Source organism: Amblyomma americanum, chromosome 7 (genome assembly GCF_052857255.1).
Source record: "Amblyomma americanum isolate KBUSLIRL-KWMA chromosome 7, ASM5285725v1, whole genome shotgun sequence".
NCBI classification, from domain to species: Eukaryota; Metazoa; Arthropoda; class Arachnida; order Ixodida; family Ixodidae; genus Amblyomma; species Amblyomma americanum.
The window spans coordinates 91,989,729-92,097,600 of record NC_135503.1 but is presented as its reverse complement, the minus strand read 5'-3'; the positions used below and the strand labels follow the sequence as shown (position 1 = coordinate 92,097,600).

The 107,872-nt window shown below is 47.0% G+C and overlaps 2 protein-coding genes across 4 annotated transcripts; one reads left to right on the top strand and one right to left on the bottom strand.

Moving 5' to 3' along the window:
- Positions 1 to 17,806: 17,806 nt before the first annotated feature.
- Positions 17,807 to 55,600, bottom strand: LOC144099401 (uncharacterized). 3 transcript variants are annotated; one of them, XM_077632665.1, is made up of 10 exons: positions 55,449 to 55,583; positions 53,984 to 54,123; positions 45,083 to 45,230; positions 42,117 to 42,249; positions 37,834 to 37,876; positions 36,601 to 36,706; positions 32,581 to 32,617; positions 23,945 to 24,111; positions 20,632 to 20,752; positions 17,807 to 18,097 (listed from the first exon to the last, which is right to left on the bottom strand). In XM_077632665.1, exons 3-10 carry the CDS (start codon positions 45,157 to 45,159, stop codon positions 18,014 to 18,016), a joined length of 768 nt encoding a protein of 255 aa, XP_077488791.1. In that variant the 5' UTR covers positions 45,160 to 45,230; positions 53,984 to 54,123; positions 55,449 to 55,583; the 3' UTR covers positions 17,807 to 18,013. The 3 variants fall into 3 exon arrangements, with proteins under 3 accessions (XP_077488791.1, XP_077488789.1, XP_077488792.1); XM_077632663.1 differs by lacking the exon at positions 53,984 to 54,123 and having other exon boundaries at positions 55,449 to 55,600; XM_077632666.1 differs by lacking the exons at positions 53,984 to 54,123; positions 55,449 to 55,583 and adding an exon at positions 54,822 to 54,841.
- Positions 55,601 to 55,850: 250 nt separating this feature from the next.
- Positions 55,851 to 85,420, top strand: Rpn7 (regulatory particle non-ATPase 7). Its single transcript, XM_077632662.1, has 8 exons — positions 55,851 to 56,089; positions 57,720 to 57,925; positions 58,719 to 58,864; positions 60,311 to 60,530; positions 63,665 to 63,773; positions 64,525 to 64,693; positions 75,763 to 75,868; positions 85,248 to 85,420. Exons 1-8 carry the CDS (start codon positions 55,948 to 55,950, stop codon positions 85,314 to 85,316), a joined length of 1,167 nt encoding a protein of 388 aa, XP_077488788.1. The 5' UTR covers positions 55,851 to 55,947; the 3' UTR covers positions 85,317 to 85,420.
- The last annotated feature ends 22,452 nt before the right edge of the window (positions 85,421 to 107,872 follow it).

Below are 107,872 nucleotides of genomic sequence, written 5' to 3'. Positions count from 1 at the left end.
GAGTATGCCCTGGTCAACAGGGACAAGACGTACGCTTAAATGTGTTGAACATGATTTCTTCAGCTGCCTTTCATCACCCGCTTCTACGCTCTATCTTGGGGGCCTTTTCGAGAAAGAAAAATCTGAGGCCCTCCGTTTCGCACACTTGTCGGAGCACATGACACCACTCAGGTGGACCCACTACCCTCATAAATCCAGCTCTCATGCAGAGAAGCATCGTGTGGCGAACAGGACTGCTCATCGCGCCAGCCGGAGTACCACAACTCCCAGACTAGTGCGTAGCGCGACTGCTGGTAAAGTCGGCCCGCAGAAGTTGGCACGTATCAACCGACTATGGCATTCTAACGACAAAGAGTTGACTTTTACTGAAAACGGAGCTTTTATACTTCAGCTAGGGAATACGAAGACACGAGGTATAGGTGCCGCCATCAGTGGCCGATTTTCGCAACTAAACTGCGTGCGTCGACATAAGAAAGACGGGCCGTAGTGGAGGGCTCCGAAATAAATTCCACCACCTGGGGATCTTTATCGTCAGTGCACGTTAAAGATCCCCAGGTGGTCGAAATTATTCCGGAGCCCTCCACTACGGTACCTCTTTCACTCCCTCCTTTATCCCTTCCCTTACGTGGCGGTTCAGGTGTCCAACGATATATGAGACATACTGCGCCATTTCCTTTCCCCCAAAACCAATTATTATTATTATTATCGGTTTTTGGGGAAGGAAATGGCGCAGTATCTGTATAGTATATCGTTGGACACCTGAACCGCGCCGTAAGGTAAGGGATAAAGGAGGGAGTGAAAGAAGAGAGGTACCGTAGTGGAGGGTTCCGGAATAATTTGACCACCTGGGGATCTTTAAAGTGCAGTGACAGGTGCACACGGGCGCCTTAGCGTTTCGCCTCCATAAAAACGAAGCCGCCGCGGTCGGGTTCGAACCAGGGAACTCCCGATGAGTAGCCGAGCGCCCTAACCACTGAGCCACCGCAGCCGGTAATCTCTCTTTGCGAAGGAAAATTGTTTTTTTCGGGCAAAGGAAATGGCGCAGTATATCTCACATCTGGGCCGAAACCTGAACGGATAAAAGAGGTAGTGAAAGAAGAAAGGAAGAGGTGCTGTAATGGAAGGCTCCGGAATAATTTCTACCATCCTGGGGAACTCTAACGTGCACTGACATCGCACAGCACCCGGGTGCATTTATTATAAAAACAATTATAATTATAATAATTATTATTATAATTATAGCAATCATAATAAAATATAATATTCGGTTTTTGGGGAAAGGAAACGGCGCAGTATTTCTCATATATCCTTGGACACCTGAACTGCGCTGTAAGGGAAGGGATAAAGAGGGAGTAAAAAAAGAAAGGAAGAAAGAGCCATCCATAATTTCGACCACCTGGGGATCTTAAACGTGCACTGACATCTGAACATGATAGGTTCGCTTGAGTTTACTCTGAGTGTTGAGGGAAGTCTCGCGAAAAAAAACCTGCAGGTACAACTGACATGCCATGCAAAAGTGGAAGGCCATCCTCATATCCACTACAGCCACTCAGCTTATCAACCAGTGCAGGAGGTAACGGCTAAGTCGGGCATGGGCAACTGAAGGCTAAAGAGCAACAGCGATGCAAAATGGACGAATTAAAATAGAAACCAAAAACGAAGTGTGAGCAGCGCAGTGTCCATGTGAGCTTAACAAAAGCGAAGAATTGTTTCAAGGCCTCCCACAGGCATTAATCACAGCCTCCTAATTGTTTCATGTTAAAGAAAGAATCGTGTTAATATCTAAACATGACGCAAGCATTAAAATAAGTTACTGATCCGGAGTTCCTTGGTTCGAAACCAACCGCGGCGGCTGCGTTTCGATGGAGGCGATAATGGGGTGATACGCTAAGGTGCCCTGTGCTGTGCGATGTCAGTGCACGTTAGACATCCCCAGGTGGTCGAAATTATTCCGGAGCCCTCCACTACGGCTCCTCTTTCTTCCTTTCCTCCCTCACTCCCTTCCCTTACAGTCCTGTTCAGGTGTCCAACCATATATGACAGATACTGCGCCATTTCCTTTCCCCCAAAACCAATTATCTTTGACGTGCACTGAAATCGCACAGCATGCGGGCGCCTTAGCGTTTTGCCTCCGTAAAGACGCAGCCGCCGCGGTCGGGTTCGAACCCGGGAGCTGCGGATCAGTAGCCGAGCGCTCTAACCACTGAGCCACCGCGGCGGGTTGGTTGTGAAACTTTATTTCCAGCGGATATAGAGGAGCGACACGAAGTCGCCCCCCGCTTAAACGGCGGCCGCTATCCCTTGGGCAGCAGCGGCGTCTTCAGCCAGCTGGAGGAGCTTGATCTATATCCCCGGGTCGGGGCTGAGCAATAGAGCCTCCCAATGAGCAGAGTCGGTAATGAAGTGACTCGCGGGTAGGGACTGCGGGCAGTTCCAGATCATATGATTTAGATCGGCTTTCACATCACAATTTTTGCATTTGTTTGAGTAGAGTCCCGAATAGAAGATACACAATTGGGAATTTGAATAGGTGTTAGTTTGAAGTTTACGCCAGGCTTTGGCCTGTTGCTTGGAGAGCGTTTTATCTGCTGGGGGGAATCTGAGTCTTGCAAGCCTGTGGTGCTGCAGGATTTCTCTGTAAGAAAACAACCTGTCCTTGCCAGAGTATAGGGCGGGTGGGCTGCACGACCCAGCTCGGCGGAACAGTTCTTGAGCTAGGTTATGAGCCGCCTCATTACCAGCAAGGGAAGCATGAGCAGGCGTCCAGATTAGGCGAATGCGCCGCGTGGGCTGATAATTTAGCAGAATCCGTGCTGCTTGTGGGGAGATTCTTCCAAACGTGTAGTTACGTATAGCCAATTTTGACTCGCTGACAATGGTTTCTGCCGAGGATCCCACAATGGCTAGAGCAATGGCTGTTTCTTCTCCAACATGTGTATGCTGAGTGCGTATAGTGCCCCCAGTTATGAGTGTACCACGTTCTGTGGTGACCACCGCTACCATCTTGTCAGCCGAAGAATCTGCCGCATCTACATATACCACAGAGATATCATTAAGAAAGCGTTTGCCTAATGATTTGGCTCTCTCTGTACGACGTTCAGCGTGGAAATCTGGGTGCATGTTCCGAGGTAGTGGAGGAATGACCAGAAGCTGGCGTATATGTTTGGGAAGGTCAGTTGTGGGTCCGCCTTGTCGTTCGTATGTTATGCCTAGTGTGGACAGAATGTGTCTGCCAGTTGGTGTGGCCGATAGTCGTTCGTACTGCGAGACAGTTACCGCTTCAATAATCTCGCTTAGGGTGTTATGAAGACCGAGACCTAACACTTTCTCAGTCGCTGTGTGCATGGGTAGCCCAACTGCCTGTTTGACGCATTTTCTGATTATGGCCTCCACTTTTTTTTTTTCAGCGGACTTGAGATGTAGGTAAGGGCATACATAAGCTATGCGGCTTATCACAAAGGCTTGTACTAAACGGAGAGTATTGCTTTCCTTCAAGCCCGAGTGGCGGTTACTAATGCGGCGAATGAGTCGCATAATTTGCTGCGAGGTTCCCTGAAGCTTCCGAATTACGTCACCATTGAAGCCGTGTTCTTGTAGAATTAGGCCCAAGATTTTAATTTTGGGCACTCGAGGAATGGGGACTCCGCGAATACTGAGTTCGATGGCCGGTGGGGTTTGCGCAAGGGATCTGATGTTGCGGAATATGAGAAATTCAGATTTGGCTGGAGAGCACCGCAGCCCCCTAGGGTCTACATAGTTCCCCACGATATCTATTGCATGCTGTAGTCTCTCCTCGATTTCGGCATCATTGCCCTCGGCAGTCCACAAGGTGATATCGTCAGCATAGAGGCTGTGGTGGAGTTGCGGAACCTGTGCTAATTGGTGTGGAAGTTTCAACATTGCAACGTTGAAGAGAAATGGTGATAGGACCGATCCCTGCGGGGTGCCCTTGTTGCCGAGGGGGAAGTCATGCGAGTGGAGACCTCCTACTTGAAAATGCGCCTTTCTACCTGAGAGAAAGTCGCGGATATAGTTGAAGGTGCGGGCTCCCACCCCGAGTTCATGCAGGTTCTCCAAGATCGCATCATGTCTGACATTGTCAAAGGCCTTTTCCAGGTCAAGTCCAAGAATTATTCTGGTGTCCCGCGTTTTTGCCTCAATAATCTGATGCTTGAGCTGAAGCATTACATCCTGCGTAGAAAGTTTTGGTCGAAATCCAATCATGGTTGGAGGGTACAGCTCGTTCTTCTCCATAAACCGTTTGAGGCGGGTATGAACTACGTGCTCCATGAGCTTACCTACACAAGACGTGAGCGAAATCGGCCTGAGGTTCTCAAGGCTGAGTGCCTTCCCTGGCTTTGGGATGAGAATGATCTCTGCCGTTTTCCATATTTGTGGGATGGAGCCCTCCGACCAGCATTTCTGCATATACTCAGTTAGTAATTGTAGCGACACTTCATCCAGGTTGCGGAGGATCTTGTTCGATACTGCATCTGGGCCAGTGGCGGATTTGCAGTTTAGCCTGGCAACCTCTGCCCTAACCTCATCCACAGTAATGGGGGAGTCGAGCTGCGTGTTTTCCGGACCAGCATAATCTGGGAAGGCTTGGATAGGAGCATTGCCAATATATCTATCTTTAAGTTCAAGGAAAAGGTCCTCTGGTGGGCCTGCATACTCATGCACAAGCTTCTGCAGGTTCTGCCTCTGGGTGGTTCTGCTACCTGTAGGGTCAAGTAGATGACGGATCAAGTGCCAAGTCCTAGAGACTCCCATATTGCGATCCATTTGGTTGCATATGTCATCCCAGTTTTGTTGAGTAAGTTTAGCTGCATGATCCTCGATCTCCTTGTTTAGCCTAGCTATTCTGCGCAGATTGCGGTTCCACCGCTGTCGTTTGAGTCGGTTCTCGAGTCCTCTCTTTGCCTCCCATAGGTGAAGAAGCCGGCTGTCCGCAATCTCCAGGTGGTCAGCCTGGTCTAACGTATGGGTGACTGCTTTGGCATCTTGACAAAGATCCTGTGCCTAGATATCTATGTCTAGTATTTCGGGAGTATCAGCTTCTCGGGCGGCTCTTTTAGCGCGGAACGTGTCCCAATCGACAAGGGTGGGGGCTCGAGCGCTACGACGTTTGGGGCCAGTTGAGGTCACTATTTCCAATATGTAGTGATCGCTGCCGAAATTTTGTTGAGTGTTTATCCATGTTGGAGTGCCCGAATTTTTAGCAAAAGTCAGATCGGGAGACGTATCCCTGGAAACGCTGTTACCGCAGCGGGTGGGGACTAGTGGATCTGTAAGAAGAGTCAACCCACACTGTTGTGCGGTGAGCCACAGTTTTCTACCTTTAATGTCCTCCTGTGCGTAACCCCAAGCCGAGTGTTGGGCATTAAAGTCTCCCGTGAAAATGACGGGGTGATTGCCTGCGAGCTTCAGGGTCGCCTGAAAAAGCGGGCCGAAGCTTGCTTTCCGTAACTTTGGGCTGCTATAGACATTCAGCACAAACAGACTGTGGTCGGGTTTCCTAGGCGGAATTAATTCGACTAGCACGTGTGTGACATTTGTGACTGGGGTATCGTGCTGTACTACCGTAATATTTCGTTTGACAAGAGTCGTGACTCCAAGCGTTCCACCCCCCGATGAAAAGGATTGATACCCAGCTAGCTTGCTATTAGTTTGTGTCTCTTGTAGTGCGATTAAGTCCGGTCCGTCCCTATTGTTGAGGAATTGTTGGAGTACAGCTCGTTTGCGGCTAAATCCTCGGCAGTTCCACTGCCAGATGGTGTAATTGGGTTGTGGCGCCATGTTGTTGCTAGTCGGATACCGCTTCAGAAGAAGCGGGTTTGCGAATTTTGTGAGGAAGGAGCCTGCTCTCTGCTTCCTGCTGCCTAAGTTAATTAATTCCTGCCGGTGTCTGCATAATTCTTCCATGATGGAAGTCATTGTAATCTGCACTTGAATGAGGGTGCTGTTAGTCTGCGTTTGCGCTTCTTCAATTTTGTGAATGGTGTCGGCTAGTGTTTGGCCTTCGGACAGGGAATCGCCTGCTTTTCGCTTAGGCGGGGGTGCCCGCGTTGATTCAGCATGCATATCCGCTCCGGCGGAGGTTGAGGGGGTAGGGTTATTGGCGCCATCGGTCGTAGGCGGTGACCCAGCCTGCATTTGTTGCTGTTTTAGAGCGGCATTTTCTTTCTTTAGGTCCTCGACCTCACGAAGTAATTTCCCTACCAGCACTTTCAGGTCTGCTAGCTCAGAGGGGTTGGAGTTAGATTTCTGGGAGGCTTTATCTGCCCAGCCTACCTTTTGCGTGCCGACGGCGTCCTGGTTCAAACCGGGGTTCCGTGGCTGGTGTGAAGGAGTCCTGGATTTGGAGGCCGACCGGCCTCTCGGTTCCAGTCGTGGAAAGGAGCTGGATCGATGTCTATAATTTGTTCGTCCCCTGCTTTTGGAGCGGCTGCGTCGCTCTTTAGACTGCGGCGATTCTTGGCTATGCTGGGTCAGATGTTGGCGTTCCTGTTCCCAGCGGCGTTTGCTGACAATGTATGGAGTGCGGTAGATTTCGCGGCATTTGTTGCTGCCCAGTTCATGGCCCTTACCGCACAAGGCACACTCAGGCTCGCAGCTATGTGTCTCAGGAGGATTGGCCACGCCGCATCCGCGGCAGCGAGCGTTTTTCGGGTCCGGGCAAACGTCTCTGCGATGTCCGAGTTGTCCGCACAAAGAACACACTTCGTATTTTTTTTTGTAGAGGCAGCAGCGAATCATGCCACCACCGAAGCTGATCCAACGGGGAACTCGCTCACCGTTGAAGAGAATGAGGACCGTCTGCGACTGCGCACCCATGCGCCGGACTCCACATATTGGAGGATTCCTTGGATGCTGAAGGTTCGCAAGGATGTCAGCGTCCGATAGATGTTTCGGAACGCCTTGGATCACTCGTTTACCACTGCCATCCGGAGTGGCGACATACGAGGTGATGGCGATCTTGTTCTCGCCGTAGATGAGCTCCTTGATGTTTAAGTAGCGTTCCACTCGTACCGCGGAATGTGTGGCCACCAGTATGGTGTGTTGCTTGAAGTTGAGTAGCATGCAGTCTTCAGATGATTCTGCCAAGGTGAGGCCCGCGGCGTCCCGGATAAGTTGAAAGATGCCGAGTTGGCCACAGCTCTCCAAAATACGGAGGCCGCCCGATGGCCGGAATATCACCTTGGTTAGGCCCTTGGGTAGGCGAGGTAGGTTCGACGCCACCGATTGTCGAGCAAGTCGTCGGCCAAGCTTTTTCGCAGAGGAGTCGGCAGAGTGCCGCATGCTGCCCTGTCCCTGGGCGCGATCGGTTCCATTGTGTGCCGCGGGGTTATTCCTTTGGCGTTCGTGACCGGAGCGTTTCGATTCACCGACGGTGAACCAACCATATTGGTGCGAAACTTCTTCGGGGCTAATGTCAGTCCCCTCCACGGTGACTTCCATGTCCAATGTTGGAGGAAGATCCCACTCAGATAATGCGGCACAGCCCCGTCAGAGCGGGGTCGCTAGGCCTGGCGTGGGCCTAGCGGGCCGTGCGTACCGGCAAGAGCCAAAACGCAGAAAAGTCCGCAGAAACAGGCAAAAAGGGACTTGCCGATGCGTCCGACGGCGTTATCCGAGCTTCGAAGACGAAATCCAGGCAAGAGCGGTGTTGACCGTCGCTGAATTCAGCGGTGGGCATGGGTGAAGCGAGGAGCGTTCGCGCGAGCGTCCGATCCACGCCCCCGCGGCGGGTGGCTCGGTGCGTCGACACCGAATTTATTTCGCGGATCACGGAGATTATGCTACACTGCCTCACTTAAAAACGGTGGAAACCAGTCGTTCTCGGTGTGGACGTCACGACAAACGGCGTGCAGGTTCGTAACATTTCTCTGGCTACAGCAATGCATACAATTTCTGTCCCCAAAACAGTTTGGGCTGCAATGGTGGAAGAGTTTTCGCTGAGCAGCGTAGCTTCCCGATTTCCTCAACCCAGCTCATTTGCGTGAACCGGGCAGTATAAAGGTGCTACCTGAGCTTGTCACAACTACAATGCAGGTACGTCGTAAATGGCCACTTCAATATTTGCTCTGTCAAATGAAGAATCTGTCAGGTCATCCCAAGTTAGCAAGCGGCCTTTTCATGTCTGTTTCCGTGACGCTTCAACCCCGCTTTACGAACAGACGGGCCAGAGTCCGTTTTGTTCGAAACGCATAGCGACTCGTGGACCAGGAAACCGCCCGTTTCTTGAAAAGCAAGCCTGTGCAAGTATACCTGCCTCCGAGACTCTGAGTGCGTTCCTGTTCTTCTCAGCGGTTGTCTTTCCTCTGTTTCTAAGTTCGTGCCTTTCAATGGAGCCTAGAAAAGGAAAGCGGCAGTGTAAGGCCAGATGGACGAGCGTTAAGCAGTGTACATGCGGAGCTGGTAGGCTATACAGCACAGCGCACAACACAGGACAAGCTAAGCATACATGAACGGGGACAAGAAATTAAAAAAATTGTTATTGTGGGCCTGTACGTATGCGTGTTCATAGGCCTTGCTGAGTCACTCGGCAGTAGTAGTAGTAGTAGAAAACATTCCAAAAAGGTAGGATAGAGAGGCAGCAGGTGAACTGGAAATCCTGATCAATGAGTTAGACAGGCAGAGCAGAACGCTGGGTCTAAAAATTAACATGCAGAAAACCAAGGTAGTGTTCAACAGTCTAGCAAGGGAACAGCAGTTCATAATTGGCAGCGAGAGCCTGGAAGTTGTAAAGGAATATGTCAGAGCAGGTAGTGACAGCTGATCCAGATTATGATAGGGAAATAACTAGAAGGATAAGAATGGGGTGGAGTGCATATGGCAGGTTCTCTCAGATCATGAGTGGCAGTTTACCAATTTCCCTCAAGAGAAAAGTGTACAACAGCATAATCTTACCGGTACTCACCTACGGGGCCGAAACGTGGAGGCTAACGAAAAGGGTTCCGCTTAAGTTAAGGACAGCACAGCGAGCCATGGAAAGGAAAAAAATAGGTGTAACATTAAGAGACCGGAAGCGGTCAGAGAGGGTGAGGGAACAAACGCGGGTTAATGACATCCTAGTCGAAATCAAGAGGAAGAAATGGGCTTGGACAGTGCATGTAATAACCGCTGGTCCTTAAGGGTAACAGAGTGGATTCCAAGAGAAAGTAAGCGTAGCAGGGGGCGGCAGAAGGTTAGGTGGGCGGATGAGATAAAGAAGTTTGCAGGGAAAAGGTGGATGCAGCTGGCAAAGGACAGGGTTAATTGGAGAGGCCTTTGATCTGCAGTGGGTGCAGTAAGGCTGATGATGATGATGATGTTCAGTGACTGGTGTTTTAAGGAAGTTTTCGGCATTTTACAGCGGCAGCTATTCATCGACTGTTCCTGGGTTTTGCGTCATCGTTGTAGTTGCCGTAGTATGGTGTAGCCGTCGGCGCAAGTGGTGGGTGCATTGCCAGGGGAGCCACTCTGCGGGTATGGCATGAGTGAAGGAACTCATACTGGATGGTTATCGAGATATCGCCTGTGTCGCCCAGTGTTTTTACGACAGCTGTTGACGCCCGTTCCTGGGCTTTGCGTCGAATAATAGTATGTCGTAGTCGTTGGCATAACGCGTGGGTATGTTGCCTGGAGGGTATGACGCGAGTTTAGGAATCCCAAACTGAACGATGGTAACCGAGATCGCGCCTGCCAGTGAGCGCGTAAAAATGCTCAACTGATGGGTGGTTGCCACGGGAGTCACCCATGGGGTAGTTACCCTGGAAGGAGGAGAGCACAAGCGGAGGTTTTTTGCCATGGGAACCACTTGGAGGGTACCTACCTTGGTGTCGCAAAAATCGGCACACATTGGGAAAGCCACAGCGGAAGGAATCTGGCCCGCACACGCCGTAGACGGTGCGAGAACCGTGGAGAAAATTCCACCTGCTAACGGAGAGCGTGTAGAGACGTAACCTCGAAAGTGCTATGAATGCCCTCTCCACTTCGCTTGCGTGCAGTGGCGCCAGGTCGAAGAGAAGTGACTCGAACCGTCTGGAAAACTCTTTCCTCGCCTGACAAACGGCGATGTGTGCCTAGGCGGGAGGGAGAGAGAGATGTACAGTTAATACTGTGTGCTCGCCTGCCTTGGCACAAACTTAAGAACAGACGCAATGCGCCCTATATAGAAAGGATGTTTAGCACTGTCGGCTAGCTCATGCCGTAGTTTTAAGCTTCAGAGAAGCGCTCCAGCACGACTCCCGGGTCTACACCACTCGTCCAGCCACAGACTAGCGAGGCATGTAGCGCACGAGTCTTCGGGATGGCCCCATCGTGATCTTCCGGTCGTCGGACTGTCGCTCAGTGAACAAACCATGATCTGTTTTGTTTGCTTCTCTCATGTATTAGTGCACTTTAGGTGCAAGTTTTCTCTTGTATTGTAGCCTCTCTCTAGTGTTCATTTCCATGTGCTGCATTGTTTTGTAGATCCATTGTTATGAGTGATTAGAAGTTCCACTGTGCAGTCTCTCTGCTGTATAAAGTTTATTTTGTCTCTGAACCTTTGACTTCGCCTTATTCGCTGGCTGGCGAAGGGAGAAAGCTGAGCACCGAACGACCACCCCCTTTTGTCACTTGGCGGCTTGTTCCTCGCTGAGTTAAGGTCATATTCTTGGACACTGTAACAGTGACCCAAACACGCTCTAATTGGGGTGCACGCAACAACTGCACATTTGTGACACCTGGAAGGAACAGAGTTACCATGGGAGGGAGGGTATGGCGAGAGCATATGGCACAAGTGCAGGCCAATTGCTACGGGAACCAGACGAAGGGTAGTTACCCTGAAATGAGTTACCGTGGAGGGGGGAGGGTACGCTAGAGCAAACAGCGCAAGCGGAGGTCGGCTGCCACAGGAACCATAGTGAGGGTAGCTACTCTGAAAGGAGTTGCTCTGAAAGAAGGAGATAGTGAAGCACCAACGCAGGTTGGTCGCCACGATAACCACTTGGATAGTAGTTTCCCTGAAAGGAGTTACCATGGAGATAGGAGGATATACGGCGAGAGCGTACGGTGCAAGCAGAGGTTGGTCGGCACGGGAACCAGACTGAGGGTAGTTAGCCTAGGAGTTGTCGTGAAAGGTGGCGACGCTGTAAAGCGCCAGCAGAGGTTGGTTGCCATGGGAACAACTCGGCAAGTAGTTACCCTGAAAGGAGTTACTGTGGAAGGAGTGTACGATGAGAGCATATGGCGCAAGCAGGGGTTGCTTGCCATGGGAACCAGACTGAGGGTAGTCAGCCTAGAAGGAGTTGCCGTGAATGATGGCGAGAGACTAAAGTGCCAGCGGAGGTTGGTTGCCACAGAAACCACTCGTAAGGAGGTTACCCTGAAGGAAGTTGCCCTGGAAGGGAGGGTATGGCGAGAGCTTACGGTGCGAGCGGAAGTAGGTTGCCACAGGAACCAGAGTGAGCGTAGATAACCTGGAAGGAGTTGCTGTGAAAGAAGGCGATAGTGTAACACCAGCAAAGGTTGGCCGCCACGGGAACCACTTGGATGGTAGTTACCCTGAAAGGAGTTGCTGCGGAGGGAGGAGGGTACGGCGAGAGAGTACGGCGCAAGCGGAGGTTGGTTGCCACAGGAACTAGACTGAGGGTAGTTAGACTAGGAGTTGCCGTGAAAGGTGGCGAGGGTGTTTAGCGCAAGCAGTGGTTGGTTGCCGTGGGAACCACTCGGAGGGTTATCATCATCATCAGCCTTAGTATGCCCACTGCGGGACAAAGGCGTCTCCCACGTATCTCCAATCAACCCTGTCATTTGCCAGCTGCACCCATCGTATGCCCACAAACTTCTTAATTTCATCTGCCTACCTAACTTTCTTGCTATGCTTGCCTTCTCTTGGAATCCACTCCGTTACCCTTAACGACCATCTTCCTTCACAGAACATTCTTTTTTTATTCAGAATTTTTTTCACAATCTGCCAAAAAAAAAAATACTGGGACAGGAACAAAAAGCTACTATCCTAGTAGCTTGACGGGGTTCCTGCCCCTGTCTTGGCATGGGTAGCAGACAACAGGCACTTATTATACAAAACAGAATAAAACTTAAATAACACCAAAATCATACACGCGCTCAAACACATCGCATAAAAATTTACAGGTCAGAGGGACCAGATTAACAACAATAAAACAGCAAATATAAAAAGTACAGAGCACTGAAATGAACATTTTGTGTGAAGTAGTGCTTTCCACTCTGGAAAATAGCAGTTGCATGTTTTGTAATATGAGGTATTTTTTCTTTCAGATGTTATATATGTCAATATTATTGCCCTCCAGTAGATTAAGGTACTTCGGCATGTGGTACTGTAGTCTGTGTAGGCCATGATTTGTGCGTGAAAAGGGAATTGACCAGAATTCTCTTTCTAATGAGATAGGGTGCTTCTAGAGTTTTTCTAAGTTTACAGAGCTTTATGAAAGTGTCACTGTTATTTTTATGGCTTCGTTGCATTTCATAATAGGGTTGAATTGGTGGACATGCTGTAAAAAAAGCACATTAAAAGAGGAAAATAGTTCTTTTGTATGTGTGCCATACGGAGCATTTGAAAACGTGATGAATGGCTTCTTCTGTAGTAGGTGCAATTTTTTTATGTTGCTTTGGCTTGTGTCAGTCCAGATAAGGCTACAATAATAGATATGGGTGAGAAATAAGGAAATGCAAAGCATAAGTTTAATTTTTGCAGGAAGCATGTGCCGGAACTTGGAAAGCAAACCCGCAGCTTTCGCTAGCTTTCCTGCCACATGGTCCACGTGCATGCTCCAACTTAAGTGTTGATTAAAGATTACCTCTAACCTTTAAGCTGCCTTTGCTAGTTTTACCCCCTCTGTTCCGAGCTGCACAATGAAATCCCAAGTAATATTTTTTTGCACAGGTGCAAATAACAGAGCTTTTGTTTAGCAAGCATTGATTTCTAAATCGTTTTCTCTAATCCACTGAAGCAATTTCATTAGTGTTGTATTCACAGAAACCTTGAGATCATTAACGTCATTCAAATGGAAGAAAAGATTCGTATCATCTGCATGGATAATGTAATGTACATGTCTGCTAATATTTACTGTATCATTTATATAGATGCTAAATAGTATTGGTCCCAATACGCTGTCCTGTGGTACCCCTGCAGTAATATTTAGTACAGTGGAACGCTATTCATTAATTACAACACACTACTTGCGATGATTAAGATATGATTTAAGAAGTGTACCAGGAATGCCATGGAAACAGTGATGCTCTAATTTTGTAGACAAGATAGTATGGTCGATTCGATCGAACAATAAAGATACCCAAAGTATATTTTGCTCAAAACCTTTAAGTAATAGTTCTGTCTGCGTTAAGAGGGCTAGATCGACCTTTAGGAAATCCAAATTGCTGCTCCGCAGGAATCACATGCTTGTCACAGAAAGACATTCTCTTGAATAAAACCTTTTAATCCTTTGGAGAAAATGGGTAGCACACAGATTGGCAGATAGTTTCATAAATTGTTTTTGTCACCAGATTTATGTATAACATTTACTCTGGCACACTGCATGCTTTCTGCAAAAGTGCCTGTTTGCAAGCAAGCATTAAAGATAAAACAAAGTTGGGGTACTAAAAGGCCAAGGACATATTTTACTGGCTTGATTTCTAAATCGTTGATATCCCTGACCTCGCTATTCTTTAGCGACATGAAAATAGAATATATTTCTGAAGTTTTTCTGAACATGAACATGAAGTTTTAAAACCTTGTGGGCCTAAAAATGTTCTAGCTCTATTCCTGTCAAGAGCGTGCGAACGTGAGGAGAGAGTTTCAAAGTGTTCATTAAACTTTTCTGCCAGTTCTTCGCTCCCTCCAGTCATTTATCATTTACTGTTAAACGAAATTAAACGAATTTACTGTTAAAGTGCCTGCATTCAAGAGTTTGCAGAGTTTGCGCCATAAGACATCACTTTTTGTACAGGAAAAGATTTACAAAGTAAGCGTATTTAGTTTCATGTAAAAAGCTTGTTACGAAATTCCTGTATTTTTTGAAAGCTGCAAGGTCATCCAGGTTTTTTGTTTTGACGAACTTCTCATACAATTTTCCTTTTATCTTTATCATTCCAAGACACTCATCTGTCATCCACGGCTTAGGCAGTTTTTTACACTTCTTTATCACTAAGTTTAAAACAGGCATAGTAACATGCTTTGAAAAGTGCCAAGAATGTTTCATAGGCTTGTTCAGCACACGTGTATTCAAACACTGGGACCCAACATATTTTGAAATTTCGTTTCGGAATATTTCTAGAGCCTCCAGATTTATTTCTTGCAGAGTATATGTCTCTGAACATAGCTTTCTCCTCTTAAGAAAGTCGCTTGCTTTGTAGAACATGTAGATAGGAAAATGATCCGTTAAAAGCTTGTTACAATTCTCCCCGATATTGCACAGTCCTGAATGTTATTTGTCACAAGTAAGTCTAAAAGGCTTTTGTAGTGATGGCTGATTTGTGTAGGTACAGTTACAACATTGTGACAAAAATATGAATCAAGAAGTAGTATTTGAAATTCACATGCTGGCACTGTTTTCTAATAAGTTAACAATGCAGTCACTCCTAGAATCAAATGCATCTTATTTACAGTTGCAAAATTAAGCAACTTTTCTAAATAGCCAAAAAAATTGTTCATGTTTCCTTGAGGCGGGCTGTAAAGGACTACAAATAGTTTGCTTTCACACTGTAGCGTTAAGGTTTCATAGTTGTCATCAATTTCTGAAAATGCTGGTTGCAAGGAACATGAAAATCTTTCAGATACTAACTGCAACACACCACCGCCATGTTGGTTTCTCCTGTTTAAATAAAAAAAACCCATTTCATCCTCTTGATTTAGACTAGGATGTCATGAGCCCGTGTTTGTTCCCTCACCCACTCTGCCCACTTACCCTGAAAGGAGTTACCGTAGAAGGAGGAGGGTATGGCGAGAGCGTAAAGGCGCAAGCGGAGGTTGGTTGCCACGGGAACCAGACTGAAGGTAGCCAGCCTAGAAGGAGTTGCTGTGAAAGGCGGCGAGAGACTAAACTGCCAGCGGAGGTTGGTTGCCACGGAAACCACTCGGATGGTAGTTACCCTGAAAAGAGTTACCGTGGAAGGAGGAAGGTATGGCGAGAGCGTAAAGGTGCAAGCGGACGTTGGCTGCCACAGGAGCCAGACTGAAGGTAGTTACCCTGGAACGAGTTGCCATGGAAGGAGAGTATGGCGGGTTCGTAAGGCGCAAAAGGTTGTAGGGCTACAGTGGCAGCAGTATGGTAATGCTAGAGCATAGGAATGCATTACCGGAGGTGATTACCACAGCAACAATCCGTAGGGTGATTACCGTATGAGGAGGAGGGTATGGCAAGAATGGAGGAATGTAGTACGATGCATCTACAGCAGCTGCTGGGAAAACGTCAAGCCTGAGCAGAGAGTCGTAGAGGAAAGCAGCGGACTGGGAAGAACACCTAGTCAAAAAGAGAGTATGCGTCGAAAACGAAAAAAATGGGACCTAAATCTACAGACATTAAGCACTCTCATATCCTTTACCTCAATATCGTAAAACTTGCGGCATATTCTTGCAAATGTGGCAATAATGCTTTCGACAGGTGCCAGTATCACGACTCTTCCCGTACGAGCACGCTGCTGCCAGAGCCGTGGTACTCGACTTGCCAGCTTGCTTGAGCGGACGGTGGAGCAAGCGCGTTAAGGCATCAGTAGAATTTTGCGAAAAAAATAGTTACCTTTCAAGAAAATTCAGACAAAAAATGGCTGTGGTTTAGCTATGGTTAAATCTGAAGTGACACGATAGCTACAGCTGGCCGAGTGGAACTCGCTCAATCTAATTGCAATGTAAGTCTTTCGCTGCTCCGTTTCGCTGGGCGTTCCTTCATCTTCATCCCACTTGACACGGCGCATACGCCAAGCTGTTGCAGCTGTTGCGCACCACGCTGCGGCAACAGCAGCTGCTCCACACCATGTGACCAACCCTCATGACCAACCACGTGACCAACCGCCGCACCACGTGATCAACCCACATGACCAACCACGCGACCAATGGCACCGCCACGGTGGCCACAGCGCCGCCCCGCTGAAGGCTCAAAATGCTAGTTCCCTATCATTCAATAGTTTCTATAGTCACTGCTTTGCTGCTCATGCGGTCTCCGGATGTATGTGCACGTCACCCCTCATGCACCCGCTGTCAGCAGCAGCATCAGAGCTGCACATGCTGGGCGCACAGAGGAGGCCGACCGACAGCCCTTACCTCCAACTACGCATACCTTGACGCGCACTGAAAGTCAGTTGCGCACCCGAGACTCTCCTTCGGAACCCGTATGCCTTGGAACAACTTATTGACAGACATCGACTTGTTTCGAACGCTTTGAGCGTAGCTCTTGCACACAGTCACAACTTTGTTTCATTACCGGCTCTATAGGAGGGGGGCAGCCCTGTAACAACCCGCATTGTTGTAGCGCCGGCTAAGTGCCAAAGAAGACGAAGTGCCACCAGAACATTCGAGCAGCCTAGAAAGTTCTGGCACTCCTCCTATGATGTCACACACTTTGCCCAGTTAACCATACCTCATTATGATCTTAGAACACAAAGCTCAAGCGACGGCCGCCATGGTCGAGCTCTGAGAGAATGTATTTCATTCGTTTCAAACAATTTTGAATGCGGACTATTCGATACGTTCAGCGAATCGCTGTTCGAAAATTTGGAATATTCGCACGACCTTAAATAATACACAGTTTCTAGGTGAACTTTCAGTCAAAATGAAAGCGGCCGCTGTTGAACAGTGCACGCGGGCCAGATTCGCTTGTGCCGCTGTCCCTTCACAAACCCAGTGTCCATACGCGCCGGCGTCATATCGTATAGCTATAAATAAATTCTGGGTACATAAGCGCCACGACGCAATAGCGTTAATGGGTCCCTTCAGCTGCCTGGGGTTCCCTTTGCATATCACTTCGCAGACAGAGTCACTACTTTTATATTATTTTTATTCACCACCAAACGCACAAGGCTTCACTTTAACCACGAGCGCAATTTCCTTTCTTCAGAGGTACTACATAATAGCTGTGGTATGACATCTCACGACTATGCAGGCCAATGAGAAATTGTGTAGTGATGTCACCACTGTTGTACTGTGCGATCGTTGTGGGTTTTAATTACCAGCACGATGTCATGAAGCTGTCACATTAAGATGCTCTCGACCAAAAAGGATTTTCTCGACATACTAACACCTCCGGGTTCTTCGCTGATAGGGACCCTTAACACTTTCTTGTTGAAACAAAAACGCTGGCGCCCGTTCGCTTTCTTCGCCGCGCCACGTAGCATGTCGTTTTCTGACCTGCCAGCACACAGCGGCACCATTCAGCAACAGCTAGTGCCAAGGCTTTGTGTAAGGTCTAGTATTACCGAGTGTGCACTCTTGCCATGTGCTGGCAGCCCATTCTAAGGCGGAAAAACAAGTGAGACATGCGAAACGATGCAACCAGTGAGCGCCATTTGGAAACGTCACAATGTTTGGCCTTAAGCTCACATGAATGAAACATTTTGCAATTTCCAAATATTTCAAAAGTTCGAATAGTAAAAGTATAGCGTGAATTGAATTTAACTACAAATACTACTGTCAAGCTATTCTAAATTTCGTAAATTCGCAAACCCTTATCCCTGGAGAGCTCCCAACACGAGTACTGCTATAAAATCTTGCTTTTCATGCAGATCCTTCCTACTAAAAACAACGCAAGACCTTTTATCTTGAGAATGCCAGATTACGATAAGAACTACTTTCAGTCGGAGACCGCAGTGTGGGCTTCTGCAGGCTTTATTTGCGGCACTGAAGCACTGTGCAAAGGTAAAAGAAATTAAAAACACAGGCTCAATTTTCCTTTAGCAAACAATTGCACCTCAGCAGGGCTCCGAGCCAATTACACAAGATGTATGAAAATAATAAAAAATAAAAGCCATGGAAGGCAGGTCATTGACGTGGCAAGATCTCCTACGATTGCTTGGGTCACTTTTTACACAGCTCCTTGATGGTTTTGCAGAGTTTCTGCACTGATGAGTTGCTGTTTGGGTCCGCCACCACCTTCATCACCTGAACAGACACAGGTGCAGTGTATTATGAACAGACAGGCACTCCAAAAGAAAGCAATTTCCAAAACATAAAGAAAGACAATGACAATTCGAAAAGGTGAACGGCATATTAATAAGCGAAAATTAAGAAAAAAAGCGGACAAAAAATTCACAGGTCGGCTACCACTTGTAACACCCGGTTAAGCAATGAGTGCTGCGTGTATAGGCGTGTATAGGCATTCCTTTGAGGACTACGCCTCCGAAGCCATGATCTTGAAAAATGAGGCACTGACAGCTCTCGCTGTAAAATGAATGACTATGCTTGTTTTCTCCTTTAAGAATGAAATGCACTTTAGTCGTCAGCCTCCATGTTTGGGACCGTGAAAATACACCAAAGCAGAGCACCTTGAGCAGCAGTGTGAGGCATGACATGCACACTACCGAGTCCTTGTATTTTGATGCGGCTGTCCTTCTCGAGTCAGAAAATGGAAGCAAAGAGGCCAAGAAAGCACGAAGTGAACTTTGATCACTTTCGCACTGAGGCCTGTGCATAAATGAGTGAGCACCTATAAACTACAGAATCTGCAAAGCACTCGGGAGACACACACAGTAGTGCGCAGAGTACGTCAAGCTGTGGATGCTACTTTGACAATGTCGAGACCATGGTCAGGAAGTTACCGTATTTGCGCGCATGATTTGCGTCCTCACATAATTTGCGCACTCTTAACTTATCACCCGGGTTTACAAAAAAATTTTTTACTTGCATATTTTACGCACCGTGCTGCACTAGACCACCGCAAATCAATAAATCAGTTATCACACCACACGCAAAATGTGCACCCGCATGTGGCCAGCATTTGTATACTTGAGTACTTTAGAGTGGCTTTGCATGCATACAAGATTTCGCACGCGGGCTCTAACCTATGGCTCTACCCAGTAGCATTACGCTATTCCATGCGTTTGTTCGGAAGGATTTTCAAATATTTTGTGCACTGGGCATTCATGGTGGCGTCGGGGCCCACTGTTACAATCGTGGCGGCACCAGCGGCATCGCCACTCGGAACGGCCAGCAGCTGATAGAAGAGCCGACACTGCTGTTTGTTTGCCTGTTGCATGTGACTCGACAACTGGCTACGCTTTCCTTGGTGGCTCTGACAGTTTTCGTTTGGTTGTTCGGTCGCGTCTTCATCACAACTATATGGCAAGTTTCAAACTGTTTGTCAGCGCTTTATCACAGCGTGCAGCGCCCAGCGAAACCAGCGAGAATAACCGCGTGCACACAAGCTTGCCCATAGACAATCGTTGTGACGGAAAACTTGTGCGCATGTGGCTATTCTCGCTGGCTTTGCCGCTCCGCACTGTGATAAGGCGCTGACAAGCAGTTTGGTCAATGCTCGCGCAGTACCGTTAAAGTATTGGCCAGGTGTACATTTTGTGTGGGGCGTGATAACTGATTCATTGATTTGCGGTTGCTTTCCCGGACAAAGTTACAAAAGCAAACTTACGGAATCCAGAACTACCGAGCAATTAGCTGGGCCGCAAGCGATGACGCTGTTTTAGCGTCTTATTGAGCTTCGTGCATGCACTGCTTGCACCTTCATGCCATCCCGCAAAGGGGGGGGGGGGGGGGGCAGATCAGCCCATTTGTTACCTACCGTAAAAACCGGAATATAGGTCGAAATTTTTTTCAAAAAACCATAGTGAAAAGTCGACCCCCGTCTTATATACCGGTCATTGGCGGAAAAAAATATGGAAGTCTTGCAACAATGGGTGGCTGAAGTCAGCAGCCTCCATCACCATCGCCATCAGCAGCAGTGCCGCCATTTTGCGTGTCAGTAGATGCAAAGCGGAAGCTAACGGCAATTTACCGTCGCCTTCAAGAAAAACACGATTGAGTACGAGGAAGCTCACGGGAACCTGGCGGCACAGCGCGAATTTGGAGTATCCGAAAAGAGCATTCAGTACTGGCGGAGGCAGAAGCTGCGTATTACAACTTGCAGCAACCATAAGAAAACATCATTTCGTGGGCAGACCGTAGTGTATCGAGAATAGGAAGGAAATGTTGCTCTGCGAGCAAGATCGCTGCCTGTGATTGCCGAATGCATCCGCGTGAAAGCGGCAGAGATCGCGCGTGCCTCTAGACTCACGAGGGCGCAATTCAAAGGCTCGCCATCCTGGTTGCGGCGATTCATGAAGAGGAGGGCTTTGCTCTACGGCGCCGTACTTGCCTGTGCCAGAAACAAACACGCGGGCCGATTGGTGAGCGATATTGTTAAATTTTCCGGGTTTACATACAAGCAGCATTTAAATGAAATTAAATACTGACAACATTGTGCAACCTCTCGAGTCGCATTTGTTTCAAAGTAAGGATGTCTTTCAGTATTTTTCCCATTGAAAAAGATTTTTCATTTTTAGAATTGGTTAGTTAGGGGGTCGACCTATATTCCGGTCCGACCTATAGTCCGGTTTTTACGGTATATATATGTACAGAGGGATGCACACATCTACAAACATCCTTCCATGGTTGAGCGACAGCCTACTGCGACAGCTACCCACCTCTCCATTGTTGAGGTGCACATGAATGGTCACCTCCACTGTCTTGCTGTTGACAGGACTGCCCAACAATGAGAGCAGCATCTCCCCCTGGCGTGCCTTTCGTGCTGCTATTGGCCTCTTCCTGCACTCGCGCAAACAGAAAATGGTCCCAACCACAAAAGACAAGGTTGAAAAAGAAAAAAAAAACAAGCTGTTGCAGCTAGCTAGCACCATATCATGCAGCGTGTTGCATTTTTAAGTCAGAAGACTGCAGCAAATGAAAATTTCCCAGCGCTCTGGTGCTACCGCCAAGCCACGATTTCAAGCAATTTTTCCAAAAACGCACCTAGGAGCACTTTAGAGCAGTTTGGAGAGACGTTGCTCCATTTATATACATAGCTTGCCCACTCAAGCAACCAATGCTAAAACAGATAGTTATACTGTTAAAAAAAATTGAATCCTGGTTAACGCCTAAATGCCTCACGGAAATTTCTTGTCTGCAGTACCCTGGATTGATCCTTTTCAAACTGCTCTAGTGGATAGGAACCCCCTCTCGTTCCCCCACTACATAGCAGAGGTCTATACTCTATCTTCCTTGCAGCACTTTGGAAGATAGTGACCTCCTTAGCCAATCAGGAGAGCGCGTTAAACATGTTCCTCCGTACTGCGTGTCCGCTGTCTGCATGTCTTCTGCTCGCGGCGTTCATAGATATGGTTAGAAAAGAGCATAAATCAACGCTGTCTACATACCGCAAGTGAATGCATGCTTACGTCTGCTAAACCCAAGCATTTTTTTGGGACGTTATGCCATTTGTCACATTTGCACATTTCATTCACCGCATGAAAACTGAGATACAATGATATGCTCAGCCCAGTGGCACCATCTGGTTTTTAGAAAAGGAACCATTTTTGTCAACAAACCGACGTGTCCCTTTAGGTCTAGAAGCAGCAGAACTGTCCCTCTAAAAAAAAAGTAAATTTGCCACTCATATGTTTCACTATAGGAGAGATGACACGAAGTGAAAGCCCAGTGACGCATTTATGGCCACTGAACGTACTGAAAGAAGCAGTAACAACAACGAATTCAGCACGATGCAAAGGATCCTGCTTTGAGGGGCAACACCGTTTTGGAAACAATATTTTAGCTTATGGAAAATCCACACACGCCGAACTCGAGAAATAGCATACGTAATGCGAGTGTACGGCAAGGCTCGATTTTAAATAGCATTTGGCACGTATACACTACGAATTTTGATTTTTTTTTTTTTACTGTGCTATCCCATATGCCCATTTTATACTGCCACTACATTCTGCAGCATAAGAACATTGCCTCTACACTCATTTCAGATTTAGTAGTGCTGCAAGGAACTGCTGAGATGGAATATAGGATCTGGCATGTGTGGTGTCACAGGCAAAATAAAGCGGGGGTCAAATTATCACAATTTCAATCTCTGAGATAATTTTTTTCAGAGGCAGTCACCAAACTTCTTTCAACAGCTTGCAGATTGTCTGTGGCACATCTCTGAGATAATTTTTTTCAGAGGCAGTCACCAAACTTCTTTATCGCGCCGTCGCCATCCTGACATTGCCCCACACACAACTGTGCTTCATGACTGCTTCATAGCCATGGAGGGAAAAAAAACCAGGACAGAGCATCACGTCACAGGACCATCCTTCACAAGCCAAGTGCTCACGAAGTCGTCCCCTCCCCCAGTTTTTCGCTCTCCAAGTCTGTCCCTAATTTTGCTCGAGGGGATGCTTGTAGCGCGACAAAAAACACAAGGGACAGAGACGAACGGGACAAGCGCCTTGTCCCGTTCGTCTCTGTCCCTTGTGTTTTTTGTCGCGCTACAAGCATCCCCTCGAGCAAAATGAACCAACTCGCCCAGCAAAATGTTTTATTGAACTGTCCCTAACGTTTTAATGTTAGTATGTCTAGTGCAAACATTTGCACACCCCATGGCACAGGCGTCTACACAGAGAAGGTTGGTCTACAGTCAGTTCCTTTGCTCTAATCTGCGCATGCACACATGCAGCAGTGATGGATAGCCCTCCTCAGTTTCTTTTCCTCCATCTTCATGGCTGCAACAAGTCACACGGCTCTTGTAGCGGTAGCAGGCCGCAACCACCCTTGGACCTCTGGACTTAAGAGAACCACCCACCTAAACTGTACACACCAATAAAATTTTTCTCTCTCTCCTTCTCATCGTGGCACTGAGGGTTGTTTGGAAAATGACTTGCATATAAGCTAAATGAGTGCTTAAAAGTAAATGCTCCAGGATTAAGCAAGAAATTCCCCCAGCAGTGTGCAGATGACGATGACCGCAACTGCTTACATACCCATGTATGAAGATCTAGACCTCGTTCCCTGAGCATAAAATAAACAACCTACGCTCCACTTACGTTTATCTTCACACTCATGCCAGCTTCATGTTCCCTTATTTATGCAGCGCGATACGTCTGGAACAAGTGAAGCTGCCTGCCTGAGAAACATTCCGTAGCAGGGTTTGTTGAGGTGCTTCTGGCTCAGAGTATTACTCGAAAGTAACCAATAGTTTTCCCAAAACACTCCTGGGCTTTCAGGACTCCCAGCAGCAAGAAACAACAGTGACCGTACCACTGCATGCAATAGTTATTAGTCTCACGAAACCACAGCTGCCTTGCCTGCACTTATGGGCACTATGCCACAAAAAAGAATGCATAAAGAGAGACACATACATGAACAAAATGGAACAGGCACCTCGCCTTTCAACCATGCGGTCTACCGAACTGCTTGCACTTCAGTGGCATTCGTGCAATAACCAGTCTAGTGTGTGCACAACCTTGTGTGTGTGTTCCTTCCTGAGTGCATCCATTTGCTGGCTGTCAGCATCCAATACGTCACTCTAACTAGCTCAGACACAAGTCCTTCTCATAGCCAGTAGCCCAATACTTGCTTAGACTGGTGGCAGACTGCTTGCTTTTTTTCACTGCAGCCTGGGCAGTCATGTTCCCACCGAGCAATGCTGACAGGTAGAAGGATAATTAATGGTTTATGGGGCTTAACGTTAAGCCCCATAAGCAAGCTGGTTAATTTAATGGGGGTTTAACGTCCCAAAGTGATTCAGGCTATGAGGGACGCTGTAGTGAAGGGCTTCGAAAATTTCGACCACCTGGGGTTCTTTGATGTGCACTGATATCGCACAGTACACGGGCCTCTAGAATTTCGCCTCATCAAAATGTGCCCGCAGCGGTCTGGATCGACCCTGAGCGTTTCGGGTCAGTAGTCAAGCGCCTAACCACTGAGCTATCGTGGTGGCTCTTTGGCAAACAGACTCAGAAGCACTACACTCACCTGATGTCAAACTTTGGTGTCACTACGGGAAACTTGCCAGTCATGCGGCGTGTCGTGGTCGGAGTGAGCATGCTCGCCTTGCGCATCATCTTCCGCGGCTTTGAACTGGCCGGCTCTTCAGACGCTTTCTTCTTGCCCTTTGCCATGGAGCCACGCTGGCTCGGTGCCTGCAGAGCAGACCGTGCAGGTCAGCTGGTGAAGCGCATGCCAGCTGAGCTGGATCGCTCTGGCTGATAAACAGCACATGAACATGAGGGCAAAGAACAGCAAGTAAATAGCATAGGGCTGTACTCACAACTAGGATTTAATAGAAAAGAAACTGTATGAATGGCCCCACATGTCACACAGGGAAAAAAAAAAAAGCAAGAGATAAAGGGTTTAATACATGAAGCTGCCAAGGAAAGTGCAGCCTTTCACAAGTAGCGACAAAGATGGCTTGCCAACACACACACGGTCGAATTTCTCAATGAGATGCGCTCATCAGTGTTCATGGGTCTGCAGAGACAATTGAACAGGACGATAGTGCAACAAATATTTGGATTGAAATTTTTCATAGCCTAGTTTTTACTTGCTGCTGGCCAATCCTCATGCTAAGGCGGCAGCGGCAAATGCCCGTATCACACTGTCACACACAACCAAAGGACTGCGCCAAAGAACAGTTTAGCAGCAACTAGAAAACAATAATGCACAATCAGGCAACATGGTGCTGGCTCTTTTATTGAAATTCACCGATGCCAAAACACCTATGCAGAAGCTAAAGGTAGTACCAAATATCCAAAGAGCTGAAGAAGGGCTCCATCTGCTTGAGCTACCTATGTGCACAAACTGTATTGTACTGCTACATCCCTGATCTCCAGACAGAAGGCACCCATTTGCAGACTGGTTCACTTTCAAGCAGCCTCAACCAACTTAGGTCCAATTTCAGTCAGAAGTGATTCGTCAACCAAACGTGGTGGTGCTTTTTTCGAAATGCATGTTCCAGTTGTTGGCATGCAAATAATAAAGAAAAGACATGAAATGACTCACGGAAGATGAACTCTCCTAATGGAAGGAATTGTAGGCATTGGACAGAGGATCGTTTTTCTTTAACATCACAAAGTCCCACAGGTATTTCTCTTCGTAAAGCAAGGCTCAAGGGTGAAAAATCTTTTCAGAACAGAATACCACCATTAGTATTTGGACAGAATACTAATTACCGCCTCAGTTGCAGCCAAGTATGCTGATACAAAGACATCAAACTCTCATTTGCTTGAAACTGCCGAGGTTACGTTGAGAAGCAACTAAAATCAACCAACTTTGCTTACCTTACTTACTACTGAGAAAAGAAAAGGCACTTACCTCAAAGCAAAATGGCAGCACCCAATAACTATCAAAAGCAATAGCACTCCCTTTGTTATTATTTTTCTTTTAAGGTAAGCTCCACACGAGTTAACTTCCCTGGGCACCAAACAATCAAACACCAGGACAATCCCGCTATAACAAATGCCACCTCAATGAAAATTCTGCCAATGCACAGTATTTTCGATTCCTCGCCAACAAACCATATAATATAAGGCAATACATCTATCCTTCCTTCCACCTCCACAGCGCCGAAGCAGCGAGAAAAAAATTGGAGATGGAAAAGACCATCAATGGGTCATTCAGCATCCGAAATGGCGTGCAGCTGGGCTCGGCTGACTGATGTGAGCTGGCGCGAAGCCCAGAAAAGCAAAACGGAAGTCTGTGGTCCAAATGTCCTTGGAGACTGGGCCATCTGTTCATTGTCACACCTGTTAAGCGGAAGCCCACAGGGTAAATGGGACCCCCCCCCCCCCGCACCTGTTACCAGGAGCGGTCATGCCCGGGGGGGGGGAATCGAGGAATGTACGTCGAGGGGTCTTAGGGTGAGCTGCGGCACTAATCCTTTCTGTCCCAACGCGTGGCAACCGGTGGATCGAATGCCCATGCAGCGAGCTGCGCATTCCACTGGGCTCGGACCGGCGAGCCCTGGGCTCCGCCCACTAGTACATACGATGCAGTTGCTTTGCTATAGGTCCAAATTGGGCGAGAGCTAGATTACTCAAGCTCCGCCCAATTATCGAAGGGGTTAAAACCCGCGGGAAACGACGACTTGGGACGAGCGCGCAGAGTCTCAAGCTCGGCCGTTTTTAACAGCCTCTCTTTAAACTGCCTTGTCATCACTGCCTTGTATTTCGGTCCCGTCTTTAATAAAAAAAGTTTTGCTTTGAGAAGTTGGAATTGCTGCCCCAACCGGCAACGTGTCGCCGGAAGAACACCTGAAGTACTCTTCGTACTGCTAAAAGCCGTTCCCATCAGTAGGAGGGCAGGAAAGTTTAACTACACTTGTCGTTGCATGCACTTAAGAGGTGCGCGAGCAGTTCTGAATTCAGGTTTAAGGGGGGACACGGTGCAAAAAACGGTATTTCGGGCCAAAAAGTCCATTTTTGGATTATCCTCATGTTCGATTCCCGGACTAATAAAGAAGCTCTCGGCAAAATTTTATTCACGGGCGTGCTCTAGAAACGCAGAAATTCTCGTTTATTGAAAGGTCGGCGGTGCCCGCGCGTCGTTCCGGGTCGAGGAAAATGGCCCACAATCGCCATTTTCAAAATGCGCACGCGGAGCGTCTATTAGGCATAGTGAGCAGCGAGTACCCATGGGAGAAGCGTCATTTCTTCCTCTTTCCAGCGAGCGCGTGCGCTTCCATCGAGAGAAGAGCAAAACGTTAGCAAAGTTAAAAAAAGCAAATGCGAAAATCTGAAAACGGGCAAGCCCTGATTGGCTAGCAAACCGAAACCTGAGCTGTGATTGGCACAAACGCAGCACGTGACGCTTTAAATGTCGTTTCGCGCTATGCGAGGCCTCTCTTTGTCAGACCACGCTTGATCGCATCCCACGCTGAATCTAGTCTCTCTGCTCCTCTGGTTTCTTCAAACATACATTTTTGTTGGAAGAATGCCAGCTACGAAGTTCGCGTCGCGGAACAGCTTCGGTAAACGAAGCCGCTTCACGTAAGCGAGAGGCCAAGCCAGCAAAGACCAACCGAGAGTGCTAGAACGACCGATATCACCTATCTCCGTTCCATCGCCGGGGACCGAAGCATCTTACTCAAGTCCCGATGACGAGGATGTGCTGACTGCATTTGAAAGGAAGGCCGCGCTCCTCCAAGAATGCGACGACCGCGACGGCTCAACTGAACGTGCGACGCCCGACGTCAGCGGTGGGCCCCAAGTGCCGACTGGCTACCGTTTTGTCGATGTAGCAGCGGTAAGAACAATGATCGGCGCGCTGTTGTGTCCCATGTTCAGCGAGCAGTCGCTTGATTTAACAGAAAGTGGTGCAGGCGCGAACCTTCAGTTTGTTGTTTTGTGCAGTGGGTGTGGAAACATCGTCCGAGTCCCGCATTCTCCCGTCGTGGGCTCGAGCTGTCAGCCGGAGCTGCCCATGCATCTCGCACTGGCTGCCCGGAACTGCGGAATTAACTACATAAGTTGAAGAACTTGTTCACGAACATGAATAGTCCGCCACCAATGCATCTGAAGACCTACCAGCTGCTAGGAGAAAGATAAACGGCGCCGCGATGGACGCTGCGCGCGCCGCCATGCACGATGCCGGGCAGGCCGTTAGGAAAAAAAAGGCAGCGAGGGGCATGGGGGGCAAAGGAAAACTCAAAGGTCATCTCAAAGAAACTGACGGCATACTATGCATCTGCATTGAAAGAAAATGCTCCCGACATGAAGAAGACGCAGAAAGGGGTTATGGCCACCCTTTTTAATTCTTACTCCATTGATGATAAGCCACTGCATTTTGTCTGCCCACATGGCGAGGACTCCTGGTGCCATTACAAAAGGCACCAGGCCTTGCTTGGCGCGGGCAAGCCGTCAGTGGCTCGCGCGCACCGCCCAGCATTCAGCAGGGACATCGCTAAGGAGCTTGTGCCCCTGTATAACAGGCTGGCCAAAGCAGACCTACTTGCGCGCTGCTCGCGCATCCAGACTCAGAATGCCAACGAGTCGTTCAACTCGTTGGTGTGGAAGCGGTGTCCAAAGACAGAGTTTGCATCTCTCAGAACAATCGAGACAGCTGCAGCACTAGCTGTTCTAAACTTCAATGAAGGACTGATGGGACTGAAAAGTCTTAGACAAGTTGGACATTACCTGTGGCACACACACTACCAAGGTCATCGAGGAGAACACCAAATTGTGCATGGTGCGGGCACGAAAAGGAGCACTTCAGAGCTCTAAGGTGGCCAGAAAAAAGCGCAAACTTGAAGCCACTGCTGCTGAGCAGCATAGAGTTAAAGAAGAGGGACCTAAATATGCTGCTGGAGGGTTTTCCTGAACATCAGAGGTTTGGAAATACAGTGAGGTGATTTTCAGTCTTTGAATCCATTTTTCTCATTTCCTGTTTTTTCAGTAAACTGCCAGCTTAGGAAAACTATCGTTCCAGTATTACTTCATAATATTAATATTGTAGCAGACTTTCTGCAGCAAAATTTTGTGAGGAGCACAACTGTGTGCTCAATTTGCCTATTTTTTCCCCTTTTTTTTATGCCAAAAAACCTTGTTTGAAAGAAGTGGCGGAGATGAAAAATGAATGCCATTTTTATAAGGCAGCATTCTTTTTAAATATAGCAAATAATTCCACAGTTGTGTGCTCTGGCCATTCCTAAAGCTACATAACGGAAAAAATTTGGAAGATTACTTATTTTCCAAACGATAGTTTTCCTAAGCAAGCATAGTCATCCTTGTCATAGAGGTTGCATAACTTGCTTCATACAGTAGACTCTCGTTAATTCAAACTCGAAGGGACCCCAGGATTTTGTTTGAATTATCAGGAAGTTTGAATTATCGGAAGTTCTCGCATATATGACTCTCAGCAAGATTACAGCGCACATTACAATTAATTATCCACTTAAATCATATTTTAAGATTTTCACTCTTTAATTACACAGTAAAAACAGAGCAGAGGTGAAGGATCCAGAACAAGTTTAATGGAAATCTATGGCTGACTAGACCGTTTGAAGAAATCATGAATTGTTGATTGTTTTTTCTTTACATGTGCATTAAGAACAAAGTTCTCTATTCCATTAAGAGCAGCCAGTTGTTCTTGAGAATTTTCTTCTACAGTCAGAAATTTGCGGACCTCGGCAAGGTAGTGGAAGGCCTGTGCTGCTGTCACAGAGGATTGCTCTTCTGATTCCTCTTCACTTTCACTGCTGTACTGTGCTGGCAGCACCTCAGCCACCAAGTCGTCCAGGGTGTCTTCCCTGCACACGCAGAGGTTATCATCGGCAGCCGCAAATTCACCGAGGTCAGCAGCTATGTTGTGTGCTTGGAGTGCAGAAAGCACTAACCTTGCTTCATCGCTCTCCATTTGGAGGCAGTCTTCACCTTCATTTCAAGCGCAGTCAGGCAAGGTATCACTGGTGTGGCCTGGTATGCGGAAGGTATGCTGGAAGCAGTTCCGTATCGTTGCCGATGTTACTGCACTCCATGCGTCGGCTAGCATTCCCACAGACGACAGCAGTGTTACGCTGTACGACATGGAATTATCCATGCATATTAGCATCCTCTTAAGGAGTAGCTTTCTGTAGTTCATTTTCAGACATTTGATTACCCCCTGATCCAGAGGCTGGAGGACAGCTGTTGTGTTTGGAGGGAGGAATTCAAGACGAATTGCCTCCAGCCCCTCCACGTCACCGTGAGCGGGACAATTATCCACTATCATCAGCACTTTTCTTTTATCGCGCTTAAACCGCAAGTCAAGTTTCCGCAGCCAATCCTCAAACAAAGATTGCGTCATCCACGCACGTGTATTTGCTGCATAAGAAACGGAAAGAGTTCGGACGCCTTTAAAGCATCTCGGACGCTTCGATTTGCCAACAACGAAAAGTTCGGGCTTGTGACTACCATCCATATTGGCACAAACCATGACTGTGAGCCGCTCCTTGCTCAGCTTTCCGCCGGTGCAACGTTCCCCCTTGCGACACAATGTTTGCTGAGGAAGGCACTTGAAGAACAGTCCCATTTCGTCAGCATTATAAATGTCAGCCGGGGAGTATTCAAGCAGTAGGCTCTGAAGACGCGTCTGCTGCCAGTCGGTAGTAACCGCCTCATCGACCGCTGCCGCTTCTCCACTTACTGTTTTGAAAGTGAGGCCATGTCGCTCCTTGAATCGCGACACCCATCCATCACTGCACTTGAAGTCTTCAATTCCAAAGCGCAAAGACAGTTGTTCGGCCTTCTCTCGCAGGATTGGTCCACTTACTGGTAGACTGCAGCTCCGAGCGCGCTTCAGCCAAAGAAAAACTGCCTTCTCAAGCTCCGGATGCGCCGCCTCCCGAAGCCTTTTTCTGTCGGGAGCGAAATGGCCTGCGTTGTTTCGCAGCTTGTCTTTCGCTTTCACAATCGTTGTCAGCGTACTTTTTGTGATTCCATACTTCAATGCCACAGAAGTCTTCTTCGCTCCAGCCTCAACTTCTTCTATGACTGCCAATTTTTCTTTCACAGAAAGGGTTCAGTACTTCCCCCGCGGAGACATGATGCTACCAACGCGGGCGACCAACCAGGGAAAGAAAAGCGCGAGTGGTCACGTGATTCGGAATCGGCCGATGCTACTCGCGTCACTTTCGCACTTTTTTTTTTCCTTTTCTCGTGCTCTTTGTTTTTACGTCAGGTTTTACGTCAGTTTTGAGCGTTTTGACAAACGCAGGTGGACAGTCGTCATTTCCACAAGTTTTCAGGGTTATGTGTTTTAATTTCGAACTTCCTGCTTTGAACTGGCTAGCAAGCATGCCAGCAAGCCACGGAAAGTTGAGCAACAATGTGCCCTTCGGGAGGCTTTTGTTTCGAACGTTTGTTTGTTGGGCTCTTGTTCGCTTTCTTTTATTTTTTTAGGCCATAGTGCGCTTATTTTAACATTGTGGTGATATAAGAAGTCAGATTTTTCACCAGTGGTGGCAACGATAGCCGATAATTTTCCGGTATGGACAAGCAAAAAGTACGAATTAACCGAATTGCGGTGTTTGAATTAAGCGGCCTTAAAATACATTGAAAACATGGCGAACCAACCAAAAATTTGATTTTTGTTTGAATTAACCGAAAGTACGAATTATCAGAGTTTGAATTATCGCGAGTCTACTGTACTTATTCCAGAGTAATGAAATTTGGCACAGATGGTCCCAGCAGTAATATAAACCAGCCCTGCAAGTTTCAGTCAAATCAAGCAAGCGGTTCAAAATTTCCCTCATTAGGGTAGTGTCCCCCCTTAAGTTGGACTCTCTGGCCAGTCACTTACCGTGCTAGTCATGCCTGGACATGGCGTCCCTTCGGGAGCCCGTTCGAATTAAACGATGAGAGACCCGCAGTGTCCGATTAGCGAGCGCTAGACGCCGTGGGTGGGACAGCGCCAGCAGTTCGAATCATGTGGATTTTCGAATTAACAGGGTTCAAATTAATGAGCTTTTACTGTAGTCCGATTTTATGACATATAGCTTTCGCTACAAAAAAATTTTTCACTAGTCCCATGAATTTCGTTGTAGCGAGATTCAGCTATGCAAAATAATTAAACCACATCCGCTGGTGACTACTATATTTACTCGATTGTAACGCGTTCTTCCTTAAAGTCTACCCTCGCGTTATAATCGAATACTGCACTTCGATTGGACTAAAGCAGTGCCGCAGTGCAGCCATTTCAAAGCAATCAGCTTGGTTTCGGTTTGCGCAGTTTTGCGATCTTACGCTGGCAACATGGGTACCACGGAAGCCAAATCCTCATCCAACCAAAGTCAAAGCGTTGTTCTCGGTCATATTTTTGTGTTTGTTGCAGCCCCGTGCTGAATGCGTCGTCGCGTCGTGTTCTTGTGGCAACGCTCGTTTTAACAGCAAAGCGATCCTGTTAGCTGAAGAGGTCAGGAATTCTGCAGCAGCTCGAAGACTTGACCTCAACAAGTCAACCATCCGCGGATGGCGGCTGCAGCAGGAGGGGCTTTTTAAATGTGAGCTCAACCACAAAGGATTTCGTGGGCCTCGCCACAGCCATCACGTCGAGCTGGAGAAAAAGTGGGGGACTTAATCATCGAGCAGCGCAACCATCTCATGGGGGTCAGCGTCGAGCTGATCCGTTGAAAAGTAAGAGACGTTGCTCGGGAGATGGGAAGTTCAGAGCATCTCATAAGTGGGCCCAAACGTTCATGAAGAGCAATGGATTCTTTCTGCGGCGAACAACATCGATACGACAGAAGTTACCGGGAGACTTCGATTGGGAAAAGGAGGACTTTGAAAGCGGGGAAGATGAGTAAACATGTTGGCCACGATGTCTATTAAAGGTATTTTGTTTTGCGTCCTTAAGCTTCACGTTACATTTGTGGTTTTATTTTTTCCCGCTGGGCAGCATGCAACGCACCCCTCTCGTTACATTCGCAGTTGCGTTACATTCGAGTAAATATGGTAATATGTATATTGCAAAGACAGGCGCCACCAGCGCTGGATTTACTTCGTCATGCCATGCCTACAATGATGTGCACAGTCGTAATGGCCATTTTTTTTTAGGGATTTATCGAAAAGCTAAGTAAGTAAATGGCGTTGCCAACAAACACCATTGCAAGTAAAGAGCAGTAAAGCCACAATACTCACCCTCTTTGTCTTTGCACTGGCAGCAAGTTTCTTCAGCCTGCGAAAAAAAAAAAAAAAAAGAACAATCAGGATGTGGATGAGTTAGTCTACCCACACCAGAGCTGCACACTTATTTTTATATGCAGAGCATTCCACATCCCATCACTGTACTTTTTAACAAGCAAGTCTCCATATGTGCATGCATTTAACTTTTCTGCTCTGCAAGACGTTCCCAGAACCTAGTCAAGGCCCGAGCCGAACCTTTAAGCCACGAAGACTGTCCCAGTGTGCAGCCTGCAAAGGCAAAAAAAACTAAACTGAACCCAAGGACCAGCAACGCCAGAGCACATCATGGTTTTCAAACATGCTGCATCATGCAGCACACTCACTTGTGCCCTTGGTGCGGCACGTCTAGATAAGTTCAAGGCTTCCAAAAGTGCTTCAGCATATTATCTAACTGCATCTCCGATAAACTTGCGCCACACTTGCCCCAAAGCCAGCGCAGTGCACAGGGGTTGAACGGTAGTGGAGCTGTATGCGCACTGGTACGCATTATTGATGATAAAAGTGCACACTGGTGTCATTTGTTGGAGGTGCTATTAGGCACCAATATTTGAATGAGGTGTAGTTGAACAAACTCCAACCAATTTACAAGTATTACTATCTAGCAATTTTCTTTTTCACTGACTTTTGGCTATCCAAATTTTGAGATATTGAACATCGCTCCCCTGCTTTTGAGCCACCAATCTTGCAATCATTCTTTACTAGCGTCTACCGCAAATTCATTCGCATGACCTTCGTTATCACTCAGCCCTGGGGCCTCAGTGATACTGACTGTGCCTGTATTGCCATCTGGATGGATACTACCACATTCTACATGTTCCACTGTTTCCACGGATTGACCACACACTGCACAAGTGTCATGTTTTTGGCTAAATTTCATTTTGTAGCTTCGTGTTCTAAGACACCTTGCTCTCGCTTCAGATAGCAGGGCGCTTCCTCTTTAGTTATCATAAATCTATACCATTCCAATTTGCCTTTTCCACTTTCTTTGCAGGCCTAGAGCACTTTTTTCTAATAAAATAATCCAGTTCTTACTGTCCGCATTTTTGACCTGCCATTTAAAGCTCTATTTCTCATTTCTGGCTTCCAGCATACTTACTGGTTAGTATAACAGGTCAGATAGATAATTAGCCTCCCCTTTGTATCGGGGTGGTGACAAGTGTCCTAGGGTGCTCAATATCTTCGGATTAATTGCCAATTGTTTTTCCCCATTACTAAACTACCCTCTCTTGACCTTCTCCAGCAATCTTCTAGACGTCTCTTACTTGTTTCTGCTTTTTGAAAATTGAGCATGTTCTGGCTATTTTGAAACACTAGTGCTTCACGGATTCCTGCAGTGGCATCGTGCACTAAGGGTTGAAGGGTCTTACAATGGATAAGAATATGTTCTATCGTTTCCCTGTCTTGCATGCAGCAACAGCAAACTTCATCCATGGTGTCAAATTTTTGCCGGTAACACTTTGTCCTTGAACGCCCAACCCTAGCCTCGAAAAGTGAACCACTGCCTTTGGAAGTGTCAAAAAAGTTTTCCCTTTTAATCGTAGATTTAGCCATACTATAGCGCTATATACTATGCTACTAAAGCGTACTATAGCGCTATAGGAGGAATTAGATGAGAATGGATACAAACAATTAAATAATGCAATGAAATAGCACTGTGCTTTAGAATGCATAATATAGCAGTTTGAATCCCCTTGCTAAAAATTATTTTTCCCGCCTGTTCTTCCTGGTTTAATCAGCAACGCACCAAAAATACCTCCCTTCAGAGTGAGTTACATTTAGGCTAGATTTTGAGATGCTTTTGAGGCAAAATCTGTGTTTGAAACGCTGAAAGAGCTGGAAGGCAAGTTGGGCAGCAAGAATGGAAGGTGGAAGCCTGCTAGCTCCTTTGAACTTGAAATATGTGTTTGCAATGGTCTCACGTGGAGGAAAGCAGTTTTGCCCATGCAACCACGCCTTTCACACGCTCGTATCACTGCTATCCCCTGTGTCAAATCGTCAAAGGCATCAAGAAGCTATGCCTATGCTCCTGCGTGGATTTTTAAAAAAATTGCTTGGTGGTTTAGCATTGCTAAGCACGGAATATTGTGCAAAAGCACAGTGTTTTGCAGATGGACAGCACCACCACATACATCAAAGTGTGGCTGAGAAATTCACCTACCTAGGAAGCCAGTTATGCACCGTTCCTTTCCTCAAAATCAACAGTCTACATGTTGTCTACACCAACACCAGTGAACACAATGAACACAGGCAGCCTATTGCTCCAGTGCTGCCTTTCTGCCAGTGCTGCGTTTCTGCCATGATGTTGTCAACTCCAACCTACCTGCCCCATACCTCAAAGCATGATTGAGGTGTCCGCTGACCTAGGGAGCCAGTTATGTGCCTTTCCTTTCGTGACTGACTCTCTCAGATACGTCACGCAAACAGGCGGATTTTATGGGGTAGGAGGCTAATAGTGCTTCCAAACTAAAAGCTTGTGGGCCTACACAGCTATTTTCAAGGTGCTAATGCAGAGAAAGCTCAGCTATTGGCGTCTCAAATGCATGGAGTTCAGCAAACCACAAATAAAGTGCACTGTCTCATCGAGCCCCATTTTCGTGTCACGAGTGAGTGACCATGTGGCTATGAAACGGAAGAAACTGTGGTATAAATGCGCTTTGCGTTCAGTTCTTTCTATTCTTCATGTTGTACATGCCCGGCCCACTCTGCTTGCTTCTACAGCGTGCTTGCAACAACTTTGCTACTTTTCTGCTTTTCCCTTTCAGTGGCTTTCGTGCTCAGCTGCTGACACGAAGGTCATGGGATCGAACCCAGATACATTTCAATTTAAGTGGAGTGCGGAACAGGATTTCACAACGTTAGTGTGTGTTAACGATTCACAGGTGGTCAAAATTAATCACAAATCCTCCAATATCGTGTTACGTACAGCCCACATGTAGCTTCGGGGCACTAACCTCATGCAACATTACCATGCCACAGTTTTGCCGTGTGTAGATGCAGTACCGCGACGAGCGCAGGTTCCTCCTGCATGGTCATATCGGATTCTACAAAGCGAGCTGTGGTTTGCAGAGCTGCACTGCTACTGCATGTGTACAACACCATGCTAGTTTAGTAATGTTTGTTACACTTCAAGAAATAAGGTGCTACAAAACACATGAGATGAGACAGAACGACGATAGAGGAGCCAACTTCCAACTGTTTGTTCGGAGAACAAGGTACATGCATTTATACACGCAGAACCGCCCACATTGACTTCTTTCGGTGCTTATCAGAAGCCACCATTTATCGAACCGCACTAGCGTGTTGGCACAGAAAATCAAATTCCGCCATAATAGGTTAGATGACGGATCGCTTACGCATATATCAGCCTTTTTCTTGATGTGAAACGCCTCAAGCAAAATCCTCACCTTTTTGTTCTTGCTCCTGCCCAGGATGTGCGTTTTGTGCGTGTTATTTCTTGAAGTGTAACATGCTAGTTTATAAGTGAAATGGCGTCTGCCAATTTCGCCTTCACAACTGTGTGTACTGCCAGTTAACACGGCGCTGGCCAAGGAAGTGCACATTTTAGAACGCTCGCCCGCACTCTCGCCTGGCCCCACAGGTGATTGAGCATTTCTTTTCTTATCACTATTATATTGCCCACCCCTATTACTTAACCTACCCATGTTAAAAGATTTCCATGAGCGTACAGTTTCTGTCAAGAATTCACACATCTGTAATCACATGCATCATATGTGGGAAGCCCACGACAAGCAATATACCTCTCTGCTTTTCAGCAACTCAGCACCACTTCAGTTATTGCTGAAAATTCCAAATGACAAACATCGCTGGTGCACGCTATAGCCGTTGGGCCTCTGCGTGTGCCCGCGCAGAGACTGGCGCAATAGAAATGAGCATGTGAACGTGGTCAGTCGAAGTGCCGCCACGGCACCAAACCCACTGAATGCCGCAGAATTCTGCACAATTGACCAAGCTCACCGTGATTGCATAGAGGCAGATGATGTGCTGTCACCGGAAGTTTCAGTGCCATTCAAGGTTGCGCCGGCGGTGGACAGGGCAGCGGTCTCTGGCGTTGGAATTGTGACTGCGCAAAATGCAATAATTTAGCACTGTTTACTATTAAAAATGGAGCCAAACACATCAGGAAAAGCAACAAAGACAAAACAGTGTAAAAAAAAATTGATTCGTGCATGTCAGCACTGCCGAAAGCCTTCACAGAAGTAGTATTAATTACATTATTTCTAATATTAGTTTTAACCCTTTCAGGCACCATATGTCACTTCGATTCAAAAGAAATATTTTTCTGCCTCAATAGTATATGCAGACCTCAAAAAAGCCAATTGGTTAGTTTAGCAATGGAACACAACAATGGTTAATTTTTACGCACAAATACTAAATTTCGTAAAAACTGCCGAAACAGCTGAAAACATTAAAATGCAAGGATTTGCGAAATGGGCATCCTAGGGATCATGGAATGTTTCTTTTTCGAAGATGGATATGATGCCAGAAATTCAGCAAAACAAATAGACTACTGCAGGCAACGAAATGTATCTAAGAAAATGGCGGAGGATATGCTACCATGCTCACAGTTCTGAAGAATATTATCGCATTTACTAGTTGGTATAAAAAGCGCTATTTTTGAAATGTGAAGGATGCTGAATTCCCCAGTCACAAAGAAATCGGTGCACACACTGAGAAAAAGTTCTGTCAAGTACAAAGCACGTGAAAGGGTTGAAGTCTCGTGGTAGGCTCATTGCTAATGGCATCTTTGATGAAAGGAAAGCCAAAAACAAAACCACAAACAAGAAAAATTATAGGGGGGTCTTTAATAAGCCTTTTCCTGGCCTATGTTTTCCACCAAGCACACATGTAAGGCGTTTTCGAATAAAGTGTGCTCATGTTGCCTGCATGCGTTCGTTACCTTTACCTCTGCTTTTTTTTTCTCCAGTTTTCAACCATGAAGCTTTCCCAACACGCACTACTTTGAGTACTACTGAACATTATATGTGCAGCAGCAAGACAGCCAACAATTTGAACCGTGATGCATCCAAAATTTAAGCTCCAAAAATTAACCAGCGTCCAGTGTAACCAGCTTGCTACAACAATTTCTTAAATTGTGGGGTCTGCAGCAGCTCGTTCAAGAGAGTATGCCAAAGATACTTAAGAGATTCATAAGAAACATAAGAAATACTGTTCCCTGCAAACACTTACAGCCACTGTCAAGGACCTCCATGTATGGTCGGTTCAGAATTTCCTGCATTGCAAAAAAAAAATTAATGTGTTGAATTACAACCTCTTAAAGTGTAGGGAACACAGCCGCAACAGTGCACAGCACGTAGGCAGAAAACAGACATGAAAATGCAGCGACTATAGGCCTTTCCAATATGGGCTCCCCGGGTGTCGCCATGTTGTTTGTTGGGATGTTCTGTGCAAGTGATGCTAGCATGGTAGAGGTGGCAGCAGGACAAGTTTGCAACAGCCTGGAGAGGAGGCATTTCGATATACCCGTCATTGAAGGGAAAGTCCATAGCGGGTGCTAAGTTTCAACTTTCAACTATCAACCTGCGCAACTATCAACCTGCGCAACCTGGCAACTATCAACCTGCGCATTCGCCAGTAGTCAAATCTCAGCACCGTGCCGCTTTCAGACGCTGACTGACACGTCGCTCGTCATTTCTTTTCTCTTTTTTAGCGACAGTCTCGCCATTCCGACGTCAATGCGCGTTCCCATCTTGCTTATCTCGCGATCTCTTCCAGCACGCCGAAACTCAGTGCTCGTCACGGGATTACAGATGTTTGCATGATAGAGCCGCCTCATAAGACTACCGCATCTTCGGTATTTTTTTTTTCGGGGCCACGGGGCATTTTATAAATCGGCCTTCAAATAACCTGGGCATTTCTGTCGGTTGTTTGAAGTCCGAATTAATGAGGTTTTACTAGCCATCATGTTATTTTTGTTTCCAATCTTGTCATGTTATGGATTGCATTTTGCCTGACCACATTACAGGTTGGATACTGTTATGCAAATCAATAAAGTAGTATACATTTTTGAGCACATCATGTTTTTTTTTTATACGGCGCTCAGGCAGTCTGGTTTTGTTTATTTCAGTTGCAAAGGCCATAATTTTGAAAAAAATATGACTAACAATTTTTGCTTGTTTATCTTTTCTGAATTTATTTTTTGTGCTGACCATATATTTGATATTCGATTCGATATTCAAAGCCATTTTTTCTTCATATTCGTATTCGAAAATTTCGATATTCGCACACCCCTAGTTAAAAGTAAAGCAAGCATCCCGCTATGGTGACAAACTTTCCGCTGAATGAAGGCATCGTGGCATGCGTGCAGTCTAGGGCGCCTCATAGCCACAGACAGGTAAAGGCATAATTTGAAAGCCAACAGTCCGTGGGAAATGGATACCAAAGACAATAAAACACGGTGCTCTTTGAGATGGCTTAACCACCAGACTCGAGAGCTGCAAGGGGAAGCGAACTCTTGAACAAGGGGTCCGGCATGGGCCGCCTAGAAAGTAACGGTAGTAAAAGCACAGTAAGGAGTATCATTTATGGCCACATTTATTCTACAAATCCTTCAACACTAGTACAAAGTCGAAAATGTGGCAACGTAGAATGTAATGGCAGAAAAGTCTTCATCTGAACATAATCTGACGATAAGAGCAGGATGAAAGGTATTTATATGAAGTTTCCTAAACTAACACCGTGTTTAGTATGTAGCCAAATTACCAGGCAGCATCTCAAGATCTATGTCATCACCAACAAGTGATGTAGTAAAGAACACTGGTATACAGTGGAACCACCCCTCTGTAGTAAAGTCACTCAGACTAGCAAAAATATTTACTCTATCAGTGGAAAGAAGCAGCATCCACACACCCTACAGCAAACGATTGCCCCCTTTTCTTCCCTTCCCTGCTCTTCACTGCACTCTCACCGCGTTTCCTCTATTCTCAGCAGTCTACGCCACCTTCTTTCCACACTCACAGCCAGCTTGACTTTTTTTCTTCTCATTTTTTTATTATGTGCATGCTGCACATGTTACCTCACGGCACCAAAGGCTTTCCTAAAGTTGGCCACTGATAGCCATCGCCCATGTCATCCATTCCTTGTAACCTGTCTACTGTCGCAATAGAGCATTACACGGAACCACCATCATCTCACTCAATTCCCCGTGTTGTAGAACCCAGGTGAGTTGCTTTGAAGAATGAAGTCAAGGTGCTTGTCAAGAATCCGTATAAACTGCAATGGCTACATGAGTGCAACAACGTGGCTTTGACACTAGCAGAGCTGACCCTGGAAGGATCTGTTACTAGTGTTCGCAACAAAAAAAGATGGCTGCTACATGGATCAGCCAGAAGGTGATGACTCGAGATGGGATTACTAGGGCAAAAATTTTATCGAAATGAGGACAGAAAACACAAATCTGGACACTTTCCGGGACAATGCAAGTGCTTTGAAAATGCTTGTGTATTTGCCTTTAGATCAAACATGGTGGCTCAGTGGTGTTTTTAGACTCAGAATGCATCTTTTAGTTTTGGAAGCTGAACAAAGCAGTCAGGAACATTTCTAGGGTCTCCTTGCTTAAGTTGTGCCATTTTTCCATTAATACATTCTTGAAGTCAGAGAACAATCGCTCCGCTTATAGGCTCGTTTAACGGCCGAGTCATAAGCTCTATTTTGGTTTCTTGGTGAATGCACTCGCCGTATCTAAATTTTTCTGAACCAACTTGCAAAGCTTCTCTTCTAACACACCATCCAGCTTTTCACCAATAGAATCCAGAACTTTAAACAAGGACCTCTAGATTGAGTTCCGCCGCTTTCAATTTTGCGATAGCAATAAATCCGAACTTCTTGACACTGTACAGCTCAATGGGATGAGCGTTGATGGTCACAGTTTGTTGCAGCAACTCTAGAGCAGCAGCTGTTGCCTATTTTTTTTTATGAAACCTGCTACCATGACATAATACTTCGCTGCTCTTAGAATATTGCCTCATCATGTCACCGCTGGTTCATGAGGCGAGGGAAGATTTGTAGCAGAGACGAAAATCGAGCGCTCATCACCTGGCATGCTTCAAAAACCCTCGTTTCATTTTGGACACATGCATATTAACCATTGGGCGAGAGTCTTTGGATCACTAATAATTTATTGTGCACAAAACGCACCAAATACTGTCACCGCTAGCACCCTCCGTAAAGTTTTCTCTTAGACAGTTTTTTAAAGTCGACTACATCGGCTGTATGATCTCTCACATATATAACACCGTAATCCATCCGGCATTTGAGTATGCCACAATAATTTGGGACTCGTTCACCACACCTAACATCAACAAACTGGAACGTACGAAATGAAAAGGAGCAAGATTTATCTTCAATTAATACAGCTGTGCTTCTGTTAGTGAGCTACTTCAACAATGTGGTTTCCCGTCAGTAAATGAAAGAAATCTCATATGTAGATTAAAATTCTTATTTTCAGTTAACAGGGCATTACAATATTAACACACCTGGAATTTTCAGTTTCTCGTCTGGCTACAAAACAAGACGAAACAACGAAACAATAATGCCGCTAACTTCAAGAAATTGTTTTAAGCACTCATATTCCCCACAAACTATAGTTGACTGGAATAACCTCACTAACGATGCAACTACATAGAACTTATTAGCAGCATTTGAAGAGCACCTAAAATAATTTACTCTTATTGTTTGCCTTTTTGTATACGCAGTTATGTATATGTACCCACCCTGCCATGGTCTTGAGCAAGACCACAACATGTACAAATAAAATAAATGTCTCAAGACCCTTATGCGACATGGTGCAGAGCGTGTTTAATGCGAGTGACATATTTCAAGTTATGAAATATCGACCCGAGGCTCTGGAAAGTGGCTTTCATGTATAAAGCTTGGCTAGTTGTTACAAGAATCAGTCTTTCATACAGGACTCCATCGATCCAGAACCCGCGACAAGCAATCAAATTCATGCTGGATCGACCCACTGTTAGTTTCCTCCACAAAGCCGATGCTCAGGATCACAGGCCAATAAAAGGATCTGTTCAGGGGAGACAAATATATTGGCAGAGATCAGTTGTTCGTCCATTCAGAAAAGAATGGCAGAGTAAGGTGCAATCGCGTGATCGCTCTCAATATTTTTCCTGCAAATTCTCTTGAAGTATGGCTTCATCAGAGTTGTCTGTTCAGGGCAGCTCTATTCCGTCCACTTAAGAGATGAAATTCTTAACCACTGGATAACCCAGCTTGTGAAAGGGAAATGTCAGCCCTCGCCAGTATGGGTGCTGTCGCCCACTACCAATATCATGGCAAATGCTAGGTTGGTTCTGAATTAAATTTTGGTCTGGGCTTGTAGGGCGTACACAGTGGAGCGAGGAAGCCCGAACAGATGAGGACAAACCGAGAAACCCATCCTGCCAGCTGTTCCTCTGTCCTCATCTCCACCAAGCAGCGGCAGACGCCACAACACTCCTCACCTCTGGCACCATGCGCATCATGTTGTCAAACCACATGTCTGCCTGACGGTGAATCTGTTTCGCTATGGCCTTTGCCGCGGCAACGGAGCTGTCCATGGTACACTTGAGCTCGTCCACCATCACTTCCAGGTACCTGCGTCCAGGGCAACACCCGCGCATCACAAGTGCGGAGGCAAAACCTTGCCACAGTGAATGATGATACAAAGAAGTAAACATAAAACGTCTTTGGTCACACTTTTGAACCGGAGCAAAAGCACAACATAACTTGTATCAATCAGAGATTTGCTTGCACGCAGTTTGTATGGTTATCAACTTGACCCTCCAAGCATTAGAATCACCCAACATGCAAAAGTCGGCACTATTTGCTCATAGCCTGTAAAACAGCTACGAATGGTGAGAAGATAATTGTTAATGAATAACTGCAAAGAAGTAGAAACAAAAACGTCGTTATAAGATATGCTAAGGCAAAATAGTAAAAGAAACAGGAAGCTATGCAAGGAAGGCCGGTACAACAGCACTATTTCTGTATAAAAAGGTGAGCGTTGCTGAGAAATATTGCAAACCAAGTCTCCGATTTCTTCTCCCATTACATCCCTATGTAATGCAAGAGGCGTTTTGTCATTTTATGCCACAAATTTTAACGAGGCTTGGGTGGATTGAAGAAAACAAACCTGCTTTTTTTGGGGGGGCCTTTCGTGAAAGTATTTATGAACAGATGGTGATGCTATACAGTTCATGAAAAAACTGCACACACTGCCGCAGAATTCAAAACAATATAGTAGGTTGGAACAGCGAAAGGAACTAGCTTAGTATAGTAAAGAACCAAAATAGTGTTAGAAGTTTTATAAAAAAAGACAAATAAAGCAGCCACTTTGAATCACTAGGCACAATGGCACTCGCCACCGCCCGGGTTTAAAGGAGGTCTCAAAAATAAAATACATCCACACGTTTTTTCAAGACATGCTGACCTCATTGCTCTGAGTGGACTTGTGCTTGGTTCGCAGTTCTCAAACTACTGCGCACAACAGCTCCACACAGACCACAAAGAGAGCAAGTACTATTGCAATGGAAAGAAATGCAAGCAATGCGGTGCCTAAATGCTCTGCTGATCGAACTTCTTTTGATCGCTCTTTCACCTGGGCGGTATAAAAATGACGTTCAAAGGTGTCAAACTGCTCAGAATGAAAGTCTAACCCAATACGCTATCGCATCACAGCCCTAAGGCCAAGCTTAAGATTCCTCTCCAATTTTTTTTATCACTGGTTAGCCTTAGTGGGAAGACACATGACTTAACGAGAACGGTCTGTCAATGCCACTGTTGTTATTGTTGTTTCTTTCCTTTGGGCATGGTGAGAGGAAATGGCATGACTATTGTCGCGTGACTTTGCATTCTAGGCTTGCAGAAATCTCCCACCAATTGCGATGTCATGGGTGTCGTGTTTCTAGGACGTTTAGCACTGGAGCGACATCACCTTATCTGGTCACGTGATATGTCTCGCCATGTGACTGGATGGGACAACACTGCTCCAGTGCCAAAATGTTCTAGAAGCAGCTCACGTAAAAATAAGCATGCATGATGTAGGCGTAGAAGCTTTGTTGTGTGGCCCTGGTGGGCCTGATGATTTCAGCCTATGTCATGAGAGAAACTTGTTTGCTTTTGCATTCTCTGGTGGCCTCTAAATGGCAAATAGCGCTTCCTGAACGGCTGGTCATCTGTGCCTACATCAGTAGTTGGCTTTTTGTCAGAAGGGCCTTAGAAATTTTGTATATGAGAGGAAAAAAACCAAAAAAAAGAAGAGAAAATGTTTTTTTCCACGTGCGGCCGTCTTCATCGGAGCTTTGTCAAGCCGGGATATCTCTCTCCATTGCAATCACAGCTCTCAACAAGGTCTGGTCAGTTGTCAGTCCATATAAGCTTGTCCAAAAGAAGGTCATGTTGCGAGACGCTTTCTCATTGCCTACCACTGCAACCCCCAGAACATGAAGAGCTGCAGTGAGGTGTCTGCATAGTTTGGCCCCCTAAATATCCTCAGTTTGAATGTTACGGAAATATTATAACCATGTGAGCATGGAAAGCATTTTTGAACTACAGAATGCTTACAACAGCTTGCATTTCATAGAGCAAGCAATGTGAGAGCAATTTGTAAGGGTAGAATTAAATGCCAAAAAATTAAAAAGGCATGCAGTTATTTTCCATGCAACGCTATGTCGACAGAAAGAAAGTGGCAAGTGCTGCTGAGTTGCATGAATGCGAATTGTACATGGACGATGGAAAGACACGCAAACAGAATGGAGGCTAGGCGCTCCGCTGTTTGAATTTCTTTTGATCGCGCTTTTACCTCGGTGGTAATTGAAGGCGCTAGCTGTCCGGGATGCATTCTAGGACAACTCTAGCATCCTTTTTATAGCACCCAGGTAAAATCGCGATCAAAAGAAATTCGAACAGCGAAGTGCCTAGGCTCTATTCTGCTCGTGTGTCTTTCTATCGTCCATGTACGTGTCGCATTCATGCAACCCAGCAGCCCTCGCCACTTTCGTTCTGTCGACATAGCGTTGCATGGGAAAGCGATGAACCAGTGAACCACGACATGTAGTTTGGTTTTTGAATAATTCTACAGGTTACCCGAGCAGTGTTCTCTGTAAAAAAAAAGTTACACAGCACAATATTAAATAACTGCATGCCTTTAACTTTTTGGCATTTAATTCTACCCTTACAAATGGAAGATGCTGCATTTGCTCTCCCATGGGAATGCTCTGTGAAATGCAAGCTGTTGTAAGCATTCTGTAGATCAAAAATGCTTTCCCAAGGACGGGAAAGCATGCCAACGGCTTTTCAACCGAACGAGCTGTATACATTGTCGCGCAATACTTTTCCCTTCATGCCTAACACAGGAACAAAAAGCAAACAAAAGAAACTCAGAATAGAAAAGCAACACAATGCAATGTTTTGCTCTTTCCATTCGTACCGAATCGATTCGGGGCTGACCGTGGTGCCAGGAAGAAGTGATGAGTCGCGTGAATGTCCTTTCTTGGTGCGAGGCATTTTTGCTTCACACTAGCAGTGCAGGGCAAGTGCGGTAGGGGAGGATGAGTCAGCAGCAGAAGGTGGGATACCTGCGAGCAGAAGCAAATTGCAGCAACACACTTGAGATTGTGATCAAGACGAGTGCATCATTGACGACTTTTGAAAATGGAGATGGCATCCTGAGAAAAAAGAGGCGCTGCTCATTATTCGGATTCAAAACAAACACTTTCGTGTCTAAACAATATATACGGGAGGCCTCAAGAAAGAGGAATCTCTGCTCTTCAATGCAAAACACCAATGTGCAAATTTTCACAGGCAGGAAGAAAATTTTGTAGGTAAATGCTGCAATATGGTTGAAAACTGTAGCACTGAAATGACAGTATAGCCTCTAAAATAACCCAAATAATGAGTCACAAAAAAATGTCACACAAGGTAGACGAAATCAGGCCCAGACTGATCTCAATTTCACTTTTGCTGTGAACCTACATTTGAAGTGAAGAGACCGTCTCGGGAGGTTGCATCTATAGTGTTAATCAAACCTTTGCTTCCCCTCGGTAACCTTAATATTTCCTTTATGTACTGAGCTGCTTGTTCTTTATGGTTTATGGGGGTTTTCTTTTATGTTTCAAAGTGACTTGGGGCAACGAGGAACGCTTTAGCGGAGGGCTCTAGATAATTTCAACCATCTAGGGTTCTTTAATGCGCACCGATATCGCATGGCACCACTGGAACCCCTACAGCTAGGAACTGACAACTTTCATTACACATGATGGGCTCTTCAGGTTCAAGCTTTGGACTTGTTTTTGCGCCTTCCACTTTTCAGAAAATGATGCACTTAATTCTACACGGGAGCAAGGGGATTCTCTTCTTCATCGATGAGATTGTTACGGAGAGGTCCCCACAAACAATTGTGCAGCGCAGAGAGGTACTCTACGACCAGAGGCTTTGCAAACGCTCACGCACACACTACGCGTCGTTGTCTTAAAGAGAACCGATAGTCCCTTCTTTGCCAGCGGGTATCACTGCACCGCAGCGAAGTCACTGTCTTGGTGAGGGTGAGGCAGGCGAGGTGGAGTGGGAATGGTATTGCTTAAACAGGGCAGGCAACGTGCACAATTTCGGAAGGAGGAGTAGCGAAGGGTGTCTGAGATGGAACGGTGCAATCTCGTAGGTCACACCGATCACTAAGCGCAAAACACAGTAAGAGCCCGTGTAACGGGGCAAAAGTTTTGTGCACAAGCCCACACGACAGGATGGGAGCCAGACTCAGCATCATCATCGCAACAATACATATCATCCATAAAACCACCCAGCAAGAGCACTTGGTGAATCTTTGTGCCATTCGTGAGCGCCTGTCTCAAGCAAGACTCGAGCTTAACCATAAATGCATTTTTGATGTCCCTAAGCTCACTTTCATGGGTCATGTTGTCAGTAGTGAGAGACTTTTTTTTCTTCCATTGAGGTGATTGTCAAGGCTCCGGCTCTATCGAACGTTGGCGAGCTTCGCTCACTTCTGGGACTCGTGGGTTTCTGCTCCAAGTTAATCCCACAATTCTCCTATATTGTGGAGCCCATGCATGCCTTTCTTCATAGAAGCAACTCAGCTTTCACTTGGACCGTTGCTGCAGACTTAAGCTTCAAACTACTCAAATCCATGCTGGCATCGTGCGACGTACTGCATTTTTTTGATCCTGCCGTTTCTGTGACTAACTAAGGATGCTTCCGGCTACGGACTAGGAGCGGTGCTTCAGCAAGACAACAGCCATTCCCTGCAAACTGTTGCGTTTGTCTCCCGTACCATGACTCCGCAAGAAAGGAACTACTCCGTTGGTGAATGTGAGGCCTTGGCTTTGAGTTTGGGCGCGTGAACACTGGCACACGTACTTGTGGAGCCGGCCCTTTGTTCTGCACAGGGCCACAGTGCACTCGTCACTTTGTTGTTGACAAAAGGAACAGGACACTGGCCATTGTGAATTTCACACTAGTCACTCCACCTATTATGTTACAACTATACTGTTGAGTATCGCGAAGGCGACAACAACTCTAAGGCAGACACTCTTTCGCACCTTCCTTTACTGCCCGCTTCATGCACTGTATCCAGTGAAACAAACACTAGTGAAGAGTATTTCATCTGCCTGCATTCCCCTGCCAGCGCTATACAAGAGCTGCAAGAGGCAATTATCGACAACGAGATCGCTGTACAGGTCATGCAGTTTACATCTACAGCATAGCCTGACAAGAAATCTCTGCTGCAACATATTATGCCATACTACCTTCAGCACGCAGAGTTTTCCATCCTGCAGGACGTGCTGTACCGGGCATACAAAATGATCGCTCCTGAATGTTTGTGACAACGCCTCATGGACGTCGCAAAAGAGTCTCATCCCGGAATCAGCTGTACGAAGACATTGCGAGAGCTATATTGGTGGTCGAAAATAAACAAGCACGTCGAACAATTTGTGCAGAACTGCGCTAAGTGTCAGTCATGTGACAAATCAGCTCACCTGGTTGCAGCTCCCCTGCAACCTGTCGTCTTTCAAGACAAGCCTTGGGAAAACGTCGCCGTTGACATAGTGGGACAGTTCAAACAAGCCCCTACTGACTGCCGCTCCGCAATCCCACTAATGCACTACCACAGCAAGTGGCCAGAGGTGTACTTCGCGAGCAGCGTAACAACTGCAACAGTCAAGGAATTTCTCCTTGAGCTGTTTTCTCGTGAAGACTACACTGAAGAGATTGTATCAGACCATGGTCCACAATTTGCATCTGCTGACATGACATCTTTGCTTCAAAAACGAGGGATACGTCATTGCTTTTCTTCCATTTATCACCCTCAGGCCAACAGACTTTGTTGAGCGGTTTCAAGTCCTACGCTCAGCTGGCTATAGAAGATATTCACATGATGTTATCCGCAAGGGGCGCTAGCGACCGGTGCGGCATTCGCCATGTTAGTGGACGCGCGCACAGTCCCCGTAGCCAGCCACAGCATTTAACTTTCTGGCGATCTGTGAAATGTGAGTGTACTTTGCGTCTTGTCGCAGATAATTTCTGTCCGACCCTTTACACCGTGTGCCTGAGTGGATACGTTGTGAACTGCATGAGACAGAAAAGAGCGGACACGATGAAAAGGTTCCACTTTGTGAAAACGTCGACTTGTATATGAATGCGGAGGCGCCGGTGAGGTGTGTGACGTACAGAACTGGTGCCACACGTTGAATTCACTGATATCGAGGCACGCCTTGTGCACGGCTTAAGTTTACCGACAGGTCAAGGTATTAAAGCATACAAATCTAGAGAGGGTGCAATTGCTTGACAAGCGGGCGAGGCCAAGAGCCGTGCTGAGGGTGCCGACGGCCACGCCATTTTTGGAGAGGTGAGTAATTAAACGTGTCTGTTCGTTTAGCTAGCTTAACTTGTCACCTCTATCTGCTGAAAGTGACGTGTTACTACAGTATCTCGCAGAACTGCTGCACATCGCGTTGCTGCGAACCGGCATAGATTTCAGATTCTGTGCATTCAAAGCAGCGCTATGCCGTTACAATCAAAACTGCAAAACATTCACCCTAGGTCTGCCGTTCGTGTTGCAAGCGCATGACAGTATTCGTTCGACCATTCTGACGCGTAAATAGGCAAGCTATGACGCTTTGCCTTTCTGCTCAAACACTGTCTGTGAAGCTTCAGCAGTTCGCGGACTACAGCCGCTTGAAATACGAGTTTCTGCGGTGCGAGTTTTGGGATTTGGGTAATTATTTATGTGCTGTTTATCCACGATGCGCCCTGTATAAGTAGCTGACAGCTATCAACTGATATTAAAAGCTGCAAGTTTTGCACATTCTTGCCTGCAGTGCAGCCAGCCAGTTTTGCTGCCGAGTTTCGGCAGACAGCTGTGTTATATCCTGGCAGAGAATAATTCTGCTGCAAACTTCTTGCACAATATGCGTTTCACAAAGAAAAATGAACGCTCACGCATTTAACAACGTGCGAAGATGTTACGGATCACTAACAATTCAGGCCGAGTACCTCACGGCGTACCGCAACACTGCGCAAGCTGGCGCGAAACAACTGCCAATATGGCGTGCTGGTCACGACGACGTTCGCACCGTCTGGTAGCGCGGCCTCAGTGAATACCTCCTATTATAGTGCACTAGATTAGGGGTAGTGGGTCGAGGGAAGGCTGCGATGGCGACAGATGGCGCTGCTGCTCTCTTCACCTGGCATGCCCGCGCACGCTAGCAGCAGCGCAATGGGTAGTTTGTTTGCGTCATATAGCTGTGGATGAAAGTCAAACAGATGCAATTTATTCTTTTTATGAACACGTAAGATCTCGATTGATGTGGTAAGCGTGCGAGCAAGTTTGCTAGTTTTCTGCAGGTGACATGGGCACGCAAGACGAGAGCATATAGAAAACCTCATTGGTCAGAAAGAAAACGCAGATTTTGTTGATAGTGATGAAAACATGTTTACGTGTTAGTGCGCATGCAGGTATAGATTGCATGAAGCTAATCACCACGTACTTTACAGTGCTCACGATCGCAATTCCATGCTAGCTGTCTCCCATGTTGTGCTTATCCTGCGCTATTTTGCCTTCTGAGGATCAAATAGTGCAGGTGCACGAGCACACAAAAAAAGAATACAAATAAGTTGATCGGTTCCCCGTGAATTGTACAGCCAACAGCATTTGAATGAATATATTTTTTTTTTTTACGAGGAATCGAGATGTACGACGCAGATGCCAATTGCGCTACATGCGGTATTTGGCAGCTGTCTTTATTCTGTATGTTGTTTTTCATAGTGATAATTATTTTGTGACATTTGCGATAGGCCATGATAATTGCAAAGCTGTACATGAAAGCTGGTCAGCGCTCAAACGGAAGTTGGAGACGGCGCTTTACGAATTCGTCGTAAGCACAGCATCATAGCCAAGTAGAAAAAAACGCAGGTACAGTCCAGCATACGTAGACCGCTAGTACGTGCGAGCATCTCCTAAATCATGCGCTTCTGCCCCTGCAGCCGAAATTTATAGTACTTCGTCCTATTATAGTGTCGAGATTGAACAAATCTGGAGACATAAAACATGCGATATCATCAACTAAGGGTCTTAATTTCTTGCAGTCTTGGAAGGAAAATGCTTTATTCAAACACTAAATAATAAAGCCGAGCTGACTAATACTGTATTACTCAATCGGTACATGGCGCACCATATGAATATAAGTAGCAACACTGAGGTATAAAAATTTTTAAATGATGCACGGTGTATCCTCACATGATGCCCAAACAGAAACTCCCTGAAAACACAGAGGGAGTAATTTTTGCTCGCGTTTTTCATGTGTTAATTATACGATCCTGACATAATGGTATTCTTTAACTTTTAGCAATGCTTATCTTACAGTTACAATAAAAGTGATATTTCTATAGAAATCAGCAGCATATGCGATATGCATGCAGCGAGAGCAATGGCTCCTGGTTTTATTATGATTCTTTTATCAGAGTGGGAATGGACAACCCCGAAATTCACTCAGTGGTCGCTCCTCTCGAATGTTTCCAAATGCGTTTTGATTACAGGAGGCTAGGGGCCAATCCACTGGTAGCAAAATTGTTCTCGCTTGAAAGGCACACAGGATATAGCTGCTTCTGCATCTGATTGAAGGAAAAGGTGCCTGCTACGCCGTTTCTTGTCTACAGTAGATTTCAGGTTCCCTGATAATTGTCACGGCTGTAGGCTTGATGTGTGGTTGCCGAGGAGGACGAAGTTTATTTGGGCACTGTTGTAGGCAGTAGCCACATGCAGTGGCTAGGCCATCTGCATGGCTTGGCTTGGCTGCGCTGCTGCGCGGTCGCGGAGGCTCGCGGCGGCTGACATGCGTCTCAGGCGTCTCGTGCTCGTGCTGGGATTCACCTGGCTGGAATAAAGCTGTCCGGTTGGCGTCTCAATGGTCCTGCTTTCCTCGACTCAACATGGTGTCCGAAGTAACGAAATTCCCACAGTAAGCCCAGCCAGGGCTGCATCCTCTCACTCAGATACCTATCTATGGTGGCACACGTCACAGCAGCGTCTACGGCCTGGACTACGCAGCCAGTACATGACGTCCTTCATCATTCAACCGCCCGAGGCCTTCTGCTTCATGACTCCTGCCGACTGGCCGAAATGGAGGAAGCGGTTCGAGCGTTTCTACACGGCGTCCGGACTCTGCGACAGGTCAGGGTCACACCAAGTCAACATGCTCCTTTACTTGATGGGCAACCAGGCCGAGGACGTCTTCAAAACTTTCAAACTCTCCGGTGAGAACGCTCAGAACTTAGAAGTCGTCCTAAAGCAGTTCGACAGCTCCTTCATACCGCGGCACAACGTCATTTTTGAACGGGCACGCGTCAACACGAGGGCCCATAACGACGGCAAATCCATGGAAGACTTCGTAACTGCACTTCACACGCTTTCCGACCATTGCGAGTACGGCACCCTCCTAGAGGAACTGGTTCGAGAAAGACTGGTCGTCGGCATTCAAGACCAGAAATTGTCAGCAAGACTGCAACTTAACGCCGATCTTACTCTTCAGAAGGCTCTTGTGAGTATCAAGCAGGTCGAAAGCATTCGTCAGCAGCAAGTGGAGCTTCACCGCGAAACGCTGACCGTCAACAAAGTTGCATCAGGCAGACAGCAAGTCCAGGCACCCCACGAACGCTGCTCATGTCAACGACGGCCGAGAACACTTTGAATCAAGGCGACATTCGTGTCCAGCTGACAGCATTCCGACATTGTGTCGTTGGTGTGGGAAAGAACGACATCCGTGTTCATTGTGCTCAGCGCAGACGCAGGGGCTGCCCCGAAAAGGGCCACTACGCTTCTGTCTGCATGTCACGCCGGGTTGACATCGTTGAAGCATCAGGACCCGACAGCGAAGGTGGATTTCTCGGAGCCGTCTCGTCCTTCGATACGTCGACATGGGAGACAACCATCCTCGTGCAAGGCCAACCTGTCAAAATCAAGATCGACACAGGTGCCGACAAATCCCCCCCAAATCCCCGACAAATCCCCCCCCCCTACGACTTTCAGCATGCTCTGACATCAGCCTCCGTTGTCCGTAGCTCCTCGCCAGCTCTACAGTCCTGATGGGAGACCTCTCGCAGCCAAGGGCGTAGCGCGTCTTCAACTCGCCTACCGTGGACATGAAGCGCTCCAAGACGTCTATGTCTATGTGCTGGAAGATGTCCACACTCCCTTACTTGGCAAACCCCGCCATCAGAGACTTGCAGGTGCTAACCTTCGTCAGCGCCGTCACAAAGAAGGTGAGCCCAAGAGGAATTTTTTACGTTGTTTCAAGGCCTCGGCAAGCTACTAAGAGAACACCGCTTTCGCCTGCGTGAAGGTGCGAAACCATTTGCTTTGAGCATCCCTCGTCGCATACCTATTCCACTCTACACGAAAAAAAGGCTTGAATTGCAGCGAATGGAAAATATTGGCGTCATTTCACATGTTGATGAGCCGACTGAATGGTGTGCACCAATGGTGTAGTCCAAAAACCAAATGGTGATGTTAGAATTAGCGTTGACTTCACCGAGCTCAACTGTCATGTCCTATGAGAGTGGCATCCGATTCCCTCTGTTGAGCATACACTCTGGCTGCTCCATGGAGCCAAGGTGCTTTCGAAGCTCGATGCCAATTCAGGGTTCTGGCAGATACCACTCAGTGAAGGCGGCAAGAAGCTCACTACTTTCATCATGCCATTCGGGAGGTTTTCCTTTAACAGGCTTCCATTTGGCATCGCATCGCTCCCGAGCACTTCCGTAAGCAGATGTCAAAAATTCTGAAAGGTGTCAACAGAGTTGTGTGTCATATGGACGACATCCTTATCTGAGGCTCAGACGAGACACTCAGCACTGTTCTTCAATGACTAACTGAGGCAGCCGTCATGCTAAACGAGAACAAGTGCCTGTTTCACATCGACCAGCTCACGTTCCTGGGTCACAAGCTTGACCAGCAAGGAATCAAACCGGACGACAAAAAGGTTGAGGCCATCTTAAAGATGAACAGCCTGACCAACAGAAGCGAGCTGCAAAGGGTGCTTGGGATGGCAACCTATCTTGCCTGCTTTGTCCCCAACCTCCATGGCGTGCTCCAACCGTTCACTTGCTTGCTGTCAAAAAGGCAGGAATTTCTTTGGGACATCCCTCAGCAGCAAGCATTTGACAAGTGGAAGCGACTACTTTCGTCTCGCCCAGTGCTAAGGGTGTACGAACCTGCAAAGGATACAGTAATCGGTGCAGACGCTTCTTCCTATGGACTGGGGGCGGTGATTTGACAGAAATAGACCAGTGCCAAGTTTTCGGTCATCGCTTATGCCTCCCGGCTTCTATCTGACACAGAGAAACGCTATGCGCAAATAGTGAAAGAGGCTTTTGCCTTAGTTTGGGCTTGCGGAAAGTTCAGCGACTATCTCGTCGGCAAGTCCTTCACACTCGAGACCGACTACAAGCCGCTGGTACCAATCTTTATGTCAAAGAGTCTCGATGACCTTACACCCTGACTACAGAGGCTCAAGATGAGGATGCTGTGGTACCAGTACGAGGTGGTGTACGTCCGTGGGAAAGACCTCCTTGCCGCTGACATGCTTTCCACACTTCAACAGACCGGTGACAGCGAGCTAGAGGGTGACGTCAAAGCTTTCGTCCGCTGTGTGAGGACAAGCCTTCCCAACAAGCAGCACTGCCTTGAGTGGCTTAGAGAGTCCCAAAAATCAGATCGCGTGTGCTTGTATCTCCGAGAACTCTGCAAGAAAAACTGGCCTTCCAGACGGGATTTGCCCCTTGAGGTCAGGCCTTTCTATGAGCATCGTGGCCAACTCACCGTAAAGGACGATCTGCTACTCTACGCAGCCCGGGTGGTTGTCCCACTCACGTGCAGGAACGAAATTTTGCGTCTTCTGCATGAAGGCCACTTCGGCATTACGAAGACGCAAGCTTGTGCCAAGGACACCGTTTGGAAGCCTACAGTGGTCAAAGGCATCGCAACCACGATAAAACATTGTCTAGAATGTGTCAAGACATCCAGCAACCGAAAAATGACCCTTCGAAGCACCGAGCTTCCTTCAAGGCCATGGGAGAGAGTTGCAATGGACCTGTTCTTCTTCAATAGCCATTTGTGGTTAATCGTGACTGATTATTACTCCAGATATCTGGAACTGACTCGTCTAGAGAAGCTATCATCTAGTACAGTGATCAATCACTGCAAATCAATTTTCGCCCGCGTTCAAACACGTCACATCAAGCCCACAATCCCCTCAAAGCAACGGACTCGCTGAGGCTTCGGTTAAAATTATCAAAACTTCAATGAAGAAGACCCAAGACCCGTACCTGACCCTCTTGTCCTACACGTCAACTCCATTGAAAAATGGCTACAGCCCCTCTGAACTATTGATGGGGAGGCGGTTGCGGACAAAGATTCCTCTGACTCCCAGCCCCTTCACTGTCTCTAGCTGTATATATCTCTAATCCTCTTTTCTAAATATATTTCTACCCGTTACATTGTATATACGCCTTCGATATGCAACTGGCACTAGTAGAAATCGATCCGCAAGGTTTGTGCGAAGTCGCTGCTGTATTCGGTCTCTCTTCACCACCGAAAAAGAATGTTCTCATAAGAAGGATAGATTTAAACCATTTTGCTTTTCTCTGCTGAGACTTACATCAGCGGATGACAATTCTTTCGACGAAGTTCGCTTACTCGACACGCTGAAGATGCACTTGAAAGTACAGCCAGTTACAGCGCGCTCTCCATGTAAATAAATAAGCCAGCGACTACCGCGGCGCGCTCCGGAGGTAGAGGGGGCCGCCAAGTGAGGCGCAGTAGCGCCGCCGCCAAAGCAAACTTTCTCCTCAGTTTTCGGAGCCAAGAAGAGTTGTACAACAAAATGGACCATCGCCATATCTGCTAGACGATGGGCGAGTCTGGCACGCTTCGAAATTTTCTGCCGTGCATCCACACGTCGTCTAGCAGCAACTTCCAACCTTCTACTCATCCTGCTCTGTTTGCCGAACCTTTGCCGTTCACCGTCAGCGCACAAGTACCGACCACTTCACATTCGGAGCACGCGGCTGAGTTTAGCTGGTCGGCCACCGTTCAGATTTGATACCGCCAGCGATACAAGAGCCACCTCAGAAAAAAGCACACGAACTAACGGCCCTAAACAGCTCCGTTTCAGGGGCCACTTCACTAACGACAGCCCCAAGGCCTCGTACTATAGCAAAACGGGCTCTTAGCAAATGTTTGTGTACGAAACACCACCCTTTTAAGAAAATAAAGAGGCGCCTACCTCGAACTCGTTTCAAATTGACGGCTGGTCCAGCGGGATGTCACCAACACTAACAAAAATCCGGCGACGACGCAGCGTCCAGTCGCGAGTCGCGCGCTGTCTCTTTTTGAACGCGGACACATATGACAATGGGATGGGCACAGCAATGCAAAAAAAGATCCCTTCTGCAACGATTTGTGCAATGGCGCTAGTTGTGTATCAGTTTTTAAGGCCACTTTAGTTCAAATGTTACTTAATATTAACTGTAATAAGATACTTTTAACACCTGTTTTATTAATATTTACATTAATTTTTAATTTTAAGCAAAAATACTATTGGCGCTAAGACCGTCTTGCCGCTTCTTACCTCTTTCACCCTACCAAACCCTGCTGATACTCGTACGTCTAGGCTGGTCTCGACATGGCGTAACGTTTTCCATCTCTCTAGGCGTGGAGGCGTTTTTAGTGGGTGATTGTCGTGTATGCGAGCGCGTCGTGTGCCGGATCAATTTTGATTCATCATGCCGTTGGAAAATTTGGAAGAGGAGAGCCTGGAGAAGAATCCCAACCTCGAGTTGGCGCAGATGAAGTTTGTGCTGGCCCATCATGATCCCAAGAACGACAAGCTCAAACAAGACCTCATGGCTGCGATCACTGAGCACAGTAAGCGCCTGAACTTGCTCTCGGTTGGTCAACAGTGCAGTTTCCTTCGCCGGCTTACTCGTGAAATGCCGTCGTGATAACAAAACGCGCGAAACACTTTCTCGTGAAAGCGGTATATCGAGCACCTGTTGCCGCTTGCGAATGAACCTCGCGTCGTTTTGGGGAAAAGTCCTGTCAAAGTTCACTGAGACTTGCGCTGGCATAGGATGAGTGTAAAAAGTCCATAACATTCAAGAAATACGATGCAGCTAAGCGTCACGCTGCTCGTGAAACGTGCAAACCATCTTGACAGCGTGGTCATAGTTGCTAGTTAGTATAAGTGTGCCTTACATGCAACCTTCAACAGCGCGACTTATTGCAATGACTCAGCTGGAAAAGCACCATCGATTCTTTGCAGACTCCGATGCTTGCCGTAAAAGTTCTCGAGCGTTACTATTTGCCGATTATCTTTCCGTTTAAATAGCTATTTCCTTTGACAAACGTACTGTACCTGCACCGGTCAACATGCTCACCTCTCAAAACTTCAGTCATTGGGTGCCCGTCGAAATAAACATGCCTCACTGAAGTTGAGATGCGTGGTCACCAAGTGTTGGTTTAACGAGGTTGAACAGTGAAAGTTTGCTGTGAATCTCGCTGTATATTCATGAGGTTAAGTTTATGTGTGGCATGCCAGGTGCTTTCACTGATTATGTTGACGTTTATAAATTAAACACTCATGGGGAATGCATTAATACTACCAAAAGTCATGCAACAGTGAAATCTCTTCAGCGACCATTGGCTTTGGGTTGCAGCTCTTTATTTGAGTCTGTAAATGTAAAATAATGTGTCCATTGAATCAATACCAGATAGCCTGTATATGATTAACTCATTGTCTGCAAACACGTAGTCTCACAGCCCAACAGTTCCTTCACACATGAGATGCTTCTAAAGTTCCTTTTGCAAAATAAGTATTCTGAACTCAGTTGCAGAGTGCACAGGCTTGCCCGGCCTTTGTTTTCTAATAAAATCTGTGAAATAACTCATCATTCAGTCCAAGTGCTTCAGCTTCAGTCATTAGCAGTTTAGAACTTTCTTGTGTGGGAGAAACATTGAGGATGGGTCTGTAAGCGTGCTCATTTCTTATCCTACAAGGTGATGCTGCCCTTATAACTCTTTCAAACACATTTTGAGCTTTTGCTGTTGAGGTGGTATTGATAACACGAACACGTGGCCACCATGGTGAAACATTTTAATTCAAAAGGAGCCTGCAAGGTCTGTGAGATGCAGCCCATGAAGACAAAAGGTCGGATGAAGAGGATAGACAGAAGTGATAGTTAACAAATGTGTAACCTGAGTGCATACATAGCAAGTAACAAGGTACTGGTAGTCTGGACAGTTTTCGCCTTCATATACCTACTAATGCTTTTGCATTAAAGCAAGAATTTCAGAGCCACCGTGGCTACTACAACAGTTTAATGCGTTTTCACATTCATCTATTAGTCACTGGCTGCAAGGATAAAGCTTCACCATGTGATGATGGCAAAAAAGGATTTGGCCTGCTTTGAGGCTGGACAGATCTACTCGTCCAAGCAGGATCCTTTTGCAGAGTCGCCAGCTTGATGTCTTATGGCGCATCTTAACTTGTTTGCAGACATGGCTCCTTTCTACGAGGAGACCTGTGCAGAGCTTGGCTGGACCGTAGACCAGCGTCTCCTGAACAACATGAAGACAGCCAACACTGCTGAGATTGCGCGGCTTGACTCTGCCATCGAGGATGCCGAGAAGAATCTGAGCGAGATGGAAGTCCGTGAGGCCCACCTGGCTAAGGCCGAGTACCTCAGCCGCATAGGGGACAAGGTGCGTTGCTGGCAGAAAGATAAAAGTTTCCAGCACAAAGTTACAGATTTGAATCTCAGCCGCAGGAGCTGCGTTTTAATGGAGGAGAAATACAAAAGCACACCCATACTGTACAATGCCAGTGCACATTGCAGAACCACAGGGGGTTGAAATTAAACTGGAGCCCTTTATTACAGGGCCCCTCATAGCCCACATGCACCTTTGAAACGTTAAACCCCACATAAAATAATGTCAGAAAACTTTCGAGGCTGTAAAAGGAAAGTGCAGAGCTGATTTTTTGGCTAGTAGACATTGGACATAATAGTAGTCACATGTGAGTACGAAAGCACGAGGGCAATGGTAGAGAAAATGTGCACCACGTTATGCATTGTAGTGTCTGTTTTCTCAAAATGGAATTGGCTTGGGCAGGTTGGTAATTCATTGTAACACAGTAATCATAGTGCGGGAAGAACGCAGGACAAAGACGAGACGGGGCAAGCACTAACTATCAATACAGCGGATGTCATTGCCATCAAGCACTTCTGTGCCTATGCAGTACAGGCAGGGTGAATCTCCAAGAAATTGTTGCTTTGTTTACTTCTTCCTGTATGCTCTGCCAAGCTCTCTTTTGATTATGGGGAACTGGCAAGACTAACAAGTTGCTGTGAAGTGCATGACTCCCTCCCAACTGCAAACTCTGCTGTAGGCTCTGAAAAGGCAGAACGAGGTGTTTCAGTGCCTTCGAAATGCAGTACTAGCTTCTACACGAGGTTTCGTTCACACTTGTGGTGCCCGCCCTTGCTTGTGCTGTCAGGAGGCAGCACTGACGCAGTTGCGCAAGACATACGACAAGACAGTGTCGCTGGGCCACCGGCTTGACCTGCTGTTCCACCTCATCCGGTTGGGGCTCTTCTACCTCGACCATGACCTCATCACCCGCAACATCGACAAGGCCAAGAGGCGAGCATTGTGTTTCTCAAAGGCACCCCCCTCCCCCTGTATCACACCCTCCTGGACTGGCTTTTGTACTCCTCTGTTTGTGTTGTTCTTCTCGCTCCTGCACATTCTGCTTAAGCTCCACACTTGCTGATCCTCTGCTGTGCATCCCTCTTCTCTTGCTCCGGCCCAATCTGGCTTTCTTGCTTCGTCTTTGCCTTTCTTACTCCCCATTTCAGGAATTGTGCCATCTTCCAAATGTAGTGCTTTTGCTGTTCTGCTGCCTTCTCGAAATTCTTGTTGCATGCTGCTTGTCCATCCGGGCCTCTTTTTCCTCCTCATTTCAGTTTCTTCTCAGCTTCACGCTTTTGTCGTGATGTTTTAGTTGCTGTTTCTTGTTTCAGGCACTGGTTGCAGGTTCCCCAGCGCCTCCCTCGTCTCCTTGAAGGGCGCAGTATTGACAGCCAGCGTGCTGACAGAGCAGTGGTGTTCTCTGAGGGGTTTTCTGCTGTGACAGAACTTGAGTGGTTCTGGAAAGCATGGCTGGCAACTCTGCATGTAGTCAATGTTTTTACTAGGTCGTATGATCAAGTTCCTGCAGCCCTATCCGAGTGCGCCGTGGTAGATGTTGAGTGGCGCATTGACCTCACTATTTAGGATTGCCAGAGAACCAGAAGTGCAGACTTCACCTGGCCACAGTTCTTGCTGGTAACACCAGCGACTTGTTGAGTGGCCGTGATACATCTGGCAACCGCTGCATTTGCTACCTTTGTCTGCATTGGATCTGTAGTTTTGGAAGTAAGTCACATGGCCATTGGTGACAGACACTCTGCGTCTTTAAGCCTCTGCCAAAAAAAAAATATGGGGAGCGCCCACTGAGGGGACTTTGTGGCTATCGTGTGTGCCTGCTCAGCCCAAGGATGTGGGGTCGAATCCCAGCCTTGACAGCCACAACTCGCCGTGGGCAAAATGCAAGAATGCCAGCTTCTTGGGCAATGTCAGTGCAAGTTAAAGGGACACCGAGGACAGACCGAAGTTGACGTGTATCCATAGATTACTCTTTTTCAATGACAAAGAGACTACTTTCACTGATAACGGAAGCTGTTGTTTTGTTAGGGAAGGTTGAAAAATTGAAAGTGTTGCCACCACGATCTGTTCTCACAAACAAGCAGAAATTTGTGATGACAGTTTTCTATGTGCGAATCCCTGACATTAGGCTACGCCATCATCCATGGTGTTGAAATTTGGAAAAGTGGAAAGAGCCATAGAATTGATATTTACTAAGAACAAACCCTAGGTGGAGCGGTCCTCAGCTCCCCTTTAAAGAACTGCAGGTGGTTGAAATTAATCTGGAGCTGTCCACTGCAACGTCTCTCGTAGCCCGTATGCATTCTTTCGATGTTAAACTCCATACGATTGATGTCATATACGAGGAGTGCTTCTGTCGCCAACTATGCACTTACTGTACAGCCTGATCGAGGAAGGCGGTGACTGGGACCGGAGGAACCGTCTGAAGGTGTATCAGGGCCTCTACAGCCTGGCAGTGCGGGATTTCAAGGCGGCGGCCGCTTCTTTCCTGGACACCGTGTCCACCTTCACCTGCTATGAGCTGATGGACTACCAGCGCTTCGTCACCTACACCGTCCTGGCCAGCATGATCTCCCTGCCTCGGGTGGAGCTCCGGGAGAAGGTACCCTTCATCATCATCATCATCATCATCATCTGCCTAACTACGTCCACTGGAGGACTAAGGCCTCTCCTGTATCTCTCCCATTAGCCCTGTCCTGTGTTCCAGCAGACTTCATAATCTCATCCACCCACCTGAATTTCTGCCACCTTCTGCTATGCTTGCCTTCTTTGGAGCCCAGTCTGTTACGTTAAAGGGGCTGCGAAACACCGCTTGAACGGATGCCGGTTACCCTTCAGATAGATTCTTTATGTCACAAAGATGCTGACTCAAAAAGAATTATGAGAATCGATGCATAAGAACGGGAGTTATTCAATGAAGAAATTTCAAAATAAAAGCAAACAAAATGCTGCCCTCAACTCAATTTTCGCGCAGCTTCCCATTCCCACTTCACTCTCCCAATGACGACACTTAGTGCGACCAATCAAAACAGCCTATCTGCTCACATGGCGGAAGTTTGCACTCCATGGTTGCCTGTTCTCTGTAACTCGTTCATGCCAAGGCTGGCAGTGCCGTTTGCATGGTTACAACAACCATGTGAACGCCCAGCTGACCCAGCGATGCTTCATCGTCACGTCGACGGCGCAGAAGAGAACACTGGTCAATGACGTTCCCTTACCTATGGATCCGAACTCGAGCGCGAGATACTGCGACGGTGTGACAGCCTGCGCAAGATATCAGACACATTTAGCATAGTGCATACCGCTACTGCTTACTGCCAACCATCGCCCGTCGCTCCTAGCGCGCTGGTTGGTCACAGCGAGCAAGGAGCGCGCGCTGTTGAGAACGTGGCGCCATCTGGCACCGCCACCCGGTGATCCTCTACAAGTTGACGATGCGCACTGCCTGTTAAATGTGAAACGAACGCTTTAGAGTGCAATGGCTCGATCGGATTGATTCCGCAAAGTCGCTCTCAGATACATAGAGAGTAGCCATAAGTGTTGAGTGCTAGGTCGTAGGATGTTTACAGAGAGGCGCAAAGTCCTTCGGTGCAAAAAGTAGCCAGAGCCTCTGGTTGTGTATTTTTGTTTTACTTGCTTTACAGTGCTTTTATCTAGGGCAAAAAAGTTGGTTTTGTTAATGTAATATAAAACACAAAAACTTGACAAGACATATCTCTAGTTATTAACACAATTTGCAGTATATTTACTCTTTGTCCAATCATCATGCTCCCACTAAGTGATGTCATATCCGCTGCTAAAAACCGCCAGTGTATGGTGACACTGTCAGCGCCACGAATTTGTTTTTGCGAGCAGTATATGCGGTACTACCGGTGCTAATAGCATCACTATAACTCATTCTATGGAACCAACAGGCAAAACAGTGCACTAAAAATGTGTTTCGGGGCCCCTTTAAAGATTAACGTGGCAAATAAAATAGCCACTTTGGTTAAAATTTTTCATTTCATATTTTTTTTTTTTTCATAATCCTCGGGTCTTCATCTATCCTGTGACGAAAGGTTTTGACAAATATGCAGTTCAAGTTTAGAAAATGGTGTCGTTTTTTTTTTTTTAATGCCTGGTTGTCGAAAATTGTAAATGAATTGCACTTATGATGGTTCCAGCACATTGCTGATTCTATGGGCTTCCAATGACAGAGCGCCACCATCTTAGCATTGCCAAGAAGAGGACAGGCCAGAGCTTGCACTGATTGCAGTGCCGCATTTCTCTGACCAAAAGCAAAAGCATACAAGGTGATAAATGAGGAAATCGAGGGAATAAAATTTAAGGTTGATTTTTTCAGCTTTCACATTTTCGGTGGTTGCTATATCACTCATCTCTGGATTTCCTAATGAACCACAGTAGAGTGATTCCCTTTGTTACACATGAATCCCGAGATGTTGAAGATTGCAGTAAAGCACTCGGTTTTTCTATGTACGCGTGCAATTTTATTTTTGTAAGAAACATTTTTATGTAAATATGCATGCTTGATTTGAGGTTTAACGTGCCAGAGTGACTCGGCTATGAGGGGCGCCGTAGTGTAGGGCTCCAGATAATTTCGACTGCCTGGGGTTCTTAATGGGCTCTGACATCGCACAGTACACGGGCCTCTAGCATCTAAATTAATCTGGAGCCCTCCACTACAGAGTATCTCATAGCCCATGTGTTGCTTTGGGACATTGAACCCCACAATTTACAGTTTTATAAGTGATGACGAAGACATGGTTCATACTGGAGTTCATTGTGTAGCTTTTGAGATTGGCAAGTTCTTGTTTTTTAACGCTACGCCTTACCTGGCGGGAGTGAAAAAGCATGTTGCCAAACGCAGCCTGCCGTTTGATTTACAAACGGTACACTTGGCTCCTAGGCATAAAGGACATTCAGGAACTCTGCAGACACACCAGCGTGGCACTAGCCAGAACACAGATGTGAGGACAGATAAAACAAATGCTTCATGCTTAACATTTGTGCAACAGAACAATTTCTTCTTTTTTTTTCCTGTGCTGTCGCACTATGAGGGTCTTCTCTCTTTATTTCACTGTATCGTTATTGTCATTCAGGAGGGTTATTGTTAGAATGTTTGAAATCCATAGCTTATGCTTCTGTCTGGTTTTGGTCCAAGAACTAATCTGAGCTCATAAGCGGATTCCGATTGGACATCATCTCTTCTGGGAAAGAATTTCAGTTGATTGTGAACAACACTTGGAGCGCTTGGTGGGGATGAAAGAGAATAGTGCGGTTGGCCACCATCCTCGCAGGAGGGGAGATAGGGAGCACATTCACAAACACATTAGCACTGAAGAAGATGAAAAGGCACAGCACGGTGGCATATGGCCTCGCTAAACACTGCGGGCAGTAGATGTGCTGGGACAAGCCTACTTTTATATTTTCGCAGTGCCTGGATGCTCAGAGGGCAGGAAAGGCATCAGCAGTGAGGAAAGATTAGCTTTGACTGTGTTTCGGGGGCACTTGAACCTGTGTTTCTTGTAATATTGTAAATGTGGGCAAATCTTGCAGTGGTGCACATTTGCAATGGACCAACATTTGCCATGACAATAGGGAGAGATAGCTCTTCTCAAGAAAGATGTGAAGCTGTAGACTGTTTGCTGTTAATACTCTACTTTATCTCTAGTGTTGCATCCTGACTTATTCCGTAGGCAAAATTTCTTAGTTCTCTCACCATGCTGTGTCCTGCAGGTCGTGAAGGGGTCCGAGATCTTGGAAGTGCTGCACAGTGTGCCCGACATCAGCGAGTACCTGTTCTCCCTGTACAAGTGCCAGTATGCCAGCTTCTTCAGGAAGCTCGGTGAGTTGCTTTGCTGTTTTCCCTCCGACACTTGCGGTCTTGTGCGGGTTCCCTCAGTCTATTGCCTTTGAACCCCTTTTTGTGCGTTAACCAAAAATTTTTGCCAAGCCGAGACTACAATCCACAGTGCACGACTGCTTCTGCATTTTCTAGTTGATAGCTGGAGCTCTTGTTGTTTTGATCACTGTTCATAGCTGCCACTGTGAATGTGTTGCGAGACAGTATAGAGAAACTGCTTCATTTTCTATGTTGGCCTAGCAAGTTGAACCTTGAAAAAAGAGCGTCCGTCATTCAGGGACCTCTCAGGTCGCCTCATGCCATGGGGTGCTCTCGTATCTCGTGAAATGTGACAGTAGCTCAGCTATATAACACGAGTAATGTGACACGACATCATGCCACGGAGTCAAGACCAGGTTTTGTACACCTCTGGGGGAGAAAGCGAAGGGAGATGCTATTGGATATCTTATGTGAGGCTTGCAAGGATGGAACTCTTATTCATGGCTGCCAACAGTGCAGGCAAACGTTCCTAAACAAGAATTCTGTGGTTGCTTCGGAAAGCCACGAAGCATCATCCTAATTGTATTGATTGCAGAACACACTGCTTCAGCTGTGAAAAGAACTGTAGCGCAGTTATTGCTGACTCAGCTCATGCCACGCATTCACAATGGCAAAGTCGGCAATTCACAACTGCCGACTTCTCAGAACCTCATAGAGGAGTGCTGCGGAGGAAACACTTTTCGCACGTTTTCAGCACATGTGGAGAGACTCCTCCAGCGGGACCGGCTGTGGGCTCCGCACGCGCGCTTCTACGTGCGGGAGATGCGCATCCTGGCGTACAGCCAGCTGCTGGAGTCTTATCGCAGCCTGACGCTGCAGTACATGGCCGACGCCTTCGGAGTCACCGTGTCCTTCATCGACCAGTGAGTGTCCGCTCAGCGCGGTGTACCTCAAGTTTTATACACAAAAAATTAGGCCTACAAAAAGTGCCTTTTCAGTAGTGGGTCATGTCCCGGTCATATTTGCCACCTGTTACTGCGCTGGGCAAAACAGGGGAGCACATAAATTGGAACTAGAAATAGCACTCTGATAATGTATGCCTCTAGAGAAGTTGTGAGTGGATGTGCAAGCGGTGCTCCTACGTTTATTTGACGATTTGTGGTTTTAGTCAAAAATATTTCATTTTTATTAAGGTCAGATGTTTCTGGAGCATTTACTTCTGTTGACTAAAAATGACAATACAGTTAAAACTCGATTTAACGAAGTTGAGGGGAGCCGTGAATTATTTTGTTAAATAGAGAACTTCGTTAATTTGAATGAGGCATTTCTTGGGCACATTATTCAGTACATTCGATTACAGTAAAACCTCGTTAAAACGTACCCGCTTAAACAGTACTTTCGTTTTAAAAGTAGTAAAGTCAAGTCCCCGACTGAGCACCCATTGAACATAATGCATTTTGCATCCGCATAAACCGTACCAGCTTATCGCGGTCGTATCAGTTAGCACGTACCATTTTCACTTTTCGTCGCACTCGCGCGTGACGAATTCACGCCGGTAGCACCGACCCAAAGGACGGTTCGGCTAGCGGCGCAACAATCTTCCCTAAATACCGCCGACGGGACAGCAAGCCACACAGCTAATGACAAATTGGCGCCAAAGTTGGTAATCATACAACTAGCGCAATCTTTGGGGGTCCGTATGGTCATCGTCACGACCCCCCGCGCTACTTTCGAGTGGGTAGCGCCAACACCAAGACCGGCGCCGCTAGCGCGTATGAAAAGAAACAACAAAAATTCTTACTCGACAAGAAAGGCCCGAGGGGACTACAAATTTATTTTCCGCCAAAGAAGTCGGTGATCTTTGCCTGCGTGCGCTTTGTGAGCAACGGCCGCACCGATTTCTCGTAGGTCTGAAGTGCGTCCAGCGCGTCTTCCGTCCCCTCGTGTGCGCCGGCAAAATGTCGCAGCAGATCGAGAGCATCCATCACATGACCTGGTGTCGGCACGGGAGCTTCGTCACCTGCAGGGTCGTCGGCAGCGTCTTCAGCCGTCACTCCCTCCACGCTTCCTACAAGCCGCAACATATCGGCATCAGTCAAAACTTCCGTTGTGACTGCGTTTGCGTCGGCGTTCACGTAGTCTGAGAAACTTATGCCTGTGGGCACTTCATCCACTGAGCGAAGGTGTTCCCAGGCATCTTCATCCTCGTGCACGGCGCTCGCGCAGTCCGGACCAGCTTCGGCAGTTTCAGGGCCTAGTGTACCGAAACCGGCAGTCCTGAAGCAGTCATCTTTCCCTTTCAATATTGTGGAGAGAGTACTCGCTGGAATGCCATGTGATGCAGCCACGTCACATTTCTTCTGTCCACTTGTCACAGCACGAATTATGTCCGCTTTCTCGTCCAGGGTAAGCCTTTTTCTTTTCTTGCAGGGCTCCATCTGCTAGTCAGGAGGGTTAGCGGCGCGCTTGCTCGCACACACCACGTCCGCGTTCACGATAGCAAGGCTAGACTGATGGAGGCCTAACAAGCTGAGCTTGACAAAGACGTGCGTTCAAAGGCACAGGGAAATCCGCACAAGAGCTAACACAGAGCACAACACACAAACACACAAAAAAAAACACGCGAACTGCAACAGCGCCATCTATGAAATGTGGCACGAAACTTTTTTACTGCTGGCGCCATCTCGTGAGCTCGACTCAAAATTAAAACTCGTTTTGCGCCGCACAGTTTGAAAAAAGCGACGGGATGAAGATGCTCCGCGCGGTTACCGCTGACTCGCAATCAATAAATTTTGGGGTGCTGTCTACAAAATAGACCAAAAATTAACACTTTTTCACCTTTATTTCTCCAAAAAAGGTTTGTTAAATCGGGACAGATCACGGAATCGGTTTCGTTATTTCGGGTTAGTCAAAGCATTGAACCCTATGGGCGTCTGAGGGGGAATTAGGATACCTTCGTTAAATCGAGATTTTCGTTAAATCGGGTTTCGTTAAATCGAGTTTTGACTGTAATTCTATTTATAAATGTGTTATAATAAAGCAATAGCCAAACTACTCTTTGGACTCTGCAGTGATTACTGATAAGTCTGGAAGATCAGGCTATCAAAAAAATGAATTCATTTGAAAAAGTTACTGCTTAAGCTCTTCATTTTCAAGCAGTGCAAAGATCATGCTATCATATCACTATGGATTTGGTGAACAGTGCACTGCCACTGTACACAGAAAACACAATGATGTCTGCTTTTTTTGGTTTTGCCATTCCATGGTGCTTTCACTGATGAGTGGTGCTTGGGATGGCAAAAAGCCCACCTACAGTAATGAGCATGCCGTGGCAGAAAGTGTCAAGCACGTGTACTGCGCGGAGGACCCGATATGGAAATACAAAAATGGTGAAAAAGATTGAATGGCAAGACCTTCAACTTGCCAGAGGGAAGCATTGCGCGGGCATTGCTTTGATAATTAGGCCTGGGGATGCTCATAGCCAGAGGACCAGACTCGAAACAGCTAATAGTTAGGCACTATTAAGCTGCTATGCAGCTAAGATGGATGGCAAAACATTGGTTATTACATTACAGCGTATACACCATTTTATCATGGGTGCCGCCATCTTGGAAACGTGGTGCCCTCTAGTGTCTAGGCAGCAAACGACTGCCATGCTGGTATGCGCAATCGCATTTTTGGTGCACACACCAAACAGGACGCAGGTGGCACAAGTCACAGTTTGGAACTTCTGCATTCATTTTTTTTTTTTTGCCTTATAAAATTGTGTACTGATAGAAAAAGTTTTTCAAGCAAAAATGAAGCCGTTCGGTCGAGAAATGGCCAGAAAACAGGCGGATTATGGCTCTGCAGGCACTTCCACCGTCGGGATGACGACTGACATAGGCCAAGAAGATCTGAGGAGTTTGGCGTAACCTAAGTGGCGTAAAATGGCGTAGGCGTAGCACTGGTTGTGGCGACAGTCGTAGGAGTGATGCAGGGCAACTCTCAAGAAACGTTGCTTGAGTTTGAGAGATAGACTGTTTTAACCAGCTAGAAATATTGTTGGAAGCTAGCGGTGCGAGTCAATTCTTGACAACTGTTTTAAGTGTGATGTTAGTTGCTTTTTATTTGTCGAGTAGGTCTAGTGTGTATACACAGAATTTACTATCCTAAAAGCAGTTGTGATGAGTTTATTTCGTGCAGGCCAGCGTTGATGCGTGAGAAGCGAATTTTTCGCCCTTGCCATTATTCTTACAATGGAGCATCTTGAGGTCACGAATAGATCGTCGCGTGCCAAATAACAAAAATCCAGACCTAGGCTATAAGCAAGAAGTACAACTGTGTTCTTACAAATGTACTAGCGATAGACAATATGGGGCAGTCAGTGAGCTCTAGCCTCATGCTTTTGTGGACTGAACACTGTGGCTCAATATTCAAGTGACAAAAAAGCGCTCTGAAACCTTTCATGCAAGATTTCATTAAGAACGCGATGCTTTCACATGCGAAAAACATAACGTGATCAGGGCACCTGTGCATGAAGCTTAACTCCCATTCCTTTTTTTTTTTGTACGCATGTAGTCAGCGCTCACGCAACGCCTCCTGCTAATTTTGATATGATATGTGTGAAGGTTTCTTTCATGCACGCTGATTTTCTTGCGGATTTGATGTGAGCAAATGCTCGTGCACGAACAAAGGACTTTTTTTCACATTGCCACATATGCGCACTTACTATCGGCAGCTGAAATGAACAGGGCGGGTGTTCTCGGAAAAAAAGGAAATGTTCTATTGTTGCCTTGTGACCAAGTCGCCTTGTATTATTAACAGGGGTGGAGCACACAAATTCTCTTATACCTTTGTAAATTCTAGGCAATCTGTTTATGTGACTGCATCAAAATTATTTTCTGTACTGTTCTGGAGGTAATTTTATATGCTTCAGATACCGTAAAAACCGGAATATAGGTCGAACTTTTTTTCAAAAAACCATGGTGAAAAGTCGACCCCCGTCTTATATACCGGTCATTGGCGGAAAAAATACGGAAGTCTTGCAACAATGGGTGGCTGAAGTCAACAGCCTTCATCACCATCGCCATCAGCAGCAGTGCCGCCATTTTGCGTTTCAGTAGATGCAAAGCGGAAGCTAACGGCAATTTACCGTCGCCTTCAAGAAAAACACGATTGAGTACGAGGAAGCTCACGGGAACCTGGCGGCACAGCGCGAATTTGGAGTATCCGAAAAGAGCATTCAGTACTGGCGGAGGCAGAAGCTGCGTATTACAACTTGCAGCAACCAGAAGAAAACATTTCGTGGGCAGACCGTAGTGTATCGAGAATAGGAAGGAAACGTTGCGCTGCGAGCAAGATCGCTGCCTGTGACTGCTGAATGCATCCGCGTGAAAGCGGCACAGATCGCGCGTTACTCTAGACTCACGAGGGCGCAATTCAAAGGCTCGCCATCCTGGTTGCGGCGATTCATGAAGAGGAGGGCTTTGCTCTATGGTGCCGTACTTGCCTGTGCCAGAAACAAACACGCGGGCCGATTGGTGCGCGATATTGTTGAAAAATTTGCCGGGTGTGCATACAAGCAGCATTTAAATGAAATTAAATACTGTCACCATTGTGCAACCTCTCGAGTCGCATTTGTTTCAAAGTAAGGATGTCTTTCGGTACTTTTCCCATTGAAAAAGATTTTTCATTTTTAGAATTGGTTAGTTGGGGGGTCGACCTATATTCCGGTCCGACCTATACTCCGGTTTTTACGGTAGTTGTTGCTGCAGCCAACAATAGTACAGTGATGGCCGGACAACCTTAAGTCTCGATTCATGGCAATATCTGGACGCAGAACGCTTTCCAACTACTTCGTCACGCAAAAGAGTGCGTAGCACATATGTATTTTGCGTACCATGCCTTGGTGCCCCTGCCGCCAGCTCATACCAGAGAGGAGGAGCGGTACTGGGCGCGCCGAGTTCGAGGCTATTTTCCTTCTCGCCGCGAAAACTGTCTATACAGCTCATATGGTCGAAAAGCCGTTGACGTAAGTAGTAGTCTGCACAGCGTGTCAGAAAAAATGGGGGGCTGCGTAAAAAAAAAATTGTATCATGGTAATTTGTGGTTCTAGTGATTGATGATTCTTTGGTGTGTGACAGACGATGATGAGTTAATGAAATCATTTCAATTAATTGATCAGTTAAAGAAATGAAAAATTGGAAAAGGGGGGTTCAAAGGTGTCAGAATGCTCAGAATGAAAAGCCAATGCTTGATGATGCCATTAAGAGAATTGAGAGTGTGTAATTAATTAAGTGAAACAATTGAAAAATGAAAAACGCGTTCAAAGATTTCGAATTGCTCAGAATGGAAAGCCTAATCCACTACGCTATCTCGTCATACCCTTAAGGCAGAGCTTAAGTGTCCTCTCCAATTTTTTTTTTTTTTTGTATCACGGTGACATCATCAAGGTTCCTGAGCAATTTAGTCACAGGTGTGTGACACTTTGATAAGCATTTCCATTTTCCTCCACCTGCAGTCTTTGCATATTCTATGCGTTCTACAGACCTTTTGCGAGCAGCTTTTGCAACAGCTCCACTGGCAGTGCCAGCCCTTGTGGGACGACAGAAAGACAAACGCAGACAAATGCAAGACTCAAAAGGAAGAGTGCTCTTCAGCAGTCCGTGGGCAAGATGGCACTACCAGCCCTTGTGGGATGACTGAACAACAAAAGCAGACAAACGAACGACTCGAAACGAAGAGTGCTCTCCAGCCGTCCGCGGGCAAGGGATGGCGCTACCATCCCTTGTTGGACGACAGAACAACAAAATCAAACGAACAAGACTCGAAACGAAGAGTGCTCTCCAGCCATCCGCGGGCAAGAGATGGCGCTAGGAGCCCTTGTGTGAGGACAGAACAACAAACGCAGACAAACGGAAGATTCAAAATGAAGAGTGCTTTCCAGTCATCCGCGGGCAAGAGATGGCGCTAGGAGCCCTTGTGTGAGGACAGAACAACAAACGCAGACAAACGGAAGATTCAAAATGAAGAGTGCTTTCCAGCCATCCGCGGGCAAGAGATGGTGTAGGAGCCCTTGTGTGAGGACAGAACAACAAACGCAGACAAACGGAAGATTCAAAATGAAGAGTGCTTTCCAGCCATCCGCGGGCAAGAGATGGCGCTAGGAGCCCTTGTGTGAGGACAGAACAACAAACGCAGACAAACGGAAGATTCAAAATGAAGAGTGCTTTCCAGCCATCCGCGGGCAAGAGATGGCATAGGAGCCCTTGTGTGAGGACAGAACAACAAACGCAGACAAGTGGAAGATTCAAAATGAAGAGTGCTTTCCAGCCATCCGCGGGCAAGAGATGGCGCTAGGAGCCCTTGTGTGAGGACAGAACAACAAACGCAGACAAACGGAAGATTCAAAATGAAGAGTGCTTTCCAGTCATCCGCGGGCAAGAGATGGCACTAGGAGCCCTTGTGTGAGGACAGAACAACAAACGCAGACAAACGGAAGATTCAAAATGAAGAGTGCTTTCCAGCCATCCGCGGGCAAGAGATGGCGTAGGAGCCCTTGTGTGAGGACAGAACAACAAACGCAGACAAACGGAAGATTCAAAATGAAGAGTGCTTTCCAGCCATCCGCGGGCAAGAGATGGCGCTAGGAGCCCTTGTGTGAGGACAGAACAACAAACGCAGACAAACGGAAGATTCAAAATGAAGAGTGCTTTCCAGCCATCCGCGGGCAAGAGATGGCGTAGGAGCCCTTGTGTGAGGACAGAACAACAAACGCAGACAAACGGAAGATTCAAAATGAAGAGTGCTTTCCAGCCATCCGCGGGCAAGAGATGGCGCTAGGAGCCCTTGTGTGAGGACAGAACAACAAACGCAGACAAACGGAAGATTCAAAATGAAGAGTGCTTTCCAGCCATCCGCGGGCAAGAGATGGCGCTAGGAGCCCTTGTGTGAGGACAGAACAACAAACGCGGACAAACGGAAGATTCAAAATGAAGAGTGCTTTCCAGCCATCCGCGGGCAAGAGATGGCGCTAGGAGCCCTTGTGTGAGGACAGAACAACAAACGCAGACAAACGGAAGATTCAAAATGAAGAGTGCTTTCCAGCCATCCGCGGGCAAGAGATGGCGCTAGGAGCCCTTGTGTGAGGACAGAACAACAAACGCAGACAAACGGAAGATTCGAAATGAAGAGTGCTTTCCAGCCGTCCGCGGGCAAGAGATGGCGCCACCAGTGTAACTTTTGTGAAAGCGTCCTTTTTTAGTCCAGGATCACCACATACGGTACGGGGGCCTGGTTTATTCTGTATAAAGCAAAACTTACTGCCAAATGGCACCCCCTTGCGAAAGTTGGAGCACGAATATGGCAGCAGTTTAGCAGGAGGTGCTCTGAGTGATGCAGCAGTCTTTATGTGCTTAGCTGCTCTACCTTGTTGCATATTAAGAAGGAAGGGGTTTGGTTCAGGAGGGTTCAAGGGACGGAACTGCTATTCAAGCAGGCTAAATCCTTTGTAAAGAAGATGTCCGGCAGGGATAAAAATTAGGGGTGTGCGAATATTCGAAATTTCCAATATGAATCGAATATGTTTCATATTCGGTTCATATTCGTATTCGAGAAATGATATTCGTGAATTTCCGAATGTGCTAAAATTCTCGATTACTCGGCAGCGATCGTATACCGCGCCAACTTTTGTAAATCTGATTGTTTAAAAGCGCAATATCTGGGCAAATTATCTGAATATAGAGTTTACAGTTCCAGGAAAACAATATAAAGGCCCTGTTCTCTTTCTTCTCCATCATTTATCACGTGGACCGATCGCATTCCGATGCCACTAGGCTTGACCTTGTGTGCGCATTTCCGCAAGTGGGCTTTCCCACGTACCACGCGTGCTGCAAACAACATGGGAGGCGACCCGCTTCTAACAATTGCAACGCGAAAGTGCGTTTATTTTTTATCCTTCAGTAATATGTTATCTAATTAATGCCCACACCCATGGCATTCGTTCTGTCACCTTAACTCTCCGAGCGTGACCACCGCCATCTTGTTTTGGTCAACTACGCTATGCGGGAAAGCCTACTTGCAGAATTTCGCGTGAGGCTCCCAAAGGGGCGAGTCGAGGTGTCACAACAGGGCAAGCTATCCTGTAAAAATCCCGCTTATTGCATGGTGCACTGTAACCCATGCACCTCTTAAGTGGGCCTAACGGCAGGCGTAACAATGCTCGGAGGGCCCCTGTCACTAGGTCAAAAAAATAACCTGGCCGCGTAGTTTTGGTTTCTGAGCTTGGCCACTCGCCCGTTGCAATGGCAACTATCAACCAGCGCATTCGCCAGTAGTCAAATCTCAGCACCGTGCCGCTTTCAGACGCTGACTGACACGTCGCTCCTCATTTCTTTTTCTTTTTTAGCGACAGTCTCGCCATTCCGACGTCAATGCGCGTTCCCATCTTGCTTATCTCGCGATCTCTTCCAGCACGCCGAAACTCAGTGCTCGTCACGGGATTACAGATGTTTGCATGATAGAGCCGCCTCATAAGACTACCGCATCTTCGGTATTTTTTTTTTCGGGGCCACGGGGCATTTTATAAATCGGCCTTCAAATAACCTGGGCATTTCTGTCGGTTCTTTGAAGTCCGAATTAATGAGGTTTTACTAGCCATCATGTTATTTTTGTTTCCAATCTTTTCATGTTATGGATTGCATTTTGCCTGACCACATTACAGGTTGGATACTGTTAGGCAAATCAATAAAGTAGTATACATTTTTGCGCGCATCATGTTTTTTTTTTATACGGCGCTCAGGCAGTCTGGTTTTGTTTATTTCAATTGCAAAGGCCATACACTATTTTGAAAAAAATAGGAGCAACAATTTTTGCTTGTTTATCTTTTCTGAATTTATTTTGTGTGCTGACCAGATATTCGATATTCGAAGCCATTTTTTCTTCATATTCGTATTCGATTCGTATTAAAAAATTTCGATATTCGCACACCCCTAATAAAAATGCATGCTTGTGTGCGCACAGTGCAATCACTGTGTGTTAACCAGAGGGGAATGTTAGTTCTGGCTTTTCATGAGCTCAAACTCTGCTGCATACAACAAATTTTTAATCATGTGCAGTTTGGTTTAACAAGGTTTCACTGTACAAACAAAATGGCAGCTTGGGTTATGGGGGGGAATGGTTCGGTAGTTTCTGATTCTGGCAAAATGCACGCTCCGGAGGTTACTGGAAGTTGGCTGTCGTAGCCATTCATATGGGAAAGCGACCGCTGGCGCAAGTGAGCTGGGTATAAACTGCGCGCAGTTGACATTTTCTTACCGAAACCAATTTACAAACAAATTACGCAGCTTTTTGGCACGGTTTGTTTTGTGTGAGATGTTCTTAGTGCGCTGATGAAAACGTGCAAGTCAGCGTTGATATGTTGAATGAACATGACCTCACCTCGTGGGTTGAATGGACTTGAGGTGTCAACACGCCAGTGCGCTTTGTTTGTTTTGTTGTGAGCAAGTTTCATTGCCTCAGATGTAATGGTTTTTAAAGAAACGGTGTCATCTGGCAAAAGAGCAAATGGAGAGAATTTTTGAGTTTCTGATTTTTAGCCCTGAAGTATTTAAGTGAAGTAAAGTATGGGATCTGTTTTCTTGGAGGCATGGCTAGAAAAATATATATATGCTGCAAATGGGAAGAAGCATTCTTTCTCAGTAAATGTTCCAGACAGCGACGCTAGAAAACTGAAGAAGTTAATGGTAGTAGTCACACATGGCACATTGTTGTTCTTCGTTTTCTTTTCATTGTGAGGATTGTTCTTTCGCCAGAAAGGTAAGCTGAGGTTTTCTTTCCTGGCTGTGAAAGCAGCTTTATATATTTTCATCATCAAGTCTTAAGATGTGTCTTAGAATGTGCTGTGGTTGCATCAGCAAACTTCGTGTTACACGACAGAGACAAAGTATGGAACACATACCGTGTGGACTAGCGCTGACTTCCAACTTTATTTCCTAAAGCCTGACTTTATGAAATAAAGTTGGAACTTTCCGCAAGCACGTGGGGCGTGGGTTCTTCACTTCGTCCTCATCTTTCTACTCACAGTCGAAACCAGGCACTGAAGTGCACCAACTATCCCAGGAGTTCTTACTGACTGAAGTAAAAGCATCTCATATGTGTTATTGAGGAGCATTGAAGATGGAAATATAGCACTGGGGAATGGCACAAAGCAGCACATCCAAAACCTAGAGTAGATTTTGCGTGACAGATCTGTGTTTGTGGGCTGTTATCACCATGTGCTCATAATTGTGAAAATCTATACAAAGCAGGTTCTGGAGTATATGTTCGGTATGCCTTTTTCATTTTGTTTTAATGCAATAGCATTAGACTTCACATCATGAGATTTCGCATCTGTTAGTCACAGAAGTCACTGATTGCTCAAGAAGGTGACGACTCCACAAGGTCATCTGGCCTTGTTATGTCGTCACAACCTACCCACCGTAGCACTCGATTTCGCATCCTGCATTAGTTACAATAGTCGCTAATGGTCACGAGGGCGATGACAGCACGAGGTCACGTGACCACAGCACTAGTGTCTTCCTTTCCTGAGAAACCGGGAAAGAGCGATACAAACAGGTTGGGTGGAAGGTGTCGATGGCATCTGGGCCAGCAACGAACGTGCACGAAGACACAGGCGAGACTTACGAAGAGGAACTAGACGTATATATACTCGGCGCATGGTTATGTGTGTCCCTAATAAAGATACAATGACAGTGACTGCATTGTGTATCTGGTGAAAGAACTGACTCAGACAAAGAAACATGTAGCAGCAGTGTTGCTTCTAATGCTGTCACGTTCCACTCTTGAAGGGACGTAAGCCAGTCCTTTATCTGTCGGAAAATAAAGTTACCTACAACTACTACTTGCCAAGATTTTGTAGTATACCTTATTGGCATACCAGCTATATAGCCTAGCATCGCTCATGATCAGTGATATGGATTCAATTGATGCCTTTGTAACTGCTTGCTCACAGGGAGCTGGCACGGTTCATAGCGGCTGGGCGGCTGCATTGCAAGATTGACAAGGTGGGCGAGGTGGTCGAGACCAACCGGCCTGACAGTAAAAACTACCAATACCAGGTGAGCAGCTTGTATTACCAGGGTCATTAGGTGTGCCTTGATTGTGTCGTCATGGTTAGGCTAGCTGCATCCATTTACTCATTGCAAAATATAGGAAGCACATCATTGCAGCAGGTTCTTTGTGTGTGCATGTGAGTGCGTGTGTACGTGTATGTGTGTGTGATCTGATATTTATTTACAATTTTCATGCCAAAACTGTTACTCTAATATGAATTCCACAAATGGAAGCCTACTTTGGATGCCTTTTTTTATGTGAAGGCGTAAATATCACTGAATGCAAACAGATATAAATGGAGAACTGGATAAAACAGTGCAACAGAAGACGAAACAAGAGAAGGACAAACACCAGTGCTGGCTGAGAACATCAGGAGGCAGATAGGAGTTCTTGATTGAAAACGTGAGGAGACGAGCCTGGCATGTGGTCGCGGCCAAAAGGTTGACACATACCGTAAAAACCCGCGTATAGTACGAGGTTTTTTTCCTATTATTAGCACCTCAAATTTCCGCCTCGTATTATTTGCGGATCCGAACAAAAATTTCAGTTTTGCTCGAAGTTTTGGTTTCGTTATTGCCGCGTGGCTACGGCTTGGCTTTGTTATTGATTTGTGGCTACGGCTTGGCTTTGTTACCCGTGACGGCGTGGCTAGGGCTAGCGTGGCCTTCCTGACAGCTTACGCGCCGACGCATAAACCACGCTTCGCGAAGGGAAGGTTCTTTTTTTCTGCCGTGGAGGAGCACGATGTCAGGGCCACGAAAACAGTACTCGGCTGCTTTCAAGAGAAAGGCTATTTTAGTTGCCGAGAACATCGGCAACAGTGCGGCCGGGAGGCAGTTCGGCGTCACCGAGGGAAGCATCCGCGGATGGCGGCGACAAAAGGAAGCACTTTTCGCCTGCAGCGGAACGCGAAGAAGCTTTCGCGGCCCGAAGAATGGGTCATACCCAGAAATTGAACTGGCCCTGACGGAGTTCGTAAGAGAACAGCGAGCCGCACATCTACCTGTGAGCGTGGAGCTCATGCAGGTACAGTTGAACCTCTATGTAACGAACCTCTATGTAACGAATTCCTGGATTTTACGAAATTTTTCAATTCCCCAGCACATCCCCCATTGAAGCCCATGTATAGGCGACCTCCATGTAACGAACTCGTTGCGGCAGTTGACCTTGATGTAACGAATCCGTGGCTCTGATCATCGAGCTGTATCTTGTAATGTTTTGCCCGAAATTTGACCGGGCAGTGCGCAACTTTAATGAATATTGTTTAAGTAAGTTTTTATATTAAAAGGTAAAGTAGACCGCGAGCAGAACGCTTGCAATCGCAGCAAACAAGCAGACCTCAGTGATGATGATGATGTTGAGCGCCGCTATTGCCGCTCCGTGGCAAGCGTAGCAACTTTTAAGCTTTCATTTTGTAGCTTGACACTAGGTGGCACTACTATGACAAATTTTTCGTGGTGTTGCGGCGCAGTTATGGTAAGCCTTCTTCGTCAGCGTGTTGACGTGTGTGTGTTGGTGTGTGTTTACGGTGTCGGTTCGTTACGATGAGTTCTGCTGTGAGGAAACGCAAAGTTTTGTTGCTTGAAGATAAGCTCTCGATTTTGAATGCGGTTACCGCCGGCGAAAAAAAGAAGGATGTCGCTGCCCGCTTCAATATACCAGCCAGCTCCCTGTCAACCATTCTTGCTGCAGAACAAAGCATCCGCAGTGCGATGGAGTCGGGCACAAGCGCCCAGAAGAAAAGACTGAAGACGTCGACGTATGCTGATGTGGACAACGCCGTGTTTGCATGGTTTTTGGACAGACGAGCACAAAACGTGCCCATAAGTGGCGCGATTTTGCAGCAGAAAGCCATAGATTTTGCTTGTATCCTGGGCCACGACGACTTCAAAGCGAGTAACAGCTGGCTACAAGGATTTAAAAGCCGGCACGGTAGCGCCGCCGCGGTGGCTGAGTGGTTACGGCGCTCGGCTACTGGCCCGAAAGACGCGGGTTCGATCCCGGCCGCGGCGGTCGAATTTCGATGGAGGCGAAATTCTAGAGGCCCGTGTACTGTGCGATGTCAGTGCACGTTAAAGAACCCCAGGTGGTCGAAATTTCCGGAGCCCTTCACTACGGCGTCTCTCATAGCCTGAGTCGCTTTGGGACGTTAAACCCCCATAAACCAAACCAAAAGCCGGCACGGTGTCGTCGGAAAAGTGGTATCTGGCGAGTCTGCCTCCGCAGACAGCGATGCTGCTGCCTCGTGGGTGGCCAAGAAGCTTCCCGGCATTTTCAGCCACTATGAAGCTGCCGACATTTATAATGCTGATGAGACGGCCCTGTTTTTTTAAATGTTACCGAGCCGCACGTTCTCACTGAAAGGAGAAGACTGCCGCGGTGGAAAGCAAATTAAACTCCGCGTGACGGTTTTGCTTTGCGCCAACACTGATGCCAGCGACAAGCGAATCCTGTTTGTTATTTTCCGCAATGCCCGATCCGGATGTTTTAAAGGAACTGGGCGGATGCCAGTAAAATATGTGGCAAACTCCAAAGCTTGGATGTCGCGGGCAATTTTTTACGACTGGCTGAAGGAGCTCAACCAAGATGTCAAGCGACAAGTTCGCAGCATTTGTTTGCTGCTTGACAACTGCTCCGCGCACCATGTGGAAGGCCTACAGCTTTCTAAGGTCGAGCTGCAGCATTTGCCACCTAACTGCACTTCTCTGGTACAGCCCTTAGACAAATGGGTTATTAACAGCTTTAAATGCTGTTACCGGCGTCGATTGATACAGAAGATGCTCCTGGACATCCGCCTTGAATGGCCAACAAAAGTGGATATCTACCAAGCAATCGAAATGCTTGCTGCGTCGTGGCAAGAGGTCAGATCACAAGTGATCACCAATTGCTTCGCCAAGGCTCAGGTAAATAAGGCCATTTAAGCTACAGTCACTGAAGACGAACCTTCAAGCCCACCCGAGGTCGCAGAAGCGTGGGATGAACTACGCATGAACGGTGGGGTGCCCGACGGTGTCGAGCTGTGCAACTTTTTGTTCGTGGACAACGGCGCCGTGGCTACGGAAGAGATGACTGATGCGGCACTTGTCGAAACCGTTAAAGATAGCCTTGAAGGTGACGGTTCGTCAGAGCCTGATACGTTTTGTGCTGTTCCCACCGCGAGGGAACTGATGGACGCAGTGGACGTTCTGCGCCATTTCGTCGGCTCGCAGGACGATGAAGCAGCCATGGATGCCTTAGTTTCCTTGGAGCGCCGAGTAGTGGCTTCGATCGGGCAAAAACAGCAAGCAAAAATTACGCAGTTTTTCTCTATTAAATAAATTCTTTGAATGGCGAGTTCACTTGAATTGATATCTGTCGAATTTTTATTTCGTTTTGGCATAATCCTTACCAGTCTTAACCCAAAACTGCATGTAACGAAAACCTGGATATAACGAAAAATTGCGAACTTTTTTCAATTTCGTTATATCCAGGTTTGACTGTAAAAGCTAGGGAGCTTGCTAGAGAAAAAGGTATTCCAAGCACCGCCTTCAAAGCGAGCAAGCACTGGATATACCGGTACATGTGCCGTGCTGGGTTTTCGTTACGGCGGCGAACGTCGATTTCCCAAAAACTGCCCGAATCGTTTGAAGAGCTGCTGGTGGCTTTTCAGCGCCACATTATTTCTTTACGGAAGTCCAAGAGCTTTCAGCTAGGGCAAATAGGCAACGCTGACCAAACGCCAGTTTATCTGGACATGCCATCACCCCTCACAGTGCACGAGAAGGGTTCCAAACAAGTTTGCGTCCAGTCTACCGGCAACGAGAAGACTCGGGTTACGGTCATGCTATCGTGCACAGCAGACGGCCACAAGCTCCCACCCTATGTCGTGTTCAAACGCAAAACAATGCCAAAAGGTGAGGAGCTGCCAAAGAATGTTATCGTGAGATGCCACGAGAAAGGTTGGATGAACGAGGGTCTTGTCCTTGACTGGGTGAAGTCCGTGTGGTGTAGGCGGCCCTGTGCACTATTGTCCTTCCCGTCGATCCTCGTGCTGGACGCGTTTCGCTGCCATTTGGCCGACTCGGTCAAGAGAGTGTTACGCGATTGCGGCACTGAACTTGTCGTCATCCCAGGCGGAATGACTTCCCAGCTGCAGCCACTTGACGTTTGCGTAAACAAGCCTTTCAAGGACGCGGTCAAGCGGTGCTACGCTGAGTGGATGCGCTCAGGTGAGCCTGCAGTGACGCCGACTAGGCGGCTGAAGCGGGCATCGCCAGCCACGCTGTGCAAGTGGATTGTGGACGCGTGGGCGAGCATTCCTGCGGACCTTGTGCGTCGGTCTTTCAAAAAGTGTGGAATATCAAACGCCCTCGATGGCACAGAAGATGAGTGCCTGTGGGAAGATTTGTCCGACAAAGAAATCTCCGAAGAAAGCGCTGTTGAGGATGAGAGCGATTGAAGTGCGGTGTCCGATTGCAATAAATGCCTTTCTTCGTGCTTACCTGGTTTACCTCACTCGTATTATACGCGGATACATTTTTTTTTTTTCTATTTCGCGTCTAAAATTTCACCTCGTATTATATTCGGGTTCGTATTATACGCGGGTTTTTACGGTATACAGAGGAGCAGAGGCTTGACGAGGATAGGAAAGTGCCCGATGTAAAAGAAATGAATTCCAGAAAAGGGCAAATACGGACTGGTTGGTACATTTTTGAAGAAGTGGATAAAACAGCGCAACGGAAGACGACGCAAGAGAAGGACAAACTCTTCTCTTGTCTCGCCTTCCGTTGCGCTGTTTTATCCACTTCTTCAAAAATGTACCAACCAGCCCGTACTTGCCCTCTTCTAGATATAAGTGGTGATATCGAGAAATGTTTCCATGCACTCTGTGAGCTATGCATACTTGTGAGCTACACAAATGGTCGTATTGAATAAACTTCGTTGTTAGACATAGATGAAAGAAACGAAGGCGCTCGTGTGCACTTTCTTTATCTGTGTCTGCGCTGAACTGTAACGATGAAGCCGCTCCAGCTTTCCCAGTTGAGTACCGTATTTACACGATTGTAAGTCGACCCCCCCAAATCGCATGTCCGAAAGAAAAAAAAAGTTGACGCGAATGTAAGTCGACACCCCAATCGCATGTCCGGAAAAAAACACCAGTGGAGCGCTTCAAAAACGAAAATTTATTGCATAGATGGGCTATTCATCCTCACTTGAGTCATCTTCAGTGGTACTGCTGCCGTCGTCGTCGTCGCCGCCGCCGCTGCGATCCCACAGCACATCGTCCTCCATGAAAAGACCGCACTTCCTAAATGACCGCACCACGACATCGCGTGGAACGGCCGCCCAAGCGGAAATCACCCACCCGCACACAGCCGCCAGGGAGGCTCTCTTCACGTGCCCCGTTGGCGTAAGTTCCCGCCCTTCTGCCGCCAGCCACTCGTTGTACTCACGCCGGAGCAAGTCCTTGAATGGCTTGTTAATGCCAACGTCTAGCGGCTGCAACTGCCCCGTCAGACCGCCGGGAATCACCAGCATATCTGTATCTTCTTTTCGGAGCTCTGCCTTCACTTTCGTGGTAAGGTGGCCGCGAAATGAGTCCAGCATGAGGAGGTTCGGATTGCGATTTTTGAGGAATGCCCCTGGCCTCAAAAGCCACACCCAACGGTACCAATCAATAACTAAGTTGTCCGTCATAAAGCCTTTTTTGTTCACTCGCACATTCACACCTTTCGGGAACATTTCCTTTGGCATAGTTTTCTTTTGAAGACGATATACGGTCGGAGCTTTGTGCCATCTGCCAAGCATGATAGCATAACAGTGAACTGAGGTTTCTCGTTTCCTGTCGTGAGAAGCTTAACCTCGCGAGCTCCCCTCACGCTCACTGTTGTGTTGCTCGTCATGTCAAAGTAGACGGGACTCTGGTCCGCATTGCCGATTTGGCCGAGCAGGTATCGCCGCGAGTCGCGGAGCTTGAGGTAGTGCCTATGGAAGGCGAGAACTTTCTCCTCGTAAGCAGCAGGCAGCTTCTGGCATACACTAGTACGCCGACGAAGAGAGAAGCCAGCCCTCTTCATAAATTTTGAAGCCCAAGCCCTGCTGGCTTTGAAGTCTGTTCGGAGTATTCCAGCTTCCGCAGCAAAGACCCGGCCTTGTTGCGTGATCATTTCGCATGTCACTGGAAGGGACCGATCACGTATTTCGGTGACATACGCTGCAAGCTTGACGAACACGGTTGATACGAATTTCAGGATGATACAAATTCATGAAATTCCCCAGCAAGAGTGCATTGTGTACAATGTGCAGAATTTCGGATGTTCTGAACTGCCTCCCTCACCTCTACGGATGATACGAATATGCGAGCCACGACCGCACCTCTAGCACTAGGCATTGCCTGCACATCACCAAAGTCGCGGTCGCTAATCGCGCGGTACGCACCACGAGCAGTGAGCAGTGGTGCGCGGCCCGCACATCGCCAAAGTAGCGATCGCTAGTCGCGCGGTATGCACCGTAAGTAGCGACCTGTGGCCGCACATCAGTGAATAAATCCCATCAGCCGTACACAGATCTGTGTGAACGTATTTTTTATGCTTCTGCATACGAATATTGTTTCTTTGGATGATACAAAATTTCGGATGATGAGAATTTTTCGCAACACCATGAGATTCGTATCACTAAGATTCTGCTGTTATCCAAAATCACTTAATTATCTTGAGGGCTGACTCAAGAATGAAGTACAAAGCCATTTGTTCACCTTCCATTCCTAAAAAGGCTGATAATCACTTGTTGGCACATGGTGTGAAGGACTTTTCTGTGATCTCTGGACTTCTGTGCGCATTTGCATGGTCCTTAGTGCTTAAAGGGGCTCCGAAACACATTTTCAGTGCATTGTTTTACCTGTTCGTTGCATAGAATGAGTTAAAATGATGCTATTAGCATCAGTCGTACCGCGTATACTGCGTTTTTAATATTTTAATTAGCTCGCAAAAACGAATTCGTGGCGCTGATGGTGTCACCATACAGTGGTGGTTTTTAGCAGCGGATATGACATCACAGAGGGCGAGCTTTACGATTGCACAAAGAGTAAATATACTGCAAATTGGGTTAATAACTAGACCCGTCGCGGTGGCTCAGTGGTTAGGGCGCTCGACTACTGATCCGGAGTTCCCAGGTTCGATCCCGACTGCGGCGGCTGCGTTTTTATGGAGGAAAAACGCTAAGGCGCCTGTGTGCTGTGGGATGTCAGTGCACTGCACGTTAAAGATCCCCAGGTGGTCAAAATTATTCTGGAGCCCTCCACTACAGCACCTCTTTCTCTCTATCTTCTTTCACTCCCTCCTTTATCCCTTCCCTTACAGGTGTCCTAGAATAGATATATGAGACAGATACCCTTTCCACCAATTATTATTATTAATAACTAGAGATACGTGTTGTCAAGTTTTTGTGTTTTATATTACTTTAACAAAACCAGCTTGTTTGCCCTAGATAAAAGCACTGTAAATCAAGTAAAACAAAAACACGCCACCAGAGGCACTGGCTACTTTTTGCATCGAAGGACTTTGCGCCTCTCTGTAAACATCCTACGACCTAGCACTAAACGCTTATGGCTACTCTCTATGTATCTGAGAGCGGCTTTGCGGAATCGATCCGATCGAGCCATTGCACTCTATAAGCATTCGTTTCGGTCCCAAGGAGGGATGTGTTCGTTTCACATTTAGCAGGCAGTGCACATCGTCAGTTTGTGGAGGATCACCGGGCAGCGGCACCAGGTGGCGCCACGTTCCTGTCAACAGCGCGCGGTCCTTGCTCGGCATGACCAACCAGCGCGCTAGGAGGGACGAGCGATGGTTGGCGATAAGCAGTAGCTGTACGCACTATGCTAAATGTGTCTGATATTTTGCGCAGGCTGTCACACTGTCACAGTATCTTGTGCTCAAGTTCGGATCCATAAGTAACGGAACATCACTGATCAGTGTTCCCTTCTGCGCCGTCGATGTGACGGTGAAGCATCGCTGGGTCAGCTGAGCGTTCACATGGTTGTTGTAATCATGCAAACGGGGCTGCCAGCCTTGGCATGAACGAGTTACAGAGAACAGGCAACCATGGAGTGCAAACTTCCGGCACGTGCTAAGATGGGCTGTTTTGATTGGTCGCCCTGCGTGTCGTCATTGGGAGAGTGAAATGGGAATGGGAAGCTGCGCGAAAATCAAGTTGAGGGCATCATTTTGTTTGCTTGTATTTTGAAATTTCCTCATTGAATAACTCCCATTCTTAAGCATCGATTCTTGTAATTCTTTTTGAGTCAGCATCTGTTTGACATAAAGAATCCATCTGAAGTGTAACTGGCATCAGTTCAAGCGGTGTTTCGCAGCCCCTTTAAGAAACTACACAGTGTGTTCAGTCTGGCATTGGCAAGGACGAAAGTACCCAGCATCCCTTTCTTGCCACTGTCATCATTTTTCTAATGCTTTATAATAAACACTAGCACGTGTGCACCGCGGAGAAGCTGACCTCGTGGCAGACTGCTCATGCCTCGTGCCCCCATTCTTGACATCATTGGATGTGAATACCTTTGAATGGAATAGCATTGAGGTTGTCGTCTTGCAAAAACCACTGGGTTTCTTCGCAACCAAATTCCTCAATTGGCTGAGAGGGTTGTGACATCATCAGCACTGCCAAATTTGAAAATCTGAGGACTGGAATGTTTGGGTACACCTCGTTGGATTGTCATATGTTATTGTATTAACCCAACTCACTAATCAACCTTAACCACCCATTAATCCACTGTAATCCATTTTCTGGGGTGGGCCCAGTTCAAAAATTTGGAGAGTCCCTTGGAGTACTTGGGATGGGCCAACTTCCAAGTGCTGTCACATTTTCTTGTTTAAGAATAGGTTTTTTTGCTTGCTGAGCGTACCATATGAACAAGATTTGATGAATTTTTGTGAATGTGCTCGTCGGGGAATTATATTAGTTCAGAAAATATAGCCAGAAGAGTTTGTGAATGGAAAAAAAAAAATATGGAGTCTAAAAGACAGTGTAACTTTGTGGGATAAATTTATTGATCATTGTTTGTAACATTTGAACCTGGAAATTGTATGATGGGGAATGTATGAGTCAGGTTCTGCTTGTTAAATAGGGGAATGCAGTTAGTATTCAAAGACCACTGCACTTTTAATACAAGAAAAACAGTTTAGAGGTCCTGTTGTGAGGCTTCAGTCTTTTTCTTCTCTATAAGGTGTCATTTGTAATTTAAGAAAAAAAATGACCGACTGCTTAACTCACCTGTAGCTATGTTGCAGGCTTCGGCTAGTCGTTAATTTTAACGGCACACAAAGCTAGCATTTTAGAGGAATGCCGCAATAGGGCAACGAATGTTGACGTTCTTTGATTTTATTTTTTCAGGCTTGCATAAAGCAAGGAGACATTCTGTTGAACAGGATACAGAAGTTGAGTCGTGTCATCAACATCTGAGCCAGCGTGTGGAGGCAAGCGGATCTGTTGGCAACTCTGGAAGTTTCTTGTGCCTCATCTCTGATTCTTTTTAATAGTCGAAGTAAAGTGCATTCTCTCTGCTAGTGCTGTTTGCAATTTCTAGAGGTCTTCACCAGCTATGAGATATTTTCTTGCACGAAGGAGGGACTTGCAAGTGAGCAGGTGTAACAGCAGAACACCCATGTCTTCTGGTAGTCCTGTCAGAAGCTTGCTTTGTATTCTGCCTTTGTGAATACCAGCCTGTTTCTGCAGAAATGCTCTAAAGCTCAATCACCTGAGCTGGCAGCAGCATTCAGTCTGGGCTATAATGGCCTCTGTACTGGCCTATTTAGTGTTCCATTTATGGGGCAGGCTTCGTATAGGAAGCTTAGCCCCAGAAAAATACACTCTTGCATCATATATCTAGCATGTCATATGTGCACATAGCAACTGGCCCACGATTTTCTGTCACACTTTGTGCGATGCTCAGAGCTTGAAGTCAGGGATGTCTCACGCCTCCTACCAGTATTGACAAGGGATCTGAGAAACCCCATGCTAAAATGTGGGGACTGTATAAACCCGAAGTAGGTAACCATTTTTTATTCTTGTCAGTGGAGTTCGAAACATTTATTTATCGTTTAGAAAATTCAACTGTGGTTTGTAGTACGTGTTTTCTGAAATGTTTTCTGAGAAATACAAGCCGTCAGCAGTATACAAAGGCTGGAAGAAAAAGGGAAATCCGTATCCTCACACCATGAGTCTGTCCAGAGCTGGCCACTCGCCTCCACGGCTACAAAACAACAAGCACACTGGGAATGAGCACACAGGTTTGTTATGCTCAAGCACAACAAAGCCCATCATTTGTTTTCAGGTCTTCGTCGTAAATGATTTCTCCCGTTTGTGTAAAATGATGAGTAAAACATGCTGCCAGCCGCTTTCTCTGTTTTCATGTTTGTTTCTCTCTCCACCTGCGCTCGAAATAGAGACACCCGCCCCTTCGATGGAGCCAGACTTTAGCACTGGGACGCTGTATCTGCCTGTAAAAAAAGGCATGGCTGCATTATAGTCTTATGGTGTCTCGTTGAAAAATAGCTTCAAAAGGTGGAATTCATAGCAGGAAGGCCAGCTGAAATAAATTATCATATATGTACATGTGCATGCACGTGAGAATTGGGACAAAAATAATGTAGTGGGTCTGAACACAATGAAACCCTATGTTGTGTGTTTCCAAATGTTGAAGTTCTCAGGAGACAGCTTTAATCATGAGACAATTGTTTTCACGTGAATTTATTTGTGTTGAGCTTCTTGACGTTCACATACGTACACTGGGACAGAATGCCAGTACATGTCGAAAGGCAGCACTTGCTTGGACAGACACTCATTCCTGGTGAATACCATTGCATGCGAGTAGACGGCAGCATACAGGCGTGGCCTGCTGTCTTCTTCACAGCTAATTTTCACAATTTGTTCAGCACAGAGTGCCTTCACTTCGCAACCATTAGCCACAGTGCATACAGTTGGGTGTGTTACGGATTAACAGTAGTTTTTTTACCTTTAGATGGCATCCTTTGGAAAGCCCCTGCACCATAACTGGACAAAACATTTAGCATTAGGAGACATTTCTAGGGGAAAGGTTACGGAGCATTTATCTGGAAGAAGACTGCAAATGAACTGGTGCGCATGACAACCCTTCTCATTTGAGCTGTGATGCCAAGTCCAAGCCCTAGAAAAGACTCAAAATCCGAGGCCGGGACCAGCCCGGACTGGGCCAGTTTCCTCGGCGCTCAAGAGAGAAATTTCTCACTGCGTGCAAGTGGACTCCGATACCAGTAAAGACGTGACCAGCAAAGACTCAAATGCAATAGCGCTTGAAAAAATTAGTTTGGTTAACACAGAAAGAAGAGAAGATTGGGCGGGTTTGTCTGCTCGGCTTTTTGAACAGTCGTCTCGTCTGTGAGCAGCTCCGAAGTTTTGAGAGTCAAATGAAAAGAGTTGTATGAATGTGTAATAAGCAACTTTTACTTGCCTCTTTTGTCGGTAATTTTTTACGGCCTGCATTGTCTAAATATTAAAATGTCTTCGAAGCTACAGTAATGTTTTTTTTAATGAGCATGATTTCATGGGTTGGAATCACGGCCACATTTGTGTGGAGACGAAAATCGAAAGCACCTGTTTAATGCTACTGTGTATTAAAAGACCCGACGTGGCCTAAACTAATATGCTTATCCCCAGTGGTGTTTCTCGTATCGTAGAGATGTGTTTTTGGGAGCCGAAGGCAGAAACTCTGACTACCTTGGGGCACATGGGTGTTTATCGAGCAATCGAAAGAATGTTCTCAAGCAGTTTTTATGAGACTCCAAATGTCTAGTCGCAAGTGTTTGCACAAAACTGAGTAGATGCGGGGCACCTTTTGGCAGATCCGAAGGCGTGTGCTTGCTGATGCTGAAACAGCCCTAGCCAGCGGTGTTCTATACCTTAGTAGGCGAACGCACTCGTGCAAATGAACAGTTTGTCAGACGTTACAACGCTCCACTAAGGACACCGTTGTAGTGCAGCCCGCTGCTGGAATTTGCGCTTTAGACCCTGCAAGAGTGGTCTGCTGCTCTTCAGTCATTTAAAAAGAGCATATCACTTGTACCATTCAATGCAGCAGGGCGTGCACATTCGAAGTCACTTGAACAGTGCACTGATGACACTCGGTCTACAAATGATATAATTAAGCTTTTCCTTATTCGGCGTCATCGAGACCTCCATGGGAAGATTTTAATGCCTGGCTGCCGTTTTTTTGCCTAGACATTCCGGGGAGCAGGCCAAAAAAACTACTGTTTGTAATTTTTCTCGCTTGAGGAAAGTGAAACTATAGCAGACACCAAAAAATGAACAAATAGCCGATCAGTATTTTTTTTTCTCGGCCCACACCTTGGCTCTGCTTCATACTCGCTGCTAGAATGCCCCAAGTGCACTTAACCCTGCAATATAAATCAAATCAATCAAAAGCTGCACGGCCCCGTCGATATATGGGCCTTTACTGACTGCTGTGTCGCTCGGAGCAAATCGACAAAAAAAAATTCCTTTGGCTTCTCGTTTGTTCGGGTGCAAATTTCGCACTGAGGTGGCATTGACACCATGAGCGCCCCACGTCAAGGCTTTGAGGCGGACCATGTTTTTAGACACTTCCTCTACGACCTCACCTCTTTCTTCTTTCACTCCCTCCTTTATCCCTTCCCTTACGGCGCGGTTCAGGTGTCCGCCGATATGTGAGATATATACTGCGCCATTTCCTTTCCCCAAAAACCAACCATCCTCTACGACATCCTAGCATGCGATTAGGTTACGGTAGCAGACACGGCACGAAGTTAGCTCTGAGGACGGCATATAGAAGGAGCTTCGCGCTGCCACTACCGTTCGGAGACGAACGAAATATGGTTATCCTGGAAATCTGGGTAGTATATGATGTGCCAACGCGGGATTTGCAAGTTTCACGTACTACGCCGCCGCCACGCGACCAGCTTCGGTACCACTCGATAGATGACACCGGCGAACGACTCCGGCTTGGTGCGGCCTCTCCCATTCTCTACTCTACAGTCGCGCAGTGCTTTTAGCGTATTATTGCGTTTTCTGTTGCCCTTTTTACACAGCCACTGAAACAGTTTAAAATAATATCTATGTGCGCGTGTAAAGCGCACAACATGGTCTGAGTGCATAAACATGTCCAACATTCTTGGACAAAAAATGTGGGTTTTGGAAAATGTTTGGTTTAAGGGGGTTTAATGTCCCAAAGCGACTCAGACTATAAGCGACGCCATAGTGAAGGGCTCTGGAAATTTCGACCACCTGGGGTTCTTTAACATGCACCGACATTGCACAGCACACGGGCCTCTAGAATTTCGCCTCCATCGAAATTCGACCGCCGCAGCTGGGATCGAACCTGCGTATTTTCACGTCGGTAGCCGAGTGCCATAACCACTATATAAGCCACCGCAGCGGCTAATATTGGAAAATGTAAGGTCATATTGAAACTAATTGAATGCAATGGTCCATTCCGATATGTAGCAAAATCTTTCTTTTGTAGTGTTCCCATTGCTCAAATCGAGCAGTCAAGTCTGCCATAAACAACCAATGGGGGGCGCTTTTGACGATGGCAAAACCGTCAATAGCAAAAAAATGCAAGCCTGTCTACGAGAGATCTGCGGATATATTGATTGTTATAGTGAAATCTTACAATATATGAAAAAATTGCGTTCATAATCTCTTTTCCGTTCAAAAAGTCTGTTCTTGATAAATGTTGGGATAAGAAATCGCATTTTCTCTGCACTGCTATGCCGTACGTTCTCCCTAGATTCAAAGCTCAAGAAGGAATGGGTAATCAATAGGGGTGTGCGAATATTTGAAATTTCGAATACGAATCGAATATTTTTGATATGCGTGAATTTCCGAATATTCGAAAATTGCCGAATACTCGCCAGCGACCGTATACTGCGCATACTTTCGTAAATTCGACCGTGGCAAGACCACAATAACTGGGCAAATTAGCCGGTAATCGAGTCAAAAATTCCAGGAAAACAATACAGAGGTCCTATCCGCATCCTTCTGCGCCGTTTATTGCGCGGACCGACCGCAACCCGACGCCGCAAGGCTTCACCTCGTGAGAATTTCTCCAAGTGGGCTTTCCCACATATCACCCGTGCTGCGAACAAGATTGGCCGACGGCCCGCTTCGAGCAATCGCAACGCGAAATCGCGCTTTTCTTTTAATCCTTAGGTAATACGTTACATATTTAATGCCCACATCCGAAGAATGCACCCTGTCGCCTTCATAACTCTCCGAGCGTGACTTCCGCCATCCCGTTTTGTAAAGTACGCTATGCGGGAAAGCCTACTTGCGGAATGCCGCAGGAGCCTCCTGGAGGGGCGCGTCCAGTAGTCACAATAGGGCAAGCGATCCTGTTAAAATCTCGCCTATTGCATGGTGCATTGTAACCTGCGCACCTCTTTAAGGGGCGTAACGGCAGGCGTGGCAACAATCGGAAGGCCTTTGTCGCTAGGGCAAAAAAATAGCCTGGCTGCGTAGTTTCGGTTTTGAGCTGCCCCGCGGCAACTTCTAATGTCGGCCTGCGCATTCATCGATAGTCCAATCCCAGCTCCGCGCGGCTTATTTATTTTTCCTTTTTATAAACCGCCTCGCCGCTCCGACGCCAGTGTGTGTTCTTCGGCCCCTTGCTTGCATTTGTGGTGTTCTTCCAGCACCCCAAAACGGGCGACTCGTCACGGGCTTGCAGGTGTTAGCGCGATGGAGCCGCCTCATAAGGCCTTACTGCGTTTTCAGCATTTTCGGCAGCATTTTTTTCGGGGGGGAGGGGGGGGGGGGGCAATTTTATTAAAAGAGGCCTTCTGATGAACCGGGCATTTCTTCCGGCCCCTTGAACTCAAATGAATGAGGTTTAACAGTCATCATGTTATTTTTTTGCTGTCAGTCTTGTCATTTTATGGATTTTGTTTTCAATGACTTCATTAAAGTTTGGATACTGTTATCCTGTCTAATCAAGTAGTATACATTTCTGTGCACATCATGTTTTTTTATACGGTACTGAGGCAGTCTAGTTTTGTTTATTTTAGTTGCAAAGACCATACACTATTTTGAAAAAAAAAATAAGGGCAACAACGTCTGCTTGCTGATTGTTTTCTGAAATTTTTTTTGTACTGAACAGAAATTCGATTCGATATTCGAAGCCATTTTTTCTTCATATTCGTATTCGATTCGTATTAAAAAATTTCAATGTTCGCACACCCCTAATAATCAAGTTAATTAAAATCTCGGTGTGGGCAAGTCGGTTACTTATGTAAATTTAAATCGGTACAATAAAACGAGTTCAACAAAGAAACGCATAAATGACAGCACTTGCGTCCGACCTATCCATGTTGTTTTTGTTGTCCTCTGTTGGAGTGGCACATACCCACAGTGGGGGATTGGCCAGGGTGCCTTGCACATTCAGACAGTTGTGAAACTTTGACTCATTTAAGGTAGACGAGTTTGAATTCTGTGTTAAAGAAAGTAATTTTGAAAATTATAGCTAATAAAGGAGTCTCCCTGTTGCAATAATGAAATTATGCAGATAATCGCACACCGGTTTTAGAACATATCCCCTGGAGATTGCCCCAAGTGAGAGAAGAACCGGAATAGAAAGAGGAAGCCCCTAATCGGACAAGGAGAATCGGCATGTAAGCTTTTTGCAGAGAAGCAAACCGCTGAACAGGAGAGGAAAAAGTGATTCAATTTCGCCGCATGCTTCACAAAGGTTCGACAGGGAGCACCCCGATCGGCACAAGTAAAGATTTAGTCATTGGTATTCTGCACCGCAAGAGGGTCATGGACACCTCGCATTGCCGTGAACTGCAAAAGCGCACACTCCAAGGGGATGCCAAATGGTGAAAATCCGCTGTAGAAAAGAGAGAAGAACAATTTCGAAATTCTACTGACTATCCGTGCAAAAGAAACGCCTATCGTTTAAGAACTTTCTTATCCACACAGAGAGGTACGAAGGAGGTTTGAGGTCAGCTATTTTATGTGGTAAAATACTGTTTCCAATGCTGCCGTACGGCTTCGCAATATCTAATCTAACTAGAGCTGAGAACTCCTTCTGCTTCATTACAACCTTAATTCGGCTCTCCAGGTCTATGCGTGCGGAACAAATTGAACACCCACGGCGAAAACCAATCTGAGCTTCTCTGAAGGCACGTAGAGTCGATATATGATTCGTAAAGCAACCGTGTACTACCTGTTCCACGAGTTTTACCAAATTTTAAGTGAGAGAAATGGGCCGAATATTGTCAAGATCAAATCCTTTTCCCGCGTCTTTGAGCAATTAAAATATTTTCGCTGTTTTACAAAGACCAGGCTTTTTCCAAAGACCAATTCACAATGTGTAGGATATCCGGGGTAAAGTCGAGCTAATAACTTCAACATACCAACTGTGACTCCGTCAACTACAGGGGCGGCAGACTGCAGACCACTAACTATAGACAAACTCAGAAGAATGACTCTATAGTGAAGTCTGTACACAGATGAGGTTAGATCGAAGAAACCGTACTGCGTGCATGCAAACGCGCGGCGAGTCCCTGAGCTATTTGATTCAGGTTGTATATTGCTTGTTGAGGGGGGGAATAGAACTGTATAGACTGCGTTAAGGGAGTGGAAAGTATACTTAGTGCGTTCCATAAATCTGAACAAAACATTTAATTATCAGGGCTACACAAATAGTGATGTAAATTTGCATTGTATTCCTCCTTAGCTCTAGGTACAGTCCTTTTAAACAGCGCTGCAAAGAATTTGCAATTTATCCAATAGTGTAGGGACTGGTTTAGCACCAGGCTCTTCCATGCGGCCTTCCTGCGAAAATATATAGGCGATTTCGCAGTCTTCATTCCACCGGCACAAAGGAATCTTCTTTTTTTTCACAGCTGAATTAACCCTAAACACAGAACGCTGGGTGGCTTCTAACAGAGAAGTTAAGACTTCGGGGGCCCGATCCGAGCTAACCGAGGAGCCAGGAAAGGAACGCGCCTGACCTAGCAATTTCTTGAACTGTACAGTGTTAACCAATTTTTGGGCGGAACCGGTCACCCAAAGGGGACTGCACACTATAGTTAAATTTATTGGGTAGTGATCACTCGACGTACCACAGTTAACTGGCGACCACGAAGATACCCCAACCCCATTAACAGCGAAAGTCAATCAATCGCTGAACGCGAATGAGCCCGCATAAAAGTATAGCACGGCTTTTGCAGCAGCGCACATAATTTGCTGACATTCAAGACCAAAGTACTTGCCCACTGACATCAGTCTGGAAGCCCCATATAGCAACATGCGGATTGAAGCCTCCCGTTAAAACCGTGTTGGAGTTATTGCGCAATAAAGTTTGGTTTATGGAGCTTTAACGTCCCAAAGTGACCTAGGCTATAAGGGGCGCCGTAGTGAAGGGCTCCGGACATTTCGACCACCTGGCGTTCTTTAACGTGCACTGACATCGCACAGTACACGGACCTCCAGAATTTCGCCTCCATCGAAATTCGACCGCCGCGGCCGGGATCGAACCCGCGTCTTTCGGGTCAGCAGGCGAGCGCCATAACCACTAAGCCACCGCTGCGGCTATTGCGCAATAAAGCATTGACACCAGCAGGGAAGTAAATATTCGCAACTGTTAGAGCGGCACACTGCGGTATAAGAATGTCATCTGCAAGGATCTCACAAATCGGGCCCATAATTTTGTGACACATTTGCGCGGTGAAATAATTCCGATGAAATCAATGTCAACAAGCCCCAAGCCCGCCGTTCGTGTCGATCAGCTCTAAACACACGGAATGACACGATGGCGGTGTTTGACTGCTAACAACAGATGACAACCTGTGCTGAGATGACCTGGGACGGCATCGATGAACGCGATCATACGATCGAGGACACCAGCAGGAGGCTTTTCCACAGTAAGAACTGACTTTTTCATTCCGTCTTCTACAACATTAGCGGACGACACCTACATGTGAGGGGCTTTTTCTATCCAGCAGGGCGTACGCATCTGCTCGTGAGCACTTGTCCCGCTGAATAATTTCCAGGACAGTCTGCTAATCCGCGCGCTTCGGACGTATGGGATCTTCAGGTTGGTGAGTACAGCGGCAACCGTAACAGCTACGTGATTCAGAAGTGCAGGTATTTGGTGGATAATTGTCCCCGCAAATGCGATAGCACGTTGCCGAGTTACATAACTTGGTGCCATGGCAAAACCGCTAGAAGTGACCACACTGCAATGGCCGTGGCTGCAGTGGGTCTATACGATAGATTATTGTTCCAAACCTTAATTAGTCCACATGGACAAGAGGCCCCTGCAAAAGTCGCAATAACCGATTCTGTGGGCACCTGAGAACCACAAGCCTCCCTGTTCCAGCGGTAGGCGGACAGAATGCCAACACCAGCATTTGGAAAATTACCAAGAATCTTTTGGGGTGAAGCTGAAGGATCAACCCCGCGAATGATACCCTTTGTGCACTCAAGTTGTTCAGGAATATATCAGCGCCCGTCCTTGTCGTCTCGTCTTTGTCCACGTCTTTTTAGCGCTGCTTTTCTGGAAAATATGGTTTGACTGGCGATGAGAAGAAAGACTTGCACTGGAGCGAGTCCACCACACAATTTAAATCGGAAGACTTGCACACTATACCCGTTCTGCAAAACAGTCTTCTGAAATTTCCAGACTCGGCTGGTCACAGCCTTCAGCTCCTCCTGAATGATCCTGTAGTTTTTGAATTTAATGGCACCATCTCCAACAGGGGCCAACGCCACAGGGATCACTTTGACACCATTATTACTGAATGACTCCAAATGGAAATTTTGAGCCGGCAAACTGGCGCACCTACTCCTGGGGAGGTCAAAAGCATGGTAAAAAAATTGACAATTCATCAACTCCAATTAAAACAGGACAAAAAACCTGGCCTATTCCCCCACCCGTGGAACGGCCTCACCAGGAACCGATGACAGTCGACACACCGGAACATATAAAGTGGAAGGTGCGGCGTAAGCCCGAATCTAGGGTGACTGAGCGCTGGCCGTAGGTAGCGATCTCGGAGATGTTCATCGCCTGCAAAGGCACTGCAGTTCCAGCGCGTTGCCGATCGATGAGTGATGCAGGCACGACGCTAACCTGGGCACCGATGTCCACCGAGAGGAACGTGGGCATCGATGAGGTATCGAGTAGCAGAACTGTGGTGTTGTGAGGTGCACAAAAGATCCTCGGAGGATTTGTGAACGCGGCGCGCCGACAGTGGTGCGTCGGACAGCGGAGCGCTGCGCGTGCCAGCCAGCCCAGCGTGCGCGCGTGCGAAGGGCGTGTGCGAGGCGACAAAGAGCGTGGCGAGCACAAGGAGCGGAGAGCTGAGCCAGGACGACTATAAAAAGAAACTAGAATAAGGGGTGTGCGCATCTCCCAATCTGGGATGGGTTCGTTTTCTACGTTCTACCAACTCGGGTGTCCCTATTCTAGTCGGTGGTGACTTCAACGGCGCACACACTGCGTGGGGTTACCCATCGGATTCCTCAAGGGGTTCACACATCCAAGGGAGCTTTTCGGATCATTCCTTTCAACTTTTAAACCACCCGAATACTTCTACCCGCCCACGAGGTGGCCCGTATTCACCTGATTTGACTTGGTGGTTAGGCCCCGGTAACCCTCGTTGGGCTGTTGATTCTGATACTTGGGGTAGCGATCACAGCCCTATTTTTATCTCCCTCACGCCTACGCGTCTACGGAAAATACGCCGCACTGTACGAATAACATCATGGGACTCTGTACGCGCAGACAATCATTTATCTACATTCAACCCCTCTTCAGCATTGTCTACTCTATCTGCTGTTCTCGCTACTCACACTATTACCACTACTGTAAATGAAGACGACCCAAACCCGGACATACATCTCTTGAATCTGTGGGCTCTTCGTCGCCAGGCGGATCTTTACGCTACTCGTAACCCCGATGACCCTTCGGCTCTTCCTACTCTTCACCGCGCTACCGCACGGGCGCGGCGCTATGCAAAGCGGCTAGGCAGGCAACGCTGGGCTGCATGGTGTGCCCGCCTGTCCTCTACGCAGGGCAATCGACATCTTTGGAGAGTGTTTCACGCCATGGAGCGCCCTTCTCAGGTTGCAGATTACACAGAGAGCATACGCCTCGCGCTAAATGTGGATGAGGACACATTTGCACAACAAGCGGCCCGTCAATTTTTTCCAAACCATGACTGCACCGCTACGTCTCCACCTGACTTATCTGTAACAGAGCCCCCCGATGGGGTTACTTCTGACCTCACCATGGCAGAGCTGCTGGCCTCGATTGACCGTTTAAAAACTACTACTACTCCCGGGCACGACGGCACACCTAACTCCTTATTCCGTAACTTGGAAGGGAGGGCTTTGGAAACCCTACTTGATACTTTTAACGAAGTGTGGCTTTCTGGCGTCATGCCGGGAGACTGGAAGCATTCTATTGTGGTTCCAATACCCAAGTCAGGTCAGCCTCCAGTATCTCTCTCGGCCCTTCGTCCAACTTCCCTTACCCCTACCATCTGCAAGCTTTATGAAAACATTCTAGCCGCATGCTTATCATGGTGGCCGGAATCCCATGATTGCTACCCAGATTCCCAAATTGGTTTCCGCCCACAAATTGGAACGGAGGACGGCCTTGCTACTTTGGCTGCTGACGTGCTTGACCACTCTCCACAGAGTCACCTTGTACGAACCGTAATCGCTACAGACATAACAAAGGCATATGATAACATCCTTCACTCTGCCATTCTTGCCTCCCTTCAAACTCTTGGTCTCCCTCACCGGTTCCTCCTCTCCATTCACGCCTTTTTAGCAAATCGAACCTTCAGCGTGCGTGTCCACGGAAAGCCCTTTGGTAATTTCACTTCCAATAGAGGAGTGCCGCAGGGCTCCGTTCTCGCCCCCACATTATTTAATGTGGCTTTAATTCCTCTTGTTCGAGCCCTAGAGACCATCTCTTTTATCCGCGTGCTTGCATATGCCGATGATATCACCTTGTGGTGCTGTCATCCAGATGCGTCTATTCATCAGTCGGTCCTTCAACACGCGCTGGATGTATTGACATCTCGCCTCCCACCTCTGGGTCTAACACTCTCTCCTACTAAATCATGTTTCATTCGAATTGGAAATAAAGCCGCCTTACGGAAAGCTCCCCCTTTAAATTTTACGGTACATAATTCTCTGATTCCTCAGGTAGAAACTGTTCGTATTCTTGGTCTTCTCCTCCATACATCTGGGACTGGCACCCCATGGCTGACAGCCACCCGTAAATCGGCTCACGCTACTCTAGGTCTGATTCGTCGCATAGCTATGCGTTCTGGCGGCGGACGTGCTCATACGGCCTGCCAGCTTGTGCGCTCTATCCTTCAGCCACGGATAGTATATCAGGCTCAATTTCAACGTCTCACCCGCAGTCAGTGGGACTCCCTTGAAGCTATCAATCGTGAGGCTATGCGCGTCATAACATATTTGCCTCGTTTAACACCCATACCTGTGCTACAGGAGTTCGCCCAACTTAATACACTCAGTGAAATCATCGACCAACGGGTGGCAAATAGAGCTCGAAAACAGTCTCTCAAACTTCATCGTTTAAAGACACTTCCACCGTGGTCCTATTGCCAGCTCACTGACAATCGCCCCACTGTTTCCCCGTCGGTATCAGCAGCGTATCTGCCTGAAGGGTGCATATTATACACGGATGCATCTCATTCTGCAGAGAGGGGAGTTACTGCTGTGTATAGTCCATCTCATCCGCATTTCAACTCTCGTGCGATGTATACTGCGCATACGTGCACTCCCCTGGCATTGGAACTTCAAGCCATTGGAGGCTTCAAGCCATTCAATACAGTTCACATTTACACTGACTCCCGCGCCGCCCTTCAACAGCTGAAGGCTGTTCGACGAACGTTCCAGATTTCACAATCTATTCATGTGCTCTGCGCAAAGTATCCATGTCCTGTGCGCATACACTGGATTCGCGGCCATGCCCAGGATCCACGTAACATTCAAGCGGATGCTATGACTCATCTTCATACATTAGACGATCCGCCACCTTCCCCTCTTCCCCCAGATCCGTTCCTGTCCCACGTTTCCGATTCCGAAGTTCTGCGCCAGCGAACACGCGCTCTAATTCCTCCGTGTTCGCACCCTCTCCCCCGTAGTCTTACTCGGCAGGAGGAGGTATCCGTGCGCCGGATTCGGGCAGGGGCGGCTCTGACACCATCTGTCCGTCATCGGTGGCGTGCCAAAGATCTGCCACTACCTGACAGGTGCCCTCACTGTGGCGCTGCACCGGACATATGTGATGTGCGGCACTTGTTGTGGACGTGCCCAGCGACGGCTGCTATCAGAAAACGGCTCCTCAGGGAGGTGGGCCTGCGGTGGAACCGCGAAAGTGACTTCGTGAAGTGGACAATGGACAACCGTTTCATTCACAACCTCTGCGACTACCTCAGCGCAACGGTTCTTCACTCCTTCTTTTAACTTTCAATCCCGTGCATTCCTTCCCCCATTTCCTTTTTCAACTTATGCCTCATGGCACACTTCGCGAATAAAAAAAAAGAGCGGAGAGCTGACGTGTCAGATAACCGAGGTGTAAAGGAAGACAACGCAGCGGAGGTCGGGTTATTCAAGCGTGGAGGTGGCAGCCGTCGGACGTTGGGTCCGTGCTGCCGTGGACCTCCCTTGGATCACCGACGCAAGCCTACTGCGTTCCTTGCAAGCGTGGAGGTGGCAACCGATGGACTGAGGGTTCGTGCTGCCGAAAGGTACTCTTGGCTAGTCTGCTTGAAGCCTCCGGCGTTTCGTGACGCCGTCTACGAGTCCTGGCTACGGCTTTCCTGCCGCTGCCAAGTTCTTCGGTCAGTTGGCTGGAGACCACCGGCGTCTTCCTGCAGTTTTCTCCGCTCCTAATACCACCTGGGTCTTTCGCCGCTTCCGTCGACGCAACGCCAGCGACACGTCGCAGTTCATCAACCAGCGTTCCGTCCTGTCTACAAGGCATCCCCACTCCACCTGGTAGGCTCAGTACCGGATGAACCCTCTCCTTTACTCTGTTGTGTTGTACGCGTGTTGAGTGTGTGTTTTTCTTGTTTTCGTTCCCGTTTCTTATTGGCCCTTTTCTTTTAAATTATAGATACGGCTTGGTTTGTTTTGTTTGATCTATTTGTTATCTTGTTCGAATCTGCACGCAATAGCGTTCCCCTTCGTAAAATCGGGGACACGCTTCCGACCCGCGAATATTGGCGTCCGTGCGACAGGACGAAGCCGTGGGTTTTTTTTTTTTCTCCTTTCGCGGGTCCGCAAAAAGAAACAATTGCAACGCTAGAGGAGTTAATTGAGTTAGGGAAAGAGTCGAGGTTTAAAGACGCCGAGCTGCGCACGTGGGTGGCTGCCGAGTAAGAGAAGGAACGCGCAGCACGTGCTGCCGAACGCGAGCAAGCCAAGGCGCAGACTGAGGCTGAGGAGCGTAAAGCGCAAGCTGAACGCGGGCATGCAAATTCGCTAGCAGAAGCTGAAGAGCGTAGATTGCAGCTACAATTAAGGGTCGCAGAAGCTGGGGGGGGGGGGGGGGATAATTTAGAACCCGCACCGGGGCCCTCAGTAGTGGTTAGCTCACACAAGTTGATCCCGCCTTTCGACGATCGCAGGGATGACTTAGATGCATACCTCAAACGTTTTGAGCATGTCGCAGAAGGACGCAGCTGGCCCAAGGAAAAATGGGCCACAGCACTCAGTATGCCTTTGACTGGGGAAGCTCTCCGTATGTTCAGTCGACTGTCTCCAGCAGATTCAATGGATTATGATAAGGCAAAACTAGCCCTGCTCCAACATTTTCCGTTTACATCAGAAGGTTATCGCGAAAGGTTTCGTGAAAGTAAGCCGCTTGTTAAAGAAACAGGCAAGCAATACGCAGCACGTTTTCTCAGTCTTTTCGATTGATGAGTCGAGATGTCGGGAAGGGCCACAACGTACAATGATCTACGTGACTTGGTGGTGGCCGAACAGTTTATGAGGAACTGTCATAGTCGTCTGGCGATTTTTCTTTGAGAAAGAGAGTGCAAGACGCTGGAAAAAATGGCTGAGGCAGCAGGCAAACTTCTAGAGGCCTAGCGGCAAAGAAACTTGTCTTCGTTCAAAGAATCGTTCGAGGTGGACATTCCGAGAGAGAAGGATGTACCAGCGAGTAGACAGTCAGGAAGGTGCCTCATTTGTAACCGACCGAGACATAAGGCTGCCGACTGTCGCTCTAAGCCAAAACAGCTTTATTGCATTTATTGTCGGAAAACAGGGCATGATGTAAGTTTCTGCTCAAGAAATCATGAAAACCACAAGCAATCGTCCTGTTGTGTTCAGCCATAGTGTGTTGCGCCTGAAACGGTGTCCACAACAGCAGATAGGCTTGAACCAGCTGAGGATAAGCTAGTGGTCGGACTTATTCCGGAAAAAGGCTGCAGGCGCCCAACACATGCTTGTACTAGAGGTATAGCTCCGAGGCCTACTCGTACGTATATTACGGGACACGGGGAGCAATACAGTGGTGGTGCGGAGAGCCCTAGTTCCTGATTAAGCTCTCACCGGCTCGAGATCTACGGTGTTCCTTGTTGATGGTAGTAGTCTGGAAGTTCCCGAGGCAGAAGTTTATATCACTTCCCCTTATTTCACTGGCACGGCCTTGGTAAAGTGGATGGAGACACAATTGTACGATGTCATAATTGGAAATATACCAGAGGCCCGTGAATCGTCAAGTCCAGATATTAATTGGAAGAAATCGGAGGGCGTTGCTAAATTATGTCCTGGCATAGTCAGTGACAATGTTGCGAGTGAAAATGGAGAGGGCGAGGGCCCAAAAGTGGTGTTGGCTGGAAAGGAAGTTCCCGGACGAAGGAGGGAAAGTACTGTTTTAAGCGTTGGTCTCATGGGGTTCAACAAGGAAATGCTAGAAGCAGAGCAAAGAGACGATGAGTCATTGAAGGCGGGTTGGGTGAAAGTAGGAAAGGTGTTCCATGGCAAGCACGGCACTTCGCACTCATATTTTGTTGAAAAGGGTTTACTGTACCGCCTCTATCATCTCGCTTCCGGCAGAAAGGTTCGACAGGTAGTACTTCCAAAGTCGTATAGATCACAGGTGTTAAGCCTTGCCCACGATAGCCCGTTGGCGGGGCGTCAGGGCATTACGAAGACTACAGATCGAGATCTGGAAGAACTCTGGCCGGGAGGGCAGGAGGAGATTAAGAGGTATTTCAGGTCGTGCGACACTTGCCAAAGGACGTGTCCGAAAGGCAAAGTAGGGAGGGCTCCGTTGGGACGCATGCCTCTTATCGACACTTCATTTGATCGGGTCGCTGTAGACTGTCGGTCCGCGCGCTGTCGCCCACATCAGTGAAAGGGAATAGATGTATTTTCACTCTCATAGATTTTGCCACGCGGTATCCCGACGCCGTGGCTCTGCCAAAGATAGATTCAGCAACAATGGCAGAAGGTTTGGCGGAAATGTTCTCATGAATAGGTTTTCCGAGAGACATCCTTTGTGACCAGGGTTCTTGTTTCACTTCCGAAATGATGAGAGAGCTCAATGATCTCTTGGCGGTGAAACATCTCAGCACGACTCCTTACCATCCAATGTGCAATGGGATAGTGAATAAATTTAACGGCACACTCAAGCAGATGCTGCGGAAGCTCATTCAGGAGCAGCCCAAAACATGGGATCGTTATATCGCTCTGCTTCTGTTCGCATACAGAGAGGTGCCGCAAGCGAGTCTGGGGTTTTCTCCATTTGAGTTGATAATTGGACGTCATGTGCGAGGGCCACTCGCAGTCCTCAGAGAGCTCTGAACCAGGGAAGAGCTGGGAGAAGACACGAAGACGACCTATGGTTACGTTCTCGATCTAAGAGAACGTCTCGAGCAAACTGTGAGAGTGGCACATCAAAATTTGTTGCGTGTCCAACAGTCTCACAAGAAATACTATGATAGGAACAGCAAGAAGCGGCATTTAAAGGTTGGAGATCGTGCCCTCATTATTTTGCCGAGCAGCCATAACAAACTGCTAATGCAGTGGAAAGGTCCATTTGTGGTCTGTGGAAAAAAGAACGACGTGGATTATTGGATCGACTTGGGTTACACTAAGAAGCTATTCCACATCAATATGCTGAAAAAATACGAAGAGCGTGCGTCCCGAGAGACTGTGCAGGCGCCATCGTTCGTTGTAATCGAAGAAGGTGACTCAGAAGAACTGCCTACTCTAAGCACGGTGCACGGTAAAGGAATTGAAGCCGTGCAGATCTCCACCAAGCTCGATGACGACAAACAGCAGGAGATCCGGAGTTTGCTTGACACGTATGCAGACATCTTTACCGAGATTCCCGGGAAGACTAATTTAGTGGAGTGTCAACTCAGGCTGTCGACTTCTGAAGTCGCGAATACCCCTCAATACCCGTTCCCCTTTGCCATGAATGGCGTGGTCGAAAAGGAGATAGACGAGATGATGAAATTAGGAGTCATTGAACGTTCAAAATCTCCATAAAATTCTCCTCTGGTTCTGATTAAAAAGAAAGACAACACCTATCAGATTTGCATCGACTTTTGACGCATCAATGATGTTCTTGTGTCTGATGCAGAGCCCATTCCAAGAACAGATGTAATATTTACCGAGGTTGGAACCAAGGTGTACTTTTCAAAATGTGACCTTGCTAAAGGCAACTGGCAAGTACCTTTGGAGGAAGCTTTGAGACCAAAAACAGGGTTCTCTACCCAATCCGGTCACTATCAGTTCGTCTATTTGCCCTTCGGCATTAAGACAGCATCGGCTGTCTTTACGCGCCTGATGCGCATTCTATTACAAGACATAGACGATGTCGTTCATTGCATAGACGATGTTTTTGTAGCGACCTCTACCTGGAAAGAACATCGTTGGACTTAAAACCGGCTATTTAGCAGGGTGCGCGAGGCCGGCCTCACGATCAAGCCGCAGAAGAGTGAAATCGGAGCCACTAACATCCCTTTTTCCTTGGACACCAGCTTGGATAAGGGACCATGCGACCGTTGGAAACGGTGGTGGAAAAGCTTGTAAACGTACCGCTTCCAAAGACAAAGAAGCCAGTGCGTTCCTTCTTAGGGCTTGCCGGATACTACCGCGATTTCATCCCTGCCTATGCCGACAAAGTCTAACCGCTCGTGGAGATGGCACGCAAAAATTAACGAAACCTTGTCTCTTGGACACCACCGCGGCAAGCCGCTTTTGACGAGCTCAAGAACTCATTAACCTCCTGGCCCTTATTAAGAGCCATAATACTCAGTAAGCAGTTCGTGCTTCGCACAGAGGCTTCCGAGGTCAGCCTATAGGCGCCGTCGTTCTCCTTCAGGAGCATGGTGGAAGCCTCCACCCGGTGTCATATGCGAGTCGGCAGTTTTTACCTCGCGAATCTCGCTACTGAGCGATTGAACGTGAGTGTTTGGCGATAGTCTGGGCTGTCGAGAAATTCCACATCTTCTTGTACGGGACGTCCTTCATCATTCAGACTGACCACCAACACTTGCAATATTTAACAAAGGCAAAGCACATGAACAGCAGGGTACTGCGTTGGAGCTTAACATTACAAGAATATACCTTTCGTGTAGAGGACATCAAGGGATCCGAAAACGTAGGCGCCGATTACATGAGTCATTTGTAAATTGCCGGAGGGTGATGCCCAATGTACAGTGTTACTATCCGGTGTTTGCAATGGTTGCCTGTGCAAATGTAATGTGGTAGTGTTTGTGGGTTGTTTTTCTTCTTTCGTTTTCCGGTTATGTGTTGTTCAGTATGTACATGTTCACCTTTTTGGTACAGACGTGTTGAAAGTTTGTGTCTGAGGTTTTGTATGGTTTTTATTTTCTCTTTTTCTAAATGTATAATCCTCTAATGTTTCCTCTGTGCGCCTTTCCATGTGCTTCCATGTGTCACTGCGTAAATTGCCTTCGGTGACTTCGGCAGCGTTTAACTTGTCTGTTTACCACATGAACATAAGCGTTGTGTGCACCAACGGCAGTTTTTTCTTAGTGAAAAACTTTTCGAAGGGGGGGCATATGTGAGATGCACAAAAGATCATCGGACGATTTGTGAACGCGGTGCGTCGACAGTGGTGCGTCGGACAGCGGATTGCTGCGCGTGCCAGCCCAGCGTTGCGCGGGTTCACGTGCGAAGGGTGTGCACGGACGTTGGGTCCGTGCTGTCGTGACCTCCCTTGGATCACCGACGCAAGCCTACTGCGTTCCTTGCAAGCGTGGAGGTGGCAGCGGTTGAACTGAGGGTCCGTGCTGCAGAAAGGCACTCTTGGATAGCCTGCTTGAAGCCTCCGGCGTTTCGTGACGCCGTCGAGGAGTCCTAGCTGGCTACGGTTTTCCTGCCGCTGCCTAGTTCTTCGGGCTGTTGGCTGGAGACCACCGGCGTCTTCCTGCAGTTTTCTCCGCTCCTAATACCACCTGGCTCTCTTTCGCCGCTTCCGTCGACACAACGCTGCAGCGTCACGCCGCAGTTCATCAACCAGCGTTCCGTCCTGTCTACAAGGCATCCCCGCTTCACCTGGGACGCTGAGTACCGGGTGAACTTTCTCCTTTATTGTAGTGTTGTGCGCGTGTTGAGTGTGTGTTTTTCTTGTTTTCGTTTCCGTTCCTTATTGCCCCTTTTCCTTTAAAATATAAATACGGCTCGTTTTGTTTTATTTGATCTCTTTGTTATCTTGTTCGAACCTGTACGCGATAGCATTCCCCTTCGGAAAGTCGGGGACGCGCTTCCGATCCGCGACAGGTGTCGGCCTAGGCGGCCTTAGAAGTGATTCAAGACAGGATGACATGATGAATGACGTTATATGCAGGCGAGGTACGTTTATATAGAGCAAGCACCACGTGATATCATCCAATAATGAATACACATACACATGGACAAGCACAAAGTCAAACCAATAAAAGGAAAACCAAAACTCACGACACAACATACCCCCTTACCCCCTCCCTTCGGGAAGGTGTAGACATAGAGAGAAAAATTTAGAAAACACACGAATAAGCTTGTTCTCACTTGAATAAGCTTCAGAACACAAACATGATTAAGCTTATTCTTACATGAATAAGATTCAGAGCATTGTTTTTTTATATATATGATCAATACCTTCTCTCTTCCCGCGTAGGAAGGAATGGAGTATTTCAGGTAAAATATTGTCTTGTCCATAATAAATTCATAAGTGAAATATAATAATGATAAGCTAATAAGTGTTAATACGTGAAAATGGACAAGTGAAATGAATGCTGCCTGAGCAGCGTCGTTATTAGTAGTCAAGCATAAAAACGACGTCCCAAGAGTTCACATTTATGACACCTTCGTGAAAATGTTTCTCACTAGCTACAGGCCAGTACAAAAAGACGAAACGTTACTACTTAGAGCTCGGAGTTGGCTTGATACCCATGAACTTTGGATAAATTACCGGTTCCCTGAGCCTCCCCGGGGAGTCTGTTCGTGGGCGTCCCCGGAACAGTGGATCTCCATCCAAACTGAATAATTCTTCATAATGGAGTGCTCCGAAGTTCTGCTTTCCTATAGAAAACCCATCGCTTCACATGACCACTGGACCTCGGCGAACTTCACCCGGTCGGACCAGGAACATAACAGATAGCTCTATTTAGATAATTTGTCCTGTATCCTTTTGAAGAGGTTGCATTTACCAAGTAAGAGTTCGGGGATTTGAAAACGCTTTAATCCAAATATGTGGCTCTGCCCATGAAATAAGCTTTGTAATGAAGAATTGAAGCAGCACTATGTACATACTGTCTGAAAAGTGTAGGAAACGAAGCAGCAATTAGTACATGCTGATTAAGTTAGCATTCGAAAAAGTTTTCTTTTAAATAATTGTAAAATATAATTATTTTAAACAATTACTTTTGACTCACATTTATTAGTTATGGCTCGCTCATATAACCTTGTACCTGGCGCATTATGGCCTCCGTTCTGACCAATATTTTAGAATGTCTTAATTGTAGCAAAATAACCAGTGACTTTCTCTCTTGTAGCTCTGAACAGTCTGAAATTAAAGCAGGAAGTATCTTCAGTGTAAAATGTAGACTTCGTGATTTCACAGTTACTCAGAGGCGGCGAGTAAAGCCTAAATGCAACGAGTTGTTCATTTAGGCTGAAATTCTTCTCGTGAATCTTGCAGGAATTTTTTTTTTTTACTCCTTGAGATGAACTTGTGCTTGGGTTAATCTCACGGCTTTTATACACGCCCAAACGCTATTATGGCAGTGGCACATTTGATTCAACGTCGGCGCTTTTGAGAATGCCACACGAAGTGATGTGTGCGGGTTCATGTCATGAAGTTTGTACGAAATTAAATTTGATATAAATAAATGACATGTTGAGCGATTAATAAATGTCTCCTGGCAATTTGAACAATTCGATCTTAATAAATTAGGTGCCCTGCATTGCACTGGAGGCTTGCTGAGCTTTGCCAGCGAAGGCAGCTGGCGCTGCAGTAGGGTGCTCTTCTCCTGCTAAGCATTATATCTATATAAACTTAATAACGCGATAGCATTAAGGTTGTCGTCAGCAGAAAAACTTGGGCTCCTCTGTCACAAAATTCTCTGATTGGTCGAGGTAGGTCACGTGACCTTGTGACGTCATCACAACTTGGCGACAGGACTGTGTGCAAATTGGCCACCGTTGCCAAATTCAATTCAGTTTTCAAGTAACTTTAATACACGCATCTTGACACATACTGTGCATGACATTTCATTGCTTGTCGATATTGACATCGGCGTGGAATCTTAGCGTCCTTAATCGATAAAGTCATCTCACAGCTAACCATAGTCAGCATCAGCCGAGTTTCTACAAATGCAACAAACAGCTATTTGTCTCCTCCGCTGACCTTCAAGGTCACTTCAAGCTGACCTTCAAGCCACCGGTTTATATGCACGCCGTGCCGTGCACGTGAGTGCGTGTCTACTTAAGACGGCAAAGAAGAAGACTGACAAGACGGAAAAAAGAAAGACAAGGAAATGACTGACTTTATTTTCCCGTCCCATGCGAAGCATATGCCCGCACATACCCTAAATGGTCTTCTTTCTGAACACCTACAGAATTTTCCGCATCATACTGTTCTCTCCACTGATGCCTCCGGCAGCTGTGAGAAGGCGGCGATTGGCATATATTCGCAGGATCTAGATTGGAGCTACTCCGTTCGTATCCCTGATTATACTCCTATATTCTTCGCAGAGTTTTTGGCCATTGGTTTGGCTCTTCTCAAAATTCCCAGACATGTCGCACGGGTTCTTATTCTCACAGACTGCCTTTCAGTTATTGTCTCTCTCCAAAATTCGGAAAAATCTTTCTTGACTCGTTCACTTAGGTTTTTTGTTCCGAGCACAGTACGCGAGATCCGTTTGGTCTGGGTACCTGGGCATTCAGGCGTCTATTTTAACGAGGTGGCTGATTTATTGGCAAGGTCAGCTCTCAGCGCACCTGTAATATATCCCGTCCCTCACCTCATTCTGTTAGCAGCTTCACGTTTCCAGCGGTTCCAACATATTTCAGCCACTTTGAGTGATCCGTTGCTGAATACCGTGGACTTTCAACACCTAAAGTACCCATGGAATATCCGGTGGTGTAAGTCAAGGCTTTGTGAAGTGTCCATGACGCTCCTGCGATGTAGAATCCCTCACTTAAACTTGTACTTATGCAGGTGCGGGTTCGCTGCGACAAACCTTTGTGTATCATGTGGGCAAGTTGAATCAATCGATCATTTTCTCCTCTCTTGCCGGCGGTTCGCGGTTCAGAGAAAGCAATATCTGGAGGTTCCTCTTTCGAGACTAGGACTGCCTCTGTCTCTTACAGTTCTTCTATCGTTCGGTGCGAGTGCCAAGGGATTCCCGTTAAGCAGTGTATGCGGCTACCTTCACGATTACATAAGTGCAACTAATCGATTATCTTGTTAGCTATACACAAAATTCTTT

Bases quoted from the DNA above. Each gene is read 5' to 3' on its own strand.
- LOC144099401 (XM_077632663.1), bottom strand. From the start codon at position 45,159: ATGCCTCGCACCAAGAAAGGACATTCACGCGACTCATCACTTCTTCCT. The intron at 37,877-42,116 runs GTGAGGAGTGTT...TTTGCAATGCAG, and splicing joins TGATGCGCATGGTGCCAGAG to GAAATTCTGAACCGACCATA. The intron at 24,112-32,580 runs GTGAGTATTGTG...TCTGCTCTGCAG, and splicing joins CCAGTGCAAAGACAAAGAGG to GCACCGAGCCAGCGTGGCTC.
- Rpn7 (XM_077632662.1), top strand. From the start codon at position 55,948: ATGCCGTTGGAAAATTTGGAAGAGGAGAGCCTGGAGAAGAATCCCAAC. The intron at 56,090-57,719 runs GTAAGCGCCTGA...ACTTGTTTGCAG, and splicing joins GGCTGCGATCACTGAGCACA to ACATGGCTCCTTTCTACGAG. The intron at 57,926-58,718 runs GTGCGTTGCTGG...TTGTGCTGTCAG, and splicing joins TCAGCCGCATAGGGGACAAG to GAGGCAGCACTGACGCAGTT.